We start from the raw sequence: 144,179 nt of genomic DNA on the forward strand, positions 1-144,179 counted from the left end.
GTCGAGAGGTGGAATAGTGGACATAAGGTGAGATATGTGGTCTTGAGATGTGATAGTGGACATAAGGTGAGATATATGGCTTTGAGGTGGGATAGTGGACATAAGGTGAGATATGTGACCAAGAGCTGTGATAGTGGACATAAGGTGAAATATGTGGCCGAGAGGTGGGATAGTGGATATAAGGTGAGATATGTGGCCAAGAGTAGGAATAGTGGACATAAGGTGAGATATGTTGTCGAGAGGTTGAAAAGTGGACATAAGGTGAGATATGTGGCCAAAAGGTGTGATACTGGACATGAGGTGAGATATGTGCCCAACAGGTGGGATAGTGGACATAAGGTGAAATATGTGGCCTTGAGGTGAGATAGTGGACATAAGGTGATATATGTGGCCTTGAGGTGGGATAGTGGACATAAGGTGAGGAATGTGGCCAAGAGGTGTGATATTGGACATAAGGGTAAATATGTGGCCCAGAGGTGTGATAATAGGTGCGATAGTGGACATAAACATAAGGTGAAATATATGTGGCCGAGAGGTGGGATAGTGGATATAAGGTGAGATATGTGGCCAAGAGGTGTGATATTGGACATAAGGGTAAATATGTGGCCAAGAGGTATGATGCTGGACATAAGGTGAAATATGTGGCCGAGAGGTGGGATAGTGGATATAAGGTGAGATATGTGGCCGAAGATGGGATGGGACATAGGTGAGGGCCGAGAGAGGTGGAATAGTGGACATAAGGTGAGATATGTGGCCAAGAGTAAGAATAGTTGACATAAGGTGAGATATGTGGCCTTGAGGTGGGATAGTGGACATAAGGTGAGTAATGTAAGGTGAAAGAGGTGTAATAGTGCGATATTGTCGAGAGGGTTGAAAAGTGGACATATGTGGCTGAGAGGTGGAATAGTGGACATAAGGTGAGAATATGTACATAAGTGGCCAAGAGGTAGAATGGACATAAGGTGAAATAGTCTTGGCCGAGTGGACATGGATATAAGGTGAGATATGTGGCCAAGAGTAAGAATAGGCCATAAGGTGCGATATGTGTGGTCGAGAGGTGGTAAGGTGAGATATGTGGCCCGATAGTGGACATAAAAGGTGAGATAATATGGCCTTGAATGCATAAGGTGAGTAATGTGGCCAAGAGGTGTAATAGTGGACATAAGGTGAAATATGTGGCCGAGAGATGGGATAGTGGATATAAGGTGAGATATGTGGCAAAGAGTAGGAATAGTGGACATAAGGTGCGATATGTGGTCGAGAGGTGGAATAGTGGCCAAGAGGTGTGATAGTGGACATAAGGTGAGATATGTGGCCAACAGGTGTGATAGTGGACATAAGGTGAGATATGTGGTCGAGAGGTGGGATAGTGGACATAAGGTGAGATATGTGGCCAAGAGTAGGAATAGTGGACATAAGGTGCGATATGTGGTCGAGAGATGGAATAGTGGACATAAGGTGAGATATGTGGGCAAGAGGTGTGATAGTCGACATCAGGTGAGACATGTGGCCAAGAGGTGTGATAGTAGACATAAGGTGATATATGTGGCCAACAGGTGAGATAGTGGACATAAGGTGAGACATGTGGCCAAGAGGTGTGATAGTAGACATAAGGTGATATATGTGGCCAACAGGTGAGATAGTGGACATAAGGTGAGATATGTGGCCTTGAGGTGGGATAGTGGACATAAGGTGAGATTTGTGACCAAGAGGTGTGATAGTGGACATAAGGTGAGAAATGTGACCAAGAGGTGTGATAGTGGACATAAGGTGAAATATGTGGCCAACAGGTGGGATAGTGGATATAAGGTGAGATATGTGACCAAGATGTGTGATACTGGACATAAGGTGAAATATGTGGCCGAGAGGTGGGATAGTGGATATAAGGTGAGATATGAGGGGCCTTGAGGTGAGATAGTGGACATAAGGTGAAATATGTGGCCTTGAGGACGGATAGTGGACATAGGGTGAGATATGTGACCAAGAGGTGTGATAGTGGACATAATGTGAAATATGTGGCCGAAAGGTGGGATAGTGGACATAAGGTGAGATATGTGGCCGAGAGGTAGAATAGTGGACATAAGGTGATATACATTGTCTAGAGGTGTGATAGTGGACATAAGGTGAGATATGTGGCCTTAACGAAGGATATGTGGACACAGTGAAAGGTGTGTAGCCATGAGTCTGGGTATGGCTACATAGTCATCATGCGGTTGTACAGTTACCATGAGGTGTGATCTCTTACCATGGTTTGTGAATATCGCCCTTGATGTGTGAACATGGGCCGTGAAATGTGAACACGGCCCGTAATGTGTGGCCATGACCACTGATATGTGAACATGGTCTGTGATATGTGAGCACGACCTGTGATGTGTGTACACTTGATTAGAACGGTTACCATGACATGAAATAATGGCCACCAGTTGAGACACTTGTCTTTAATGTAGGCGAGGTTTCCTGGAGTTGAACAGTAAGTAATCGGTTATCAATGTAACGAAAATCAGTAATCGTTCTACTGGCATAAAACACTATTATTGTAGTGGACAAACTGCATTCTTCATTAGAAAGGAAGCTGACGGATGGAATTCTGCCTCTCTATATTACATTACATAATAAATTGATGGATATAAACACATACAGTACAACCAGAAATTATTGAGAATTTAAAGACTGTAATTTTCTATTCTTTTTCACTCATTACTCACGTATTAAATGTAAATATTAGCAGAACATAACTCCAGATTCAAAGAACAGTTAGAAATTTCTCAAGTCACCATGGGCAGCAATGCAGGCTTCAATGCGGCGGGGCATACTACTGATCAAAAGAAGTTAGAAAGTCGTGGTCCATGCTGTCCCAATATCGGACCACCTCTTCTTTCATTTCAGCAATATTTGTCAGATTTTTCTTATTGACACTTTCCTTCATAAGTCCCCAAGCATTTTCTATTGGATTTAGGTCAGGGCTATAGCTTGGCCAATCTAATAATGTCATATTTTGGGTCCGAAACCAGACCTGTGAATGCTTTGAACGATGTTTTGGGTCGTTGTCCTGCTGGAAAATCCAAACATTTCCATAGAAGACGTGAGCAGATGAAAGTAAATGTCCCTCGAGAATATCTGTGTACCGCTCACTGTTCATATTCCCTTCAAATACACAGAGGGGCGTTGCCCCTAACACAGATATGCCACCCCACACGTTAAATTTCGGACTGTACTTTGGGCGCTGACACGAAGGTATTTCAGTTTGTTTGGTCCAGAATTTCAGTGTATTAGGAAACAGCCACACAGAACTTTCATCTGAGAAAATCACATTGTCCCAGTTAAAATGTCTATGCTGTAAGCACCAATTCAACCTTCGCACCTTTTGTTCGGGTTTCATGATCGGTGATGGAATTCCTCGACTTTTCTGCCAACCCATTGCATGCAGCTCAGTTCTAATTGTCTCCTTACATACAGCCACAGTTCCTCTATCAATCATATCCAGCCTTAAGTTTTCTAAACTCCTTCGTTTGTTTTAGAAACTAGAATACCAAGCCGCCTCCTGTCACCTCCTGTCACCAGTCAATTTTCTGGGCCTACCTGCGCCTCCCTGGTGCTCAATGCCATATCCATTTGCAATATTTTTCAAAATACGCTAAACAGTGGACAAAGGGATGCCTGTTCTACTTGAAATCACTTTAGCTGATCTGATGTCCTTGTTATAATACTCTAAATCAACTTCCTCTTCTCTAAATCATCCATACTGAGGATCACTGAAAATGTCGTCTGCTAGCAAGTAAACAAAGGGGGAGAACTCTTCACAAACTAATGAAAAAGGATTAACGGAGTTGTCTCTCATGAATGAAACCAAGCACTTGATAACCGTATATTCTAAAAGATTCACGAATGTGAACATATCGAATTGTGAGCAGTTAGCATTGCATGTGTGACAAGGTATTTTCTCGACGTTAAAAATATACATCGCTTTAATTACTCATTCTCCCCAGGTATCACCCACTGAAACATAACATATGGCAACTGTTCCGCCACATCAATAAATTATAAATTCACATTTACATCACGCGTTCGGTTTTAAATCAAATTCAGAGCTATCATAATTTATTATATACCTCTGATTTTCCATCACAGTATGTTTACCTTCTAATTATTCTAGAGAAAGCTGTTTTCTATATTCTCAAACTTTATAAGGAATAATTGTAAAAATATGTTACCAGTGACGCAAGAATTATGTTTCTTGATAGAGTTGCAGAAGGTAACGTATCTGTCAAATTTTCAAGCAATATAAACAGTCTGTATTTTGAAGAAAACACGCCTTTATTTTCTATGATGTGTCAAGAGATGTTCTCAGTTAACATGGCAGTCAGTGTTTCTTCACTTTACACAACAGTCAATGTTTTCAGACAAATATTCACTTGAGGATACTTTCGCTAAAAAGAAAATATGTTTCCATTATCTGTTACTAGTTTGACTCTTTGATAGCAAATCAACCATTGAAATACTAAATAGTGTTGTCAAATAACTGAACAAATAATATGTTCATTGTCATAAACAAATTTTTACATGTCTCATTTCGCTGAGGACAAGGTTTCAGTTCCCATATAGGTCAAATCATGCCAAATTAAAACACCTGCAAGGAGCAAGCATAACAATATTAGAATTAACAATGTAGCTTCAAATTTACCTCAAAACAACTGGGCAAGCTTCATGTTGTGACTTTGCACATGAAAGTGCTTGGCGAAGTTATCCTGAACTTTCAGGCCACACTCACTGGATAACCTGTAGGACGTCCTGGAGGAACCTACTGGGCAGGCTTCGTGTTTGTTACTTTGCACATGAAAAGTACTTGGCAAAGTTATCCTTAACAATCATGCCAACCTCACTGGATAACCTGTAGGACGTTCTGGAGGGACCTACTGGGCTGGGTTCCACTAAACAGAAACTGTTCTTAAATGGAACCAAAATCTCACCAGGTTCATCAGGCCACTGGAATTGGAAACACACGCTTCTAAATCCACTCCATCCACTTCATCCACTTCCAACGTACCACACTACGTACCGTCATCATACACTGCAGTAATGAATTACTCTACATCTGGTACCTGTCTTGGATTTAAATAACTGTGAGCATCCTGTGATGCCGGAAGATTGTCATTTACAGATCCTTTTCACCAAAGCTCCAGTCATGAGAACCTCATTTTAGTGTAGTGCGTTAGCAGATGACATGTTTTGTCTGACCATCACGAAGCTGAGCAAGGAATATATCCATAAACCATTTGTTGGATCTTGCTTTAGATTTGCTTGGATGTTAATTTCATCAAACAGTTTCCATTCTCTTTTTACACTCTTCACAAAAAGAAGGACACATGTCTTTTTGAGAATATTGGACTCATGTAGCTACGGCAAAAACCTTACAAATATGCTATTTCTTTCCAAAACGTCATCTTTGTGTGTTTGTGAAGAAGCTATTTCACCTCCAAAACGCGGCAATTTGAACTTTTCCCCTTGTTTTAGAAGTGTTTGAAGGAATATTAGTCGAATGTCACCAAGAAAACACTCAAAGCAATCTGCTCTTGCAAGTAAGCGGAAAAGCATGAGGTATCGATCACCATAAAAAGGCAATCGTTTCTGTTCAATTGTGTCATTCGTTTTTGCCTGGAAAACTTTCATCAGAGCACCATATTTCGCCCTGGGGATCGTTTACTGAAGACCAATTCCGCCCAAGATCGCCCGAGAAACGGCTGTCCAAGAGTTACCACCCAAGCCCTGGAGCACTACATCCGGGCTGCTCACTTGCGTCATCGTCTTGCAACAGCCATGGTGACAGCACAACGCATCCCTGGTTTGAGAAGAATTTCCGACCAAACTGTCAGGGACCGATTGCGTGAAGTGGGGATTCGACCAAGGAGGACAGTTACTGCCCCTGTTTTGGGAGACTTCAATCGGCTCAATCGCTTGCGGTGATTTCGTAGAGTCCGAAACTGGAACATTAGAAACTAGAGTCGAGTCTGGTTCAGTGATGAATCACGATTTCTTTTTAGTTGCCGAGATGGAAGACAACGTGTGTACCGTCGGACAAATGAACGTCGGGTCCATAACATGAGAAAGAGGTCATGGGGTAGAATGAGTTTTCAGTGCACTGGATAGTATCATTATTGGATAGTGGGATATTGGATATTGATGTTGGCCAATTTCTGTGAATGCATTGCACAATCGACATTTCCCGTAAATATCTTTTTTAAGAATGGGAAGTGACTGGTCCCGGACAGCAAAAGGAAGCCCCCTGTTTCATTTTTTAGGCCAACAAAAGCGTGGGTTGGATTGCTATTCTGAAAAGGAGATGGAGGCTGCTGAAATGAAATACAGGCCATGAGGTTGGATGAGTTATCATTAGACTGTATAGCAACGTCGAGGGTGGATCCGGGCCATGGAATGAAATACAAGCCATGAGGTTGGATGAGTTCTCATTAGACTGTATAGCAACGTCGAGGGTTGATACGGGCCATGGAATGAAATACGGGCCATGAGGTTGGATGAGTTCTCATTAGACTGTATAGCAACGTCGAGGGTGGATACGGGACATGGAATGAGATACGGGCCATGAGGTTGGATGTTGAGGATGGGGTTCGATAAAGAACAAATGATTGTAAGGAGCCTTGAAGGTCTCGGACAGGGGCAATCATGTTGTGATTGTGGGGATGAGATGAGATGAGTGGCTGTGTGATTGTGGTGATGAGATGAGTGACTGTGTGATTCTGGTGATGAGATGAGATGAGTGACTGTGTGATTGTGGTGATGATATGATATGCGATGAGTGGCTGTGTGATTGTGGCGATGACATGAGATGAATGGCTGTGTAGTTGTGGTGATGAGATGATATGCAATGAGTGGTTGTGTGATTGTGGCGATGAGATGAGATGAGCGGCTGTGTGCTTGTGGCGATGAGATGAGATGAGCGGCTGTGTTTTTGTGGCGATGAGATGAGATGAGTGGCTGCGTGATTGTGACGTTGAGATGAGATGAATGGCTGTGTAGTTGTGTAGTGGCGATGCGATGAGATGAGTGGCTGTGTGACTGTGGAAATGAGACGAGATGTATGGTTGTGTGATTGTGGCGATGACATGAGATGAATAGCTGTGTGATTGTGGCGATGAGATGCGATGAGTGGATGTGTGATTGTGCCGATGAGATAAGATGAGTGACTGTGTGATTGTGACGATGAGATGAGGTGAGTGGCTGTGTGATTGTGGCGATGATATACGATGAGTGGCTGTGTGATTGTGGCGATGAGATGAAATGAGTGACTGTGTAGTTGTGGCGATGAGATGAGATGAGTGGCTGTGTGATTGTGGTGATGAGATGAGTGACTGCGTGATCCTGGAGATGAGATGAGATGAGTGACTGTGTGATTGTGGTGATGATATGATATGCGATGAGTGGCTGTGTGATTGTGGCGATGACATGAGATGAATGACTGTGTAGTTGTGGTGATGAGATGATATGCAAAGAGTGGTTGTGTGATTGTGACGATGAGATGAGATGAGCGGCTGTGTGCTTGTGGCGATGAGATGAGATGAGTGGCTGCGTGATTGTGACGATGAGATGAATGGCTGTGTAGTTGTGTTGTGGCGATGCGATGAGATGAGTGGCTGTGTGACTGTGGAAATGAGATGAGATGTATGGCTGTGTGATTGTGGCGATGAGATGAGATGAGTGACTGTGTGATCGTGGCGATAACATCAGATGAATGGCTGTGTAGTTGTGGCGATGATATACGAAGAGTGGCTGTGTGATTGTGACTATGAGATGAAATGAGAGACTGTGTAGATGTGGCGATGAGATGAGATGAGTGGCTGTGTGATTGTGGTAATGAGATGAGTGACTACGTGATCCTGGAGATGAGATGAGATGAGTGACTGTGTGATTGTGGTGATGATATGATATGCGATGAGTGGCTGTGTGATTGTGGCGATGACATGAGATGAATGGCTGTGTAGTTGTGGTGATGAGATGATATGCAAGGAGTGGTTGTGTGATTGTGGCGATGAGATGAGATGAGCGGCTGTGTGCTTGTGACGATGAGATGAGATGAGCGGCTGTGTTTTTGTGGCGATGAGATGAGATGAGTGGCTGCGTGATTGTGACGTTGAGATGAGATGAATGGCTGTGTAGTTGTGTAGTGGCGATGCGATGAGATGAGTGGCTGTGTGACTGTGGAAATGAGATGAGATGTATGGCTGTGTGATTGTGGCGATGATATGCGATGAGTGGCTGTGTGATTGTGCCGATGAGATGAGATGAGTGACTGTGTGATTGTGGCGATGAGATGAGGTCAGTGGCTGTGTGATTGTGGCGATGAGATGAGATGAGCGGCTGTGTGATTGTGGCGAATAGATGAGATGAGTGGCTGTGTGATTGTGGCGATGAGATGAGATGAGCGGCTGTGTTTTTGTGGTGATAAGATGAGATGAGTGGCTGTGTGATTGTGACGATGAGGTGAGATGAGTGACTGTGTGTATATGGCGATGATATACAAAGAGTGGCTGTGTGATTGTGGCGATCAGATGAGGTGGGTGGTTGTGTGATTGTGGCAATGAGGTGAGATGAGTGGCTGTGTGATTGTGTGGCGATGAGATGAGACGAGCGGCTATGTTTTTGTGGCGATGAGATGAGATGAGTGGCTGTGTGATTGTGGAAATGAGATGAGATGAGTGGCTGTATGATTGTGGCGTTGAGATGAGATGAGTGAATGTGTGATTGTGGCGATGATATACGATGAGTGGCTGTGTGATTGTGGCGATGATATACGATGAGTGGTTGTGTGATTGTGGCGATGGGATGAGATGAGAGGCTGTGTTGTTGTGGCGATGAGCTGAGATGAGTGGCTGTGTTGTTGTGGCGATGAGATGAGATGAGTGGCTGTGTGATTGTGACGATGAGATGAGATGAGTGACTGTGTGATTGTGGCGATGATATGCTATGAGTGGCTGTGTGATTGTGGTGATGAGATGAGATGAGTCACTGTGTGATTGAGGCGATGAGATGAGATGCGTGGCTGTGTGATTGTGGCGATAACATGAGATGAATGGCTATGTAGTTGTGGCGATAATATACGGAGAGTGGCTGTGTGATTATGGCTATGAGATGAGATGAGATGAGCGGCTGTGTGCTTGTGACGATGAGATGAGATGAGCGGCTGTGTTTTTGTGGCGATGAGATGAGATGAGTGGCTGCGTGATTGTGACGTTGAGATGAGATGAATGGCTGTGTAGTTGTGTAGTGGCGATGCGATGAGATGAGTGGCTGTGTGACTGTGGAAATGAGACGAGATGTATGGTTGTGTGATTGTGGCGATGACATGAGATGAATAGCTGTGTGATTGTGGCGATGAGATGCGATGAGTGGATGTGTGATTGTGCCGATGAGATAAGATGAGTGACTGTGTGATTGTGACGATGAGATGAGGTGAGTGGCTGTGTGATTGTGGCGATGATATACGATGAGTGGCTGTGTGATTGTGGCGATGAGATGAAATGAGTGACTGTGTGAGTTGTAGCGATGAGATAGAGATGAGTGGCTGTGTGATTGTGGTGATGAGATGAATAGTGACTGCGTGATCCTGGAGATGAGATGAGATAAGTGACTGTGTGATTGTGGTGATGATATGATATACGATGAGTGGCTGTGTGATTGTGGCGATGACATGAGATGAATGACTATGTGAGTTGTGGTGATGAGATGATATACAAAGTGGTTGTGTGATTGTGACGATGAGATAGAGATGAACGGCTGTGTGCTTGTAGCGATGAGATGAGATAGTAGCTGCGTGATTGTGACGATAGAGATGAATGGCTGTATAGTTGTGTTGTAGCGATGCGATGAGATGAGTGGCTGTGTGACTGTGGAAATGAGATGAGATGTATGGCTGTGTGATTGTGGCGATGAGATGAGATGAGTGACTGTGTGATCGTATGGCGATAACATCAGATGAATGGCTGTGTAGTTGTAGCGATGATATACGAAGAGTGGCTGTGTGATTGTGACTATGAGATGAAATGAGAGACTGTGTAGATGTGGCGATGAGATGAGATGAGTGGCTGTGTGATTGTGGTAATGAGATGAGTGACTACGTGATCCTGGAGATGAGATGAGATGAGTGACTGTGTGATTGTGGTGATGATATGATATGCGATGAGTGGCTGTGTGATTGTGGCGATGACATGAGATGAATGGCTGTGTAGTTGTGGTGATGAGATGATATGCAAGGAGTGGTTGTGTGATTGTGGCGATGAGATGAGATGAGCGGCTGTGTGCTTGTGACGATGAGATGAGATGAGCAGCTGTGTTTTGTGGCGATGAGAGGATGAGATGAGTGGCTGCGTGATTGTGACGTTGAGATGAGATGAATGGCTGTATGGTTGTGTAGTGGCGATGCGATGAGATGAGTGGCTGTGTGACTGTGGAAATGAGATGAGATGTATGGCTGTGTGATTGTGGCGATGATATACGATGAGTGGCTGTGTGATTGTGCCGATGAGATAGAGATGAGTGACTGTGTGATTGTAGCGATGAGATGAGGTCAGTGGCTGTGTGATTGTGGCGATAGAGATGAGATGAGCAGGCTGTGTGATTGTGGCGAATAGATGAGATGAGTGGCACAATGTGATTGTGGCGATGAGATGAGATGAGCGGCTGTGTTTTTGTGGTGATAAGATGAGATGAGTGGCTGTGTGATTGTGACGATGAGGTGAGATGAGTGACTGTGTGTATATGGCGATGATATACAAAGAGTGGCTGTGTGATTGTGGCGATCAGATGAGGTGGGTGGTTGTGTGATTGTGGCAATGAGGTGAGATGAGTGGCTGTGTGATTGTGTGGCGATGAGATGAGACGAGCGGCTATGTTTTTGTGGCGATGAGATGAGATGAGTGGCTGTGTGATTGTGGAAATAGAGATGAGATAGTGGCTGTATGATTGTGGCGTTGAGATAGAGATGAGTGAATGTGTGATTGTGGCGATGATATACGATGAGTGGCTGTGTGATTGTGGCGATGATATACGATGAGTGGTTGTGTGATTGTGGCGATGGGATGAGATGAGAGGCTGTGTTGTTGTGGCGATGAGCTGAGATGAGTGGCTGTGTTGTTGTGGCGATGAGATGAGATGAGTGGCTGTGTGATTGTGACGATGAGATGAGATGAGTGACTGTGTGATTGTGGCGATGATATGCTATGAGTGGCTGTGTGATTGTGGTGATGAGATGAGATGAGTCACTGTGTGATTGAGGCGATGAGATGAGATGCGTGGCTGTGTGATTGTGGCGATAACATGAGATGAATGGCTATGTAGTTGTGGCGATAATATACGGAGAGTGGCTGTGTGATTATGGCTATGAGATGAGATGAGTGACTGCGTAGTTGTGGCGATGAGATGAGATGAGTGGCTGTGTGATTGTGGCGACGAGATGAGATGAGCGGCTGTGTAATTGTGGCGATCAGATGAGATGAGCGGCTGTGTGATTGTGGCGATGGAGATGAGATGAGCGGCTGTGTTTTTGTGGCGATGAGATGAGATGTGTGGCTGTGTGATTGTGACGATGAGGTGAGATGAGTGACTGTGTGTATGTGGCGATGATATACGAAGAGTGGCTGTGTGATTGTGGCGATCAGATGAGATGAGTGGTTGTGTGATTGTGGCAATGAGGTGAGATGAGTGGCTACGTGATTGTGTGGCGATGAGATGATATGAACGGCTGTGTTTTTGTGGCGATGAGATGAGATGAGTGGCTGTGTGATTGCAACGATGACATGAGATGAATTGCTGTGTAGTTGTGGCGATGCGATGAGATGAGTGGCTGTGTGATTGTGGAAATGAGATGAGATGTATGGCTGTGTGATTGTGGCGATGAGATGAGATGAGTGACTGTGTGATCGTGGCGATAACATGAGATGAATGGCTGTGTAGTTGTGGCGATGATATACGAAGAGCGGCTGTGTGATTGTGGCTATGAGATGAAATGAGTGACTGTGTAGTTGTGGCGATGAGATGAGATGAGTGGCTGTGTGATTGTGGTGATGAGATGAGTGACTGCGTGATCCTGGAGATGAGATGAGATGAGTGACTGTGTGATTGTGGTGATGATATGATATGCAATGAGTGGCTGTGTGATTGTGGCGATGACATGAGATGAATGGCTGTGTAGTTGTGGTAATGAGATGATATGCAAGGAGTGGTTGTGTGATTGTGACGATGAGATGAGATGAGTGGCTGCGTGATTGTGACGTTGAGATGAGATGAATGGCTGTGTAGTTGTGTTGTGGCGATGCGATGAGATGAGTGGCTGTGTGACTGTGGAAATGAGATGAGATGTATGGCTGTGTGATTGTGGCGATGATATGCGATGAGTGGCTGTGTGATTGTGGCGATGAGATGAGATGAGTGACTGTGTGATTGTGGCGATGAGATGAGGTCAGTGGCTGTGTGATTGTGGCGATGAGATGAGATGAGCGGCTGTGTGATTGTGGCGAATAGATGAGATGGATGGCTGTGTGATTGTGGCGATGAGATGAGATGAGCGGCTGTGTTTTTGTGGTGATAAGATGAGATGAGTGGCTGTGTGATTGTGACGATGAGGTGAGATGAGTGACTGTGTGTATATGGCGATGATATACGAAGAGTGGCTGTGTGATTGTGGCGATGAGATGAGATGAGTGACTGTGTGATCGTGGCGATAACATGAGATGAATGGCTGTGTAGTTGTGGCGATGATATACGAAGAGCGGCTGTGTGATTGTGGCTATGAGATGAAATGAGTGACTGTGTAGTTGTGGCGATGAGATGAGATGAGTGGCTGTGTGATTGTGGTGATGAGATGAGTGACTGCGTGATCCTGGAGATGAGATGAGATGAGTGACTGTGTGATTGTGGTGATGATATGATATGCAATGAGTGGCTGTGTGATTGTGGCGATGACATGAGATGAATGGCTGTGTAGTTGTGGTAATGAGATGATATGCAAGGAGTGGTTGTGTGATTGTGACGATGAGATGAGATGAGTGGCTGCGTGATTGTGACGTTGAGATGAGATGAATGGCTGTGTAGTTGTGTTGTGGCGATGCGATGAGATGAGTGGCTGTGTGACTTTGGAAATGAGATGAGATGTATGGCTGTGTGATTGTGGCGATGATATGCGATGAGTGGCTGTGTGATTGTGGCGATGAGATGAGATGAGTGGTTGTGTGATTGTGGCAATGAGGTGAGATAAGTGGCTGTATGGTGACGATGGTGGCCTTATGGTGACGTTGGTGGCTGTATGGTGACGATAGTGGCTGTATGGTGACGTCTGTGGCTGTATGGCCACGTTGGTAGTTGTATTGTCACGATGGTGGCTATATGGTGACGATGGTGGTTGTATGGTTACGATGGTGGCTATGTGGTGACGATGGTGGCTGTATGGTGACGATGGTGGCTATATGGCGACGTTGGTGGTTGTATAATGGTGACGATGGTGGCTATATGGTGACGTTGGTGGCTGTATGGTGACGATGGTGGCAGTATGGTGACGATGGTGGCTGTATGGCGACGTTGGTGGCCGTATGGTGACGATGAGTAGCTATATGGTGACGATGGTGGCTATATGGCGACGTTGGTGGTTGTATGGTTACGATGGTGGCTATATGGTGACGTTGGTGTCTGTATGATGACGATGGTGGCTGTATGGTGACGATTGTGGCTGTATGGCGACGTTGGTGGCTGTATATAGCGACGATGGTGGCTATATGGTGACGTTGGTGGCTATATAGCGACGATGGTGGCTGTATGGTGACGATGGTGGCTATATGGTGACGATGGTGGTTGTATGGTGACGATGGTGGCTATGTGGTGACGATGGTGACTGTATGGTGACGATGGTGGCTATATATAGCGACGTTGGTGGTTGTATGGTGACGATGGTGGCTGTATGGTGACGATGGTGGCTGTATGGTGACGATGGTGGCTGTATGGCGACGTTGGTGGCTGTATGGCGACGATGGTGGCTATATGGTGACGATGGTGGCTATATGGCGACGTTGGTGGCTGTATGGTGACGATGGTGGCTATATGGTGACGTTGGTGGCTATATGGTGACGATGGTGGCTATATGGCGAAGTTTGTGACTGTATGGTGACGATGGTGGCTATATGGTGACGTCGGTGGCTACAAGTTAGGATGGAAACATGGCGATCAAGTAGGAAAGGCACTATGAGGTCGGAAGAGGGGCACTGAGGTTGGAAAATAGACATAGTAATGGCTTTGTGGACATATATGGTCAAAAGGTGGGATAGTGGACATGAGGTGACATATGTGGTCAAGAGATGGGATAGTGGACCTAAGGTGACATATGTGGTCAAGAGATGGGATAGTGGACCTAAGGTGAGATATGTGGCCAAGAGATGGGATAGTGGATTTAAGGTGAGATATGTGGTCAACAGTTGAGATAGTGGACATAGTGATGCGGACATGAGCTGGGGCAGTGGACATGAAATAAGATATGTTGTTAAGAGATGGCATAGTGGACATAAGGAGAGATATGTGGTCGTTAGGTAGGGTTGTGAATTAAGGTGGTAAGGTTCACCATCATCTCGGGTATTCTTGATCGATTAACACGCAGCCTAGACTTCCCAGGAAGTGCTGCCTAGTTGAACCCACCAAGAACCGTCCGGATAATTTGAAGACTCCCCAACATTGCTGCCTTTTCCATTGCTCAGACTGTCAGAAGGGCTGTGCTTCCGATGAAGAACCCTGCACTCTCCTGATTTGCGCCAAGAGATCAGGAGATAGCAAACCAAAGGAACCGAGAACAGGCTGACGACGATCTGATCCGGCTGATAAACCTATGTACAACCCTATGTCAATTTATGTATCAGTCTCAAGTATCTATGGATTGAAACAAACCTATGCCGCGTGTAAATATTAACACATTAAAGTTATTATCAATCAGTATGCCCATGAAATGAAATGGCAAGACAAGTGACATTAACAACTAAATGTGATTTGCGTAGATCTTCCACCCACAATGAGCTGTACTCCGTGATATGTGTCCTCTCATTTAATTTGTAATAACGACTAATCTCGTGCAATTTCAGTCTTAAAGTTTAGTAGGTGCAAGAGTATGAGCCATTTATGAAAAATCTCTCAAGCTTTAAAATCAATATGAACATGTGATATTCACCATATGTTTTATTGTTTAAAAATATGCTGATGTTTCCAAATATGTTTACAGAAAGCAGCATGGCGAGTGGGTTATATTATTCGACACACGTCGGTATTTTCATTGGTCCACCTAAGTTTTCGCTGCCTATAATAACCCTTGACGATGATCTGATAAAGTCACTCCGGAATCAACATGACGATGTTCGACAGCAGACTCTTCTTGGTTCTCCTGGCTGTTCTTGTGCCATCCCTGGGATCTGTTCCTGGACCTGATGAGCTTCCCGACAAGCTTCAGGAGCTCCTGGACCTCCTGGTAGTCGCTAAGGCTGATTTCAGTGTGTCTTTGACATCATCGACAAGCAATGCCCATGTCTGAGTAAGTTAAAACACAAATAATGATGATCTTTCTCAATTCCATGTTCATACCGTTTCCGAATATGTGTGTAAACATTTTTGACGTTTCTGATCTGTTGGACGAAAGCTGTAACTTGAACATTGCTCTGCAGCAACTACATGTCAACATTCGTAGTAAAAGTAAACGCCATGGTTTGATGATAGCATATCTAACCTGTGTAAAATGCTGAAGCTATTAAATAGTAATACTAAAGCTGACAGTGGCGTGGTGAGTGGGTTTTAGTTTTACGCCGCACTCAGCAATATTCAAGCTATATGGCGGCGGTCGGTAATTAATCGAGTCTGGACCAGACAATCCAGTGACCAACAACATGAGCATCGATCGGTGCAATTGGGAACCGATGACATGTTGTCAACCAAGCCAGCGAGCCTGACCACCCGATCCCGTTAGTCGCCTCTTACGTCAAGCATGGATCTTCACGAGTGCAAATAGTGTACTAAGTGGACTCTCTCTCTCTCTCTGTGTGTGTGTGTGTGTGTGTGTGTGTGTGTGTGTTAGCTTCAGTAACCATAGACAAACATCATTAGAACTCATTAGACGTAAACCTCTCACCGCCAGGTGTCAAACGATTTAATATAACTTCTTTATTTAAGATTGCCATGTTGTTTGAGCAACCATACGCAGGTATTAGTGCTCATGAATAGTCTTGTTTAACACTTAATGGAGTCTGATTAATGGATGGTCATTTTTCACTGGAATAGTGAAGTGTGAAAAGTGAAGACTAATTGTAGGTACCTGTCGTGGACAAGTACGATGTGATCAGTCAGTTGCTCGATACAAGCGACATGCTTCATTTGTATGTGATTTGGTCAATCAAGCTAGGCGCCTTTGGTAGAGGAATAAGAATAGAAGGTTATTCAGTATAAAGGTCACATGCCACCATGTACATTACACAACAAACAATAAATACATACAGAGTGATGATGGTACAGATGAAGGGTATACTAACATAATAGTGAGTAACGTGTAGTTAAAGATTCTTTGGCATATTTTTGACTACTTGAGGTAAGGATCAAAGGAATCTTCAGACATGAGTTAGACATAAAGCGCGTCTATTGTTTTAAACTGTATTTAAAGAAAATATTCTTTCTTTCATAATAAGAAAGGTATTTAAACATTTTTCAATGCCAGTATGAGACAATGTACAAATTCTCAAATTTCTAACAATACCTCACTTCTATCAATGTGCCATTACTAAGGTCTCTTTGATCACCGTTCTTAAATCCTAAACGAGCCTTGCACCAATAGATATTCACATTTTCAATGATAGCGTTGCTTTATCAATAAGAACGTCGTAAACTTCAGCACTATTTTAATGTTACAAGAATATCACTTTGGCAGCCTGTCTTTAAATCTAAACTCATTTAAAAGGTTTATGGAAAATTAACTATATGTATGCTATGTGTTCTGATGTTATGCCAAATGTCCTCCGGTATGCTAAGCCATTACTGAGGCTTGTATTGGTCAAAGGTGTACTGAACAAAAACGCATTACCTAAGAAGCAGTATGTGGTTCTTGCATGGTAATTCCCAAGTTCAAATTAATCAGTTAACCAGGGAATCAGTCTGTAAAAGAACTAGGTGTGAAACCAACAAACAAAAGAAATGTGATGTAATCAACAGTTGTATTCTAAAACTGAGAAACTTCACAAGATCGAGTACAAAATCACAATGGCGGTACAAGACAACGGCAGTACGTGTGCAAAGTTAATAAATAACAAGAACAGCGATTGCAACTATGAACCTTGGTATGTAATAATATGATCATCACTCCAATGCTGGCCTTCTGGTAACTTGAGGTGCAATGTCAAATGAGAGCCTAAAGTTAACTACCCTAAAGAAACGATGCAAGAAGATGCTGTTGGTTCTCTAGCAGTTTACCATGTTGTAGTACCCTGTAGTAGCTTCCAGGAGACGTCTTCTGTAAATCTAGTATACATTGCCTATCCACATATACAATGGGACCAAATTTCCTTCTCGAGTCATCGTGTGTATTTATGACACGTATTCGTGTAACCGGTATTCAAATGATGACAACTATAACAGGGAATGGTCGTGACCGACAGAGTACTTCAAGTTATGCATAATATTCGAGACACCGGCATTCGACTCATCAGGATTTGACTGTATTACAATTGGAACATTGATACACAGTGAATAACACTGCCACACGACACAGTTTATACAGTACATACAGTTTATACAGTACATACAGTTTATACAGGACATGATTTATACAGTACGAATGACGCAGTATAAGTGTGAATGTGTTTAGGTTTTACGCCACACTTGCAATATCCCAGCAATCTCACAATTGGGACACCAGAAATGGGCTTCACACATTGTTCCGATGTTGGGAATCGAACCCGGGTCTTCGGCGTGAGGGCGAACGCTTTAACCACTAGGCTACCCAGAGTCCTAATGTTTAAATGTGCTGATATACTGTCATAGTGTTGTTTGTTTCACTTCTCACACCTGGACGAATTTGTTTCGTTTGGTTCGATTGTCTGTTTGTTTAACGCAGCACTTTAGCAATATTCCAGCTGTATGGCGGTGGTCTGTAAATAGTCTGGGTTAGACAATCCAGTGCTCCAACAGCATGAGCATCGATCGCTTGGGATACGATGACATGTGTCAACCAAGTCGGCAAGCCGACCACCCGATCCCTGTTAATTGCCTCTTATGACAAGCATTGGTCGCTGAAGACCAATTCTTACCTACACTTTTAAAGACAAGATGAAATGAAAGATACAAAATACGAATGTAAACACTGATCATATCTATGAGTTAATAAGGTGGTGCATGTAGGAGTTGTTTCCCTTTGTCACTTTTAGCCTCACGTTTTGAGCTTGGTTTTAACTATTCAAATAGCTGATCTGTTGTATGTAACAAACATGTACATGCAACTGCTATACCTATATTAACCTATACCTATAATGAATGCTTTACACCTAGAAACATTCTTTGATTGGTTTTACTTTAAATGCTGCTAACAATAGATGATATGCCTTCCTATCATGTTGAGGTACTGAGAATTACCCAAAGTATTCTCCTTTTGATAAATGGTTACGTGTTCATAAATCAATGGGTGTTTTATATAGACTTTAAATTGATGATTGTGAGGAAGATACCTGTTCACCAGACAGTTTACATGTACTGTACGTAGTATTATAGGCTAATATTCGTGTTAGGTAAATTACTTAACCCGGTACTTATATCCATCAATCTATCCATCCATACAGACAAACAAACAGACAAATATTACAAACGTTATTAAACTTGCATTAAGAGATTTACTCAGATTACATACCAGCACTGTTGTTATAGATTTGTTGGATTTACTAGAATATTTGTTTGAAAGTAATGTTTTTTCCGAAAAATATAAATGTAATGATGAGAGAATACAAAAGTCTTTAGAGTAACCTCTGCTTCATGTTAGAGATTTAAACCGTAATTATACTTTTCCATTTCTGAAACATGAAATACTCATTCAGTTAAAAGCAGCAGATCAACATGACAGAGCATTATAGTGATTTAGAATCATAGAAGCAAATCTGTCAAAGCCTTTTGAGAGCCTATCTAAATTACAACATATTTTCTAGATGACGAGACAAAATCTACATGTACCAGTTGCTTGGACCTGTACATGATACTGGGGCACAAAAACTGTCACTAAAGAAAATGTATCATCAACTACTATTACAGCACTTATGAGTTTGTCTGATGTTGTTATGTCCAGGGCATGTAATTTAAAGAGTGTTCAATATGTTTTGTATTCTTCAATTTTTAAGGTCATATTAAGACGATACCGTCTTATCAGTGACACTCCTGTAGGCATTTAGCTCTCAGTGTACGAAGTGGCGTCAACCTCATCATGACGATAGATTTTATGACCAGATTTTGAAGATGGTCTAAGTTTGTCTACATATGTCGGCCCGTAGTTACAACGCCCCACAACTGTTGCCATCTCTTTGAACGTGATTTCGAAATGACAGTTTAAAATTCTACATCAACTTCAGGATATTGTAATATCTTATAAACAATTCCATTTCTGGATCTATTTGCACCAGCTTCTACAACTTTAATTGTTGCCATGGCATCTGTAAAGATAACTGCTTCATAGCCATGTCCATCTACCATTGCAGGGCTCGCAAAATGGGCAAAAGTTTAACTGCAAAATAATCAGGATTCTGAACACTTTATCGATCGAGAAATCGGGTATCAAACAAGACCCAGCGGTACAATCGATCATTAGATGATTCTTTGATGCACCGGTGTATATGTGTGTGACGTTTGAATAACGTTAGGACAGAAAGTCATAATATTACCTTTGGTCCATTTTCGTATTCACAATTATGCTGATTCATTCCTTGCTCTAGCAAAAGCCACGTGTGTGTGAAAGGCGGAGCAGAAGGATAAACTATAAGACAAACGGAAGTTTGCCGTGAGACCAGTCACACATGAAATTGTCCACAAAGATATTAACAATCTCAGTGACTGCATGGTGTTTGCTCTTGATGTTCGTGTTTGAGAAGCATTTCACAAATACATGTTGTGTTCGAAGGTGAAGAGGCATTTGTGAGGTTGGAGTTGTTGCATAGGCTCCGGTGCATATTCTCAAAGGTTTAGACGCATACGTACATTTAGAAGCAGGCATAAAATAGTCAAGATAAGATCAGGGCCTTGTAAAGCAGTACCATAGTTTACTTATCAGCACATCACTTCATTTGTGAAATAGATTGGTGCTCTTGTTACACTTTGATTGATATCATAAGGGATTTTACGTCATCATCGCTACTAAGTTTAATTGGGATATCTGGAATCCCCCATCTGAACACAACATCCTCATTTTACTTTCGAATGGAGGTGAGGTGAGGTGAAATTGGGTTTTACGTCGTGCTTGAGAATATTTCGCTCATATGACGACGTGCATGCGTGTGTATGTGTATGTGCGGCTGTTTGTACTAGCCCAGACTTAAGCTGGTTTTATAGTGCTAGCCCACTGAGATACCATGCCGCAGTGAAGCATGAATACCCCACTCAGACACATTATACTGACTCCGAGCCGACAGAGTCCTTGTTGTACCCATTAATGCCGAGCGCCAGGCGGGGACCAACAAGTACCATATTTTAACGTCTTTTGGCATGACGCGGTCGGGGATCGAACCCACGACCTCCGGGCGGACGCTCTAACCACTACTACACCACGGAGGCGGTCGCTTTCGAATGGAAAAAAAATACCAAACCGTCTCAAATGCAGTACGTATTCTGCACATTCTTCAGCATTAATATTTAGAGGCGGGTCTTCGGAAATGTCATAGTTCATGATACTGAATAGGAACTGAGCTTATTACTTGCTTCCTTGTGGGTACCATTTTCAATCACGTTCACATCTAACAGTTTTGAAATACGCGAGCCTGAATGGTTCTTTCAGACAAAAATGACCATATCCACTTAAAGGACCAGATACTGGTCAATGATTTGAATCTACTGATATTTAGAAATGTATCAAATCCTGAACCCAACAAAGCCCCAATAGCTGAGTGGATGACACGCGTCCCACCCAGTAGACCTTGCTGTATCCTCTTTCAGCTGGAGTCTACATCTGGCAACAAACACAAGCCATTCAACGTCTGTTGGCATGACATGGCAAAGGCAACACTGTAACAACCGTCAAAGTTAAACTTGTTCTCGGTGTGAAATAGTCCACATTAAGATCTGTGTTTTAACTCTTCTTGTAAACGTAGGTTGTAGAAATGGATTTCAAAAAATATATATAGTGTTGGCTTTACAGATCAAATCAGCCAGTCTACTGACTTGCATGTGACAGAAGGTAGCACAAGAAACAAAATAACCTGAAACATGTCCTCATATAAAATGTAAATTGTCCTCCTAACTGAATGAGTCCTATAACAGAGTGTTCAATTGTGGTGTGATGAAAAAATCAAATTAACAAAGATATTGATATTTGTGAGATGTGTGAAAACCTTGAGCATGGATATTGGCGACCAAAGGTCATAAAAGGACAAATTGTGAATTTGTCATAGACACACATGGCGTCTAACTTACTTAATGTATTGGCGTTTTAGGACTATAAGGCCCTGCCTTCGCTATCATTACAACATCAGGATGGCAAAGGTAATTAAATTACATTAATAACCACATTTTCTACGTTTTAGCTCCTGGGGATCCAGATTGCTTTGAAACAAGTGTACTCGACATCAACAGCAGCTTATGTGACCTGATCAGCGACCTCACTGTTGTGATAGAAGACCAACCAGATGATTGTCCTCCACGTTAGTATAGTCCAGTAATATAAGAGACGGTTGGTCTCACTTGGCTGGCTGGAACCAAAACAGACTAAATCGGTACAGGAAATATATGATTTGATCTGTTAGTTTTTGGAATATTCGAGCACAGAAATATGAACCAAATACAAACAGTACTTATTTTGCAAATTCAGTCACAAATAGCTTTCATCAAACATTATGCTGATACACTTGAATGATCGTTCTTAGTGTCTGTATGTCTGACCCTGTTCACCTTCTATGCAACCGGTGTGACATGTCTTTAGATTATATTAATGTTGCCCATTATCGTGTAGAATGACACTGGGTAAAATATCTGAAGAACAAATTATCAATATATGCTTTCAAAATATCTGCCTTTTTATTTTAAAACAGTGGAGGGATGTGCTGTGTTGGTGGCTGGATGCAACTCCTCTGACATTGCTGTGGTTGACCCGGTTGGAACGATCCTGCCAAGTATAGTAACGAATGGCAGTGTCTGCGCTCTTACAGTTTCTGGAGCTGATACATCTATTTACTTTATCTTCTACCCGACTACCAATCCTTTCACCATGTTTTTCGCTGCAGTTACCGACGGGGATTCTACAACCTTTGTCAGTAAGTTATGACAGCCTTAACACCCGCTTCGTGTCAGTTCATACGTCAATATTTAAACGTATGACAGTTTAAGCTTTCTTTCAATACAAGCATCTATTAAGCTTCTAGTGGAAGTATACCATGAAAACGTCGGTCTCAATCTGCGAATAAAATTCGCACTAATATATTTTTCTGATCAAACCAAAACAGTTTCTTTATGATGAAATGATAATCGTCAGGCAATCTATTGATAGCCTTCTGACTTGAGATTTTCCAGATACCACTCTTAAATGTGTGTAATGCCCACATAATATATGGGTCTTGAAACCTTAATATTTAAGATGTGTATGTATACGTGCGTGCGTGCGTGCGTGCGTATGCGTGCGTGTGTGTAGCGTTGTACAGCTGTACATTTACATTGATATATACAAAGCACTGACAATATGTCCCTGATCTTGCCAACTGAAAATAAATATTGTACATTGTACATATGTCCTGTTTACATGAAGTCGTCATTCTTTATGTTTTGGTTCTCTATAGTCCCCCTGGATGGTGAAGGGACTGGCATCGCATATTGTAATGGTGTGTCTTACATCGCCCTGGAGGATTCTGACGGAAACAGTGTCATTTACCGCTTTGATGGCTCTGATGGAGAAATTCTTGTCAATATTTCATGTGCTGGGCAAGTCAGAGTTTATGATGGGTTAGTATCAAGAGTTTTGTCTAATATATTGTAATGCATATTTTTGTCCATAACGCACGTTGCATCACTTATTACTCACAATTAGGTTTCATGTAGTTGGGGACAAGTTCTGTTCTTTTGTCATAAGTCAGTTTCTACCAAACTCTGCTTACAAGTCAAATGGAGTTCTTTCCACTTGTCCAACTTGTATGACAGACTGCAGTGCTCATTGGTCTGTAAAAGCACCATGTCCTCTTTAATAAACAATAAACAGATGGTAGTGACGATGATTTAATCAATAATACCCATCTCTGCTTGTGAAGTTAGCTATCTTGATCTTTAAAGCGTCTGGAACCAAGTAATTAAGTGGTGCTGTAGCAAGCTAAGGTGTGTTACCGGCAACTGGTGTTACCGGCAGAAATACAGGACTCAGAAACACATTGCAGGTGGACATTATAAGCAATCCTCACTTAACATTCTGGCGGAAGATTGTCGAGCAAATAACAGTAATTAGTGTTCACTGTAATTAATTACCTTCTCTTCCTTTTAGGCGAGTGTATCGTTTCAGCAATTCCAACAAAATCCTGTGCGTCAACAAATCAGGTGGCGATCTGGAGACAAAAGTGAAGTTTCCGATGAAAATTAAGTCGTTTGATGTTATTGACAGGTGACAATGGTGTATAGCGAATTCATATTCCGAACCTTGTTTAACCTGACAATTCTGAAGATGTTTCAAACTATTTGTCATTTGTCGCGTTGATGGCTATAGGGGACAAAATATTACAGTATTATATAATGGGTAAATATCAGAGATTTGTTTATCCATTTCACACATATTTGAAGTCATTTACGAACATGTTGCATCATTTATTTACAAAGACGTTATATATAGTCCATTCTCTGAAATTCCATGATATTTTTGAGATTCGTATTCTTAAATCATATTTTGGGAACTTTTGAATAGTTGTACACAACAAGATAATACCTCGGTTACTAGTATCTTGCTCAGTTTCTGATAAACTCTTTAAAATATTTAACTATCGATACTAACGATTATGCTCTTATTATAATAAAGAAATTATTTTTCAAACGCCTTAATATAAAACAAGACGAAAAAGAAAACAAAGAAACAATAGACCATGTTTAGAAAACAAAAGCTGTCGTCATCGCAGATTTGTTGAGATAACGGATTCCCAAGATTTCACTGTTGTTGTCTGCTATATCAGTAGTTCTTCAGACAGCTCAAATCTTGATATCTTTTCTTTTAAAAAGATGCCATAGTGTTTTGTGATGTTGCTGGCGGTCTGTGGACATACAACCTCATTTGACACCAAATGTTTCAAACTGCTGGACTGTAATGTGGACGAACCGTGCTGTGACGTCAAGATCAACCGCACTGTACGTGGCTCATATACGTGGCCTACCCTGATGACCCGTAAGTTGAGAAGTCACATTTTACAGATGATTTTGTCGTAAAACATCAATGTAAACTTGCATGAGTTTAAAGAATACTCACCGCAAAACAATAACAATGGGGACCATCTAAACATGGATGTTAGACTGCAGAGCTAGACAAGCTGCGTATCTGCGTACATTACGCAAATATTTATGTCAAAACTCAATTCCTATTAAGTCTGTTGCGTACAAGTACGCTTGAATGTTTGCAAATACTCAATAAATTTGATTTGTCATGTACACAAAATGTCAAATCTTGGCTTGCGTACCGGTGGATAGATAAAATAACTGAGGTACTGAGAAGTTCTATTTCGAACACATGAACTTGCAGTCTATTTTAACACATGAACTTGCAGTCTGTATCTTTTCTCATATTACAGGTCAAATATAAATAACAAACCAACATTTATTCTTTATAATATCTTTTTTAATTAATAGAAAATGGCAAAATACCCACTTGAGTTTGAGTGAGGTAGGTACAATTAAGTTGGTTACTCAAAGGAAAACTAGGATACCCAATATTGAGATAAAAACAGGCGAGTACACAACTCAACTCAAGTTATGTGTAGCTCCAAACCGGAGCGAACGTTATAGCGAAACAGTTTCAAGCTAATGTGAAATCGCTTGCTGATTTTGATAGTATATATTTCCTCATAATCGGACTTTCACGCCGAAGAAGCGGGTTCGACTCCCTACATGGGTACAATGTGTGAAGCCCATTCCTGATGTCCTCCTACGTGATATTGCTAGAATATTGCTAAAAGCGACGTAACACACTTACTCACACACTCCAGGAAACACAATATACCATCGTACCATTTACAAAAACGACATAAAAATACGATTTGTAGTACTGTAGCGCTGGGTCTTAGGCAACATGGCCGACTTAAGTCACATATGACGTCACGAGCGAAAAGGTCACGTGAGTTCCAGCGGAATATGCATAATGACCGAAGCTCAGATAACGCGGTTTAAATATAAATATACATACTTTTTGCATTACACTATTGGGGTACATATTTCTGATGACTTAACGCAGACAGTTATTGCATTTTTCTAGTATTCTCCTTTAACAACTCGTACTCAAGTATTGTAGATTGTATGGCACTTAGATCAGGATCTTACATTTAAAAGACGAGAGCAAGAAAATATTCTCTCTACTTACTTCTTTGAGCACTTCATTATCGACTTACCTTTCCCTCACTTGACATTGTTAACTAGAGCTGCATCTACTGCCCTGAACCTTCCAGAGAGTCATCACCTCTGAAGTGATAACCATGACAACATCCCCCTTCTCTTCTTCAGGGTTCTTGACATTTTCAACCACACTACCTGTGAAGCGGAAGGAAACTTGACCTACACTAGCGTCCACCCCCCAAGGAATGTCGGAGGCTGGAGTTCTGCCACCCTGGTATGTGAAATGAACTTAAAAGGTGTTGTGCATCATCTACTGTACGCACATTACATTGAAGTATTCTTGTAAACATGCGCATTATGAAGAGCAATGGTATAGTCTAAGACAGCTCTGCTTTTCGAAAAGACGAGAAGGCATTTCGCTTGTTTGGTGATTATTGTTGCATCCATCAATATCGCAACTGACGGCGGAGTGTAAACAGACTCAATGATCAAAAATCGGATTTGAAGACAAGTATCCACCAAGTCAGTAAGCCCGACCACTCTTATTAGTTGCCTCTCACAAGCACTTACATCCGAGGTATTTAATCAGTTGCGTTTTTCCTTCACTACAGTGTCTCGACAGTACCAGGCCCAAACCCGGCACCATCTCCGCTACCAGGTGAGATCATAATAGTCGTTATGTCCGGGTAGCGTTAATATGACCGAGTGAGCTAGATAAAAAACTTATTGCAGTCGTAATCCAACTAATCCGTAATCCAAGACTGCTCTTGTAACTTCTGTTTTAACTGCTCTTTGATACTCTGGAGATAATAGTTCGGTCATATGTATGATTGTTTGTTGTTTAACTCCGCACTCAGCAATATTCCAGCGAGACGGCGACTGTGTGTAAATAATGGAGTCTGAACCAGACAATCCGGTGATCAACAGCACGAGCATTGATCTACGCAGTTGGGATGCGATTACATATGTCAACCAAGTCAGTGTGCCTGACCACCCGATCACGTCACGAACAGCATGGGTTGCTGACTGCCATTTCTAACCCGTATCTTTACGGGTTTCATATGTACGATGTTTATATGTTTATGGACCGTTCATAATTTATGGCTACGGGGAGTGGGGGTCACCCATTTGGTTCTGGGGAGGTCATCAATTTTGTACACATGTACTATAGTCTGTTTGCAGTGAAAACGTACCGATGAATTTAACTTTAAACAAAAACGTAAATCAAATAAAGTGATTTAAAATTGCCAATCCTCATAATTTTACCTTGCCAATTGAACATTTAAAGCTCCGAATTGTACTCATCTTTGGATAAAAGTTGTTTAACAAACGATCATATTTTCAAATCGCTATTATTGGTTTGTATTACAAGGGGGTATGCACATTAAATGAAACACCGAGAACATGTAGGGTTGGTCGAAGTCATCACGTACCACACGTGCATTTGTTTCACTGTTCCAACTACTGCGCTTACCCCCTTGTAATACAAACCTTTAATAGCGATTTGAATCTATGGTCGCTTGTTAAAACAACTTTCATCCTGAGATGAATAACATTCTGAGATTTAAATGTTCAATTTTGTATACATAATTAGCAGGGAGGTGGGTGACTTATGTAAACCTGGAAGGGGAAATTGTCATTCACATTGTACATGCTTTTTGCATAATAATCATCATCAACCCCTTTACTATAATTATGAACGGTCCCTTATGACTAAATCATATCCTTCTTTTATAGTAACAGGACCTGGACGTTAAATGAAGACAAGCAAGATTCGTAGAAGGCATTGTTCTGTAATCTGAAATCAATAAAATGTTCTGAACATGATTAATGTTTCGTATTTCATACCAGTGAATCATTGACACTGGAGGCCTTCACGGTCAATTAGCGAATTTCGAGTAAACAATATAATGATGTGAATGCATTTGTTACTGGATACTTGCCCAGATATCCAATCGTCTTAGAAATTGAGAAAGTAATTCTATCTTTCTAGCATCCGTTATAATAGATGGAATATTTCGTCGTCAACCAACAAACAATGTCAGTGTTCACAGAGCTGCGGTTGAGCTGTTGGCTTATTTCCATAATTATAATCTGAAAAAGTATCATTGTTTAGTAATAATATACTCATGCCAATAATGGTTGTCACCCCCCTCCCCACCCCAACCCCACACACACCTTACACCCTGCACCCCTCTCCAATTAAAAGAAATTTGAAGGGGTGACAACCAATATTGGCATGGTATATAAGACGGGTATAATACAGGTTTTAAAGGTCCAACTGTTTTGACAATAGCGGACTCTTTTGCAACATTTGGTGAAAAGTACATCTCGAGGGCAACAGTAAGCTTATTTGATCATCCAAAGTCGCGCAAGATGGATAAGCACCAAACGCAGAAGAAAAGTATAGTTTCTAATTTATATCGCAAAGACGGAAGGGGTAAATAAACGTAAATGTTTGATAGAAACTGTCCTAAAATAGCAGAAGGTGGATTGAAAATATTTGTACAGAATTTGTGTATTTGATATTATGCATTGGGAAAGTATTGGGAAACGAAAGTGAACTTAGGCCAGAAGAAAACGAAGGGAGCGAAACGAAATGTCGGAGCCGATGAAATCAAAAGGTGGGAGGTCGAGACTTGAACGGCGGGGGTCGTGTGTCTTGTAAGTGCATGAAGTTCCGATAAGAAAGTGTTCTTTTGAAAATGGGCTTTGTTCTTCTTCGGGGGAGGCCCTTGACTAACTGATTGTTGCCAAGCCATCACGGGTCGGAACCTGAACGCGGGCGTGTTTCCATGGGACCAAAAGGCCTCGAACAATGACTTTAGAGATTGATGAGTCTCTCGGAAACCACCCTTTCTATTAATAGACATTCGGTTATAACTTGTAAAAACAAAACAAAACAAACACTACTGTTGGCCACGAATATGACGGGAAGGTACGGCACTTCCCGAGACCCTGCGTTGTTTAGTACTTCCGGTTACAAACAACGTTTCATACCTTTTCGATTAGGATTATGGTTGTCAGTTGACAGTAAGGAACCGATAATCCTTGCAGGAATGACAAATTTCCGATCTAACCATCCCCAAATCACCCATCTATTACGACTGTAAACAGCTGTGACAGCCAAACATGGGGTTGTACACTTGGTTCGGTCTAGTAAAATCATATTTGGCGGTCGCGCAATATGGAACCAGAACTTGTTCTTGAAGATACGCTTGTCGCCGGAAATCTGCTACCGGGAGTAAGCTGGGCCCCGTCTCGCATATCGCAAGTTGGTGCGCACAAAGGGAGCCGGGATCCACCTTAATACCGGAAGAAGCGCCTCTCGAGACCTACATGCCCTATCGATTGTAAATACTCAAGACCCAAGACACAAGGCAACTGAGGTTGTACTGCAGTTTCCGGTCCGAGCAGTTTCCCTGCTACAAATATCTTGTAAAGTCCATCCACTCCGAGTTCAAGGCATCTTCCAAAGTATTCAGCAGGATTGACATTTTTATTGAAAGGTCTTCTACTTACTACAGATGGAGTTGAAATCAGAAACAACATTACTATTGACTGAATGTAAAAAATAAATTTTAATTTTGAAACATGGTATATTACATTTATATATGTTTACAATTTCTCAGCGCAGATGGGAATGAAAGGATAATTTTTAGACAATCATTTCGAAGCCTTCAACTACTTCCAGATTTAAATTAAAAAAAATATTAACATCGTAAAAGTGAAACCTTAATATTTGTGTATAGGAATTGTAAATAAGCAATTGCTTCTGGACTGACCTCGCCAGCAATAGGTATTGATACGTAAATCAGTATTAATTCCTTCATAATCGATAATGCATTTTGCGGCTTTGTATTATGTCCTATATGTCCTTCCACAATCATTTAAGAAAAGAACCTGCATAATTTGATAATATTCGCTTAGATGATTATCCAAGGTCTGATTCACCAAAGTATTGAAAAGGTCCTGATGACATGTGAATGCAAAAAATTTACTACCGGTTTAATATCCCATCCTGCCACTGTAAATTCGCCAAATTCCAGCTTCAAACAACTTCACCATCCAAATGAGATTTCATTTTGCGAAAATATCGTAAATTAACCTAAAAGGCAATTAACAAGTGATCTAAGTACTGTATTTCATACAGATCCGCTATACACGATGAGAAAATACGCTTAGTAATTCCTTTATCACTTTAAATGTGAAATACTGCCGTCTCTTTATGGATCTCTGCATCCAATTCCGTGAAAGACATGCATGAAAGTGTCTATTGTTGCTGGATTTCTCAAAATCCTATAAGAGATATAAACAGTCCTTCAGCTTGCACAAGAACAACCAAGTTAATGTTGACATTTGGGAAAGTTACCGTGGACTTTAAAACATAAGCTTAAACACTAACTAAAACCTGATTAACCAAGTACATTCTAAATGCCAAAATCTCTGTTAGTTATTGGCATTTCACCGCTGCTTCGAACAGCATTTAATATAGCGTCTTTGAGCTAATGAGTGAGTGAGTGGGTGAGTATGTATAGTTTTACGCCGTTCTCAGCAATATTCCAGATGTATGGTGGCGGTCTGTAAATAATCGAGTCTGGACCAGACAATCCAGTGATCAACAACATGAGCATCGATCTGCGCAAATGGGAACCAATGACATGTGTCAACCAAGTAGCGTCTTTGAAGACCATTTAGAAATGAAGAATTTATGGATGTCAACTTTCTTATAATCAGGTTGAATTTTCTCTCAGGTGAAATTCCTCTCTATATATACAATTGGATATTCAAAAAAGCTAATGATACTTAGCTTCTTTGGATTTTGGCAATTCAAATGACCAATGAACATAGCTGTAGACAAATAGAAGCCATGTGACCGTATGGGTAATCCATGTAATAATTGTTCCAGCTTTTAATGCGGAAATCGAGGTTTCAATAAAACTCTAATCTAAACACATTGTGCTTTACTGAAAATCGTTAATAAGCTGATACACTTTTAATTCAAAACAATTGTACACCTCTATAGAGTACACTTGTACTGGTTCAGTGCATAATGATAGAATCGGATAATCCATTCCATTTTAGTAGCACACATTAGAGTTTTCCTACACGCGTAAGTTACTATTTTAGGAGGAGAATCCCGATACGTCAAAGGTCATGTGATTAAAATAGACTCACAGACATGCGTGTGATTGACTGAGATGTTTGATGGCTTGCAAATATTAACCTCTGGATATTCTGAAAACGAAGATAGGGAGCACTTGTAGGTATAAGTACAAAGACGTCATTCATATAAGTTTTCGTGCACAATAATCGTAACGGGAGCGCGATCGTGCTGCAAAGTATTTCCTCCATTGCGTGCTATAGAGATGCTTCATAGCGTTCGTGTATGTGAGCGCTATGTATCTTAGCGCCTCAACGTTGCCTTTTATAAGGGCTTTTCTTGTTTCGAATGGCACAGCGTTTCGTAATATATATATAAGATCAGGAAACAAACAGCTATATATGAGAGGGGAGATGTGAGGTGAAATTGGGATTATCGTCGTGCTGGAGAATATTATCGCTCATATGACGACGTGCATGCGTGTGCATGTGTATGTGCGGCTGCTTGTACTAGCCCAGACTTAAGCTGGTTTTATAGTACTAACCCACTGAGATACCATGCCGCAGTGAAGCATGAATACCCCTACTCAGACACATTATATACTGACTCAGAGCCGACCAGTCCTTGTTGTACCCATTAATGCAGAGCGCCAGGCGGGGACCAACAAGTCCAATATTTTAACGTCTTTTGGTATGACACGGTCGAGGATCAGACCCGCGACCTCCCATATCCGGGCGGACGCTCTAACCACTACACCACGGAAAGCGGTTCACAGCTATATATGTTACATAATGAAACAACAAAAGCAGTGATCAGTTTTAATATATAGGTTTGTTGTTTGGTTTTATAGTTGAAGGGCGACGAGGCCAATAACATCGCATACTGTTGCGCCCAACACATTTGACTTGATTTATTTTGGAAATCACAGGTTATGTTGGTACATCGACAGAAAGCAATCGTTTAGATAATGCATGAAGGAGACGTCAGCACTGTCCGGATATTCATTTATGGATTACATGTGTGAGGCCCAATGGCGCCCAACATCATTGAAGCAGTTTATCATAAACCACAGGTTATTACATCGACAGCAAGCAATCGCATTTAGATAACATGAAGGAGACATCGGCACCTGTCAATATTCATTTGGGATATACATGTGTGAGGCATATTTGCGCCCAACACATTGAAAGCAATTTATCATAAACCACAGGTTATTACATCGACGAAAGCAATCGTTTAGATAACAGCCAAATGAGACATGAAAAACTATCAATATTCATTTGGAAACATGTGAGGCCTATTTGCGCCCAACACATTGGCTGATTTATCATAAACCACAGGTTATTATGATCGACGAAAGCAATCGTTTAGATAACGCGTATGAGACGTAAGCACCTATCAATATTCATTTAGAAACAATGTGCAGAGGCCTCCATTTGCGCCCAACACATTGACTTGATTTGATCATAAACCACAGGTTATTACATCGACGAAAGCAATCGTTTAGATAACATGAAGGAGACGTCAGCACTATATCAATATTCATTTGGATACGTATGTAGCTGTAGGAGCCCTATTTGCATTCAACACATTGGCTTGATTTATCATAAACCACAGGTTATTACATCGACGAAAGCAATCGTTTGAATAACATGAAGGAGACGTAAGCACTATCAATATTCATTTGGATACGTATTGTTGAGGCCTATTTGCGCCCAACACATTGAAGCTTGATTTATCATAAACCACAGGTTATTACATCGACGAAAGTAATCATTTTAGATAACATGAAGCTGAGACATAAGCACTATCAATATTCATTTGGAAACATGTGCCAAGGCCTATTTGCGCCCAACACATTGGTTTGATTATATCAAGGTAAACCACAGGTTATTACATCGACGAAAGCAATCGTTTAGATAACATGAAGGAGACGTCAGCACTGTCAATATTCATTTGGATACATGTGTGAGGCCTATTTGCGCCCAACACATTGGCTTCTGATTTCATCATAAACCACAGGTTATTACATCGACGAAAGCAATCGTTTAGATAACATGAAGGAGACGTAAGCACTATCAATATTCATTTGGATACATGTGTGAGGCCTATTTGCGCCCAACACATTGGCTTGATTTATCATAAACCACAGGTTATTACATCGACGAAAGCAATCGTTTAGATAACATGAAGGAGACGTAAGCACTATCAATATTCATTTGGAAACATGTGTGAGGCCTATTTGCGCCCAACACATTGGCTTGATTTATCATAAACCACAGGTTATTACATCGACGAAAGCAATCGTTTAGATAACATGAAGGAGACGTCAGCACTGTCAATATTCATTTGGATACATGTGTGAGGCCTATTTGCGCCCAACACATTGGCTTGATTTATCATAAACCACAGGTTATTACATCGACGAAAGCAATCGTTTAGATAACATGAAGGAGACGTAAGCACTATCAATATACATTTGGATACATGTGAGGCCTATTTGCGCCCAACATTGGCGATTTATCATAAAACTACCTGTTATTACATCGACGAAAGCAATCGTTTAGATAACATGAAGGAGACGTGGCACTATCAGTATTCATTTGAAACATGTAAGAGGCCTATTTGCGCCCAACACATTGGCTTGATTTATCATAAACCACAGGTTATTACATCGACGAAAGCAATCGTTTAGATAACATGAAGGAGACGTCAGCACTATCAATATTCATTTGGATACATGTGTGAGGCCTATTTGCGCCCAACACATTGGCTTGATTTATCATAAACCACAGGTTATTACATCGACGAAAGCAATCGTTTAGATAACATGAAGGAGACGTAAGCACTATCAATATTCATTTGGAAACATGTGTGAGGCTAACTAACTAACTGTTTAACATAGTCCTTTCCATTTGTCGTTTTCCTGTTCATGTGTTATCTCCCTTTATCAAGGTCAATTCCACTGATGTTTTCATTTTGGATAGCAGTGTTGTATGATCCCCAGGGAGTTGAGATTGATAATACGATGCGCTGTTGAGATTGACATCCAATGGTCGTGGGAAAAACAAACCGCCTGTGAGCAGCCTAGATGGAAATCGGCGCTATATAAATAGATTAAAAAGAATAAATAGAAATAGACCTTGTGCCATCATTTAGTTTCATTTCAAAATGGCGTCAATAGCAGATAATCAAGGCGGGAAAGCACATGACGTGGATCTGAATTTTTAGAAATTACATGTTCGTGAACTGAAGATTTCTAATCATACGTTTCAGGGAATAAGTCGGACTTAAGTTGGCGTGCCAAAGGTGTAAGCGATCTTGACGAACGGTCGATTGAAGATCGGAATACATCCGACGTGGTCAGTGTGAGTAGATCTAATAAAATAACAATAAACATGTTTACTAAAAGATTTAAAGTGTGATTTCCATTTACTGAAAACAAACTAAAATTATGTATACATGATCATGATGATTGTTCTGCACTTGATCGTAATTTGAAATGGATAACCAAATAAGGTTTTAAGTGGACGTTGTCTGCACGGGACACACAAATATGTACTCCAGACATGCTGCTGAAAAATGTAACATGTAACTGTCACTTTTATTTTCATCAATACATGAATTGCATTCATTGGCCCATAGAGTGCTTCAGTAGTTTGACCAGTAGACATTGGCAAGGATTACGTGAACTGGACTAGTTACATAATCATCAGTACAGATGCAAAGTAATAATCCCCTGTTTGGGACACATAGACTTCAAATATATTTTATGAATAACAAAGCAAACATATTGACACAAAGTTCAATAATATATATTCTGAACATCGATGTTATGTCCTAAATTAGACAGCTGATGGTTGAGTTTTGGGGAGAAACATTGCGTTTGGATTTGAAAATACAAAGTGAGTGAGTGAGTATAGTTTTACGCCGCTTTTAGAAATATTCCAGCAATATCACGGCGGTGGACACCAGAAATGAGCTTCACACTATTTACCCATGTGGGTTTTCGAACCTGGGTCTTCAAGTGACGAGCAAACGCTATAACTGCTAGGTACCCCACCGCCCCGGAAAATATTAAGTACATACCTCAGCATTGCAAGTGTAGCAATACTCTTGTCAGCAAGTGGAGGCTGAAGGTTTGTCCAGTGAACGCACACTTATTCAAATGTTTGGTGACATTCTAAAGTAAATAGAATGACCCTGTTGTACAATCTGGAAATTTCTTGACACGTTTAATTGCCATTTCAACATAGATTTGCAATGCTTCTTGTTTGTTCAACGTCTCTTCTTAAAAACATCACTGTGCAGAGTTGCGTCCCTTGGTAACACCAGGAACTCTGATCATATATTCGAATCCTTGTTCGTCACTAGTGTTGTTAGCACCAAGCCCTTGGTCTTGGGTTTCGATAAAATTGTGCATGATCTGTCATTCTATATTAATCGGACGCCATAATGTAATCATGTAATAATGTAAACCCAAACCTACTCATGTATGGAGTGCTGCACTAGTACTGTTAGTAGAAAACACTACCCATAACAACGCCAAATTAATTCACCGTTATACGAGGAGACATTACAGTACACCAGTCACATACAAAACACTCATGCTCCTACGTTTGTAGCATAAAGTATTAGAGATGTTTCTCAGTGCTTCGATTATTTTCTCGTTATTTTGAAGGCTTTAGCCACCGCTTTGCCCAAATACATGCAACTGACTCAATGTAACGTACACAAACAGCCTTCAGATGGTCTCAGCCACCTTGACCTGCTCAAGGTCGTGACAATGATATGTTTGTCATGATAAACTTCAGTGGCACATTGTATGATCCGCTGTGTCCCATGTTGTGTACAAAGGATCATATTTATAAGCACATACTTACACAACGTCCAGACTGACAGTCCTGGACGTCCTCGACTCCATTTTGTTCATTTAGGTAAGCTACTTTTCCGTTAATGTAACTGTATGACAATAACGGTAGATACATTGATGATTAAAATCAATGCAACAGCCATCAATCCGAGTATGGATCTGACTTAATAATTATGACATGCCGTTAACAAAATAGCTGCTAAAGCCTGCGTTATTAGTTGTTTCTGTCGAATCTGAGTTTCCAGGTTTGTCGGTATGTTTGTAAATATGCACGACCTTTCCTAACGTGGGCGGCGGGGTAGCCTAGTGGTTAAAGCTTCAGCTTGTCACTCTTAAGACCCGGGTTCGATTCCCTACATAGGTACAATGTGTGAAGCCCATTTCTGATCTCCCCGTCGTGATATTGCTGGAATTTTGCTAAAAGCGGCGTAAAACCCAACCCACTCACTCACTTACCTCACATTAGGTGAACACATAGTTAATGAGATACTGCTATTTTAAAAACCCACTCACCCACTAACGGGGAACTCAATGAGATTCTAATGGTCATTGTAAGGTTTTGTAAGAAATGAACGAGCTGTGAAGGAGAGAGTGAATTCGGCTGTCGGAATTAATAGTTTCAATGATTTCTGCGGCCCAGTCTGAGTAAAGTTATTCGTTACACTGCTATACTTAGTCTATCAAAACCTTGTGGATGGTCGCGTCAGGTAACCTTTTCAATTGACCAATCAGAAGACAGCTTACCAAATCACGAAAGTTGACATTCGCACATACCTTGTGAACTTTTACCTCGAAACAATTTTGTACCCGAACGATTCCGAATGCTATTTTCCGTAAGATCGCTTCCGAGTGATGCACATGGGGCACGTCACAACCGTGAGTAAACAGTCGCTGAAAATAGCGTTTTGTCAGTATTCAAGGATGTCGGCTTGCGGAAATATTAGCTAATGATAACCATGTCAACAGAAACCCAAAGTGTATATTCTGCAGGTCATATATCTGTGTTGTATGCAGGTTTTCATTTGTTGTGAGATCAGTGTTGGCGACAGGGCAAAAGTAAATCCATTTTCGTAAGTCCCGCCGAACCCCAAATAGTAGCCGTTGTCTGATTGGTTCAAATCCGTTCTGTCGTCTCGCGTTTGATTGGACGGTCATAGGTCGCTCAAAGGTTACCTGACGCGACCTTCCTCAAGTTTTGTTAGACTCAGTATGCAGTGTAACGAATAATACTTTCCTAAGCTTCATTAGAAAGTAAAAGCCAGAAATTCACTGACTCTTCTAAAAGTGCAATGTAACAAATAAAACTGACGAAACCATAGGTGATTATGCAAAATTATTATAAGGGGTAATATATAATATGCCATTTTGGAGGGCATTATCATTTTGCAGAAGCCCGATGTCTTCCATTAACTGCCCGACGAAGGAGACCAGTTGAAAAGACCGAGAGCTTCTGCAAATGATAATCCAAAAATATATTGACCGTTATTATGCTAAAATACATGGAATATGTGTTGAAAACAAAAGAAACAATGAAGGAATTTGACTGTAAGTTTACCCAAATCAACTTCTGACGGGGTTGACTGCCCGAGATGCAATTACCGTCATCGAACAATTCAAGGTGTCGTCAACAGAAAGTGACGATATTCGACCTTGGCCTTTGACAAGACCATAGCCTGCAATATGTCAAACTATGTCAATGTTCGGTTTTGGTCCATCAACAGCCTTAATAGTGCAATTGTTAAGGTTAGCACCAACAAGAAAGCCAATATTACCGCTATTTAAAGCGGGAATTCGGGTTGCTTTGACCTGTTTGACACAGAATATCTGCCAGTCGAAAACCAATTAATGTCGAATGAACCGTAAGCCCACGCACCCACTATGACGTCACTTGACAACAGAACTGATAGTGGCCCGTCGTTAAGGTTGAGCGGTCCAATATCATTTGCAGCGGCCCGCAAATTTCTGATAATGGGAGGGCCGTTTCATGATAATTCCATGTATTTTAGCTATAAAGAGACAATATATAACGACCATGACGTAGTTGAGGTCACAGAACAGTCTAGTAAACTTAGGCTCAGTATTATTCGTTACACTGCTATACTGAGTCTAACAAAACCTTGAGGAAGGTCGCGTCAGGTAACCTTTGAGCGACCTATGACCGTCCAATCAAACGCGAGACGACAGAACGGATTTAACCAATCAGACAACGGCTATTATTTAGGGTTCGGCGGGACTTACAAAATGGATTTACTCTTGCCCTGTCGCCAACACTGATCTCACAACAAATGAAAACCTGCATACAACACAGATATATGACCTGCAGAATATACACTTTTGGGTTTCTGTTGACATGGTTATCATTAGCTAATATTTTCCGCAAGCCGACATCCTTGAATACTGACAAAATGCTATTTTCAGCGACTGTTTACTCACGGTTGTGGCGTGCTCCATGTGCATCACTCGGAAGCGATCTTACGGAAAATAGCATTCGGAATCGTTCGGGTACAAAATTGTTTCGAGGTAAAAGTTCACAAGGTATGTGCGAATGTCAACTTTCGTGATTTGGTAAGCTGTGTTCTGATTGGTTAATTGAACAGGTTACCTGACGCAACCTTCTGCGGCCTCAACTACGTCATGGTCGTTATATATTGTCTCTATAATCTTGCATAATCACCTATAGTTTCGTCTGTTTTATTTGTTAAATTGCACTTTTAGAAGAGTCAATGAATTTCTGGCTTTATATGAACTGCAACAACACTGGTGTGGCGTCGTCATCGTTGTCTAAGTATGGCTTAAATATATAATTGTTGAGTAAGAGAAGTGAAGGCACACTCCAGTGTTAGAGATACAGCTTTGTTTGACGAATAGCAATCGTGAGAAGTGCAACAGAAGAATTTCAACCATACACAACATGGTATACGCTGTATATCCTGCATCACTTGTGATATAGTCAGATGGCCTAAACTGTTCGTGTACTGGGTGCGATCTCGATCAGCGTAAGGGCACTCGGGTACGCTTAATAAGTCAGCCATAAATCTCCAAAAAGACTTGAAGGGGGAACGAATAGAACTCATTTGGTTGACGATATGTGTTCAGACAAAAACTTTGTTCATTCGTTTGATCCGTATATGATACAAGTGCTGATAACAGAATACGAAGAGGTCATGGATAACAGGCCATGTAAGGCGCCGCAATTCGCTGTTCAGAGTTGCGTCCCTTGGGTTTGTTGTTTCACCAAAGTGGTAACCTCGTGAGATCTAAATCCGGCTCTCCCCGACATTAAACTGAAACGCTGTGATATAAATACAGTACTGCGGCGTTAAACAGTATTCAATCATTCACTCACTCGCACTCACTCACACTCGCACTCGCACTCGCACTCGCAGTCGCAGTCGCACTCGAACTCACACACGCACTCACACTCACACTCGCACTCACACAATCACCCAATCCAGTCTGGTGTCACTGTACATCCTTGTTTGTTTCAGCTTTATCACAGATACAGCATATAAATATTAGTTAAATGTCGAAAGTAACTAATCAACGATTTTAACTGTAAGTATTAGATATTCTTGACAGGAATACCGCAGGACACAGGGGCGGATCCCCCTTCTCCCCCGAAAACAATCCCTGAGGTGCATTTACCTCTAACCTTTGGACTTCATGATGTTTATGTATCCCCCACCCACCCTCCTCCCCAGCCCCATTCTCCTCCTCCTCTCCATAATCCTTGATGCGGACCTGGGACAACTACACCCACTGACAGGCCGTATGGATGACCCATATACATAAACAGGGAGATACCCAGCGGTGAGCTCTTGCAACTATCAAGTTTGTGGATGTGTTATCACATTTCTAACCATTGTCAAGTCCACCAGACTGCCGGCGATTGAGTAAGGGACTGAACTCTGCAGGTAGGCGATGGATGAGTGCATTTCTATAACTGTACGACGTTCTGTTACCAGGCACCAGGCATGACCATAGATCTGGGAAAATTGGTGAATTTGAAACTTTAATCGTTGGTGTCAGTTTAAGTCGGAGATGACAAGGTCAAACACATTATACCAGCTTCCAACATGTTCCTTACCCGTAGGTTACTTCATCGTAAGGTTCAACCCTACAGGGACTTTGTTAAGAAGGGAAAGATGAACAACAGATATTAGTTTCAAAGCTGTATATATTGTGAACGTTGACTGCTGTATCTTGCTTCTAGAGGCCATGACGAGGCAGTATTACATCGTTAGTGATGTAAGTAGTTCACTGTGGTGGTAATGTACATAGCTGGCGAGGGTAATTGTAACTGATTACATGCTAAAGTTTGGTTGTTTATATCTGTGCTGTTAACGCCGCACTCCATCAATGCTCCGGCTATGTGACGGCAGTTTAAATAATAGAGTAAGGACGAGAACATCTAGTGACTGACATCATGAGCATCGATCCATGAAATTGGGCAAGTCGGGCCACCCGATCCCGTTTTCCTTCCTGAGACAAGAATGGGTTTCTGAAGACCAATTCTAATTCAGGTCCTGACGGGTAATAGTCTGTGATGCCTTGGCTGGGATTATCAAACAGGCGTTCATTAGTGATTTAATATAGATTGTACTCACTGCATGCAAGGAGTCCAAGATTCAGTGACCTTGACCCTTATATACACACGTCTCCTTCATTTTTCTTTGTGTGTGTGATGTGTGTGTGTGTGTGATATATGTATGTGTGTGATGTGTGTGTGGTGTGATGTGTGTATGTGTGTGTGTGTGTGTGCGTGCGTGCGTGCGTGCGTGTGTGTGCCCCATCGGTTTCATCACTAGACTTTTCTGCCCTGACCACCACTACTCGTAATCAAAGCCTGGAAAAAACTAATTACCTTTTGAAACAATCTTCGACTTTATTTCAGCTCGGTTGTTTGTTAGCCATTATGTGCATTTTACTATAAATGTTACAGGACATAAAGCTCATTTGAATTCCACATCACACAGCATTTTTGTTCCAACTCGTAAATTCCTAAAATGAGGACTACTTATCAAGCATTACTCACTAAAACGATTACACATGCTTCCTTCGGTGAACATCTGCCATTTATAGATACACTGTCACCGTGTGTTATAAACCTTTGCTTATCTGAGATTTTGTTATTGTCTGCATACGTATGAACACTGCGACCGTTCGACATTTGCTGTCGTTGGGAGTAGCGCCATGGGCTGATCCTGAGTAAGCGTGTTGTTTCATCAATGTAATCCGAAATCTGTCATGGTTGTTATTGAAATGTTGTATCTATCAGCTACACTGAGAGAAACATCTACAAGTCATCTAAGGTCGAATACTTTTCAGTTAGGCAACATTCGTTTCGTTGCAGTGTGGTTGTTAACCGTTATTCTATCATCATGCCGATGTGTGTGTTGTACACCAATCTGAAGGATACTGACATCCCCCCACAACTGGAGACCAGACTCGCAGAGCTGATTGCTAAAGTCCTGGACAGACCCATGGAGGTAGGACACATGCTCACGCAACCAATATGTAAAATGAGTGATTTTAGATTTACGCTGCTTTAGGCAGTATTCCAGCAATATCACACCAGGGGACACCAGAAATGGGCTTCAAACCACGGTCTTAGGCGTGGCGAGCGAACGTTTTATACGCTAAGCTACCACGCCACCCCACAACCAATATGTTCAGTTAAGGAGTTAGATATAGAAGCCTTTCCTATTTGTAATTGATGGTTAACAGTCGAAAGAAGCAATAGAATCTATTTTGTGAGCAGTTTTGTATCTAGCATGAAGTGGTTCCCGTCTGAAGTTAGTTGGAAAACATAGATCTCATTACTGTTTCAAAAGCAAGTGAGTGAGTGAGTGAGTATGGTTTTACTCCGCCTTTAGCAATATTCCAGCAATATCGCGGCGAGGGACACCAGAAATGGGCTTCACACATTGTGCCCATGTGGGGATTTGAACCCGGGTCTTCGGCGTGACGAGCGAACGCCTTAACCACTAGGCTACCCTACCGCCCCCATCATAGCCAGACTGGTGTCAGCAGCACATACTTTCTCTCAACTACCGCGTAGTCAGGTAGCATTTGGTTAACACACTACCCATGCGAGGAATCGAACCCAATTTCTTCGGTGTGAAGAGACCCTTTAACCCCAAGGTCGTTGACTGGAAAGTACGGTTGCAAAATACTGTCAATACATCTTCATAACAATCACCTGAAGTCCAAAAACACATTATCTCCGAAAAATGAAAGCAAAAACACGAACGAGTTGAGTTCCACATCAACAGTATTCTCTATGTAGGAATATTCTATAGCCAAACACTGTTTGGTATCAGCGATAATCATTCTAAGCTCGCAAACCATTATTGTGAACAGCAGTGCTAATTCAGCACATCGCTTTTAAGAGCATTATTGAGCGAGTCATTGGACACTGTGCATTAGCGATCCTTACATGTTGCGGGGTAATGGCAAGGTCAACAGCAACGCCGCTAGGTGTAGGACCCAAGCAGCACTCTGATAGAGATGCAAAACAACGACCACACCCGTCCTTATTAGTGATAATTTTCACAAGCCATTGCCATCAAGGTTCAACATCCTACTACAGGAAAAAGGATCATTGTATGGCAAATATTTTGATGTCATTCAAGAAGGAAAGGCAACCATTAACCGTTAACGTATTAACTCAAAGTCAGACGTATCCGTCATTCAAGACTAGCATGTTGATTTAGTAATCAAAGCTTAAGTACCTGTAGTTTCACGTACGTAAGCCATATGTTAAGAAAACTGTGTTAAAGCTATGTATGGGACGGTGGGGTAGCATAGTGGTATCCCCATGGGTACAATTAGGACGTCTCTGAAATGAACATATTTTTACTGAAAAAAGTTCATAGTAAAAAAATATATAAATGAAAAGGGGCCCTGAGACTTTCTTCATTTTCAGAAGCTGAGGAAATCTAGACTTGCCACATTTCTAGTTGTGTGGGCTTTCTTGGATATATTTGCTCTCTGTACGAGAGACTAGGGGTCAATGTGTTAAGCTCTTTCTGGTGACCCCGCCGTGATATTGCTTGAATATTGATAATAAACTAAACAAACGAACTAATAAAGATGCTTTAAAGATAAAGGAACTCTATCTGAATATCCAGTTAATGTTAGCGGGGTTATCACAAGTGCTGATTGAACTTGATCCAATATTCCGTACCACTGGCCATAAACCACACTGTTGATAACAGTCTGAAGGTTATGTGTTATAAATAAACTCAAAACGTCAACAAACACTTTCATTTGATTCATCATTTGTGTTTGTTAAAAACTAAACCCGTGAAATTCCAGTTTAGAATTGTTTTTCAGTAACCCATGCTTGTCGTAAGAGGCGATCATGATCGGCTGGTCAGGCTCGCTGACTTGGTTGACACGTGTCATCGGTTCCCAGTTGCGTAGATCGATGCTCGTGGTGTCAATCGCCGGATCGGCTGGTCAGGCTCGCTAACTTGGTTGACATGTGTCACCGGCTCCCATTTGCGTAGATCGATGCTCGTTGTGTCAATCGTCGGATTGGCTGGTCAGGCTCGCTGACTTGGTTGACACGTGTCATCGGTTCCCATTTGCGTAGATCGATGCTCGTGGTGTCATTCGCCGGATTGGCTGGTCAGGCTCGCTGATTTGGTTGACACGTGTCATCGGTTCCCATTTGCGTAGATCGATGCTCGTGGTGTCAATCACCGGATCGGCTGGTCCTAGTATTTACAGTCCACCGTCATGTACCTGGAATGCTGCCGAGAGCAGTGTTCAACAGCAAACACATGTTATGGACTACTACGAACACGGGTCTTCAACTATCAATAATCCTATCGTTGTTAACCTTCAACTTAATCAGGAAGATCTGAAGGTTCATTTTGTAAGAATGAATCGTTCATATATCTAAATACACAGTTTGCTTTGGTGATAAGGATGAATTAGTTTCACCGCAAATAGAACACATTAATAGGCCTGTCAACTATTCACCTGAAACAATCACAGTACTCACTGTATCCGCAGATCAGGAGTTTGAATTGCCCTTGTTTCACAGCATCCTATACATGGATTCGTTGTGTCACCCTGTTGCAGTGGCTCAACGTGGTGATCCTGCCTGGACTGCGTCAGTTCCGCCTGCACAACACCGACCCTGCCTGCTTCCTCCAGATCACCTGCATCGACGCTTTCGACAAGGACAGTAACCCGACCTACACACCACCCATACTGGACTTCCTGAAGACCAACCTCAAGCTTCAAGCTGAAAGGTCAGGGGTCCCTTATGACATTCTTTGATCGTATCTGATCTTTTTAACACTTTGTTAAAGGCGGACTCGCTGTCTCATTCATAGGTCTTTGCATTGCATGGGGACAAACTTACTTCAGGTTTTGTTTATTTCGGGAAGCAACACCAGATTCAGCATCAAAACTTTAGTAAAGCCTTTATCCGAGAGACGGAAATATGGACCTTTGAGATCGTATTCTCAAATGTAACGGTTTGGGATTCGACAAAAAAACCCCATAAAAACATGATGTGTTCAGTGATTCATAAATTAGTTTTTAAAGGAAATTCATACAGTGTCTCTGTGTAACTGAAGGGTAAAAAAGTAACTGCTACATTCTACTTGTTGTAGAAGCACGTTCACAGACAAAGCTATTGATTCATTAATCTGTGCTGTGCCGTCTCCACCCGTTCTCGAACACCTGGCTGTCCCTTTCTCTGCACTCCTCCCTCGTAACAAATAGTGAACGGTGTCAATATTTAAATGATAGATTGTTAAACAACTTTTTTATTTTTAGGACAAAAAGTCTGCAAAAAACTCACAGAGTTGGTCTGATGTTTTGATTATGATCAGCGTTTCATTGAGTATTTTATGTTTATTAGTTTTCGAGTTAGATTGCATTTCATCGGTCCGCTTTTGAGCCAAACGGACTATAACCGAGCTGCTTTTAGTGGTATTCCTAAACTACCAGGGCAGGGGATAGCTTCACACACTAACCCCAGGTGGGGAATCGAACCTGGATCTCCGGTATGAGACAAGCAACACTTTATAAACAATCCATAACAAACATCCCAAATATCAACTAAGTCTAAATACACAGTTTAAGACCTGTCTTGTTTCTCAGTAGAGTCAAGACTGTTTTATCTTATCATTTGCGTTTTATGTATTAAAATATGTGCAATATGAGCCATAACAAGACCACACGTGTTTGTTTCAGAATACTCATCCAGTATCTACGGGCAGAAAAACACCAGTTTAATGTATAGTCCAGGATGACAACGTTGCTTAGGGCGTTACATTCTGGACTAGGCTCTGCCAACAGCAATACTCGGATACCATTGTTTCATCGATGGCCTATCAATCAGACATATCAACTGGTATAGCACCAGTGACATTTACTACTCCTACTACTACTATTTACAACAAACTACTACGTATTTAAGCAGTCTTTCTTTCGTACTTTCCTTGGACACTAACTGGTGTTTATATTTCCTAGACGAATTTGTCTGGTTTTCTGTGTCGTTTGCTTTGCGCTCTGTAATAGACTTACGTAGGAATTGTACAAAACCTGTGTACTTGTTACATAGCAATTTGTTTAACAGAGTCGTATGTTCTTCGTTGGCGTAGTGCAAACAAAACTAGTGAAACTCATATAATCCTGCCCCTGAAGCGAGCAAAAACAGAAGACAAGAACATGAATGCTCAACTCTTGGAAACAAACTTATATTACAGGGGTGTTATTGCTAGGCTCGTGCAAGTGTAAATTTAAAAGTAACTGAAATTACTTGTCACAATAATAGCTAGGAATGGTATTTTTCCGGCCTGCTACATCATTGAATCAATTACGTTATCAAAACGTGCTTGGGGGTTTGTTATTCTAAAACAAATTATGAGATCATCTCGCTCGATGGTCACGAGGTACAAATGATATTACACATATGATAATCCTTAACAACATAAATATTTGTTTGGCAATGTCATTCAGTAGCGTTTGTTACAAAACTTAAAATACTCCAACATTCATTTTATCTTGATGCCTGTCGAGTCTTTTACGACGTACTGGACCAGGACAACTGTTATGTTAGTGCGGCGTAAAATAACATTCGTTCACTTGAGTGTTGTGTTGTAGGACTGTAACGATGCTTCGAACTATGGATTACAATTGTTGAGTCTCAGATAGCAATTAATCGATGGTAGAAACGAAAACTATCGATAGTATGAGTGACTATCGACAGTTTAGTAATTTGCACAGTGCAAAATACAGGAAGTACTAGATTCGTTCACTTTGAATTAGAGTTATCCGCCCCTGTTACATCTTAAACACACTTGATCTGCGTTTCAGGTTTCATGTGAGTTATTAAAAGAGACTGAAACTACTGCAGCTTGTTTGTATTCCATATAAACTATACATTCATTAGGGAAATGACTTCAGATGAGACAATTCAAGGCGAGAGAAAACACTATTGCAATAGTTTGTCGCAATAGACTATCGCTATCACAATAGTTTGTTTCCGCAATACTGACTGATGACTATTGCAATTAGTTTTACCCGCTTTTAGCAATATTCCAGCAATATCGCTATAGTTGTTTCCCCTCAACAGCCACCCCTAATTGATAGTGTTTTAAATGGTTTGTTGGTCAGGAGAAGCAAGACATGTTTCAACATGCCACATGGAAAGACTTGAGGATGCCTAAACCTTACAGCTTTCGCCCAGCAGAGGGAAGATAACAGTTCCACGTGGAATTCACCAAAATGTTCTCCCTCAAAAGTCAGGCAATATGCACCATTAAAGTCGTGAGGCTCATTTGGTAATAAAGACGTGTTTGTTTCAGAATCGTCATCCAGTACTTACCTGGGGAACCGCATATGTTCGGCCTAGCGTCCTAGTACAGCGCCACAGTTACTAGTTGCTATGACAACACTATTTAAGATAGCATTATCGAAAGTATGAATCGTTAAAGTAGTACATGTGTCCTTGCAGGTCGGATCAAGTTACTAGTTTCAGACAACGCTGTTATAGGTATGATTCTTAGCCATTGTCCAACCATTTTTTCTGAGTAAACTTATTGACTTATAACCAAACTGTGCAATAAAAATTAATACACTAATGATTCTGTGAATTATTGCGATATTCGACCAGCAGACGTGAAAGAAGAAATGGAGATGAGGTGAAATGGTGAGTGAGTGAGTTTAGTATTACCCCGCACTCAGCAATATTCCAGCTATACAGCGGCCGTCTGTAAATAATCGAGTCTGGACCAGACAATCCAGTGATCAACAGCATGAGCATCGACCTGCGCAAATAGGATACGATGACATGTCAACAGTCAGCGAGCCTGACCACCCGATCCTGTTGGTCGCCTCTTACGACAAGCACGAGTTACTGAAGGCACAGGGGCGTGTCACGCTTAGAAACAGCGTTAGAAAGACACATAGGTATATAGACCCTACCCTAGTACTACATAAAAGGAAAGGGATGTAACGACGGAACCACCCCCTCCTCAATCTAAGTTAGATTTCACCACGTAAACTATTTTAAGACCCCGCCGAGGCCTACGGATCGAAAGCGAGATAATTTCCCTACAAAATGAGCTATGAATGGTCACAATCGGATCATTATTTCAAAAGTTATACGCCACGACTCGCCGAAAACAGCTACCTCCGCAATTCCAAGTCAAAATCATTACATGGATCACCCAAGACAGCGAAAACTCACCTTTCAAATTCGTTTATTAATTCCAGCCACGTTGACAGCACCTATGTAGGGCTAGATTCGATCGGCAGCGGCATTCCACGGGTCTAAAAACTTATTGCAACATCTACCAATCATTTCAGGGGCCTTAAAAATAGTTTACATGGTGAAATCTAACTTTGATGAGGAAGGGGTGGTTCCGTCGTTACATCCCTTTCCTTTTATATAGTACTAGAGTAGAGTCTATCTTAAAACAAGCATAGGTTACTGAAGATCAATTCTAACCCGGATCTTCACGGGTTGGCATTAAGTGCTGCCAGAGCTTTGTGAAAGGGGCGCAGGTCGAATAATTTGTACGTATTGTTTCTCCCTGTGGGCCCGTGAAGATCCCGGTTAGAATTGGTCTTCATTAACATCATTGTCGTGGGAGAAGACTAACAGGATCTACCATTGCTGAGAAGACTAACAGGATCTACCATTGCTGAGTGTGGTGTTAAACAAAACCAATTCTCCTTGTGTTACTGCTGTTTATAGGTTATCTGTATGTACATACAAAATTCGGATTTGGATACTTTTTAAGTGTTTTCACATTCCATTGCATTAGTGAGTGAGTTTAATTTTACGCCCCACTCAGCAATATTCCAGCTACAGTCGAGCACCGTTGTGTCGAACTCTGATATCTCGGTTGTCTCGATATAACATCTCGGTCCCGGCAAAATCCTTCATAATTTATCATTATTCAAGCTCTTTTAACTCGATACGTATGTCTCGATATTTCGGATATCTCGATATAATTTCATGGTCCCAACAAGCAAAATTACCCTTTTAACTAGATATTTGCAAAGAAACTCGATATTTACCTACCTTTCATTGGCAAGTATCCGTCTGAACGGAGGTTGTTTCCACACGGTGCGGCATGAATCAAAGGGATGCGGTAGTGTAAACTAATTAGGGCTAATTGAGTTGAAGGTGTCGCTTGTTTGTTATGTAAGTAGGATTAATTAAGAAGGAAATAATTAGGAAGTATTCACTGTTACGACTAAACACGACTGAGAAGCGAATCAAAACATACTGAGAAGCGTTTTGTTTTCTTTCATAGTGATATGTGACAATATGCCCTGGTCAGATGTCTCGAAGTTCGAATAACTCGATATTTTTTCTTAGTCCCATGAATATCGAGACAACAGTGGTGCTCGACTGTATATACAGCGGTTTGAAAAAAATCAAGTCTGGTTCAATGCATTAAACGGAATGACCAGGATGCATGTGCAGTTTCAGGGTTATTGTGATTGCTAATCATGATTGAAAGTTTGTCCTGTGATTATCATTCATAATTCTGAAAAACCAAAGCAATGGTGCACAAGATTTATGTCTGTGTGCTGTGTGCATGCATTTAATTTTGTGCCAAGACACTGCATATTTCGGTTTATATGAGGGCGGCATGTGGAGGGTTGAATCTGAACCGGACAAACCAGTGATCAAAATTGTGAGCACAAGATCCACAGCCTGTTTTTCCAGATGAAAGTAAGATTTACACCAAATGACCCCAAGTAGAGGATAAAATGGAAGAATAGCCAAGCAACTATATCCATTACACATGCATTAGATCATTAGACATACTGCAAATTAAGTTAAACCTTAAGGAACAAGTTTTTATGGATAACAACTTCTTTATTTCATGAGAGCGACGTTTCGATACAGATTCTTGTACTGTTGTCACTCTTGCTTGACAACGGTACAAGAATCTGTATCGAAACATTGCACTCACGAAATAAAGAAGTTGTTATCCATAAAAACTTGTTCCATATTGTACATCTCAACTTCTAAAAATGCCACTCAAACAACTTAAACCTTCTTGGACATTTTGCCAATATATATCCTTTGAACAGTTGTGAATCAAGTCGGATAACTGATTATAGATTATATAAGATTAGTATCACATTGCTTACAAATATATATGTTTCATCTAAACAACAGTACAGGAGAGGCTTTTATAAATGGCTGGACTATATGGAAAAATACAGTGCCTATTCTTTCGGTCAGGTAAATATACCCCATTCAGAACACAAATAGAAACCTAAATAATATCTGTACAGTTTTATTATGTCACATATACACTTCATTCAATTATTGACACACAATGGAAAAATATTTAAATAGCATCGTTCATCATTTCATTATTCCTTTTTACAGTAATTCCATGTTTCTATTGAATATGCAAAGTACTTCATTCAAATCTTGATAATTCACATCAATGGGTTCTAATATATTACTAAAATGTTAAGGACAACCCAGTTCTTTCATACCATAGTAATATGAGAGACTCGAGTCATCCCAGTTATTTATGCACTATGAATGGAAACCTGCATATAAACACATACATGAACAATTTCAGCCTCCATACAAACATCAAGATGACCACAGCTGTTTGTCTCAAATACCAAGGATAAACCATTGAGACATCATTTCTACATAGCTATTTTGGAAACACTTTGAACCTGCTATCCAAGAAAATAAAAGAATACATAAATGTGATATGAAAAGTAATATTTCTTTTAGGATGAGTGTGATGAAACGTTTAGTGATTCAGAAAACGTAACAGTCTTTTTCATTTTTTCTGTGTTTCATTCAGCCTACAAATCTTTACAGAATCATCTTAAAAACATAGAAAAACCCACCATTACATTTTGGTGCAAAACATTTCACCGCAATAAATAAGAAATAGAGGGTTTTCTTCAAATAAACATTCTTGGCCACCTCACACTGGAGATATGTGAGGGAATATATTATCTACAATTTACTTATGTGCAAGAATAGGATGTTTTAATTTACATCTATTTTATGTACAGATAGATACAACACAGAGCATAGCACTTGAAAGGGGGACAAAATACAGACATATTTACATAGTCATTACATAAGCACTTTTTAATTTTAGCATTATTCCAGCAATATCTCAGTGAGGGGACGGCACAAATGGGCGTCACACATTGTACCAAAGAGGGGAATCAAACACGAGTCTTTGGCATGGTGAGCAAATACTTGAACCACGAGACTAACTCGCCGCCCATCAGCGATGTGAAACACCTAATTCTAACATATCTTGTTAAAAAATGATGTGCTTTCAAACCATTGTGACATCTTTTTTAAGAAATAACTGTGGAGCTTTGAAAATTATTTCCATTACACCAGTGTTGTAGCTTTGGAGGACAGCTAGAGTGATCTACATTCAATGCACCCAGCCGGACTACTTGATCCTGTTGGTCAGCTATGAAAACCAGCACAGCTCAGCAATATTCCAGCTATATGGCTGCGGTCTGTAAATAATCGAGTCTGGACCAGACAATCCAGTGATCAACAGCATGAGCATTGATCTACGCATTGCGATAGGATGATATGTGTCAACCAATTTAGCGAACCTGACCACCCGATCCCATTCGTTGCCTCTTACAACAAGCATGGGTTGCTGAAGACCAATTCTAACCCGGATCGCCACAGGTCTGTTTGGTTGGGACCCGTTTCAACAACCTCCAGTAAAGGGTCATGTGAATAATGCTATGGCAACAACAAAGACAGGAATTACATAACTTTGTAGTAGTTGCAGAAATTAACAGAAGTTGTTTTATTGGACTGGACGACCTGACTGACTGACACTGGCATCTGCGCTCACTTGCACAAAGCGTCCTTAGCGCTACAATGACCCTAACTTCCATTCTCCAACATAGGCCTAAGACAGTCGTAGCACTAAGGTCACTTTGTGCAAGTGGGCCCTGGTGACGTTGGGTAGTTGTAGAAATAAATAGAAGCAGTGCGACCACAGGACTCATGTCTGTAGCAAGTTGAGGAGGGCATCAAAGAACTTGCTCCTGTCGTCTGTCTTCATCTCCATCACTGAAACACGAACAGGAAATCTCGTCAGCAGATCACAGGCCTTTATTATCAATTCATTAATACAGTCCACAATACAGAGTCTTTGATATGGCCGGACCAATCAGGGCCTCAGATCTTCAATCAGCCAAATCCTGGCACAACTAAGGGACACAACTCCACACCGATTTGTAAGTATTTGTCCACACGACCATCCATTCTCATTCAAGTATCATTATAGCATTGTATCACAACACTGCTGATAGAGATGTCAACCCAAAATGAAGCTCTGGAGCATTCAGTAGGGTACGAAGTATATTCATGTGAAAAGGAGTTAACAGAACCATTAGTGTTCCAGCACACCAAAGATTGATCAATAAAAAAGACAAGGCTGTGTATACACAACAACTACTAAGAGACCTCATATGATGAGTAACGGATATCTTAACAATATTTGAAATGAAAGTTTGACAGCATAGTATTTCGGTAAAATTTCATGTAAATAATTTCATGACAAATAAGACAAAAACTACATTTTAAAGTGCAAGTTTAGGCTAATTTAGGCACATTTATAACTGTTGTCCATTCTGTATTGTGATTATAAATCTTTAAGATTGATACAAGAAGCTGAACATGATTCCACTAACACCAAGATACTAATATGACCTTCCTACCATGTGAGTCAAAATAGTCGTGGTGAGTCCGGGAGTTGGTGCTGCTTGCCGCTTGTTCAAAGGCCTTTCCAAAGAAGCTGGAATAAATATGCATTAAACCATTATACACTACAAATAAATCAGTTAGAAAGCCTTAACTGAAAGTAAGCTGCTTTAGTTTAAAGTAATACTGAAGAGTTGACACATGCACATATCATTTGTAGACCCAGACAATTTCCATATCAACTTTTTCCTTATAAAGTTAAAATAATAACCCCAAATTGGTAGATGAAGTGGTTCAAATGGCCACCTCGCACTAATTTTGAGCATCATTGTTGAATAATTTCGTGCTTTGAAGTTTACACATATTCCCGAATGTTGGTTGGTTCAGAGAGCTGTCATGTGATCTAAATTTCAAGGTTCATTTCCCTTGAACCCTTCCAATCGTTCAAAAACAAAATAAATCATTTGCATTCACACTCCTTTTAATTTATACATATCACTTACTTGTTTTTGAACGTAACAAAAAGCTCAAACTGAGCACAGTTTTGCAAAAATCTGACCGACAACGCGTCCGACAACAAGTCAGGATTGGTAAACTCGCTCGTTCACACGAGTTTGAACAACACTTTGATATCGTTCATTTTTCACTGCAAACACACAAAGTAACATTCAATTCTTAACTCCTGTCTCAGCAATCACTGACAATGTGACACAGACTCACTTTTTCCTCTCGTCGTCCAGCTCCAGCGGAGGGATGCCGATCACCAGTGTCGTCCCCTGCTCTGTGTTGAGGGGGGCACCCAGCACTAGAGGCAGCGTCCTCGCCTTCTTACTGCGACTCTGCCAACAGCAACATCACTGGTGACTTAAGATAAATACCAGGGATTTTGAACAAATCAACAGAGGAAGGCAAATTTGTAAAAACAGGAATCCATGTAAAAATAAGAACTTCAAAAGTCTTATATTTTTCTAATTTCTCTGATACTTATATGCTAAAATGTAAAGCTGAGGTTCTGAAACATTTAATTTTATAAGAGGTCATGTTGTCAGTAAAACACAAGTCACCTTTGCAAGTATTGGTCATCATAGTAGTATGATTACACAATGCCATTTAGAAAGTGGTAAATGTTACATGTGTTACATTTGGGATTACACTTTCTTAGTAAAGTACAAATTCCAGTCCTTGTTTTTTTGGGTTTTTTTAGGCGGCTGACTTTGTGTGCTGGCAATTGGGTGCCTGACTCTGAGGGTGTGAGTTCGAATCCCGGATGGGGCTCAACTCAAAAAAAAAAAAGAAAAAAAAAAAAAAAAAAAAAAAGGACTAGAATTTGTACTTTACTAAGAAAGTGTAATCCCAAATATAACACATGTAACATGATAGTAGTAACCTGTGTTGGGTAATTATCAGTTAAAATTTCTGATTTTTGTTGGGCTGTCAGAATGCCTTGTACTTTTGCTCACTTACTCACTTCCACGCCATTCGAGCACCTGCTTGCTCTAAGGTGGCACTAAGAACCCACACATAGTGGAAGTTAATTCTAAAACACAAAAGTTTTTACACAATTATTATATGTCTTTATGAAAACATTATTCTCACCACTGAGCAGTGTGCTTCAAGTGTGAACCGAGCCAGCCGAATCAGGCAGTTGACTTTGGAGAAAAACTTCACATCTGCCGTTCCCTGAAATACGATAAAACAGATGAATGTAAGCTACTAGTATGTATCATGTGTAATGAAGTACTCGAATATAAGCCTCATCTGCAGTTCCCTGAAATACGATAAAACAGATGAATGTTAGCTATGTATGTTGTAATACATGTTACTAAGAGCCTAAATATCAGTATCATCAGCACTAAAACTGTTTTGAGCAAATAAAACAGTATTACATTATTATTTATTATTAGGGCCAGACCAATTTCATTTCTTGTTTTACAGATTTTTTGTCCTCAGAAAACCTAAAGGCAGGAGGGAAAACTAATAAAAATAAATTCACCAGTTAAAGTGACATTCCTTCTAAATATTAAAAGTATTTTGCTTCTGGCAATGTATGAAGTGTATATGGGAAAAAAAACCCAATCCCCATATATTTTCTTGTAAGTTTACATTTTAGGCCAATAAAAACATAAGGAACATATTTTTTGAGCGGGGAAAATGTATTTTTTCTCTCTTATTCTTGAAAAAATATGGCTCTTATTCTTGAAAAAATCCTCGGATCCAGTAAAACAAGAAATAAAATTGGTTTGGTCTTATTATATGATATTTGTATAGTGTCAATATCCAGCTCAGCACAGCTGCTCAAAGGCACTTCATTTTTTCCCTCAATTATTGGCTGTCCATCTCAACTCCCTGGGGATCATACAACTCTTGCAGCCATTTAGGCGCACCAAGTTAATGTGTCTTTCCCATCCCATGAGGTACCCATTCACAGCTGGGTGCACTGGGACACATAGTCACAGTATTTTGTCCATGTTTACTGCATGTTGCTGTACCCTCAACTAGGTGTTTGCACATATTCATGTGGCCACTATCTGGTCATTTACTAACGGATTTGTAGGTTCTGTTAAGTGCACAGCGTTGTGTACTCTACACTAGGGGTTGTGACAACACTGAAAGCGTCTGCACACAAAGTTGTCTCCAAGGTTTTTACATCTGGTCACAGGTGGGCTCGATCCCGGCACCTCAAGCTCGCTGGATCACTAGCCTGGCACCTTAGATCGCTCACCTACCGTACCCCATGATTACAGATGTATTAAGTGTAGGGGAGCATATCAGTTATGTAACTGCTACCGATGACTCACCTCCTGTATAAGGGCGTAGAGGAAGGGTCCAGCAGAGATGACCTGATGCATGTCCAGGAATGTCTGGACCTGAGTGACCACAGCCTTCAGCTGACGTTTAGCCAATTCAAGTCCCTTCTCTAAAGCGGCCACATTTGACCTGAAACAAATGACTGACTGACTGAGTTTAGTTTTACGCTGCTTTTAGCAATATTCCAGCAATATCACGGCGGGGGACACCAGAAATGGGCTTAACACATTGTGCCCATGTGGGGAATCGAACCCGGGTCTTCGGCGTGACGAGCCAACGCTTTAACCACTAGGCTACCCCACTGCCCCCTGAAACAAATGAAACCAAGATCAGATGCAGGAGGACTGCAGTGTTAACAGCGGTCAGCTTGTGAAAGGAAAATAGTACATTTAAATAAGCCTGTAAATAAACCTACGGATCAGACAAACAAGAGGCTGATGTTATGAACAACAATCAACACTTGGGGGTTCAACAACAAGCAGTCACATAAGTCACCAAGCCTGACCACCTGGTTCACTATGTTGACTTGTACAATGAGATGACAGTGGACAAATGTCATCCCATAGCGATCATCACCTCCAGTGAATGGGGTTGGTAACATAAGTCTACAACATGGGGTGTAAGATGAGGCTGTAGCGTAACATAGGGTGTAACATGAGGCTGTAACTTGACATGGGTGTAACACGAGGCTGTACCATTACATAGGGTGTAACACGAGGCTGTAGTATAAGATGGGGTGTAACACGAAGCTGTAGCATAACATGGGGCTGTAACATAACATGGGGTGTAACATGAGGCTGTAACATAACATGGGGTGTAACACGAGGCTGTAACATAACATGGGTTGTAACATGAGGCTGTAGCAGAACATGGGGTGTAACACGAGGCTGTAGTATAAGATGGGGTGTAACATGAGGCTGTAGCATAACATGGGGCTGTAACATAACATGGGGTGTAACATGAGGCTGTAGCATAACATGGGTTGTAACATGAGGCTGTAGCAGAACATGGGTTGTAACATGAGGCTGTAGCAGAACATGGGTTGTAACATGAGGCTGTAGCATAACACGGGGTGTAACATGAGGCTGTAGCATAACATGGGTTGTAACATGAGGCTGTAGCAGAACATGGGTTGTAACATGAGGCTGTAGCATAACATGGGTTGTAACATGAGGCTGTAGCATAACATGGGTTGTAACATGAGGCTGTAGCATAACACGGGGTGTAACATGAGGCTGTAGCATAACATGGGGTGTAACATGAGGCTGTAACATAACATGGGGTGTAACACCCTCCCCAACACGAGGCTGTAACATAAAATTGGTTGGAACACGAGGCTGTAACATAAAATGGGTTGGAACACAAGGCTGTAACATAACATGGGTTGTAACATGAGGCTGTAGCAGAACATGGGGTGTAACATGAGGCTGTAGCATAACACGGGGTGTAACATGAGGCTGTAACATAACATGGGGTGTAACATAACATGGGGTGTAACATGAGGCTGTAGCATAACATGGGGTGTAACACGAGGCTGTAGCATAACATGGGGTGTAACACGAGGCTGTAACATAACATGGGGTGTAACACGAGGCTGTAACATAACATGGGGTGTAACATGATGCTGTAGCATAACATGGGTTGTAACATGAGGCTGTAGCATAACACGGGGTGTAACATGAGGCTGTAGCATAACATGGAGTGTAACATGAGGCTGTAGCATAACATGGGGTGTAACACGAGGCTGTAACAAAACATGGGTTGTAACATGAGGATGTAACATAACATGGGGTGTAACATAAGTCTACAACATGGGTTGTAACATGAGGCTGTAACATAACATGGGGTGTAACATGATGCTGTAGCATAACATAGGTTGTAACATGAGGCTGTAACATAACATGGGTTGTAACATGAGGTTGTAACATAACATGGGATGTAACACGAGGCTGTCAAATAACATGGGTTGTAACACGAGGCTGTAAAATAAAATGGGTTGTAACACGAGGCTGTAAAATATCATGGGATGTAACACGAGGCTGTAAAATAACATGGGTTGTAACACGAGGCTGTAAAATATCATGGGTTGTAACAAGAGGCTGTAAAATATCATGGGTTGTAACACGAGGCTGTAAAATAATATGGAGTGTATCATGAGGCTGTAACATAATATGGAGTGTATCATGAGGCTGTAACATTACCTTCAAAACATCCTAATGCAATCAAATACCTGATGAGACCCTCTTTCCTGTAACTGGCAGGGCGAAATGTTTGTGCATGCACATAAATCATCAGGTCATTCTCACTAGCTGCATGAAAATATCTACAGACACCTACCTTGTTAGAATATCAACTGCATCAAGGAAACAATCATTGGGAGTCTTGCCTTTCTCCTACAACAGAACGACAGGTTCTGTAACAGTTTTTATCAGCCATGGATATAATTGATTAATTAATAGTTGACTACACTGGTATGAGAAATATAGTAACAGTAGGAAGGGAATAGCTGTACTTACAGTTCCTTCCAATACTGCACAGCATGCGTACACAGCGTCCGTGGCACACAGCTTGTTTCGGTAGCCATATTGGGCTGAGAATGATGGGATCACTATGTCCTGCATCACCAGCCTGGATGAAGCAATGTAAGAGTTATGCAGAAAACAATAATTATGTTAAACTCAGCATACGAGCTGGATAAGGGAGGAACGTCCAAAGTGAGGAAAGTACGAAACATTTAAATATTGGAGAAATAGAAAAGTGTGGATAAGGTATACAAATATATAGCGCCATGAGCATGCTTACGAGCATGGATTTGTGCGTACTATAAATAGGCACTATTATTATTATTATATTACACATGTCAAAGGGATACCAGGCTATGTGACATAACTTGAGAACAGCTTCTGGTGTACCTGAATTTTGAAATTTATTAACCTCAAGTAGAGATGAAAAACATGAGCCTTACTATATGGGATACTATTTTCATGACACCATCTCCAAGCAACCTTATTCCATTCTGAATATTCCTATCAAATGTTGTCTTGCATATTAACCTGAGTCAATACCCTTGACGTCCTGGTTCTCACCTTGGTGATGGGATAGCTCAGGGGTTAAAGCTTCGCTTGTCACGTCGAAGACTCTGGTTCGATTCCCCACATGGGTACAATGTGTGAAGCCCATTTATGGTGTCCCCCACCATGATATTGCTGGAATACTGCTAAAAGCGGCGTAAAACCAAACTCATCCACTCACTCACTGAATGCTTCAGTACAAATTTCGGCAGTTAGTTCCTCATGCCAGTCTCCACCAAAGAATAGCGGAATTAGTGAGTGAATGGTCTTAAGATACAGTTGTGCAGATTATGGTCTTGTCACCATATGGCCAAAACATAGCTGATGCTAACTGTTATGGCTACATTGTTACCATTACTAGTTATAAGCCTAGAGACCGCCTCCGTGGTGTAGTGGTTAGAGCGTCCGCCCGGAGAGCGGAAGGTCGCGGGTTTGATCCCCGACCGCGTCATACCAAAAGACGTTAAAATATGGTACTTGTTGGTCCCTGCCTGGCACTCGGCATTAATGGGTACAACAAGGACTGGTCAGCTCGGAGTCAGTATAATGTGTCTGAGTGGGGTATTCATGCTTCACTGCGGCATGGTATCTCAGTGGGCTAGCACTTTAAAACCAGCTTAAGTCTGGGCTACACACACATGCACGTCATCATATGAGCGAAATATTCTCAAGCATGACGTTAAACTCAATTTCACCTCACCTCACCTATAAGCCTAGACGCCACAAACTGCTTGAAACCGTGATTCGTGTATCAGCTTGCAGACAGGAGGCCTATGTACATTGGGGGACCCTAATTATACAGGGGGCCTTTCTAGACAAGCGGACACCATGCAAATGGGAAATCCTTTACAGACATTGGAACAGTATATGACACCTTTTGTAGATGGGACTTCATCAGACAGGAGACCTATGTAGACTAGGGACCCTAATTAGACATGGAGGCCTTTCTAGACAAGCGGACACCATGTAGATGGGAAATCCTTTACAGACATTGGAACAGTATATGACACCTTTTGTAGATGGGACTTTATCAGACAGGAGACCTATGTAGACTAGGGACCCTAATTAGACATGGGGACCTTTCTAGACAAGCAGACACCATGTAGATGGGAAATCCTTTACAGACATTGGAACAGTACATGAGACGTTTTGTAGATGGGACTTCATCAGAACAGTCAACCAGCAACTCCCACATTGATCCCCCTAGGTGAAAGAGATCGGTGATGGAACTTACCCATATTTGTTCATCTGGTCCTGTATCATGCCCTTGATGTTGCCCTTCAGCTCCGTGTCCATGGCTGAGAACTTCTGCTTGCACTGGTTCAGTGGCATCCTGAAGGAAGGAAGTGGATGAGTGAGGGAGGGCATAATGATTGAGTGACGCTTAATGCTGCTATGAACATTACATCATCAGGGATGGCAACAGCAAAATCTGTTTTAAATCTGAACTAATATTGTGTCATGGGATGGGGGGGTTCAATGACACAATTTATAACCAATTTACCTAGATAGCATACAGACGTTGGCCCAACGTTGGCAATGGTTTTGACAACATTGCCAACGTTGAATGCCAATCCTGTATGCTATCTAGGTAAATTGGTTATAAACTGACCAAATGGCACATCTAGGGATCATGCTAGAGATATGTACCAAGTTTGATGAAACTAGCATGTATAGTTTGGAAGATCTGCTACAGACAAGATGACATCCTCATAGTCACAGCTTAAATCACGTTTCCATGGAGCAGGGATGGCAACAAGAATATCTATTTTTAGTGGAAAACTTAATATTGTGTCATCAAATGGGGTTTTCTCAATGGATTTAGACGATTCACAATTGAACAATTTGACATAAAATCCGAGGAAATCAGCGGAAAACTGCCATCCCTGATGGAGACAGCAAAAACTAAAATTCATATCTGGGTCTAACCCCCAAAAGGCATCTAGGCATCATGGTTGACATGTGTACCAAGTTTGGTTAAGCTATCATCAATAGTTTAGGAGATATGCTTCGGACAAAAGTGTGACGGACACACGGACGGACCTTCGTTGTTGCGGGGGATAACAAAGACCACATGAATGGATGGACATGCTGATCGCAATAACCCAGGCAAATTTTAAAAACTGGGCAATTAAAGTGGAAACAAGTTTTAAGAATGCAGTTATCTGATTAAAGTCATGGTTTTATTCATCATTTTATCTGTTATTTTCTCACAGAACATCTGACATTACCCCATCTCTGCTAAGAACTCATTGAGTTTCTTCTGTCCCTTGAGCGTCCACACCTTGAACTTGCACGCCATCCCGACCGAGTGACAGATGGACTCAAACAAGGACCAGTGGCGGTACATCGTCAGCGTCAGCTCCTCATCAAACACAATTTTCAAACAGTTGATGGAGATGAGGTTCTCCTCGTCGTCTCCTCTGGAACCATAGTAACGCAGCAACAGCTATGACACAGTTGGGAATCTGAATGCAGTATTTTCCATTATGTCCAAACCATTTTTTGAATGCAGTTTTTTTTCTCACCAAACTAAATCAAGTTTACTCTTAAGTCCGGGTAGATTGCAGGATCGATACTCTGAACTGACTCATCCAAGGTTAACATTTTGTAAAGTCTTGTTGAAATATGGATAGTTTAATGTACAGTGTGTCAGTCAGATATAACAAGAACCGGTTCCACAGAGCAATGTCAGCTGAAATCTAAAAGACGTGTATAAAAGACAAGATGTAATGACTGTCTAATCACTAACATCAGTATGTGAAACAGGGCATCGCATACAGCAATCTAAGGCCTGGTGATCTCTACTCCCACACCTAACACACTTATGAAGATCATAACACTAAGGTTGTAACAACTCACTGATGGTTGTGCCGACGTACGTGAGACTGTAGATGATCGTACTGCTAAGGTTGTAACAACTCACCGATGGTTGTGCCGGGCTACGTGAGACTGTAGATGATTTTAGCACTAAGGTTGTAACAACTCACCGATGGTTGTGACGAGCTACGTGAGACTGTAGATGATTGTAACACTAAGGTTGTAACAACTCACTGATGGTTGTGCCAAGCTATGTGAGACTGTTGATGATTGTAACACTAAGGTTGTAACAACTCACTGATGGTTGTGCGAAGCTACGTGAGACTGTATATGATCGTAGCACTAAGGTAGTAACAAGTCACCGATGGTTGTGCCAAGCTACGTGAGACTGTAGATGATTGTAGCACTAAGGTTGTAACAACTCACCGATGGTTGTGCTGAGCTACGTGACACTGTAGATGATTGTAGCACTAAGGTTGTAACAACTAACTGATGGTTGTGACGAGCTACGTGAGACTGTAGATGATTGTAACACTAAGGTTGTAACAACTCACTGATGGTTGTGCCAAGCTATGTGAGACTGTTGATGATTGTAACACTAAGGTTGTAACAACTCACTGATGGTTGTGCGAAGCTACGTGAGACTGTATATGATCGTAGCACTAAGGTAGTAACAAGTCACCGATGGTTGTGCCAAGCTACGTGAGACTGTAGATGATTGTAGCACTAAGGTTGTAACAACTCACCGATGGTTGTGCTGAGCTACGTGACACTGTAGGTGATTGTAGCACTAAGGTTGTAACAACTAACTGATGGTTGTGACGAGCTACGTGAGACTGTAGATGATTGTAACACTAAGGTTGTAACAACTCACTGATGGTTGTGCCGAGCTACGTGAGACTGTATATGATCGTAGCACTAAGGTTGTAACAACTCATCGATGGTTGTGCCGAACTACATGAGACTGTATATGATCGTAGCACTAAGGTTGTAACAACTCATCGATGGTTGTGCCGAACTACATGAGACTGTAGATGATCGTAGCGCTAAGGTTGTAACAACTCACCGATGGTTGTGCCGAGCTACATGAGACTGTAGATGATCGTAGCGCTAAGGTTGTAACAACTCACCGATGGTTGTGCCGAACTACGTGAGACTAGATGATCGTAGCACTAAGGTTGTAACAACTCACCGATGGTTGTGCTGAGCTACGTGAGACTAGATGATCGTACCGCTAAGGTTGTAACAACTCACCGATGGTTGTGCCGAGCTACGTGAGACTGTAGCGCCATAACATCATCCATGTACTTGTCTCTTGGGGTCTTGAAATGAACATACTGGTCTGACACACCGATAATAGCCAGCCTAGAGAACAAGAAGGAAGCAGGTGGTGTTACTGAACAAAACTGAAATATAGTCCTTAAATACTTCTTGTCAACGAGGAATACAATTATTCTAATCTGTCCATATTTAGTGGTCTTGGGCTACCAGACATGCATACATTTCTAATGATTTTATAAACTTTTGTTGGGTTATTCCTCGTTACCTAAAGTTTGAACAAACTCTGCAGGACAAATTGAAAAGACACGGTCAATGTCAACTGAGTTGACATCTCGATAACTCACCACAATAAATCATTGGTGTCTTTAGACATCTTCCACGCCATTTCAAACATTAATAAGGAGGACTGAAAACAAATCATTACAGATACATATTAATTTGGCATGTTTCATTACAGAAGTTATTAAATTATGTAGTTCAGTCTCATTCTATGGTTAACTTATGATGGAACATGTAATTTTTGGAGTAAAATTGATATTTTATACTTATCCTGACTCATGCTCTTTTTGCTTGTCTTCTTCTTCTTGCGAACATAGTGGAACACTTGTATCTCCCTAATTGAAGCTCCCTTCAATTTAAAATCACTAATTAGTATTCACCACGAGTTACCTCCTTTCCACAAGCGCGGGAACGCGAGCGCCACCTCTACCCATGTGCCTCACTCTCTCCTCATATACTGAGCCCAACATTTGAATTTACAGGAAATCCAAAGTGTTATTTGGGGAGGATGGGAGGGCTGACCTCATGAGTCAGGATAAGTATAAAATATCAATTTTACTCCAAAATTACATATTTTTCCTTATCCTGACTCATCTCTTTAACTTGTAGCATCCTACAGACGGAGGTGGGAATATCTAATACTTTGGATTTTTAATAATTAGTGATTTGAACTGTGATGATTGTAATAACCCTATGGGAACTTCATAAAGGCACTGAACTGATGAATTCCTGCTGCTAACTTATCAGCTGCCATATAAAGGTTATTACCATGTACTTATTATGATAAAGTATATATAACATTAATACAATGCTTAAGACTAATAGACTTAAGCTTGTTAATATCTTAGTATAAACTCCTTGAGTTTGTTAGCTAAAATACTTTTAAGATATAACATAGTACTAAGCTTAGATATGATTAAACTTAAGCTAATTATATAATAGCAAACTCTTTAGAGTTTGTTAGTTAATATACTCTTATATGATATAGATATAATGCTGAGCTTAAGATATGAATAAGCTTTAGCTACATATATAATAGCAAAAACTCTGTAGAGTTTGTTAGCTAATATATTTTTATAATATGAGTATAGTACTGTGCTTAAGCTATAATTAACTTAAGCTACATATATAATAGCCAAACTCTGTAGAGTTTGTTATATAATATATTTTTATAATATGAGTATAGTACTGTGCTTAAGCTATAATTACCTTAAGCTACATATATAATAGCCAAACTCTGTAGAGTTTGTTAGCTATATATATATTTTATAATATTAGTATAGTACTGAGCTTAAGATATAATTAACTTAAGCTACATATATATAGCAAAACTCCGTGAGGGTTTTGTTAGCTAATATATTTTTACAATATGAGTATAGTAGTGTGCTTAAGATATAATTAACTTAAGCTACATATATAATAGCAAAACTCCGTGAGAGTTTGTTAGCTAATATATTTTACAATATGAGTATAGTAGTGTGCTTAAGATATAATGAACTTAAGCTACATATATAATAGCAAAACTCCGTAGAGTTTGTTAGCTAATATATTTTACAATATGAGTATAGTATTGTGCTTAAGATATTATTAACTTAAGCTACATATATAATAGCCAAAAAACTCTGTAGAGTTTATTAGCTAATATGTTTAAAGTGTAACCATAGTACTAAGCTTAAGATAAGATTAGACTTAAGCTAAATGTATATAGCAAAATAAACTCCTTAGAGTTTATTAACTAATATACTTTTTATGTTAAAAACATAGTACTGAGCTTAAGTTATGATGAAACTTAAGCTATATATATATAATAACCAAACTCCGTCGAGTTTTGTTTGATGAAACTTAAGCTAATTGTATAATAGCGAAAACAACCCTTTAGAGTTTGTTAGCTATGATATAAACCTAGTATTGAGCTTATGAAGGAAAACTTAAGCTACATATATAATAGCAAGAACTCCGTAGAGTTTGTTAGCTAATACATGTTATAATGTAACCATAAAGCTTAAAATATGATGAAACTTAAGCGAAATATATAATAGCAAAACCCTCTTTTAGAGTTTTGATAGCTAATATACCTATATGATATAAACATAGTACTTTCTTAAGATATGAATAAGCTTAAGTTACATATATAATAGCTAAAACTCTGTAGAGTTTGTTAGCTAATACATGTTATAATATAACCATATTGCTTAGAAATATGATGATACTTAAGCCAAATAGCAAAAAACTCTTTAGAGTTTGTTAGCTAATCTACTTATATGATATAAACATAGTACTAAGCTTAAGATATGAATAAGCAAGCTACCTATATAATAGCAAAACTCCTTAGAGTTTGTTAGCCAATATATTTTAATAATATGAGTATAGTACTATGCTTAAGGTATAATTAGCTTAAGTTACCTATATAATAGTAAAACTCCGTAGAGTTTGTTAGCTTAATTAACTTAAGCTATGTATAAAATAGCCAAAAACTCTGTAGAGTTTGTTAGCTAATGCATTTATCATGTAACCATAGTATTACTCTTAAGATATGAATAACTTAAGGTAAATATATATAATAACAAACTCTGTAGAGTTGTTAACTTATATATTGTATGATGTAATAATCATAGTACTGTGATGATAAAAAGGAACTTAAGTAAATTATATATAGCATGAAGCTATTTAGTATTGTTATAAGATAAGTAAAAATCTGTTAGATTGACTTATCTTCTCCAAAGAACTGTCAGCTGTTGTCGCGAGGACCATGGGATCGAATTGGTGTATACCTGAGGCGTCCTCGGTGGTGATATCTCTCAGATAAAGGTTTGCAACCACCATGTCGGTTCCAGAAATTAACCCTCCATTATTTCAATCACATTTGTGTAGAACAATTGTAGAAGTTAAGCTATAATATCATGAGTATTAAGCTCATGGAGGGTGGAATAGGTCCATCCATATGCACGTAGTATGACAGTTCTGATCCAAATGGAGATATAGTACATGGGACTTCACTCTCATGTAAGTTGATGATAGAGAGGAAATAATCTGTTGCATTTTTTCCTCCTGTTTGGTTTGGTGGAGATAAATTTACAGTGCTCTTGCTGGCCATCTTGATAGAATCATGCGTTATCATGGGGTCCAAGTATGTCATCCAGCGTGTTCATAAACCTCACTTGTGAGGTGTTGGATACACTATATTCATATCCCAGGTTGGAGTGAAATTTCCGTTTTATTCTCCAAACAGAAGTTTAGTAGGTTTACTAACCATCTAGTTGTGTTAGTCGCTTGATGAAATTCAGCTGTAGTCTGAAACGCTGTGGATTTAGATCCACTTGTATCTTCGTCTAGGTAATTAAATGCGAAGTCCTTGGCGATGTAGGTGCACAACCAGGTGTGTCTGTCCTCGTTGAACTTTATGTAAAATCGCCTGACTGCCGATCCCTCGTCTTAACTTGACAGGGGAGGTCTCTAACTGAAGAAAGGCAGTCTAATCATGAATGTTCAGGTTAACTGGACTGTAATGAGGCTTGCTTTCGTTCACTGATATATAGTTGTCACTTGTGGCGTAAGTCTTGAACTGTGAATTGAGATCGACCTCTGTGTAGGTCGTTGTCCCTCAGCGATCCAATCAGAACAAGGCATTTTGATTCTGTATAATACCCGGCTGTGATGTCACGGTGTAAGCGGGAAAAAAACCTACCTTGAATAAATTCTTGTCGTCGTTGATATTAGCATAAGCGTCGGTCTTCACCGTAGCTTCCCGAAGTTATCCGGTGACCACGTGTTTTGAGGGTTAATGGTATCATGTGAAACCTCCGGTATGAAATATCTAAGCTCTGTAATTTAATGCTGGGTAGGTTATTTTCCTGGTTGTCGGAAAGTAATTTCAGTTTTGAATATAATTCCGACTTCCTTATATATAAAGGGTATAAACAACTTGCAAGTTGTGAGCTTGTAGACTGTATACATGAATGTATGCGTCATAATTGTAGAATTAACGCGTTGAACTTGTTGTACATATTTCTTCTCCAGAAACTTTGGCGATTAAGAGTTATACTTTCGCTGTAACAAGGCTGCTGTTCAATTTCGATATTGAATTGTCTGCAGATATCGTAATAGTCGCATGTAGATAATCGTATATGGAATAGTCGGGATTGTATATTAGCAATTTATACTGAATAGTTGATTTCTGTGAAGATCTATGAAATGTGGTTGACTAATAATACAGCGGCGTTCTGTGTTGTAAATAGCCTGAGCAATTATCTTAGTAGAAACTTATAGCGGCATCTGGCATACAGTTGATAATCAACTTATCGCGGCGTCTTGAACGGACTGACAGTAGCTATATATGCCGAGTGGCTAGTATATAGAAACCTTGGAGGAGACTTCCTCGGTGACGCCGGAGACTTGAAGTTCTCGAAGTATCCCTTCTAGATCTTCTGGGTGAAGTAGACTTGGAGCCACTTAGCCTTAGCGACCATCACGAAGGTGTAGAGTCAAAGCCGATTAGTATATATATATATATATAAATATATATATGGCTTGCCGTGAACAGCCTCTGTGTTTAACAGGATGTGGGATCGTGGCAGCTTGCCTAAATAGGGCGCATGGATCATCTTATCATATTCAGAAGTGGGTGTTCACGAAGTCTGGTGATAAGTGTCTAATTGATCGTTCTAGATCTATTTAGGCCAGCGAACATCGATCTCGTCATGGATTCAACAGAACCAATATCACGATTGTAGTTCTTATACTTGATATCGATGATCAACTTGTCTATGGGTTGATCTTCACCGGAGACTTGTGAGGGAGGCGTTGATAGTTTGTGAAGCTCTTGTATAGTCCCTCGATGTCCTTCTAGATGATGATGATCTGGATTCCAGGTGTCCTTGCCGCATGCCTTAGCGAAGCTTCCTCTGCGTCGGTCAGGGAACGGCGATATGACCTTGAAGGCTTCCGTGATGTCTGATGGTCGAGTCCACATCTAGGGATGAAACGCATAAGGTGATGATCTATCCTGCCTTCGCGAATTCGCCGAAGGCTGTATCTAGGTTCCTTTCGCCGCGAAGGCCTTCGCGAAGGCTGTTCATCTAGGTCCTTCGTCAAGGTGGTCCGTGACTTCCTTCAGCGAAGGTGACATCGTCCTGGCTGCTCGTTGGCGGGGGTGCCTCTGGGGTGCTGTCTCACGTTGGAGCCTTCGCCGAAACTTTCGGACCCTGCTACCGCGGATTATAGTGGTCCTCCATGATGTTCATAATTAGTGGCATCATGTCTTCTGGGATGGTCTGCGGCAGAGGTCGTCGGTGCTTTATCTCGCGGTGTTAATGGAGGGTCCACGGAAAATCGTCCGACATCAGTGTAGAGGCATCAGGCTGCATGGTGATCTCTGCTGATGTCGTTGTAGCTAATCACCGGTCGTTTCTTGTGGCGTCGATGCGTGGGGATGATGATCAGCTGATCATCGTGAGAGTCCAGGTCATCGGCTGGAACAATCTCGGTTGAAAGTCCTAGTAGACTTCGTTGATTTTCCCTCAGAGGTCGGCGCTGCCCTGGGTGTCGCGGCGTCTGCGTTGAGTGTTAGTAATGATGGGACCCTCAGGGCGATCATCCATATCTCGCGTTGGTACATCAGGCTGCATGCTGATCTGTGCGACATCGGTCAATCTTTGATGTACATCGGTATGATGACCGGCTGATCATCATACAGGCCCAAAACTGCGATGGGAGCGATCTCGGCTGTTGAGATGTAGTAGAAAAGCCCTCTAGTCTTCTGCTGCGGCGATGGGATGTCTGGGGAAGCAGGATGCTTCTTGGAGATGGCGGACTACGTCCACACCTCTCCACCACTCTAGCGGAACACCACCGCGGGAGAGTCGACCAACAGCAGTAGACTGGCGAGGGTTCGGTGTATCAGTCATACTAGACTCTGCATCACAGCGACCTATCTGCTGTGCGTTCCAAAGCATAAAGTAAATATTAATAAAAGGTAGAATTGGATAAATTAGTACCGCAACTGCAATGTGAATATAATAAACATGGCGCCGTACATCATATTAAAGGCGGATCAGCAGCAGCATAAAAAGCGTAATCTGCAATGGTACAGAATTTTCATCAGCGTAATCCACTGAAACAAACCGGCGTCCGTGAATAAACTGTAGAAAAGCGACTAAATATCAATATATAATGGTTGAAGGATACTAGCTAAACCTCTATAGATGTCTATCGAGGGTAACTAACTAAATACAAAACAAAGGATATAGTGTGTCGGGAGACTGGCTCTCACGTCCAGCTCACTGGGCGAAGAAGGAGAGAGTGAGGCACATGGGTAGAGGTGGCGCCCTCGTTCACGCGCTTGTGGAAAGGAGGTAACTCGTGGTGAATACTAATTAGTGATTTTAAATTGAAGGGAGCTTCAATTAGGGAGATACAAGTGTTCCACTATGTTCGCAAGAAGAAGAAGACAAGCAAAAAGAGCATGAGTCAGGATAAGGAAAAATAATTAACCTCCACATGATAAATATATTGGCAATAATCTGTATAGGGGATCAACATTCTAGATGGTAATGGAATCAATGAGCGAGTGAGTTTAGTTTTACGCCGCACTCAGCAATAGTCCAGCTATATGGCATCAATCTGTAAATAATCGAGTCTGGACCAGACAATCCAGTGATCAACAGCATAAGCATCGATCTACTCATTTGGGATACAATGACATGTGTCAATCAAATCAGTGAGTCTGACCACCCGATACCATTAGTCACCTCTTATGACAAGCATGGCTTACTGAAGACCAATTCTAACCCGGCTCTTCATGGGTCTCAAATATATCAAAAGCGTGCACATGGTGAAAAGCAACTTATGCCCATCAGCTAAATAAACCTTCTTTGATTTGTTGCTTTAAAACTATGCTGCATAATGTTCTGCTTTGTTCCAACCAGTGAGGTGAGGCGAGCAATGGAACACTAAAAGCAACACAATACATATACCATCCTCCTTTCAGCAATGTTCCAGCTTTACACAGTGTACCTATGTGGGGATTTGAACCTGGGCTTTAGGTGATGAGAGACCGTCTTAACTACTCAGCTATCCACTAAACTTTGGCCCAAAGATGATGGAGTTCTATACTTACTGAAGTTCCATATGATGTGAACTTTGTGTAGTCAAATATGACCTTGTTCCTGCAAGAGAAACACAAGACACTGATTATCAAGACTGCTTCTAGGGTCTGACTTGTATCCATCACATCAAGTAATGGCTGTTTCCAAGGTAATCTAGTAAACCAGTGGTTGATAGTATGAGAACCAACGAGGGTATTTCATCTCTGTTCTGCTGTGATAGAACTAATGGTGGTCCGATTAATTGAAATAATCGAAGATTGGTCGCAGTCACTAAACGTCCAAGCAATCGATCATGTTTTCTCATAATCGAACACAAACAATTCTAGAACACTTGTTTTCATTAACAGTATTTTTCACTAGGTTGGTTTTGTCTGTTACATTTCATAAGCACTACAAGCTCGTTCCAAGTCATGATTGAATTTATCTTAAAGACTCTAAGAAATTTATGTTCCTGCATACTAGTCATCCTTTAAAGATGTGAAATTTTGCCAAAAAACCCCCCAAAGAACTACATGGTTTTTTCCTTAATGTTTTGTGCATTAACACATTTCATAAATGACGCTAACCAATTATTTTCGATGATTGATTGGTTGTAATGAACCAATCATCAATTATGAGATTTTAACCAATTCCCAACACTAGATAGAACACACACATTTCTGAAAGAATTCCCGACCTCCAAGTTTTACGGCAAAATTGTGTACAATTTCTCTTGGTGACTTTGAAATGGACCTCCAGTTAGACAGTTGTCAGATCAAGCATTTAATACACTAAGAGGAAACAGAAGACTGCTTTGAATTCCTTTAGTATGAAACATTTCGCTGTGTGTAGAGTGATGAGGGTAAATATGGGGTTTAACATCACATTCAAAATGACTTCACTGAATTCTTCACTGAAAGTACCAAATGCTTCACGGATCATAAAACAATAATGTTTATTCATTTTTGTTTACAAATGAAACCAAACAAATTTCATTGTGTAACAGTAAGTGAGTGAGTGAGGTTAGTTTTACGCCGCACTCAGCAATATTCCAGCGATAGGGCAGCTGTCTGTAAATAATCGAGTCTAGACCAGACAATCCAGTGATCAGCAGTATGAGCATCGATCCGCGCAATTGGGATAGATGACATGTGTCAACCAAGTCAGCGAGCCTGACCACCCGATCCCGCCTCTTACAACAAGAATAGTCGCCTTTTGTGGCAAGCATGGGTTGCTGAAGACATATTCTACCCTGGATCTTCACGGGTCTCATTGTGTAACAGACAAGTTATGCAAACTGGTATGGTGTTTCCAGATCAGAGTTTCTGACACTCAAGAGGACATGAGGTCACTTCTGCCCCAGAAACCCCAGCAGTTGTTTCATTATGCATTCACCACTATTCCAGCTGAACGTGTTTTGTTTTTGATTTTTTTTGTTTAATGACACACTCAGCAATATTCCAGCCGTATGGCAGCGGTCTGAAAATAACTCAACCTGGACCAGACTATCCAGTGATCAAAAGCATGAGCATTGATCTATGTGATTGGGATACGTTGACTTCTGTCAACCAAGTCAGAGAGCCTGACCACACGATCCCACTGGTCACCTGATATGACAAAGCATGGGTTGCTGAAGACCAGTTCTAACCCGGATCTTCACGGGTCACCAGCTTTACAATGGCAGCTTGGAAGTTATTAATAGTCACATCACAAACAGAAATTCCTGGGCCACTGATAATACAGATTCCTTGGAAGGTTGAAACATGGAATTGAGGGTTGAAATATCAGATATGATTGAAGATACAACCTTATTGACCTTCACCTCACCTATTTTCGTTCCACAATCTCTTTTCTCTCCGTCTGTCTATGGCTGCCTCGTCAAACCTCCGTTTTTTCCCCGATCTGTCAGAACTGTCACTCTCATTACCAGAGTCCTCGTCTGACTGAAACAACACCAGTCATCTGTTATATTAAAGTCTACAACTTGCTTTTACTTACCTCTGTATCCAAAAATTTAATTTTCTGACTAAAATTGATATTTTATACTTATATTTACTCATGCTAAATGCTTGTCTCCTTCTTCTTACGAATGATAGTGGAACACTTGTAGTCTCCCTTGCCTCCTTTGGCGCCCTTTTTGGTCACATGACCAGCTATGTTTGTCCCTCTCTCCGTTTGTACGCCCGACACCCGGATTTACAGGGAAATCCAGAGTGCCCTGAGGGGGGAGGTTGGGAGGGCTGACCTCATGAGTCAGGATAAGTATAAAATATCAATTTTAGTCAGAAAATAACCTTTGTTTCCTTATCCTGACTCATGCTAAATGCTTGCAGAATCCGTTGGAATCGGTGGTGGGTCAGGCCACTTCTGGATTCACTGGCTGTTGATTTACGTCCTGTATTACCCCCCATAGGAACTTATGACGGCACTGTTGATGATTCTGTTCTTCCAACTTCCATCTGATGAGTCGGAGTCCATTAGTTATCTATTGCAACTCCATCTCTTGATGCATGCATCAAGTGGAGATGCGACCCTTCTTCATGTACGAGTATGTCCTATACAAGTACAGGGTCTATCACTCATGCTAGTCTGTCCTTGACGTGTGCATGGACTTTAACCATTTGCTCTCCAGAGCGTTGGTTTTCACAAGTCACGTGATAAAAGCGTGAGATTTTTCTCAGCGCCTTTGTAGAACCATTAGTTGTTGTGCTACAACAAGTGGCCCAAACTGGTGAATGCCTGAGACGTCTTCGGTGGCAATGTCTCTGAGGTAGTGGTTGGCAAACACAGTGTCCGATTTCCAAAAGCAGCCCTCCATTATTGTTGTGATCGAGCAGTTTCCATGCAGAGCAAGTGTAGACGGCAGGGCTCTGACTTCGTGGGGATTGGAGGCACGAGGAAGCTCAAGTCCTGCTGCTTTGTAGGCCCTTAGTATGACAGCTCTCACCCAAACTGATATAGTTGTCCATGAGACTTTTGTGGACGTCTCAGTGGATAAGGGGATGAATAGGCGCTTGAATTTTTGTCTCCTTATTTTTGTCCTTTGTAGGTAGACTTTCAATGCTCTGACAGGGCATAAGGATAAATCCTGTGTATCCTGTGGCCCAAGGACTGTAGAAAGTGCTGGGATGTGGAACTGTCTGTCAGGCTGGCCGGGCAGTTGGTTCTTGGCAATAAAGTCCCATCTCAGTCCAAGATGTATGATATCACGATGTCTTGCTTCAAATCGTGTTCGTTCAAAGTCCAGAGCATGTACTTCTGATGTACTTCTGGATAAATTCTCTGCCATTGTCCACCACCGCAAATGAGGAATCAGCCGCCCCGTAGTGTGGAGAAACAACTCTTAACCCCGGGAATGAAGTCACATTCGAGCCAAAGCTGGCTGAATGGGTCACATCCTCAACCGCGCTCGCCAAACAAAGTCTACCATTGCCGCCTTGTTGCCTAGCAACTGGAGCCAAGGCTGAGCTGAGGCCCTGGGGGACTCGAGAAATTGTAACACAACTCTCTGGACTTTGGTGACGCGGAGACTTCACCTCACGCTGTCTCGAATCTCGATCCTGGGTGGGGACCAGTTCTGACTTCTTGAGATTGATAATCCAGCCCAACTTGGTGAGTATATCTCCCTTTTCCACAGATGAGATCAATGAACGCAGTGTCTCCATTCAGACGGTACCTCTATCATGTCGTTCAGACCTTTGAGATGTAAAATAGGTCTCTCCGTCCTTTTTGGTGACAAGGAAATAGATCGAGTAATAACCTGCCTCTTCCTGTCCCACTGGCACCACCTCGATGGCTGCCTTGTCTAGTAATGACTGGACCTCGCCACGGAGCGCCTCTGCCTTCTCCGGGGTGGCCGGCACTGGAGAAGGGAGGTTGGTCTCGCTTCCACTGTGGCATGTGGCCTACCCTGGACAGGACCCAGGGATTGGAGGTGACCTTTCCCCATTCCGACAGGAATAGGGTAAGTCGACCACCCACAGGGATATTTGGCATGAGGCCAGTACTCCGACTGCTAAATCTGGTACCGACAAGAGCTCCGGAGGAATTATTGCTGGGAAGCCGGGGCTGACGTCCCCTTGCTCTGAAAAGGCTGGTGGGGCGCCACAGCCTTGCCCTTGCCTCTGCCCTTCCGCGACTGTAATGGCTGAGCCCATTTAAAAGGTTCCTTAAATCTGCTTCTGTGTGGAGAATCTTAGAGGCTCCTTCGGGGACGTCTAAGGCTGAGCTGACGTTGGTAGCGTTGTCCAGACTTCTAGCTTCAGACGTTGAAGATCGTCAGGTGCGTGGGCCTTCGTGCAGGCTTTCCTCTTCATTCAGGTGCGTTGGAGAGGCTGCTGAACCTTCGCGCAGGCTTGTATTCGTTGTAGTGGTCTTCGTAGCAGCTTCCTCCTGCGCGAAGCGACGTTCCATCATCGATATCATCTGATCTGTAAACTGTTGCATAAACAGCCCCGGATTGAAGTTCTGCGACGTATGTTGACACTGCTGCAGGGTTGATGATGCTTCTGAGAACACTGAGGCCTCTTCTAAGGTACGCTGCACTTGTGAAGAGTTAATGTTGCTGCTATCTCTGGTACCCAATGTCTGCGTTGATAGAAGGTCTTCTGTCAATGTCTGCACTGATACAGTTGCCGGTGTAGCTGTTGAAGCAGGCTTCGTCTTCTTGCTGATGACTGTGACTTCAGGTATGATGATGGGGGGGATCATCATCCACGTCTGCTTCTTCCAAGGTACAATATCGGCAATGAAGGATCTCGTCTTCTGCGTAGAGCTGTGAAAGAGACTTCTGGCTGAAGCCTTAGGAGCTGTAGACTTCTGCTGAAAAAGATCTGCCCTCGAGTCTTCTTCGAGGAATTATGAATACAGTAGTTAACACAAGGTACCCAGTCCTTTGCGACATGACTTGCGTCCTATGAAGAGAGAAAAAACATAGTTATTAAATTCAAAAGTAGTTAGTTTCTGACAATGTTTACAGTGAAAGATGGAAGAACATGTAGTAGTGCAATCAGGACATAATATATGCAGGTTAGCCAGACAGCCGGTACCTACAAACGAATACAAGTTTTCATCAATTGTAAACCAGATGAAAAACATGGCAAACAACGTATAATTTTGACATAATATAAAAACATTTGATAATATACAATCCAAAAACCGTATACAGCTGCACTTTAGATGTAAAAGGTCCAAAATAGAAAAGGATGTGTGCCGTATAGGGACCCAGGTGCTCTCACAACAGTCCTCGAGTGCGAAGAAGGAGAGAGTGACTAACATAGCTGGTCATGTGACCAAAAAGGGTGCCAAAGGAGGCAAGGGAGACTACTCGTGGGTGAGTGATGATTTTACGCCCGCTTTTTAGAAGGGAACTTCAAGGGATTCCAAAGAAGCTCTTGAGGTGTCTCAACTGCTGCAAAGCTACCCCCAGGGATAGCTTTGGACTGGATCAATCTCAGGAGGTGGACCAGATGAAGAGCCAGGAGCTACCGAAGCCGGATGGGCTGGAGTAGAAGGCTGTATTTGGTTCCAGGCTGAGGTTATGGCCCTGATCATCATATTTAGATCCGGAGTCGCTGTAGGAGTGGGATTGTTATCAGATTCCCATGACTCAGCGATGATCCTAGTGTGAGTCGAAGGATTCTCAGAGCGTGTAGACGGAACAGGTGGATCTAGATCGTATAGGTGACCTGGGTTGGTAAGATGATCTGGACTTGTAAAGTGATCTGGATTGATTCGATGCACTATCGTGATCTGGATCGAACAGGTGATCTGGTTTGCAGTTGGGATCTGGCTCAATTTGATGATCTGGATCGGTTAGTTGATCTAATTTGATGTTGTGATCTGGATCAGTTCGGGTGATCTGGATCAGTCTGGCGATCTTATTTGATGTTGTGATCTGGATCGGTTCGGTGACCTGATTCTGGTTGTGATCTGGATCCAATCGGTGATCTGGATCGGCCCGATGATCTACTTTGATGTTGTGATCCTGATCTGTTCCGCTCTGGATCTGTCCGGTGATCTGATTCGAAGTTGTGGTCTGGACCCGTTTGGTGATCTGGATCGGTTAGGTGATCTGGATTGATCAGGTGATGTGGATCGAAGTTGTGCTCGGATCATGACTGTGATTTGGATCGAACCGGTGATCTTGATCGCACGTTGATCTAGATTGGGCTTGTGATGGTGATTGGGATCTTCACGTGAAGGTGATCTAGATCGTTGTGGTGATCTAGAATGATGTGGCGATCTGGATCGGCGACAAAACCTGAAGTGTTGATTCATGATGAACATCCCCTGGGGACGCTGTGGTAGCCAGCTCCGTCCGGTTCAATGAACTGTGGGGAGACAGTTGGCTGGTTGAACGCGGTAGGCCAGGCTCCACACAAACTGAGACAGTCGAGGGGATATGTACTGATGATCTGGGTGATGGTAGTGTCGATCTAAGGTCCCCTGGTAGTGTAGATGGGACAGGCAACGAAGAATTATCAATCACAACCACCCGCGAGTGATCTGACGCTATGGAAGAAGGTGATTGATGCATACATAATAGGTGCCGAACATCCTCAGATAAGTACGAATCTGATGAAGCGTCCATAAAATGCTCTTGAACCACAGACGTCGCTCTCTTGCGTGAAGGTACGATTTTCTGTCACTGTAACTTGATACACTTGGCGGGAGTGGGATCAGATTCTGTTGATTTCCTTTCCCTATCGGCGATTCTCCGTGAGCAAACACAAAGGAAGGCCTTAAAATCCTCATCTTTTAGTAAATTACACTTGCCACATCGTTTGTTCCAGTTACATTGTCCAATAGAGTCACTGCAAGACGAGTGAGGGTCGAGGGACGAATAATTCGCCTTGCATTGAGCCCAACTTTCCTTTTCCTTGACTGATTATCAGTTTTCCCCATGATGTTAGGGTGAAATAATGTCCCTAATATACAGCACGTCCACACAGTCGTGCGACAAGAAAGAGAATGATCATTCAAGGTAGTCACGAGGGCAAATAGTGGAGCATGCTGAAAGCTTTATTAGGAACTAGGAAGCTAATTAAGGAGAGCAGCATGGAGTGCACGGGCAAATGGACAAGAAGGCCTATGAGATAAAAGTTTACAGTCGTTCCACTAAAAGTCGAAGCAAGAGAGAGAGGAACAAGTCGTGAGATAGGATAAGTTTAAAAATTCATCATATTGGCAAAGTTGACCTATGTGACTAGTCAAAATGAAGTCATAAATGCGAAAATTAGCAATTGAAACCTTTGATAAAATATACAAACTTTTCATGACATTGTTTCTCTAGATGTGTTTATCATGTATGTAATGAAACCATAGCAACAAAAAATTACCCCGCCATATGCTTTTCTGACTTACAACTTGACTCAAACCAAAGGGATGTGCGACAAGACGTGTTTCTGACTTACACTGTCGTCCCTGAAGACTTCATCGTACTCTGGCAGCTCCGTCAACTCCTCCTCCTTCATCAACAACTTGACCTGCACAGCGTTAAACACATTGTGGATGTCTACCGGACGGTGACTGCAAGCAAAAGAACATATCACATTCAGGTCATGAATCATACTACTCAACTAAAGTTAAGGTCCACATGATTCCTTCATATTACTGTGTCATCGCAAATTCTTTCCTATCACTAAAGTTAATCTGTTACTGCATGATAGATTAGTATTAAATATGAAAGAATTAGTGGTCTTTTGAGGTATATTTCAATTTCTGCACCATGGCAGATTATATTATATGAAAGAACTAGGTGGTCCTTAACTAATTCTGAGCAGCATATTTCAGTCATGTCAAAGCATGGGATATTAAAACAGGGTTGAATCACTGTTTGGACAATAATTTTTGAAATCAAAATCTAGACTTTTGCAATGATATATTGTTTTTATATGTTATGATTAACATATCTTTCAAATTTGAACGAAATTGGTGAAGAAATAAAGATTTTACAAAATTCTACCGCTACACTATTATATTTAAAAAATGTGCATTCTATATAATAGCTGAGCCATTGTTTGAGTTTTAGTGTGGCTTGATTATTTATAGACTGCTGGAATATCACTGAGTCGCGTACACCAACAAACAAAGTTACAAACATTTTCCTACAGGAAAATGCTGGAAGGAAGTGTACCTGTCACTGATGTAGAAGCCGGGCGTGCTCGGTGGCTGCAACATCTCAACAACATCCACAGTGGCACATGAGTTGATCATCACAACATGCTTGATCTGGAAACACAGACAGTAAGCGTGAGAAATATTATCATGTCTTATTAAAGATGCCATTTTGTTTCCTGGTGCACATTGTTGCAGAGCATCATGAATGCTAGTATATCGTTTCAACACAGGCAATAATTTGTGTACCCCTCTGATAAGCTATGTTTGCAGAGCATCATGAATGCTGGTATATCGCTTCAACACAGGCAATAATTTGTGTAATAATTTGTGTACTGCTCTCTGATAAGCTGATAGCTATGTTTACAGAGCGTCATGAATGCTGATATATCGTTTCAACACAGGCAATAATTTGTGTACCCCTCTGATAAACTATGTTTACAGAGCGTCATGAATGCTGATATATCGTTTCAACACAGGCAATAATTTGTGTACCCCTCTGATAAGCTAGTTTCAACACAGGCAATAATTTGTGTACCCCTCTGATAAGCTATGTTTACAGAGCATCATGAATGCTGGTATATCGTTTCAACACAGGCAATAATTTGTGTACCCCTCTGATAAGCTATGATTACACAATGCCATTTAGAAATGAAATACACAATGCCATTTAGAAAGTGGTCAAATGTAACATATGTTATATTTTGGATTACACTTTCTTAGTAAAGTGCAGATTCTTGTACTATTGTTGGGTTGAGCCCTTTGCGGGTTTCGCAGTGTTCACGAATGGTGTTTCAAAGTAACAGGACATTGGGTCCTGTAAGTTTCAGATGTCTGTCTGACCCACTGAAAATTCACAGGACCCATGGAATAAATTTAAACACACATTTCAGATCAAACATTTCTTATAATATTAAGTGAACACTGGATTCAAACCCACACTCTCTGAGTCAGGCACCAAATCACCAGAACACAAAGTCAGACACCTAGCCGTGGGAGCCGTGTCAATTTACACTTATCAGTGGAGTACACAAAGTCCACAGTCTAGACTACCAGTTGTCCGACTTCCATTTTGCAGAATGTTACATTTGACCATATTCTAAATGGCATTGTGTAATCATAGGCCAAATACTGACCAAATTTCACCTACAGTTTTTACCATTTGTCATTTAGTTGAAAATGTAATATCAGTGGGTGGGCAGTGAGAATACGGGAAGAAAGACTGGAAGAAAAATCTAAAGCAATCTTTACAGGTGAGATGCTGACCCACTACCTGAGGCTTAAAGGCCGGGGTTCAAACCTATACACATATGGGGTGTGGCCTCCTTGCCTTGTTAAAGCTGTCTTTTGATGCAAATCCATGCACTATTCTAGTACAATCCATGAAATATCACAAAATTGACTAACTGGTTCATGATCAAATTAAGCCACAGTGTAAAGAAGTATCTTATGAAGGCTCACTATAAAATGCATGTATGCAGACAGCCTACAAAACATACACTCTGAAAATATATTTCTCTTACTCAAACACAGATTTGAATTTCCCATTCAGACAGGTGACCAGAGGAGGTGCGTTTCCATAGAAACAAGCCTATGAGTTGGCTAAAAGTTTCATTCAGGGTTTCATGTTTCAGACAGGCTGTGAAAATGACTCCCTCCCCACTCCCCTGACCCTATGCTGTGCAGGGTTAGGGATGTACACTTATTTGATCCTGACACCACCATGTTGAAGATTTTATTTTCAGAACATAAGTAAAATTTGGAATTTCATATATGTTAATCAAATTAATCTCTTTAGTCATCAAAACATGTAGTGAAAGAGTTGTTGGGACATTTACTATAAGGCACATGTTTATTCTCGTAGTAAATTCCAAGGTTAACTTTTGACATCGCCAGGCTCTGGTCAGGCACCCATAGCTGTTAGAATCCTGTCAGATAACATCTACACTGCTGAAGAGTTGCCAACAGGAGACTAACTGGAAACCCACAGGTTTTTTGGAGGTTTGCACCCCGGCCTTAAAACTCATGATCAGCATACGCTCACATGAAGAAGGGAGACAACTCTGCACAGAAAGATCCTTCCCGACTGGGTCACCTTCTCATCCACATGTGTGTAGGCTTGTTGAATCATAATTGTGGCGTCTACCCTCCAATTTGTCTACACATCCATTTAACATATATCAGAACTCACGCCTTCTGAATTCTCTACGAAGGCCTGCTCCAGGTCTGAATCATAATTGTGGCGTCTACCCTCCAATTTGTCTATACATCCATTTAACATATATGAGAACTCACGCCTTCTGAATTCTCTACGAAGGCCCGCTCCAGGTCTTCCAGGCCACTGACCCACGCCTTCTGACAATGGTGTATGGGACTACCGCACAATGGTGTAGCATCTGGAACAGATACTGAAACAACACATGTAACCATAGCAACAAGCATCCGCTGACTATAATTCTCTGATGGTGTATAGTGATACTGAAACACAACATATACGTAACCATTGACTGGGATAACAGTGTACTCTCAAACCATTTAACATATATGAGACCCAAACTGAAGGCCAGAAGATCTGAATCATATGTGTAGACTATGTGATCTATTTCACTTTGATCATACATAAAAAAAGTGGAATCAGAACTGAAACTTTTCCCATCTTGAGGGCATTATATTGCTATGTCAGTTTGTTGCTGACATTTCTCTTTGATCAGACATGATCAGGGGCAAATTATATTTACAATGTCTCCTAACCCATGTCAGAAGAAAATGTGAAGAGAATTCAAATACTGACTGACTGACTGACTGAGTTTGGTTTTACGCTGCTTTTAGCAATATTCCAGCAACATCATGGCGGGGGACACCAGAAATGGGCTTCACACAATGTACCCATGTGGGGATTCGAACCCAGGTCTTCGGCATGACGAGCCAACACTTTAACCACTAGGCTACCCAACCGCCCCAGAATTCAAAGAAAGAAGAAAGAAAAGAAACAAAATTACAGAATAAGACATATCTGCCAAACCTGCAAAATCTTGCATGCACATAATGCATCCACATCGAAAGACACCAGTACCAGAACTCGCTGAAACAGAAGAAAGAATTTTACAGTTTTTATCATTACCATATACAATGACTGGTGTCAGCCCATATGGCCTAAAATTATTCAACTAGGTAGGAAAAGTTCATTAGGCTATGTGGGCATTCATGCCTTATGGACTTGAAAATGATTATGCTATAATACGTGTTACTTTCAATGTCATTAGAATAATGATTGTAAACAGAATGTTTATATTTTAATATGGGATATCATTACAAACTCAGAAAGTTCTTTCCCAGAAAACAATTATATCCGTCCACAAGGACGCACAGGATTTTAGTTAGGATTTTAGAGGTACTTCATCAAATTTCTGTGTCCCACATGTCCCCAAAAACGCTGTTTTAGTGACTCACAAATTTAGAAAATGACTCCCATTTTGTCACCATGACCATTTCTAAAAGTATGTGTACTATTAACTGGATCCTGCTCTTGACCATCATCATCTGAGTACCCACGTTACCTTGTCTCAGCCGTGACACAATTATTGTTTCATGTGGGTTTTTTTAACAGCTGCTTACCGCTAATGAAAACAATGACCACTCTAAGAATCATTGCAAACATCCAAAACTAAATGGTTCTCTACAGTGGTGTTCCGATTAATTGAAATAATGGATGATTGGTATCAGTCACCAAACAACCAAGCAATTGATCACATTTTCTCATAATCAAACACAACGATTTTGTCACTTCTGTTTTAGTGTTTGAACCACTTGACGATGGAACATATCTTAGAAGTCGTCAGGGCCTGAAAACGTGTTTAATTCTTAGAAAACTTACTACACTTACTGAGAAGTCATGACTGCATATTTCTTGAAGACTCTAGGAAGTTTATGTTCATGATATAATTAGGCCATGAGGCAAGAGCTGAAAATTGACATATTGGTACCACTCAGAGGGACCAAAAGTTTTAGTTTTTTTTATATTCCTTTATGTCTCTACATATAAAAAATGTGATAGCCATGTCAGTTTGGTAGCTCAAACGATGCTAAATCCAAGATGGCCGCCCAAAAGCTCCAAAACAATAAATAAATGTCAATTCCAAGCTCTAATCGTGAGTAAAGTTCGTCAAATAGGCTTGAAATGAAAAAAGGGAGGTAAAATAGTGCTAACATGATGAAAAAGATTGAATTAATATCAAGTTGTGTTATTTGATACCTTTAAATCATATCGTTTCCGGATTTTGTAAGAGTCAAAATTGTAAGTTCAAAGAGCTTTTTGGAAAACTCATCATTTTATTTATTCTGAAGACAGCTCTTTAATTTCAAAGAGTGAGAGCACCTTCAAGTTCCTTAAAGTGATAGTCACTTTTCCGCATCATAAACATCAGCTGCATCATCAATGTCACTCTTCGGCATGTCATGGTCCTCGCATACCATGTTATTTTTTTAAAATGTTTATTCATTTCAGTGAAGCATACAAGATGGCATATGAATATAATTTGATGAAACAGTAGACAAGCGTGACATATGCATCGAATACTTAGGTGTAATCCATAAAGGGTTGTTTGATTGGTTGATGGTGTCCAGGCCAGAGTGTCATGAAGAGGTGCTTAATTAGAATGAGTGAGCGAGTGATTTAGTTTTTACGCCGCTTTTAGCAATATTCCAGAAATATCACGACGGGTGACACCAGAAATGGGCTTCACACATTGTGCCCATGTGGGGAATCGAACCAGGGTCTTCAGCATGACGGGCGAAAGCCTTAACCACTAGGCTACCCCTCCACCCCGTTGAACCAGAAAGTAGGAGAAAGTTGTACCTAGGCATAATGATTGATTGATAGGAAAGTGATAAAGATAGACATATCCTAAATCCAAGCAAGACTAAGCCTGAGGATTTTACAAGTTTGTAACAGCATGCCTCATTGGGCAATTGGACTATAGTTTATGAAATATCACTTTGGGTAAGAGTTCCTTACGTACCCCTACCTAATTTTTTCAACCAATACAAAGATATACAAGTAATTAAAAGTACCTTATAAAATAAGCGGGGGTACGTAGTAACCCTTTCCTCACCATCGCCTGTTAATCTGCATTATTCCATACAAAGACTGTCTCACAACATTAGCAAATGCTCAAATGTTTGCTAGTTACCTCTCATTCTAATCAAACCCTGGGTATGTAAGTAGACGCAGGTCAAGATGTGTTTACAATTAATTAAGTTTACTCTCAAATTTATATGCGACATGTGCTCCTGTTTTAAGATCACATTGAGGTAGCTGCTTATAAAAGCATAACTTTATCTTCATGAAATTGTAAACATGTTCGCCCTTCTTTACATTTGTTTATGTTTTCGTATGAATTTGATACAATTCTGTTTTCGTATTTCATTAGTGTAGTGTACCTGATTTTGTATAGCGTCATAGAAATTCTTCTTAAAATCCTTGACAAACATTATGATCAGAACAAAATCTTCGCAATGTTTTCGTCCGTGTTATTCGATTTTGGCGCGGTTCCCTGGGCTGACACGACCAATGCATATATGACACAAAGCTAACGATTGGTTGAAGATTAGCAGTACTAAAACAGAATACTTTATATTCCACAGATTATATACCATTGTGGGCCTTTTCTCGTGCAACATTATGTAAGAAAAATGTAAACATCACTGATATGAGTTACATTTGACAGATGTGAAAGTGGATAATTGTAATTTGAAGCAAAACATATAAAAAGTTAACAGAGAATCTGCCCAATCAGGGGCTCGCTTCCATATGTGAGTGTTGAACCGGAAGTAAACAAACATATCGCCGGGATTGTACGTGCGTACTGTTTACTTCCTGTTCAGCTGTTAAGCAGTGTCATTGCATATGTGATTCACGTCTTAATATAACGAGTAATAGTTCTATCACGGATTGGAAAATGGTACGTGTCACTAACTGGTCGTCATTCGCTAAAGTGTATACACACAGATGTTTAAAGACGGGTTTCTAGCTTATGTGATAGATCTAGGAAAATAACTAACTGACTTTCTTGAGAAATGATTTCAGACGTTGCACAGTAGGTTAAACATCTTGTGAAATGTGCTGCCACCAGTTTTGTTCATGTCACAAACATAGAACAAGTAAAAGTTTCTAATGTCCTTTATGTCTTCTTTCTATTTATGACACCTATGTCACTTTGTAACTGTAAACACACTCTAAGCATGATGATTTTAGATTTCAGTGTTTACACAAGATCTTTATGATATTTACTGTTTTTTTGTTACTGCAAGAAGATATCATAGTCCTGAACCTTGTTACACAATTATTTCATAACCTATCTTGGAACTATACATGGACAAAGTTGGGTGTCAATATCTTTGGGCCACCAATCAAAGGAAGACTGGACATGACAGACGAATGTATACATTGGACTTGACAAAGGTTGCGTATGGACTAACAAAGCAGACTATGGACATAGCACATACATTTTGACTGTGGACCTTACAGGCAGAGGTAGACTATGTACATGACAGACACGTGTATACTATGTAACTGACACAGGTAAGTAAGACTGTGGAGTTAACAGGTGTAGATTGTGGATTTGATAAAGGTAGTGTGTGGACATGGTAGACAAATTTAGACTGTGGACATGAAAGGCAAAGGTAGATTGTGATCATGACAGACAAAGACAGACATGACAAAGGTTTTCTAGCATCATGCTATTGAATACTGTGCTTCACTTTCACTGTTTCAGAGGTGTTTTCTTCTAAATCACCTCTAAGCAGACCTTCATGGCCTGGCAACCTGGCGCAATATAAATAACTAACTGTATAATAATATATAACATGTACAGTTTACCAATATACTGAGCATCACTTTTAGTTATTCAATATTCATTTCATCATCAGTTTGGTTTTGGACATATGTTTCCGGAGGTGGGTCGTCCATTCCAGACCACCTACCGATGCTACTCCGTCACGATGCTGGGAGACAGAGAGGATGTGGAAAGGGGAGGCAAAAGTGAGTTTGTGACATTTACAAACAGTTCAGTTTATTAAGAGAAGAAACAAACAAAATATATTATTATCATTTATCACAACTGGATTTTTATTCTAACACTTTTTTAATTCAAAATACAAATTTATCACTTTCAACACTAATGTCTCTGCAACTGCGTTACAATATGCATCAGCTGTACTCATGAATACCATAGAGGTTTTATATAGGTAAGATTGTCTTGATTCATATGACATGGATTTAATCGTGTCTGTTGTGTTTTCAGTTATAATGCCACCTTCAGCTCTCGATCAGCTCAGTGAGTATATTCAACTGCTTTGTGCTTTGTGAGTTTGTTCTGTAGTGATGTCCAGACTGTCCACTGAATTGGTCAGACAAAAAACCCATTCTTTTCTAATGGTGTCAATATCTACAAATTATCAGGGGAAGAAGTATCAGAAAAAGGTCAGGTGAACGATTGTCAAGTGATACTTCACAAATAGATTACTGGAATATTATTAACTGTAAAACTAACTTTCCTAGCAGTAAAAAAATAATGAATTGACAATTTGAATGTTATATGTTAATACAAACTTCTTGATCATGAATGATGCCCTAAACATGGTGAGACTACAAAAACAAACAAGCAGTTTTCTCCCTTTATTCTGGTCATTTTCCATTACTATAGCCATAACCTACAGCCACTGATAACCAAGGGATGGCGTAAATCCTGCTGGGGAAATCATGTAGGAAGCAAAAAGCACTATAAGTCCCCTTGATTCCCAGTAAGGTGGTAGAACTGTGGTTGTTAGTGGTTTATAGCCTGCTTTTAATTGGTAACAATGAATCTATTGAATCTACTGTCTTCTTATTTTAATTATGGCCAGGTTGGTTTTATGTTACAATTGTGATATACCCATCTATTTTACTGTCCTTTGTTGACAGATATTTTTAAATGATTGCCTTGTTTTCATAGCTATATGGCTGTAAAATTGCCAATGCGATGTAAAATTTTAACACACTCACTCACCCATAACCATAACTGTCATATTGCTGGAATATTGCTGAATAGGCCATAAACAACAAAAAAACAAACAAAATAATTTTGAGTCTGAAATGAGCTGCAGAATGTTTGGTTATGAGCAATAATGTCTACACATTCCTGTGGCAGTGAATTGTTAATTTAGCATTGATATTACAACTTCATTGAATTTGATTTATAAAGACTTGCTCACAGATCATGTTTGGAAGTCAGATGTGTGACGACAATCAATGCCATTTTCCAGCTGCCTGTACAGGTGGTTGTATCAGGTGGTCAGACTCTGTGACTTGGTTGATGCATGTCATAGTATTCCAAATGCATGAATCAGTGCTCATGATGTCAATCACTTGCCTGCCTTTATAAACAGCCATCATCATGATCATATAGCTAGAATAGCTGTCTGTAGCATCAAACAACATTTAAGACAATTCAAACAGATATTGTCATTTACTAAAACGCAGAGAGGAATAGCATTTGAAAAATTGTTTCTTGAACCTTGGATGCCAGCCAGCAAGAATACATGTACACTTAGATTTTGTGACAATGTCTGTTGTTATGCATGATCATGTACATGCAGTGTATGGACATGTATGGTAGATACATATATGGGAGAAAACTCCTGGAGCCTTGTGTGACGGTGGCGTCAAGCTGATTATATTTGCGTCCCTTGGGGACCCCTGCTTGTAAACCCCACTTCCTGAGTAAACGCTCAACATGGTTTATTGTGTTCTGTTTGGCCACGGCCTTAGAAGTGTATAGGATTCAAATACACAACAGTACACAATTAGAATGTTTTGTCAGTGAACATGATAGACAATAGACTTACTTTGACTTCGATGAAAATAAAATAGTAAAACAATGAAACATCCGACATCCATATCAGATGGATGATCACGGAAAATATGCAAAATGTTACCTAAGGGACCATTCCTAATTTACGGCATTGGGGTGATGATGATTTTTATGCAGAAGCATGTACAATGTGAATGACCCCCCTAAAATTTACGTACGAAGTATGTGACACACACACACACACACACACACACGTGCATATCATAACATGTTCAAAATCAATGCCACCCACCCCACCCCACCCCCTTCCAATAATTTTTAAGGATAATTTCTTAAATATCTTTATGTACAAAATTGCTGACCACCCCCACCCCAAATATATATGTGTGCAAAATTGATGCCCCCCTACCTCCCCAGAACATAATTGCTGAACCCCTTCCCCCTTAAAATCATCATCACTCCCTATCCGGCCCCCACCCTCGTAACCATAATTTATGAACGGCCCCTAAGGTTGCATCAGGTGCAAATAGGTTTCATTTTGTGAAATTGAGACCTGGATTCACACTTTTAGGCAACAAGTCAAGTAAAACTAATTTAATATTTTCCCAAAAGTATTTTGAGTAGACCTCATTGGACTACAAAACTCAATAGACAGTACAAAGGGGAGAAACAATGTATTGACAGACGAAGGACAACCATCATGTACCCCGTATGAATGCTAACCATGATCTTATGTGAATGAATACTCAATGGCTTCAAGATTATCTGCAATCCTGAATCATCTTGTGCTGCAGTGTCAGTGTGTGTGTTTGTTTGCAGCTCGTCTCAACATTCAGTACCCGATGTTGTTCAAACTGACCAACAAGAAGCATGGTCGAGAGGCGCACTGTGGCGTGCTGGAATTTGTGGCAGACGAGGGCCGGATATACATCCCATACTGGGTGAGTGACGCTCAAAGATGCAGTGATTTGTCAGCTTATATAACAGCCTTGAGTAACCTTGAATTCATTTCAGGTCAAACGTTTGACAGAATGGATAGACAATTAAATTTCAAGAGTGTAGGAAACACTGATTCTTTAAATGTTGAGCTCAAACCTCAAATAAACTCTGAGTTGACGACCTTCCTAAACACCAGGGTACCGTTGTACAAGGCAGTCTAGTGCTCGTAACTCCTTTAACTTAACATAGACTTACGACTGTTGCAGCACAAAGGTTGTTTTGTACAACGGCAGCCAAGTGTATTCACAGACTTTCAGAATATGTCAGGCCTTTAACAAGCTGAGGGTGAAAATATACAGTCATGTTGTCAGTAATGATTCTTTTCTCAAATATCTTCTGCTTTGTTGTTCAAAATTTGTGTCTTGGATGCAGAGTTGTCACTGAACAGAGTTATGCCCCTTTAGCTATGCCTGGATTTGCTTTATTCCAGATGACTACAGACATATTTCCATTTCCTGCAGAGGACAGATGTTATTGATATCAGAACCAAGGTCTTTGTGTTTTTAGTAATTCACTGTCTATTTCTGAATTAATTTAGCAGCATTATCAGAATCCTATTTGCATATTTCAGATAATTAGAAACTTGTTAACCTTTTTCAGATGATGAGAAACCTTCTGTTAGATGAGGGTGGGCTGATACAGATAGAGAATGTTTCTCTCTCAGTTGCCACCTTTGCCAAATTCCAGCCTCAGTCCGTCGACTTCCCTCGACATCACCAATCCAAAAGCTGTGTATCCTTCCAACCAGATACATGTAATACTTCTATACTCTTATAAAGTTGTGAAGCGTGCACATTGATGTGAAATTCTGGTATTGTGAAGATCGAGGACACAAGTGGGGAGAATTTAGCCTGTATACACATATTAGCAATATTCCAGCAATAGTGGTGGTAGCTGCGGGTCCTGTGCTCAAAGCTCAGGTCACAAATCGGTGAAGTTAAGCAGCCGTCAAGCTCGGAGAGTCCTTGGATGGGTGACCGTGTTTGGCAGCTTGACTGAGAGTTTCTAGGACTTGAGTCCTGCCCCCACAACGAAGCACATGTGACACATATGGTCTCACCTTAGGCAAGTGAGTTCGTTCAAAATTGTCTCTGTTCACCCAGCAGGAAAATGGGTACCGGTGGAAAAAGTCATATGACTATAACCTTCTAGCGCCCTAACAGGCAGCTTGGGTTATCGGGGTAAAATGTGCTGTGCCTTTGATTGTTAGCGCTATGAGCATACCTAGTGTGGAGTTTGGCTTATATAAATGGACACATTATTATTATTATTATTAATATCCACGGTTGGGTCACTCAGAAATGGGCTTCACACATTGTACCCATGTGGTGATGTGACGCAGTGGATGCTTTAACTACTAGGCTACTCCACCTTCCAGCGTAAGTGGAAAATATTCGAAATGGCTTGTATTTTTCTTTTTATCGTTCATAGCCCACTGTTGTCAATATTCTTTCAGTCTCTTTGAGATCTGAACATTTGTATTGTTGATATGTTATTTGTCATACCGGTGAAGATTAACATGAAACTATGGTACTTTAAAGCTTGTGTTCCTGTTATGTTTTACAGCAGCATTTCAGTAATTGATATGACAAAGGCAAAGACCTAATTCGTGTTTCAGCTAGTGGTGGTCCCATTAATTGAAATAATCGAAGATTGGTTCGCAATGACAAAGCACCAAACAATCGATCCGCGTTTTCTCATAATGAAACACAAACAATTTTGGGACACTTGTTGGCAATAACAATATTTTTTCAAAAGTTGATTTTGTCTCGACATGGCATAAGCACTATAAGCTGCGTTCCGAAGTCCTGATTAAATTTATCTTAACAACTCCAGGAAATGTATGTTCCTAACACACTAGTCATCCTTTAAAGATGTGAAAAATTTGCAAATGCATTTTGTGCAATTTCTTGAAAAAAACCGAGAGAACTACATGTTTTTCTTTATTTTTTGTGCATTAACAAACATAACCAGGAAAATTTGATAAATGACACCCTAACCAATTATTTTTCGATGATTGATCGGGTTGTGATGAACCAATCATCAATTATGAGATTTACATCAATTCCCAACACTAGTTTCGACTGTGAGAAAATATATGGAGACACCGGATACAATTGGTTTAGTATCTGGCAACTGTATGTTCATGCAACAGCTACATGTCACATTAAGTTCCTTGAGTTGAGTCCTGTAGGATGTTAATTTATACACCACAGCGGTTTATTACTCTAGGTAATTGTTAATGAGTTAGAATCGGTTATCACCATCAAAATTTACTAATTTTACCAATTCCACAGACTTATGGTGATTGTGAATGTCAATCATGTGATAAACAGATGCCAGCTTTGTCTCCTTAACTGTTATGTACAGACTTGAAAATGCTCCTGAGGAACTTTTGCGTGTTTAACTGAAAGGAGATGTGGTATGCCATCAAATACAACGACAAGAATTGGTGACAAGTGTCCTTCATATTCTGGCCATTAGGGCTGTATAGTGAATGATATGTGGTGTGGTGTCTTTCCTTCTATCACTCTAGATTCACAGCAAAAAAGCAAAATATTCTCATCAGAACAATATCAGAAGATCTGTTATTAGCTCTGTTACAAAAATCCTTTCAGTAAAAAAAAACTATGGTTGTGTGGGTATCATTGATTACATGCATGGTGGTCATTCACATTGTACATGGTTCTCCGTAGAAATCATCATCACACACACCCCCAAACTACCTGCACCCCTACCCCACCCGCACTCCCAAGCCATAAATTATGAATGGTCCTATATGACTGTTAGGGCTGCAACAATTCGGTTCGATTCATTGAATCTGACACCTTAGTTTCGAGTTTCGATTCGATTTTTGAATACCCTACGTTAAACAATTTTACACAGCCAGAAGTCCAACTCAAGCAGTTTCGAGCTCTGAAATAAGGCTTAAACGTGATTGGTTGACATTATAACGGACGATGGATTTCCCCTAAAAGACGACTCTGTTAAATGAAATATGATATTTTTACTTGTATGAAGAATCGAATAAAAATGATCGAATCGAGGGTCAGTATCGAAAATCAATTCAAATCGAGGTCTGAGTGAATCGTTGCAGCCCTAATGATAACAAACACACCTGCTATTGTAATAGTGCCAACTGTGTCTGTACAATTCCTTGATGTCTGTATTTCAGATCTATGAGTTGTGTGTCCTGGAAACCAAGCCCGGTACTGCAGTGTCCATCATTGAATGTGACATGAATGTAAGTACACGCTTCTGGTAGTCCAGGGCCTAGAATTTTGAAGCTCTCTTAAGCTAAGATAGTCAGTAAGTTAATGTTGGGGTATGGCACTTATGACTGTCTTAAGTAGACTCAGATAGAAGTCAATGTTAGGGTATGGCACTTATGACTGTCTTAAGCTAAGATAGTAAATAAGTTAATGTTAGGGTATGGCACTTATGACTGTCTTAAGCGCTAAGATAGTCGTAGTAGTCAATGTTAGGGTATGGCACTTATGACCATCTTAACGCTAAGAGAGCTAAAAAAAGTGGTTTGAATATTGACTAAAGGGTGGTTATTAACACCATCCACAGCTTATATCCAATTCCACAGATTGACCTGTTGACCAAGTTGAAGTGAATGAACTTTGACCAAACATCAATCATCTGAACTGTTTTAAGATAATGCTTTCAGATTGGGCAATAAGTGGATGATGATTTGGAGATTTTATGTCGCATCGACATAATGCATATTTCACATGGTTTAAAATTAAGTTAACATGATGTTTTTCCTGTCATGGAGTCTTCTTATTCTTTCTGTGAAGAGGATCTGTGTGTCCCTTAATGGTCATATTCCCTGTAGTTTCAGGATAAGCGTGAGCGTTGAGTCAGACAGGTGTGCAGAGAGTCCAGAGATGCCAACCCATATACCATTTTATCATATTTATTCTACGAAAAAAACAACACAAAATATGCGACCACGATATAGCAGTAACAATTTATGAATTGTTTTAAAAATACATTAAATTAAATTATGAAATAGCATACACAATAAATTTCATCCACATTTTATTCAGTACAAGCTATTTGTGGATACTTACTATGGATTTAGTGGAGTACAATGTTAATAAAAGTTCTTAGAATATGTATACATATTTTATTAAATATGAACATTCTTTGGAAAAGTTCATACAAATTTTTGGCCCTCAAAACTAACTGTTGCATCAGTTTTGGCCAAAATACTAATTAAGCTAAATTAGGGTTGGCATCTCTGGTAGTCCGACACCAACATGTTTCATACCTTAAGAATAAGAATAATAATAATAATAATAATAATAATGGTAATAAATGATTGTCCGGATGCTTGTATGTGTTAGTAGTCTGAAGACATTAAAGGACATATTGTCATGATAGGGTGTAGAATAGAACTTCATTTTGGTAGCTCATTCAGGTGGGGCATATAGATAGTACTACAGTTGTTAGCATTAGAATGCAACAACAAAAGCCATATTGAAGCTGGGCTGTTAGGTTAGATTTTTTACTTTGATATGTCATATTAAGTTTCATGTCACATGAACATTTGCTTAAAGAGATTTACGTTTAGTTCTCTATCAGTTTACTAAGAGATACATGTTAAGTTTCCCCCAAAGTATGTTAAGGAAATTCACATTCAGTTAATTTAGTTATGTTCCAGTGTTCAGCATGCCAATAATTGTATTACCACACATGGTCCTGTTGATGATTTCAATAAAATGTCAGCACCATTAACATATCTGTCTGCTGATGGGTTTGAATTAAATATAAAAATGTCATGAAATTCAGGAACACTACAAAAAAAGGAAAATAGTCTTTAAAACATATTGTGGTTATTGTAGCCTAGTTCTGCTTGTGTGTTGTGTACAGGTAGACTTTGCCCCGCCCGTTGGTTACCAGGAACCACGCTCCCAGAAGCAGGAGGAATCTCTAGCCACAGATGGAGAGGTGAGTTTCGTATCCATGGTTACAGGGGTAGACACGTTCATCGGATGCATTGTCACTATTGTAGTCAGGTGGAGTATGTTTTTTGTGTGAAAGTGTGCAGTGTGTTGAAGTGTGAAACTCCAGTGCCTCGTGAAACTTGTGGAGCTCTGCATGACACACCTGAAACAAATTACTGACAGCACAAACCGTATATATATAAAGTGTTACTGTGCAGAGTTAAGGCCCTTATGCAAAAATTGACTTTTGGCCATTTTGTTTGTCAAATTCCAATTTGATGTCATTGTGCCTTTTCCCCCAAAGGCAAGCTGATGTGAAACAGAAATCCTGTAGAAGAGAGTGAGTGAATGAGTTTGGTTTTATGCGTTTTTTTAGCAATGTTCCAGCAAAATCACAGCAGGGAACACCGGAAACTGGCTTTACCATTGTACACATGTTGGAAATCAACCCAGGTCTACGGCATGACGAGGGAACACCTAACAATCACCCTGAAATCCTGTAGCACATGTCCAAAGCAGGATTAAACATTCAACTCACTCACTCACTCACACACTCACTCACTCACTCACTCACTCACTCACTCACTCACTCACTCACTCACTCACTCACTCCTCACTCACTCACTCACTCACATCCACAAAATGTTCATTGTTCTACGGCATTGGTAAGCCTTTGATAAACAATAGACCAGTTGTAACATTACGAACGCTTTGTGCATCAAGGCCCTGGACTCTTAAGGATAATAGTGTTTGAATGTTTGACTTTGTTTTTCAGGAAATGGACACTGGTGCAGATGCTGTAGACAGTGCCTTCAGAGTAAGTAGATTTGCATGATAAAGTTGCAATGATTGATTGTTATATGAAAGAGGAAAAACACATTATTTAGGGATTGGTCAATTTATTTAATAGAAATGTGCTGGGGGGAGATCTTGTTTATCCTTACCAATCTGATGATTTGCTTATGTTTGGTTCTATCAATGCAGGCTTTCAGTGGCCAAGGTAACCGTCTTGATGGAAAGAAGAAAGGAACAGACAGTTCAGCTGTAGCATCAAACAGTGCCCCAACCAGGTCAGGAGTTAGCTCCCTTAGTTTGAATCAGTTTCTTATGAACTTTCAGCTCTGACAATTGAACCAAGGATCTGTTTAAATCAAGCAATTCGGAAAGGGTAAGAGTGTAAGCTTTTCATGCTAGAAACACAGGTTTCACTCTGCACATATTCGATGTCCCAAGACCCCAAATAAACCTAGAATATGGGTGAATACTCTACTCAAAATGAATTAGAGGTATTCAGATTAAATAGTAAATTTCCATGGACGACAATGAATATTTCGTGTTCCTTTAATCTGTGGTATATTTCAGAGGTATTCCAAACTACAGCTACAAGCGAGGGACCTTGACATTCATCAGAACCTCCAGGCCAGTAGCCAATGGGAGCCGCCAGGCGTAAGTCCATCCTCTGTGTGGCAGGGAAATCTATTCCTGCAGTTATAAGTAACATTTAAGTTATATATTTGTCAGGTTGATTGATTAATTTTGTAACTCACATGGAAAGACTTGACCTGAAGACATTGACACATGCAAAGCAGTTTTGGTGTACCACTAAACACAGGACCCTTGAAGATCCAGGTTAGAATTGATCTTCAGCAACCCATGCTTTGATCTTCAGCAACCTATGCTTGTTATGCGAGGTAACTAACAGGATCGGTGGTCAGGCTCGCTGACTTAGTTGACACAATCATCCATTATCCCAGTTGTATAGATAGATGCTCATGCTGTTGATCACTGGATTGTCTGGTCCAGACTTTATTTACAGACTGCCGTCATAGCTGGAATATTGCTGTGTGTGGCATAAAACTAAACTCACTCACTCACTAAACACAGCTAGACCTGTACCTGTCAGTAAAAGTATCTCCAGTATATAGTAGGTACTGGCTTTTGATTTTAAATATTATTTCAACTAATCTACCAATCTCTTCATTCTTCACAAGTTTTGTCATTGAATTGAACTTTTTATTGACTTATTAAAATAATAATATTAAAATAAAGACAAGGATGGCTGTGTCATACAGGTAGCCACCTTGTTATCAAACCCAGTATAAGGTTTTAGACCTTGAATAATGACATGATTAATCCCACAGTGATGATCTTGTATACATTTCTTAACATTTTTGACCGCCTCAGTGGTGTAGTGGTGAGAGCGTCCGCCCGGAGAGCGGAAGGTCGCAGGTTCGATCCCGACCGCGTCATACCAAAAGATGTTAAAATATGGTACTTGTTGGTCCCTGCCTGGCTCTCGGCATTAATGGGTACAACAAGGACTGGTCTGCTCGGAGTCAGTATAATGTGTCTGAGTGGGATATTCATGCTTCACTGCGGCATGGTATCTCAGTGGGCTAGCACTATAAAACCAGCTTCAGTCTGGGCTAGTACAAGCAGCCGTACATCCACATACACCAGCATGCACGGCGTCATATGAGCGAAATATTCTCAAGCACGACGTTAAAGCCAATTTCACCTCACCTCAACATTTGTACAAACACCTGGTGTCATCATTGGTCATCAGTGAACCATTCACTGCTGTTTTGCCTTCATATATCTGTTTTAGATTTGTTTAACCAGATATGGTTATGCTCTGGCATTGATGTGTTTGAACTCCCAAATTCTCAATTCTTTCTTTGCCAGGACAAGGATGACAAGAACTTCGAAGCCTTCTCAGGAGAGGGTCAGTCGTTACGAAGGAAAGGCAGGAAATAATGGCAGTGCATGCTGGACAATTGTTGATATTTATTTCATTGTACAGATCATCCACACAATACTTCATACTACAACAGACAGTAGCATTGGGTCATTAAATGGTGATCTAATCAATGCTTCTGTTGGGATTTAGGTAAATCACAGTGATTGGAAGAGATAAACGGTCTTGGGATATTTTCATGATTTGATTATGTTTGACATACATCAGTTTTCATTTTTGCTAGAAGTTCAAAAACTTTAGGACATTAAGGGGTTTTGAGGTATCATGCTTCTCATACCATACCTAAGTTTGAGCCTAGCATTTGTGAATGGTCGAGTCCAAGTCTGGGTGTCTGTGAGTAGAATATGGACTATAATTAAGTAATGTCATACTCACCATATTTTGTAAATCTGATCTGACAATGTTCTGGAAAAATACAACCTACTTCTGGGAAATAGAGCAACAATAGGCTGCTTTTACAAGCTTCTCAAAAGCTTGAATGACCTGGACATTTATGGCCTAGCTTTAAAGGACTTGACTTTTGAGGCCAGCCTACAAAATTCATTATACTTCTTGCTTTAAAAAAGCCTTGATGTTTGTGGTCTGCCTTCAAAAGACTTTGACCTTTAAGGCATGTCAGGAAGCGGAATCTTGAGGTCAGCCTACAAAAGTCCTTTTTCTTTGAGGTCAGGCCTCAAAAGGCCTTAACGTGTCAGGTCATGCTTCAAAAGGACTTGACGTTTGAAATTTGTCCTCAAAAGACCTTAAATCTTGAGGCCAGGTGTGGATGGTGCTTGCTTGGTCAAATGCAGAAGACTTAGGTTTCGTTTGAGGATTTGGACTGTTGTCTCTATCCAACAAAATCTGCCTGTTTAGAAGTATTGAGAATTAATAAAAATGTGCCAGAATGAGGAGAAAAGTCACAAGAATTGGAGATGTTCCATCTGTTCATCTTGTTTCAGAATTTACATTTAAATTCTGTGACAACTGAAGCGCCGGAAATGATCTGTGTTGGTGAGGCTAGTACATGACAAGGCAATGCTATTGTTGGGTGTCTGTAACATGTACAATGTCCTTCAGTCAAAGGAAGATGATCATTTTGTAAATAAACATCTTTTGACCTCACCCCTATTATTGTTGAGTCAGTTAACTGTGTTTGGGTTCAGGAAAATATAGTATTCACAATTTGCTAAGAATCAAATCATGGATTCAACAGAAAACCATGATGTGGGATCAAATTTGGTTTAAATATCTAAGCTTATTATTGTAAGCATGGATCCTTGCTTTCAGTATGTCATTTCATCTTGTGGAACCCATACCTGCTATCGACAGGTGTTGTGTACTTGTCAATGACTCATTCCATGATTTGCAAAATGGTTGATTGGTGCCATGAAAACCATTTTCATGGTTACTCATGTATCAAGTGCATTAGGTAAGATTAAAGCGGCTGTTTGCCTAAAGAGGGGTTACCATATTATAATTTATCCAGTTTTAAATGGATACAGTTTCAAATTATGAATCTACGTTTAAGTAAAGTTGTGAATTGTTGTGATCCTTAACAAAGTGTGAATAGTATATGTGTCAATTCCTAACATGTTGGTTGCCTGTATTAAGCTTTTTTTTGTTGTTCAAGACTGCACTCAGCATTATTCCAGCTATATGACAGCAATCTGTAAATATTCAAGTCTGGACCAGACAGTTCAGTGACTGATGGATCGAAGCATCGATCTATGCAATTTTGATTTGATGACTTCCATCAGTTTGATCGTCACGGTATAGCTGCAATATTGCCGATGTGACGTTAAACAATAACTCACTCACTCACTCCATCAGTTTGAATCCATAAATGAGTCGTTTTGACGAGGTAGTGGAATAGCCTATTGGTTAAAGTGTTGGCTCGTCACAGTAAGACCCAGGTTTGATTTCCTACATGAGTACAGTGGGTGAAGCCCATTTCTGGTGCCCCCAGCTTCATACGTTGCTTCAATATTACTAAAACTCACTCACTTCCTCACTCACTCACGGTCGCACTCACGCACTAACCGACTGACTCATTCATAGTGGTCCGGACGACCTGGAGAACAAAGGACATAAAACCAGGGCACTGCTTCCACTTGGTGTGGTATTGTCCTCTTTCATTACATTCCAATACATCTGTTCCGTCTTCTGATACGCTTACGTTTCGTACATATGTTTCTGCCGTTCGCAGCTTCGAAAGCTTTCGAACCCATGCATGCCACAAAAGGCAACTATGCTTGTCGTAAGAGGCGACTAACGGGATCGGGTGGTCAGGCTCGCTGACTTGGTTGACACATGTCATCGGTTCCCAATTGCGCAGATCGATGTTTATGCTGTTGATCACTGGATTGTCTGGTCTAGACTCGATTATTCACCGACCGCCGCCATATAGCTGGAATATTGCTGAGTGCTGCGTAAAACTAAACAAACAACATCCCAACTTAACCAAAACATTGAAACAAACTTTCATTGATAATATTTGCTTTGGCTAAACACATGTGTCACGTTAACAATAAACCCATAAATGTATAAGAGCAAAGACACAGACTGAATACTAACCCACATATGCATACTCCCCAGCTTGGTTTGGTGAACTGTGTTAATGTACACGAGGGATGGTACTGACTCTGAAAGGGTGACACTTTCTTGGAATGTTTAACAGTACCAAAACTGCTTGAGAATTTATCATTCGGAAAACTCATCATATACCTATAACATACGCAGAATATGCTCAACGATAAACCTGTTCAATTATTGAAATATTTTCCAACAGACAGAAACGTCATAAAAATGGATATGTAAAACATTTTTGGTCGATGGGTACAGATAATATCATGTTTTTTGTATGCTGTTATCTAAAACAAGGAAATTTATTAAATTTACGATTGAAATAATCAAAAGGATAAAAAGCTTACATTCTGCTTCGTGAGATGGCATAATGGTTAAAGCGTCAGCTCGTCACGCTGAAGACCTATGTTCGATTCCCCAAATGCTAACAATTATTGCTCAAATGTTGCTACAAGCGACGTAAAACCATACTCAAACACTCGTTCATTCACTCGTGAGAGAAAGTCCTTTATTTGTCAATTATAGCTCTTGGCTATGGTTTTCCTGGAACAGTCATAGGCCCCCGTGATACACATCTGGATGGTTGCTGGGTGCGTCTAAAATAGCATTCACTCTCTTCTGTTGATTCATTGACTGAAACAACCATGTCCGTCTTCCGACATAAAAGCTACAACAGTTAACGACGGTTATAACAAACAAATAGACCACAAATATTAGTCCGTTTGTTATAAGGATTTCGACTGAAGAATACTGTCAGTGTTAGCACATAGATGCAGTTCGTTATATCCGTCAGTTCGTTATAACGTAGTTTGGTGTACCTGATCCATTGATTAATGACACTGTTCCTACAGGCTCCTCTTAATAATAGGAGGGGCGGTGGGGTAGCCTAGTGGTTAAAGCGTTGGCTCGTCACGCCTAAGACCCGGGTTCGATTCCCCACATGGGCACAATGTGTTAAGCCCATTTCTGGTGTCCCCCGCCGTGATATTCCTGGAATATTGCTAGAAAGCATCAGAAAACCATATTCACTCCCTCACTCAATCAATCCTGGTTTGCCTAGCAGCCCCACTTAGCAGCTTTTAATTCTTTGCATCCGTTAAATTTTGTGGGTATCATTTGTTTCATTATCATTTGTACACGGCATTGGAACATTCAGCAGTGGAACATACATATACCCAGAGGAACGTACCAAAACGTGTAGGGCACCCAAACGTCCACCACGATAATTCCAATTCAACACATCCACCGATGGGGACAGTTTCACTTACAACGTGCATTGTTGATGTTGCACTGTCGACACCGTGTGTGGAGACAACGTCACCGTGCAGCCGAATGAAGCCAACCTGCAAGTTTATCTTTGCGCCTTGGGTGACAATAGATACTCCCCCAGTCAATCAATAGGTCGGAAATGTAGTTTGGTGTCGAAACAAATGTCCTCATCGATCATATATAAGTTAGTGCTGTCGTGTACATCTACATACGTCGTGTAATGGATTATTATGAACTGGAAATGACTATGTCAGTGTGTTGTTTCTAGGTTGTTTTGACGCTCACGTGTCACCTGTAACAGCAATGACAGTAAATGTTTTTATTAATCCTCGCACGATTTGGCGCGATTCAATCTGAACTCTTGTTCCGAAACTTTCGTGACCAGGTCATGTCATTCCGGGACACGTTGAATGTCCTCATGCACTTACGGAAAAAGCCGATTTGTAACGAATGACAACTCCCATGTACCCTGCAAACAAAGGACATTCGTTGGAGACATGCGTAATAATAAGGTTATTTGCATATTTCTATAGGCACGAGGTACTCGATAGGAAGTGATGACACAGACTCAATGGTGTATGACAGGTTTGCTATACACAAGTAGACAGCACAATAAGGTCATCCCACGGAATAAAGGGTTCATGTGAGTGCCCTGAGCACCTAGATTAATGAGTGAAAACGGCTGGCTTGTTGGCAGTTTTAATAAATAGAGGTTATAACACGAATTAGTGTGTCATAAGACTTATTTATACCCTGTTCGCATGCACATGATTTACATATGTGAGTATATTTACATATATGCAAATATACACACATGTGTAGATGTAAATTTACGATGCGTTCGCATGATAGATAAGCAAGGTACGTAAATGTTGTATGTAAATATCCTTAGTCAAAAGCTTGCCGTTGTAGTGGACATACTGCGGAGCTATCGGAGAGAAAATTTCCCTTCCAAGACAGGCAATCACCATGGTGGGACGATATGATTAGATCAGACGACGACAAAAATTGGTATGACAATATTAGAACTCCTAAAGATGGATTTGAGTTGGTTCATACCAAAAGTGGAAGAGTGTCCCAAAAGAAATCTATGTAGGTCTTCCTTTAGATACAAGAAAAAGGTTGCTATTGATTTGTACTGGCTTGCCTCAACCGCAGAGTACAGAACAGTTGTAAATCTATTTGGAGTTGGTTAAACAACGGTCTTTGATTGTATTAATGTTTGTTCAGTTCTTGATGACTGACTGACTGAGTTTAGTTTTACACCGCTTTCCAGCAACATCACGGCGGGGGACACCAGAAATGGGCTTCACATATTGTGGCCATGTGGGGAATCGAACCCGGGTCATCGGCATGACGAGCTCACGCTTTAACCACTAGGCTACCCCAACGCCCCAGTTCTTGATGATGTTCTACTAGACGAGTCCGTGGTTTTCCGTAAACATGAAGATATCCGAGACGTCATTCAAGGTTTCGAGAAAATAGTGGAATTTCCCAAACTATACGGGGGCAAAAGACGGCTGCCACATAGTCATAATTGGTCCACAAGAATCCCACGGGGACTAACTAAATAGGAAAGGGTGGCACTCACTGATATTTCAAGGAATATGTGATCACAAAAATGTGTTCATATACATAACATTGGGTGAACTATTCGTGTCCTCGAAAGCAAGATTGTTTGCAAAGTTTAAGATCTTTTGTCGTGGTGAAGAATCTTCTCAATTTCCACAGTGGCCAAGGAAACTTATGCTCACCGACAAGGAGATGTCCCTTCTAGTAGTTAACCTCGGAGATCTTTCATCCTAAGATCATGGCTTCTCAAACCTTATTCTCACAGAGATATGCTCTTTTTCAAGGTTTTCAATCACAGACTTATAAGTCGTGCAAGAATGCAGTTTCCCTGCAGTTTCATTGCCGCCTCTGCCTTTTTGCATAATGTTTGTGGAATGCATAACCAGATCTATGGTGAGTGGGATGGGTACCAGGATGAGGAGAAACCTAGGGATCATGACGACGCTAGATCCTGTCGATCAGGTCACCAGGTCCATCGGGGTGTCATGCAGGCCTTTGCCGCGAACATGATATAGTTTCATCTGTGAAAGAACCTTAGAATTATCTTCCAGTAGAAATATACTATAAAAATAATGTGAAGAGACTCTTGTTCATAAACATAATGTTTGTACAGAAAGTGTGTTGCAAGTTGTTTCTGACAAATAAAAGTTAAAACAAATATCAGCTACACACGAGCGATAATCAAGCACACCCACCTTTTTGGCGAACACGTGATCCATTGTTTTTGAGATATTGTGTGAGGCACATGCTTTTCCATTCCAGTGATAGAATATGATGGTCTGTTTGGACCAAAATTTTATTAAACTTGCTCTTGGACTAATGTGGTGCTAAACCAATGGTCACGCGTGTATGTAGGTTAAGTAAATTACTCATTGTTATATAGCCATATCGTATGTCAGTCTCAAATAAATCTCTTCTTTCATTTCTTATATTCAACTAAAGTCATCTCTGTAAGTTAGTAACTTGTCTGCTGACTTTTTATCTAATGGACCATAACCTATAAAGTTGTAATCACTGAATTGACGTTACAAGGTTAACAAACACATACCAGTTACTGTGAAACAGAATATATTTCTGTTTCTGTCCTGAGTTAAATAACACCTTAGAGTCATATCATGACAATGTCGTCATGATAACAGCGTTGACAAAATTACAGCATGTTAACAATTTATTTTACAAAATGGGGTACATAAAAAAATCCTCTTCTTTCAGGTTAGAATTATACCTTGTGAGTCTGACTTGTGATTTTTAAACAGCAAAATATAACTTGTATTGTTAGTGAAATAACTTGAAATACACACCCGTGTGTGTGTAAATATACATTTACATGACCTCATAACACTGACATCTTGTACTAATTAACATCTTCCCCAATCATAACACTGACATCTTGTACTAATTAACACCTACCCCCAATCATAACACAGGCATCTTGTACTATTTAACATCTGCCCCTCAGCCAAATGTTGACCCCCTTTGTAAACATGTGGGGCTTTTATCATAAAACACTTATAGTTAACAAAGTACATGTTCTTTGACTGCAGAACAGTGATGTAAACTAATATAATGACCTAAAGCTATGTGATAAAACTAATGCGTAATTAATGGTAGGAATTGACATCATATCACTTCCCTCAAGGTCCTTTCTGGGGAGCATCTCAAAGTATTGTCACTATATTTCATAAAACATTTTAATAAATCATGTATTTCTAATAAATAGATTTAAATATCGTTGTAAGCAACAATAATTGCATATGTATCATAATGATATGTAAACTGGGCAAAGGTAAGTATTCACTTTAAACCTGGATTTGACCAAAACATCACAAGCTTTAGCAAATCGTTGAGCGACTGAAAACAGTCACCGAAATACATCAGACCTAAGTGAGTGAGCGAGTGAGTTTAGTTTGACGTCGCGCTCAGCAATATTCCAGCAATATGTCGGCGGTCTGTAAATAATCGTGTCTAGACCAGACAATCCAGTGATAAACAGCATGAGCATCGATCTACGCAACTGGGATACGATGACATGTTTCAACCAAGTCAGCAAGCCTGACCACCCGATCCCGTTAGTCGCCTATTTACGGAAAGCATGGGTTACTGAAGATCAATTCTAACCCGGATCTTCACGGATGCAGACCTGACCCCAAGAACACGACTCGGTATCAAATACATCAACATCGAAAAAGCCGTTTTGGATTCAGTTTTAACCATCATCAAACATGGATGTAGATTATTTTTGCTCAGTAGTGTATGTACATCACACCGAATAATTGAGAATGATGTTTATCGTATATCTTGTATATTTTGCCAACTTGTTTTATATTGGACTTTACAAACACTCATGAGTTCGCGCGTCTATAAATATATTGTAACAGGAGGATGCTGTTTCCGGTCCGCAGGATTCAGGGGTTTAAAGTCATAATGACAACCCAACACAAGATTTTGCAAATCAAATAAATTTATTTTATACTCAACTAATATATATCATGAAATCAACAATAAACCAAGTTAATTAAACAACAAAGATAATAATGCCTACAAGGATCCTGTGAAAAAATGAAAACCCTATAAAATATACCTATACTATTGCCCCTCATCCAAACTTAATTCCCCTAAATAATGTTCCCTGTAAAAATACAACAAAAATTATCTACCTAACATTATCTAACCAAAACTTAAGAAACTTAAAACTCTGTTTGCCCAGTCTACAGAAACAATAGTGAATTCCTCACCTTTCTTGTCTCTGTAAGACCCCAGAGTCCAGAGGAAAAAAATAATCTGCCCTTTTATACCCCTAACCTATAATTCTTACCCAATAAAAACCATGCTCTGAAAATTACCCAATAAATGCCCACAAAGGAAAAATTCAGTGGACTGATCCCTATGCTCTTGAGATGCTCATGCACTGGCCCATCCCATTGCATAACAATGGGGAAGAAGCATACTAGGTAGGCACTTGCCTAGCGGGTCCTTACATCTCAAGAGCTAAATGGACCAGCCCACTGAAGGCTAAGCCTAGTGTGTTATTTTTAGCCCAGCCTATGCCTAACCTGTCCCCTCCCTAAAACAAGCCTGATTTCTACTAAAAAATAACCCTACCATTACAATATGTTTTTAAATCAGGACGGTGATGAAACACCCCCCTCAGGAGTCTAATGGTCTGAGGAAGAGACTTTTATGAGACATCCCGCAATTTGTCTTTTCTTATCACAAATAATACTTCCATAAAAAAATATGATCAATCAAACACACCTGCGACCCAGGTTTTCATTGGTCTGAGATATATCATCAACTTTCACCCTGATTTCCGCGTCTTTGTTCTCGCTCGACATATACAAGGTACAGCACGAGCGGTAGTCACGTGACTAGTATAGGTGTGACGTAACGAAACAGTGACGTTGTTGGCTGACAGGTGTACATGAAGAGGGATCTCAGGCTCCCCTGTTTACGTCGGTGACTTGTGGAATGCGACAGTGAAGATTTACCTGACCAGTAATTGAACTGTGATGAAGTACAGACTGTTCTTTATTCGCTCGACAACACCTCCCAGCTTATAGCAGCAGGAATGTTGATACGGCGTTTAATATTAATCACTCATTCATAGCACTTGTAGCGGCGTAAACATAACCCATTCACTAATTGGTGATAAACCTTTAAACGTCTATCGATACACACATTTCTATTGTGAAAAATATTCATGAGGAAGTGCACATTTTGATGACTTAGGTTAAGTTAAGGTCATGTCGAGTTTTCAAGCGTTTACTTCTTTGCTTTTTGGTTTAACATGATTGTTTTGTTTTGTATTTAGTTTAGTTTTGTTTTGTTTTATTTGCTGTAGTTGTTTTTCGGGGTGGGTGTTGGGGTGGGTGGGTGTTGCATTGTTTTGTTTTTGTTTGTTTGTTTTATTTTTTTATTTTATTTATTTAATATTTATTGTTTTGTTAGGTTAATTGTTTGTTTTGGGTGTTGTTGTTTTTTGTTTGGGTATTTTTTGTTTTTTTTGTTTTGTTTTTGTTTTGTTTTGTTTTTTTGGGGGGGTTGTCTTTCTGTACGATCGACCATTGTCGGTCTTTTTGTTGTTAGACGTGGTATTTCATAATATTCCAGTTGTAGGACGGCTGTCTGTAAATATACATAGTCTGGATAATGAGAAATAGTGGTTGACATTATGAGCGAAGATCCACGCCGTCGGGGTCCGGGGAGACGTCATCATCACTGACTGCACTGCACTGCACTGCACTACAAACCGCATGTACAACCAGCCGCAGTATTTAGGCTCTGTGACGGCGGTCTGTACACAATCGAAACTGGACCAGACAATCCAGTGATTGATAACATCCCTTTGGTCGCCTCTTACGACAAGCATGGGTTGTTGAGGATCAATTTACGGGTATAATACCAGCATAGATTACTTAGAACACATTCTTACCCGAAATTCCCCTGGACTAAGACATAGCCTACAATGTTTGACCTACTGATTCCAAGTTCCCATTGTCCAATATATGCTTTCTAGAATCTGTGTCCATTATGTAACGTTGTAGCTGACAAAACATGGACAAGGTTGGAAAATGGCTTTAGCTTCACCAAGTGTGCCAAGTAACCAAATATCCGTCATTTTCATCTTTGCTTACTTTGTCTATAAAAGTGCAAAAAAATAAGAACATATGTTCAGCTTTCAGTTTTGACGTAAACCCGAACAAAATGTTTGACACAAACCATAGAATGTTTCAATCAACTACTCAAAATATCTATGTCATGAAGATGGACCCTGAAATTCCCTGGAGCACAAGTCACGACGAGACGAGGCTCCAGCCAGTTGCCTAGATTTCTCATTCCTGTAGCATGTTGTGCAATAAATCTGAACCGATCACATCGGCAATAACCTCCAAGTACCATTGATCTTATTTAATGCCAAAGAACTACAACGGTTAACGGTTTAAGGCAAGCTAAGGTAATTGTGGCCATCTTCAAACTGTTACAATCATGACGAATCATCACCCAACTGAAGCACTTCCCCCTCATCTTCTCATTCGAGTGACAACCCTCATAAAGTCTCCATGAATGACATCCATCATTTGTCATGGATCACACGAACCTTCCACGGCATTTGCGCATGCGTGACGTCACTGAATAGACAATAGACGAATCAGCCAATCAATCTTCAGAGTCCATACGTCAACTTTATGTATCCGAGACTATATATCTGTTGTGGTGTGTTCTGAAGCATTGACAACTCGGACTGGTCTCCTTGGGGTGGTATCAGACAGACTATTCAAGGTGAGAACAGACATTCAGATTCCAGCGTTAAGAAACCCTATTTATCTATTATTTACATGTTATACAATATAATTTTGTAAGAATTTATCATATATCTTACTTTACAGTGAACGATTATCTGTTTTGTCATTATGGAAGATAAATGTGTAACAAATTTACAGTAGACACTTCCTGTATTTGTTTTCAGTGTTTGGGGTTCTGTTCTGCCCTTGAATATATTGTTGACTCTCCCTATGTTAGAATAGATCTCTAGCAACTAATGCTGGTTATTAGAGCGATATGGACAGGATGGTCAAGCTCGGTGACATGATGTGTGTCCTCATGCGCCTACAGCGTGGATCGCTGTTCACAATAGCAATCACTGGATTGCCTGGTCCACATTTGACTATTTACAGGTATATATCTGGAGTCAAGCGTTAACTAGCGATAAACAAAACAAACACACCACATTGTAAACTACGTGAGTGAGTTGGGTTTTACGCCGCTTTTAGCAATATTCCAGCAATATCACGGCGGGGGACACCAGAAACGGACTTCACCCATTGTGTCCATATGGGGAATCGAACTCTGGTCTTTGGCGTTACGGGCAAACGCTTTAACCACTTGACTACCCCACTGCCCCTCTAAACAACGTGAGGATTCAGCTCGATATATACATTGTTAAGTATAAATATATCTGTCGCTTTCTCAGAACTATATCCTCACTGGTAGTAAACGTTTGCATTACTTCGGAATACCCTCCCAAATCAAGCTTACGTGTGGTGAGTTAACTGGAATGCTGTTAAATGTGGAGTTGAACCCAACTGACTCACTTACTTACTATTATATGTTTGTCGATCTTTTTTTCAGAGAGTTGTGGAGAATATGAAAACCATTTCATTTTGCCTGGTGTTTGGCGCATTTCTGGACATCTCGTCGGCGAGATATATTGCAGTTTCTTTGAACAGTGAGTTCTTTCGTTCTATTTTTCTCAAACGAAACCGTTCAAGGACCTGGTTCGAATGGTCATTCTTAAAGTCACTAATTTGTCTGGTCCAGTTATTTTGAATGCACTGTAATGTAGCTGTAATCACTGCGGCGTAAAACAACAATCACAATAATTTAAAAAAAATTAAAAATCATATATTATTTCATCTGCAAATACAATATGTTTAAAATAATCATTGCATTGCCACGTTATTTTAAATATATATTAACGCGCCCGACTTAAAATGTAAGTGCTTTGTCTTAACTAATATTATTCAATTCAATTCTATAGGAAACAGACGGGCTGCATCTGGTTATCCATGGCAACGTGGAGCCCCCGTCTCAGGGCACGCTAATGGTGACCATGGACACAGCCATGGGCAGAGATCACATGTCATACACACGTCAGAGCCACTCCATACTGGTGGAATGACGTCATCCGGTAGCGGATACAACCAGCCAATAACAATGACACATGGCCAACCTTCCTCAGGAACATATCAAAGCGGTGTACGGTCTGGTCAACAGTTGGCCTCGTCTCACCTATCGGGCCAAGCCCGGGCAACCCACGTGATCCACACTTCAGAGCCACTGCATAGTGGTGGAATGACGTCAACCCGTAGTGGTTATAACCAGCCAATGACAGGAACATATCAAGGCGGTATACGGTCTGGTCAACACTTGCCCTCGTCTCACCTATCGGGCCAACCCCGGCCAACCCACGCCATCCACACTTCAGAGCCACTGCATAGTGGTGGAATGACGTCATCCCGTAGCGGTTACAACCAGCCAATGACAGGAACATATCAAGGCGGTATACGGTCTGGTCAACACTTGGCCTCGTCACACCTATTGGGACCACCTCAGACAACCCACGTCATCCACACGTCAGAGCCTCTGCATACTGGCGGAATGACGTCATCTGGAGCGCTTGGTCAACCAATCCACTCACCCAATCTGCCAAGCCGACCATCTGATCCTGCTTTCCCTTCACAACCTGTTGGAACCCGTGCTCCGTCTGCGGGACAGCTGTCGTCATTTTCTTCAATTCAAAACCTCTACCGAACCAGTTTGTCTGCAGGTCAGGACAAACCCCTTAACAGCCCTGTTCAGATGTCGTCTGCAAAAGCCAAGACATTTGATGGAGGTATTGCAGTGCCACCTACCGGCGACTTGGCATCCTTTTCCTCGTTACAGAAGCTTTACCGGTCCTCTACAGGCGGAGATGCTGGTGCCTCAGTAATCCCCAAAAAGACATCTGGCCTCTTCAAGGCCAAGGACATCTACCAACAAGGCCTGGCAGCAGGCCAGGAACTATACAGGAACAGGAACAGGAACACAGGGTCCTCCGGTCAGGCAGGATACCCAGGACAAACTTCAGCTGTTCCACAAGAAACACAGGTAAACTATTTAAACTACCTCTCCATGTATAATGCAACGTTTATGTCACAGAGTATTCTAATGTAGAATAAGTGACCAAACCTCAACACTTTTTTTCTGTTCTTTTATATCTATAAAGCAAAATACAGATCGGCTGACTGCAATGTCATATTAATTGGTTACCTTCATGGAAGCATTTAAGTATCGAAGTTTAGGAATAATTATGGAAATTTAATATCCATTGTGTAAATTAAAAGGCATCCTAAAGTTTGATTGTGCTAATAACGTTCTCTTGATACGTCTTAAAAATATGATCATTACGAAGCAATCGTGTGTTGTTGTTCCAGATTATCGCAGACTCTGTCTATCCACACGGAAAGCCCCCTGGTGATCCTGTGCTCCCTACTGGAGGGACTGGACCAGATCCTTCCTACCTTGGTGGAAAACCGATGGCTGTCCCCACTAGTCATCACGGAACGCCCTTGGTGGATCCCAAACATTCTCATGGAGCTCCCTTCCCTGATCCAGCTCATACACACGGGGCGCCCGTAGTTGATACAAGCATATCTCACGGGACGCCTTTCGTTGATCCAACCTTATCTCACGGGACACACCTAATTGACACAACCATATCTCATGGATCTCCTTTCCCTGACCCATCTCATACACACGGGTCGCCCGTAGTTGACACAACCATATCTCATAGGACGCCATTCGTTGATCCAGCCCTAACTCACGGGACGCCCATCGTGGATCTAACCATATCTCATGGATCTCCTTTCCCTGACCCATCTCATACACACGGGTCACCCGTAGTTGACACAACCATATCTCATGGGACGCCATTCGTTGATCCAGCCCTAACTCACGGGACGCCCATCGTGGATCTAACCCTATCTCATGGATCTCCATTCCCTGACCCATCTCGTACACACGGGTCACCCGTAGTTGACACAACCATATCTCATGGGACGCCATTCGTTGATCCAGCCCTAACTCACGGGACGCCCATCGTGGATCCAACCCTATCTCATGGATCTCCTTTCCCTGATCCATCCATATCTCACGGGACGCCTTTCGTTGACCCAACCATTACTCATGGGACGCCCGTAGTTGACACAACCATATCTCACGGGACGCCAATTGTTGATCCAGCCATCATTCAAAGGACGCCCATAGTGGATCCAACCATATCTAACGGGAATCCTTTCGTTGATCCAACCATATCTCACGGATCTCCGTTCCCTGATCCATCCATATCTCACGGGACGCCTTTCGTCGATCCAACCATATCTCACGAGACTCCGTTCGTTGACCCATCCAACGGACTCGGAGAACCTAACATAAATCTTGCGAATGGTCCCGGCTTTTCTGATCCTTTGGGCGATCCCCGTCTCGACCTAATCGGTCCTAGCCAGCCTGGACCAGTTTTCGAACGACCCGGACCCATTTTCAGCCGGTCTGGACCAAATCCAGGCGAACCTCCATCCAGCCAGGGCCAGCCTTGGCCTAACCGTGCACCTACACGACGCAACCTCCCCAGACCAAGCCCGCAAGCATTCGTTGAAACAGGAGGACCTACTATAGAAAATTCAGTAGGGAGAGATCAACTCGCTAGTAATCCTTTAGATCCAGTAGCTGGTGGTCCTGGTGGTTCACAGTTGCCAGGAGGACCTGGAGGTCCAAACTCCGGAACGGCTCCACTAATCAACCCGGTGATGCCAAGCACATCGAAAGACCTTCTTGTGTTCACAAACCAGCCAGACAGTTGGGTGTGGTCTGGGGGTGATGTCACCGGGCAGCTCCGGAACTTCAGACCCCACAGGGCCCCGCAGTAAGCCATAAGGACACTGCGAAAGTCAGCAAAGATGACTGGTGGCGTAGGATGCTCGCTAGATACTCGCAAGATGCTCAGGGTTTCTGGAACTGTTTCCAAGCGACGTTAAATATCATGAAATTGTTTAGGTTTAGGTTAGGACAAGGCTCTCTGTGAGAGCTAACGTCCTTTGTGTGATAATGCAGGAAAAGTGCTTTCATTCGAGAACTCAGTGTGTACCTTTTTATAAGATTACACTTACCTTAGAGCGTACATCATAGAACCCTCCTGTCGTTGAACATAACATCGAAATCCATTGATTCTGGTTTATAACTGTATATATGCCTTCATAAACATCACCTTCATTTGTTTTTATTTTGATTATTATGATTTGATATTGTAATAAACATATGCAACACTATTGATTTAATTGGGATTTTGTACAGAATTTTGACACTTTCAATACAATGAAATGAAATAATGTCACATATTTAACAACATTCACGTATGTGAGTGCGTGTGTGTGCGTGTGTGTGCGTGTGGTCCAGGGACACGGTTTTGACACTACAGAGAGACACACATGCACGTTATTGCACGCACTAATACACACGCGTGCTCACACCGTAAAAATTGCTTGCCAAGGAATTCTTTCAAAATATATGTTGAAATCGATTATGTAACTACATACATTGTGTGATTCTGTTGAACCAAGAATTATAAAACAAGAGAGAAATGGACGTGAAAACATGACTGATAAAGCTGACACTCATTGTCATATTAAAGGCAAAACACATCGATAATACACGTTTTGAATCAGCAACGACTTGAAATGATTAATCACGAAAAGAAGACGGGTCACGTGTGATGATTGATCAGCACTTATCGTGAAACCGTCGTCACATGTCTTTGTTCCACCCTTATCACTGTCATTAGGTTTATGTTTATATGTAACACACAGGTGTAAACCCACACTATCTGTTTGTGCAGCATTTCATGGAAAGCGCTAGATATCGAGCCCCGACCATGTGGACACCTTCTTGGCCATGTGGACACCTCCTTGAAGTCCACCTTCGCCATGTGGAAATCTCCTTGAGCATTTGGACACCTCCTTTAAGTCCACCTTCGCCATGTGGAAACCTCCTTGAGCATTTGGACACCTCCTTGAAGTCCACCTTCGCAATGTGGAAATCTCCTTGAGCATGTGGACACCTCCTTAAAGTCCACCTTCGCCATGTGGAAATCTCCTTGAGCATGTGGACACCTCCTTGAAGTCCACCTTCGCCATGTGGAAACCTCCTTGAGCATGTGGACACCTCCTTGAGCATGTGGACACCTCCTTGAAGTCCACCTTCGCCATGTGGAGACCTCCTTGAGCATGTGGACACCTCCTTGAAGTCCACCTTCGCCATGTGGAAACCTCCTTGAGTATGTGGACACCTCCTTGAAGTCCACCTTCGCCATGTGGAAACCTCCTTGAACATGTGGACACCTCCTTGAAGTCCACCTTCGCCATGTGGAAATCTCCTTAAGCATGTGGACACCTCCTTGAAGTCCACCTTCGCCATGTGGAAACCTCCTTGAGCATGTTGACACCTCCTTGAAGTCCACCTTCGCCATGTGGAAACCTCCTTGAGCATGTGGACACCTCCTTGAGCATGTGGAAACCTCCTTGAAGTCCACCTTCGCCATGTGGAAACCTCCTTGAGCATGTGGACACCTCCTTGAAGTCCACCTTCGCCATGTGGAAACCTCCTTGAGTATGTGGACACCTCCTTGAAGTCCACCTTCGCCATGTGGAAACCTCCTTGAACATGTGGACACCTCCTTGAAGTCCACCTACGCCATGTGGAAATCTCCTTGAGCATGTGGACACCTCCTTGAAGTCCACCTTGGCCATGTGGAAACCTCCTTGAGCATGTGGACACCTCCTTAAAGTCCACCTTCGCCATGTGGAAACCTCCTTGAACATGTGGACACCTCCTTGAGCATGTGGACACCTCCTTGAAGTCCACCTACGCCATGTGGAAATCTCCTTGAGCATGTGGACACCTCCTTGAAGTCCACCTTCGCCATGTGGAAACCTCCTTGAGCATGTGGACACCTCCTTGAAGTCCACCTTCGCCATGTGGAAACCTCCTTGAGCATGTGGGCACCTCCTTGAGCATGTGGACACCTCCTTGAAGTCCACCTTCGCCATGTGGAAACCTCCTTGAGCATGTGGACACCTCCTTGAAGTCCACCTTCGCCATGTGGAAACCTCCTTGAGTATGTGGACACCTCCTTGAAGTCCACCTTCGCCATGTGGAAACCTCCTTGAACATGTGGACACCTCCTTGAAGTCCACCTACGCCATGTGGAAATCTCCTTGAGCATGTGGACACCTCCTTGAAGTCCACCTTGGCCATGTGGAAACCTCCTTGAGCATGTGGACACCTCCTTAAAGTCCACCTTCGCCATGTGGAAACCTCCTTGAACATGTGGACACCTCCTTGAGCATGTGGACACCTCCTTGAAGTCCACCTACGCCATGTGGAAATCTCCTTGAGCATGTGGACACCTCCTTGAAGTCCACCTTCGCCATGTGGAAACCTCCTTGAGCATGTGGACACCTCCTTGAAGTCCACCTTCGCCATGTGGAAACCTCCTTGAGCATGTGGGCACCTCCTTGAGCATGTGGAAACCTCCTTGAAGTCCACCTTCGCCATGTGGAAACCTCCTTGAGCATGTGGACACCTCCTTGAAGTCCACCTTCGCCATGTGGAAATCTCCTTGAGCATTTGGACACCTCCTTTTAGTCCACCTTCGCCATGTGGAAACCTCCTTGAGCATTTGGACACCTCCTTGAAGTCCACCTTCGCCATGTGGAAATCTCCTTGAGCATGTGGACACCTCCTTAAAGTCCACCTTCGCCATGTGGAAACCTCCTTGAGCATGTGGACACCTCCTTGAAGTCCACCTTCGCCATGTGGAAACCTCCTTGAACATGTGGACACCTCCTTGAGCATGTGGACACCTCCTTGAAGTCCACCTTCGCCATGTGGAAACCTCCTTGAGCATGTGGACACCTCCTTGAAGTCCACCTTCGCCATGCGGAAACCTCCTTGAGCATGTGGACACCTCCTTGAAGTCCACCTTCGCCATGTGGAAACCTCCTTGAGCATGTGGACACCTCCTTGAGCATGTGGAAACCTCCTTGAAGTCCACCTTCGCAATGTGGAAACCTCCTTGAGCATGTGGACACCTCCTTGAAGTCCACCTTCGCCATGTGGAAACCTCCTTGAGTATGTGGACACCTCCTTGAAGTCCAACTTCGCCATGTGGAAACCTCCTTGAACATGTGGACACCTCCTTGAAGTCCACCTTCGCCATGTGGAAACCTCCTCGAGCATTTGGACACCTCCTTGAAGTCCACCTTGGCCATGTGGAAACCTCCTTGAGCATGTGAACACCTCCTTAAAGTCCACCTTGGTCATTTGGACACCTCCTTGAAGTCCACCTTCGCCATGTGGAAACCTCCTTGAACAGAAAATCATATATGGAAAGGAAACTTCAAACTCAGATCATCCACACACGTCCAAATAATTTCAAAGTGTAGCGCAGCGCATACAACACTCGGCAGCAGTCACGTGATCTAGGACTTGCTCGGATGCTCTTCCCCAACGTATCCCTCAGACATAATTTCCGACAAAGGTCTTCAAGATGTCCGGTTGAGAAGTGCAAGGCAGCGATGTGAATCACTGGATTGTCTGGTCCACTGTTTGAGGTTGTGTTGTTTCCTCACCTCGTGCAGGCTCATGGTGACAGTGAGTAGATGTAGAACGGTTCCTGAAGGATGCATCATTGCTCATGGGAAGAAAACTTAATTTATAATTTTGTTGTCAACGCGAGTTTCTCCATTTCACTAATCATACCTCTTAGTGCTGACAATGACGAAAACAGTATACACGGAAATTAAGGGAGTCTCACTTGTGCAGATGTGGAAACACATCTAGATACTCAGATTCTCACAATGTTGTCAAGCAAGATATCATATCATGATGCGACGTATGATGCTTGACAACCGTATACGAATCTATACCAAAACTTCACATCATAATATAATAAAGAAGTTGTTAATTTATAAAAGTATCATACCTTTCTTATTGGTAAATCTCTGGCAAACACTCCTCCCAGTCCACATGTTTTCGTCTACTAGCTCATGGATAAATGGGCAGGTGGCCTAATAACAGAAAGATACTGAACTAAGCTAAACTAGCTCATTTATGAAAAACATGAATAACACAGGGCTTAACATGCGTCATTGGGGTACTCCACATGATATCTTGAATATATAGTTTCAAACTACCTACACTACCTACCGTTTCGTAAAAATATATATCAACAAAGGCAAATGCCTTATAAAAAAATGATGAAAGTTGCATAAAATCTTGGGGCCATGTTTTGGGGCGTTTTTTTGTGTGTGTGTTGTAGCTGTTGTTGCTTTTGTTTGTTTGTTTTCTTAACTTTTTTGTCTTTTTTTGTGGGGTTATTTTTTGCTTTTGTTGTTATTTTTTGTTGTTGTCATTGTTTTTGTTTTTTTTGGAGTTTTTTGTGTGTTTTGATTGCTTGTTTTTTTGGATGTGTGGTTTTTTTTGTTTGTTTGTACTTTTGTTTGGTTGGGGATTTCTTTGGGGGGAGGGGGGGTCTCAAATACCTTTGACATAACGATTGGGTGTGATGAACTGAACAAGTATGTACTTGTGTCTTCTTTGACGATGAGCTGGCACGATGTTGGTAGTATCAGCATTGTCCATACCGAGGTTATGCTGGTCTAGAAACACCCTCACAAGCTTCTCATACTCCGCCCACATTTCTCCAATCACAACCTCTACGCCGTGAATGATGTGGGTGTTCTTCCTTTTCTGAAGCTCTTCTTTATCAACCAAACTTTCAAGCGTAAACAATCTTTCTTTACTTCGATCTTAACTTCAAAAATTCGTCTTTAATTTCATTTGGGACTGTATCAAACTTTTCAGCTTAAAAAGTCTGATTTGATGAGTATCAAGACACCGCTGATTTCTTCCTCATAGTGGTCAGAATCACTGTTCGAGCTGTGAATGCTCACTTCGAGCACCCCTGACTGCAGTGCCCCGACCGCAGGGGCCTTGGTTCATTTCCACGTCAAAGCATAGTTGTAGGAGTCGTGGTTTGTATGGGATGTAGATACAGGAATACACTTGTCAATTTTACGTACAACATGTGACTCTTGAACTTAGTTTTGTCAAATTGGCTAGTGTTCATAAAAGGTTGTGTCATTGGTGAAAATGAAGAGATTATGATGGTGCTCAGTATCAAATAGTCTGTTTGATACCATTGGGAAAAGCTGGGGTTGTCTGCTGGGTGAACAGAGGCAATTTTGAACAAATTCACTTGCCTAAAGTGAGACAACATGTATCACATGCGCTTCGTTGTGGGGCAGGACTGAAGTCCTAGAAACTCTCAGGAGTCAAGCTGTCACACACGTTCACCAATCCAAGGCCTCTCCGCGCTCAACGTTGCTTAACTTCAACTGATTTGTGACCTCAGCTCTATGCACAGGACCACACACCACAATTCTTTCAATAATCGACGTGGATTGCGTCTACATGGTATAAAACATCTGATACGACCTCGTCAACATCCAAGTGCGTCTTCCAGGTTGCACGTGAAATCAATGATTGTCAAGGGTGACTGGTGCGTGACGGCAAGACAACCGATTGCCTTCTTCTCAAACTGGGGTTGATGTCAGCAGTTTCGTTCTCACATATGTCTTGTGTATCTCACACATCGACATCGTTCTGATTGTCGACGTATAATATATATGCTTGTACTCTTTTCCACAGGGTCGTTTCACGCTTAGAAACAGCGTTAGAAAGACATATAGGTATATAGAGTGAGTGAGTGAGTTTGGTTTTACGTCGCTTTTAGCAATATTCCAGCAATATCACGGCGGGGGACACCAGAAATTGGCTTCACACAATGTACCCATGTGGGGATTCGAACCCGGGTCTTCGGCGTGACGAGCGAACGCTTTAACCACTGGGCTACCCCACCGCCCCAGGTATATAGACCCTACCCTAGTACTATATATCTTTTTATATAGTACTAGGGTAGGGTCTATATATCTAGATGTCTTTCTAACGCTGTTTCTAAGCGTTGCACGCCCCTGTACTCTTTTCATCAACTCGACATGGACACGTCTGATCACACCTGACAAACATATCATACAATAAAATAGGACAATTCAAAGCGAAACTAGATACTGCGCATACCCCTCTTAACCTGTGCATGCGTCAGCAACATTCTTCGTACCGCCAAAATTGAGGATTGAACTGGCAATCTGTAAAAGTGTGAAATCTACATTAGGTTTTCATATCTTCGACATGTAAGTACTTAGAACATGCAGTGGCGAGTACGCTGACATGTGTAACACTATGTAGGTTCATTACAGATAGAGGATATATGGTTGACCTACCAACTGTACGCAACTGTTGGACAAGTAGCTACCCGACAATACTTGTGATCCACCCAAGGACGTTTCACCAGCGACCGACACTGTTGCGTGGAGGTATTGGAGGTGATTATATGGAAATGTCAGCATGATAATATCATATAAAGGTCTTACTGAATTATCGAACATACGAAAGAAGGCCCAAGTGTGAAGACTGGCGACAATCATTTGTTTTTATTTAATGCACAACTTGTTCGTAGTTCATATGGGTTAGTCACGATGATAGTATTTGGGTCATGCCTAACGATCATACATTAACTGAAAGAGTTTATGCGCAGTTGGCTTTGTGGGACTGTTTGTGTGATCTCATAAATGCTTTTCATAACCTCTCTCGTCCCCATCGTTTACAATCAACTTACTGCCAGTCCGCGGTACTTACACCACCATGTTTTGTTCCCTTTATGAGCTGCATAGTGAGCTAGGCGTTCGGTTTTAAATGAAATTTAGAGCTATTATAATTTTGTTATATACCTCTGATTTTCCAACACAGTATATTTATTTCCTAATTGTCTGTTGAGGAACAAAATATCTATAATGAACAAAAACAAAACAACAGTCACATTCATGGCTTTATAATATCCTATCATTATGGGTTTTCTGAGGCTTACGAGTGTATATGGAACATGCTTTCTCGCTAATCTCCCCACCTTGTAATAGACAACGTTAACTTAGCTATCGTCATAATTAGAGTATTTACCATGTCTGCTTGACACAACACACCGTACAATACTGAAGCATACACAGACGCTGCTACCCGGAACTGTTATACAAGGTCACTCGCTTGATCGCGCTTGTCACATACCCCGTTCTAAAGTGCACTGCTGTTTTCAGTTTGACATGCGATCGTTGTGTTTTCGGACACTCATTTGAGTCAAAGAATTACGAACACAGACGACTACTAAATATGCGGGACCTGATTGGCTGAAACAAACCTGTTGAATATACCGAACATTAACATACATCTGGAGTGAATGGGTGAGTGAGTATGTTTAATGCCGCTTTAAGCAATATTCCAGCAATATCATGGTGGGGGACACCAGAAATGGGCTTCACACACTGTAACCACGAGCGGAGCCTACGTGGTGTAGATGGAGGTAAATAGGATATTTTTGACAGGAGACCTACTTTATTTGATGAATGTGATTAATGAGTTTTTAATCCCTCTCACGGGACTGCATAAGTGGGTTGTTAGGTGACCTAATGGAAAATCCCATCCTTCTCAGTTCATGACACTCATAAGGACATGGCATGACATGACAAATAAAATCGTATCACCCAATCAATAAACAGTATCAATCAATGAATAGTTGGAATCACTCGTACATAGTTTGATTTTTACACACAATACATGAATTGGGTATGGATTTTCGGCTGTATATGGCTTTGTTAACGGATTTGAGTTGGTAGATATCAACAACTGACCAAATACCGTTAGAGTGGGACACAAAGCAAGTTGGACAGCATGATATAACACTCACAAGGTATAAAATGCCATTTGTAAGTCCATTTGCAAGGTTATGCGACAGCATCACAAAGAAAATATTATTTATGCGGTTGGCTATAACAGCACTTTCTGCAATCTTCCATGGTGCCTTTTAATCATAATGGATCTCTTTTCCGCATATTCGAGTCAACCATTCTCTGTCCTCGTTTGGTAATAAAAACCGATAGCATTAGTGAATAACCTATTATCTTGTACAGTGTATAAGGCGACTATCGTGTTAATATGAAATACCGCCAAGTTTATGTCATTATAACAGAGAGAGGGTAATCTGATCTTTTTGAAAATGCTACAATTGTCACATATTCATCTGCAGATAACCATGTCTTACTACGTATCAACGTCCACCATCAAGGATCTCCTCACCGAGTGCCCAATATGTACAGAACACTTTGATGAGGCCACACGTACACCTCGCCGTATGCCATGTTGTGTGCAATCAATATGTGAGGTATGTCTGGAGACCCACGGCAGAGGGCGCATAGTCATATCATGCCCAATGTGCCGACACCTACACTACCTGCCGGGCGGTGTGGAGTCTCTGCCCAAGGAGCCTGTCATCCTAAGAATCTTGGATCACCTGAAGATTGTGAAGGGTCTGAATCTGCCGTGTACAGATTGTCCTGATAGTAACCCTGCCATGTCCAAATGTGATGACTGTGTCGCCTTTCTCTGTCAAGAATGTCTGAATGCCCACAAAAGAGTTAAGACTCTGCACGATCACCATACTGTCAGTTTTCAGGAAATGAAAGAAGGACCAAGTAAAACCTTCCACCGTGTTCATAAGTGTCCACAACATCACCAACCTCTACAGTTCTATTGCAACACCTGTGACAAGATCGTCTGCGTGTCCTGCACTGTAGTAGAACACAAGGAAGGGAAGGGGCACAACGTTGTTCCCGTTGATGACGCACACCAAGAGAGGGCAAAGTCTATTGAAGACACCTTAACCAAGCTGGATCAGAAGGCAGAGAAACTTCTGGAAGCAGAAAAAGATCTCCAGAAAAGATACTCAGGCATAGAGGAGTCAACAAAGGCTGCTGTGGTTGACATCAACACAGCAATTGACAAACTGATGGATGAAATACAGCAGAGGAGGGCCATCCTGTTGTCCAAAGTTGAAGAGAAGTCCAGCAACCTTCTGAAGCTGACACAGGAGGAACTGGATTCCACCAGAACCATTCTGACTAAGGTGACATCATCTACTGAGTACACAAGACAGATGCGGGGTAAAGCTGACAAGATAGAGGATATACAAGTGATGGAGTCTTCAGCTGCCACCTTGAGCGCCCTGTTGGAGTTGTCGCCAAAGGCATCACCGGGAAGAGCTGGAGTCAGCTTTTCTTCAACTTGCTTCAGCAAAATTAGCACCTTCGTGAAGATGGCTGGTCTTGTCAAATCAGTTGTATTTACACCGATTGAGAATTCAAATCCAGATGGATCCCCATACAATGCAATCACCTTTGAACACGAGCAAGTCCCAGAAGGTAAGCATGCAGCTATTGCTTACCTGTAAACCAAAGATTTTACAAAGTGTAATCCATTTTAAGACTTTTCTGTGTCTTGGTTTGTAACTGTGCAAAGGTCTTGCAGGTACTAACCGTCCCAAATATGTTGTGAAAACACCAACATGGCCATGCTGCCCATTGTTGATCTTGATGTCATGTGCTTCGATCCTAAAGTCATGTTAACGTTCTTTTCCATAGCTGCATATATGACTGGGCTGCCTTTGGATGCAAAAGGATCCATCTCATGTAAGTTAGCCCTTAAGCTGCTAAATCAATGTAATGAGCATTATAAAGTGAATTACAGATATTCACAAAAAAATTCATCCTCTCTCTTTGTCTCATCAGTTATCATTTTTGTCGTAATTTGGCAAGTTTGAATAATGGCTACAAATCTCATAGGACAATATATGTGATGAAACCACGATTATGAAAATGAGAAACACCTGTCTTGTATCACAAGCATGTGGTCATGAATCACTATCTGTTAGTGATAAGTCAGTTTATCCCCACTATGGGTGTTGCTTTTTATCAGAAGCCTTTTATATTTCCAAAATTATACACTCCGGAAAAAGAAAAGTTATGTTACACACATAATGATTTACGGAATACGCCTCCAGCTGCACTAAAACAGAACAACAAAATGTGTGTCTGATATGAGGGGACAAGTAAAAAAAGTGAAAACACGAAAAAGCGCCAGAACGTAGTTGCCAGACTGAAATTTGGAAAGGGAAAACAGTTAAAAAAAAAGTAATTCCCTCTTTTGTACTGGATTCCAAAGCTACATAAAAAACCAGTACAAAGAGAGATATATTGCTGGGTATTGCCTTTCACTGATTTACCTATATGAACTTGAAATTAAGGAGACAAGTGAGACCGCCTCTACTGTTTCATATTTAGATTTATGTATAAAGATTCAGATTGACAAAAAACACTCTCCACAAGGCTGTGTGACGAAAGGGATGATTCCCTTTCCAATTGTCAATTTCCCTTTCATGTCGAGCAACATTCCAACAGCTCCAGCCTTTGGTGGTTACATTTCATAACTTTTGAGATACAATCGAGAGTGCTCTTTTTATCAGGATTTCAAAGAGCGTCATACCACTCTTGCTCAGCTCAAGGTTACAACGTTCAAGGCCTCAGTCAAACTTTCAACAGGTTTTATGAAAGACGTGTAGGAAATTTCAAATTTGATGCAAAAATGATGTGAGATGCAATTCCCTGTTTTGACATTACTATACCTTCCCGAATTATTTCAGGTGGACAATTGACTAGACGTAGCATATAGTTATGACGGGTGCCACCAGTGGGGCAGGATACGCTCACCTTTTCTTTCTATTTCAAAGTGATTCATAAACACATGCTCTGTCATGTATCGCAGGGTGACAATCGCTGGATTGTTGGATTGTCCGGTTCTCGTTTTGTTTACAAACACTAGCATACATGTGTGATAATGCTGAAACAAATATATGCTCATGATATAGTCACAATTGTACAATCGACACTGCCTTTAGCAGAGATTTCTCATGAATGTGGAAAAGGTTTTGTCGCTTCTATTTACATCCTACAAAAAGTGAGCGACTCATGGGGTACCAGTTTTCTTCATATTCTGTAAACGTCTTTAGAATATTACGTGACAGCACCGCCTCTATGGGATAACATGAGCTGTTAAAACAATTATGCAGAGATAGTTTCGTTGCAAGTATTATTTTTTGTTACCAGTAGGACAATTTTTTAAATGTTATTTTTCTGTTGGCATGAAGTACTCTCCTAATCCAGGTTTTGGCTCAATCATGCGTTTTTATCAGTCGGAATACGTTGTACTTCAAATGGACTTCAAATCCAAGGGTAATAGACCCACCACACCTAAAGCCGAAGGGCTAACATGGGCAACTTACCCCAAATACTGCCCTTCTCTTGTTTGAGCATTGTACATACATGACCATTTTTTCTGATTCACCACCCTGTTGTATTTTATCTCTCCTAAAATTCACGGAACCATAGTAACAATATGACATTAGACCTGCATCACTTCGGGATTTCCTCCCACATTAAGCAGACACGTGGTACACTCTTAAAAGGGCTTGCAACCCAACTCTGTAATTACATGATGATAGTGTATTGATATAGATATATATAGGTGAGGTGTTTGTACTAACCCAGACTGAAGCTGGTTTTATAGTGCAAGCCCACTGAGATACCGTGCCACAGTGAAGCATGAATACCCCACTCAGACACATTATACTGACTCCGAGCCGACCAGTCCTTGTAGTACCCATTAATGCAGGGACCAACAAGTACCATATTTTATGGTATGACGCGGTGGGGGAGCGAACCCGCGACCTTCGCTCTCCGGGCGGACGCTCTAACCACAACAACACGGAGGCGGTTTAGATACATAGAAATGTATACCTATATGTGTGTATCAAATTACCCCTAAAGAGACTGTATGTCTTCTCTCCAGGTGTGGAGCTGGAATGGGACTCCAGTACTGCAAGTGACGAGTTGACAGTTTCTGGTCCAGTTGTCTCTAATGACAAACAGAAACAGCCTCCACCAAACACTGGATGCCGAATAGTTTCATCTCTAAGCCTCCTGACATCAACACCTCTCGTCATCAGGACAGGCCAGACCATCATGTATGGAATGGAGGTTACCTACTGTGTCAAAACACCAAAGATTTGGAAGAGAGTTCTTTTCGAAACAGTTTTGAATGACAGCCCTGTTGAAACGAGCAAGCAGCAGACACGTGGATTGAATGTCTGTCTTGTTACATGCGCAGATCATAATGGAATATGTCTGAAGGTGTACTACAATGGACAACGTCTGACGGACGACCACCTAACAGTCTACGAGCAAGACACAGTTTACAGCCTGGATTTGGGGTTCGTTCTTGAACAGGAAACAGCTAAAGTCCATGTCCTGGACCTCAGTCACCAGAAACGTATAACATCTGTATCTCGGTTCCCGTGTGTTAAACCACTCTGGGTGATGGCGAATTGTGGAGTTTATTATAAAGCTCACGTAACCTGTGATTTATCGCAGAATAGAAGAAATATGATTAGCAAAATCCAGCGCTTGATCCACGAGTAACTGAATGATGCGCATATGACGAGTGAGAGAGTTTAGCTTTACGCAGCTTTTAGCAGGATTCCATAAGTATCACGACGGGGAACACCAGAAATGGGGAAATAACATTGTTCTCATGGGGGGAATTGAACCCGGGTTTTCGGCATTATGAGCGATCGCTTTAACCACTGGGCTACCCAAACCGCGTCATCCCCACAGATGACGACGTCAACAAGAGATGCACCCGGAAATCAAGGCCTCAGTTGTCAGTAAATAACGGAACATTATTGTATTCTATTTTTCATATATGTATCCCCACTGGTTGTTGTACTGAGTTCCAGAGCAAAACACCAGCAGTTTGGAAAAACATTCTTTTCGAAACTGTTTTGAATGACAAATATGTTGAAACTAACAAGCAGCATAAACGTGGACTGAATGCATGTCTTATAACATGCAAAGATGGAATATGCTTGATGGTGTACAGCAATGCACAACCTCTGACAGACGACTACCTTACAGTGTACGAGCAAGGTGCAGCTTACATCCTGGATTTGGGGTTCGTTCTTGAAGAGGAAACAGCTACAGTCCATGTCCTGGACCTCAGTCACCAGAAACTTGTAACATCTGTATCTCCGTTCCCGTATGATAAACCACTCTGGTGAAGTGTGGACCATATCCCAAAACCCTCTTAACCTGTGACTTATCATCACAGACAGGAAGAAATAAACCTGACGAAATCCAGCGTTTGATCCACGAGTAACTGGAAGATGCACACATGACGAGTGAGTGAGTTTAGTTTTACGTCGCTTTTAGCAATCTTCCAGCAATATCATGGCGGATGACACCAGCAATGGGCTTTAAACATGGTACCCATGTTGGGAATCGAACCCGAGTGTTCGGCGTGACTACCGAAAGCTTTAACCACCCCACCGCCCCACAGATAATGACGTCAACAAGATGTGCACACAGTTTTAGTACTCAGTGGATAACAGAACATTACTGCATGTAATATCTACACACTGGTTGTTGTATTGACTGCCGGGGCTGAATGTACTCAAGAGAACCTATGGCGGAAAGTAGATGCGACTGAATGCATTCCTGGGACGTATGCCGGCGTCGTGGATTGTTGTTCATCAACCACTAAAGCGTCTGGTCCACACGCAATCACTACAGACCACCACCATATGCCAGAATTTTATGGAGTACAACAAACACACATGGATGTCCGGATAATTTAAAGTTCACAGATGTAGTCCCAATTGTGTGATTTTTGTCTAGTTTTTGTCGGGTAAAACTACCGTAACCATTTTGCAACATGTGATCGGCAATTCACTTTAATCGTTTATGATTCTGTATGATTATGTCTATCTGAGTGGACAGTATGCATTGTGTAGTGTTATATAATTACTATAAATTGTTTGGTAACGTCGTTTAAAATAGCTACACACTGTGTATAAGTGTTAATAATGAATTGTATCTGACATAGCGACAATCACACGCGCTGCTAATGACTTCTTAGAGTGTTTGAATCATTTGATTTAAGTAAATTTCTAAAAATCGTTTCACTACAATAATGATAAAGGTATTACTTTAAAAAATATTCAAGAAGATATTGTACGTACGCTTAAATCACTTTTGAAGACTAATAGCCTCATCTGAAATGAACATTTTTGTGAATTTCAATACGTAAAGTAGTATAATCGTCAGTAATCTTTGTCACTTTTAATATTGTATTGTAACTATCTAATGTTTCTACTGTAGAATTATAGACAGGACATGACGTTTACAATGGTGATCATTTAATGTATCGTTAGCTATGTTCACGTCATGGTGTTGGGACGCTTCCTGTATACACCAGCAAATGTTGAAATTGCCTTTTTTCCATTCAATGCTTTTAGAGTTCATTATTTAGCTTTTCCATGGCAGCAAGTCGAAGGTTTGAAGGCTGGAATCATTCTAGTTGTATATCATCAGCTACAGAATATTTATTGTGCCATTGTGTATCCACATCAAGCAGTTGATCAACTTGTTCTTACAACTCTCGTTTATTGGGGTTTGTTTACAAAGATGACATTATGGAGTAGTAGCGTAGTAAAATGTGGAGATTTTGAGTTTGGAAACACACAGCTAGCTTACATTGGTTATTCAAAGATTTGGGCAAATGGAAACGATTGCTTTAAATATTGTAAGACAGTACTTTCCTTTGGATAATAATATATGATACAAAATATATAAAATATAAAGTAAATGAAATAAACTGCCGGTATATACCCATATTGTGATATTGTATATAACCAAGATTTCTATGCTTTCCATTAGTGTGAAATAAAACATAGAAAATGTTGGTTTTCTGTTTTTCGTTATTTTGACCAGTTTCAAATTGTAGGACGCCAATGATTACCGTAAACGTACAATTACATACTGTCTTCGAGTGAGTGAGTTGTATTATATGATTTTTACAAATACAGTTAATGGATGCAGTTAAATACACTTAGAAACAATTCACTCACTCACTCACTCTCAGATTTCAACACACCCAACATGAGCAACCAAACTATGGAGTATGTACAAACGTTAATTAAACATACAACAAAAATCACAACCAAAAACACAATCCCCATGAAGTGTAAGGTAAACCGGGTATACTGTCAGTGGAACCAAACCAATACATCACCCGGTAACCAAACAAGTACATCATATCAGAACCAAACAAGTAGATCATCCAGAAACCAAACGAATACATCATCCCATAACCAAACAAGTACATCATCCTGAAACCAAACAAGTACATCAACCCATAACCAAACAACTACGTCATCCCGTAACCAAAACAAGTACATCAACCCAGAACCAAACAAGTACATCACCCCGTAACCAAACAAGTACATCATCCCGTAACCAAACAAGTACATCATCCCAAAACCAAACAAGTACATCAACCCAGAACCAAACAAGTACATCATCCCGTAACCCAACAAGTACATCATCCCGTAACCAAACAAGTACATCAACCCATAACCAAACAAGTACATCATCCCGGAACCAAAACAAGTACATCAACCCAGAACCAAACAAATACATCATCCCGTAACCAAACAAGTACATCATCCCGTAACCAAACAAGTACACCATCCCGGAACCAAACAAATACATCATCCCATAACCAAACAAGTACATCATATCAGAACCAAACAAGTAGATCATCCAGAAACCAAACCAATACATCATCCCAGAACCAAATAAATACATCATCCCGGAACCAAACAAGTACATCATCCAAAAACCAAACAAGTACATCATCCCGATTAACACATTATACTGATGATCGTGTCTTGTTTGTAATTTGTAAAGCTGTCTCTTATTTAAGTGTGTACATATTCCACAGTTTGCTTGCTCTCTGTTGGTTTTCCTTGGTAGACCTGAGACTCAATTTCCTTCTTCATAGCATTACCCGTGAAGATCCGGGTTAGAACTGGTCTTTAGTAACCCATGCTTGTCGTAAGAGGCGACTAACGGGATCAGGTGGTCAGGATCGCTCACATGGTTGACACATGTCATCGTATCCCAGTTGTGTAGTACGATGCTAATGCTTTTGATCACTGGGTTGTCTGGTCTAGACTCGATTATTTACAGACCAACCGCCATATAGCTGGAATATGAGTGAGGCGTTAAACAACAATCAATCAATCGTCATAGCATCATGTGTTCACGTCACAAACAACAGACATATACCTATCTAGTTTATACTCTCACTGTTCATGAAGGCAGGCTAGAGCTCAAGAAGTGTCCATTACAAAAAATGAAAAATATATTCACCTATGACACATTGTAACACAGAAACAAACAGACATTACGGAGTAGTAGGACGGGAGGTTGAGCTTGTTGATAAGTTGTCATGTTGTCATGGAAATGAAAAGTTGTGAAATTACAAACCCATCTTGGGGCAAAGTGTTTCTTGCTTTACATTTCTTTGAATAGAGTATGTTACGTTATATCACAGCACTGAATGTACTATATCATGTTATACAAGACAAGGCAAGACAAGACAATACTTTATTACCTTAAAAATAATTCGTTTTGGATCACAGAGTTTGAGAAAAATACAAATGAATAACAACATAAAATATGAAATTACTAAAAACATGAAAAAAGAGATAAGTATGTGCTTAAAAAATAATTAAATGTTTAAGATGATAACTGGACAATCAACATTTGTTTAAAATTGCAATACTTTGAGGTACAAAAGACGTTCGAGCTCGTTTAGTCTTGGTGACTGGTACTGTGTAGCGGCGGCCAGATGGTAAAAGCTTATACTCTTGATTTAAAAAATGTGTTGGGTCATTAATGATTTTTTCAGACGTTGAAAATACTTGCCGCTCATAGAGAGGTGAAAGGTTATCGAAAGTGACCCCGGCTATTTTACTAGCTGAATTTACAATTTTGTTAAGGTTTGATTTGTTTTTGACTGAAAGAGATTCGAACCAGCACTGAGAAGAAAAAGCGAGTATACTCTGAATAAAATTGGTATAAAAAACATCATAACAGATCGGGAAATGTTAAAAGGTCGCAGTTTGCGCATTAGATGGAGACGTTGTTGACATTTACTATACAGGGTATCTGTGTTGGTGTTCCACGTTAACCTGCTATCAATACAAGTTCCAAGGTACTTGTATTCAGTTACTGTATCAATTGGTTCATCATTAATGAACAAAGGTGGTACTGTTAGGGAGTTAGTTCTGTAATCAATACACAGTTCTTTTGTTTTTTTCACATTTAAAATCAAATGATTCTCTGTACACCATGATGTGAAATTCTGTACATTATCTCTGTATCGTCGTTCTGATTCGTAATCATACATCTGACCAACAATGGATGCATCATCAGCAAACTTCACGTTTATACAGTTATTTTCTACGCTAGTGCAGTCATTGGTGTATAGAGTGAACAGGACTCTATATGACCAGATGGTGGCCACACGAATACGTGCAAACACCTAGTTGTGGGTACAGCAACGTGCAGTAAACTTGGACAAAGTACTGTGACTATGTGTCTGAGTCCACTCAGCTGTAAATGGGAATGCCACAATAACTCGGTACGCCTAGTGGCTGCAAGAGTTGTATGATCCCCAGGGAGTTTAGATTGACAATATGATGTGCCATTGAGATTGACATCCAGTGAACGAGGGAAAAACGAAGCGCCTTCGAGCAGCTAAGCTGAGCTGGATATCGGCGCTATACAAATGTTAGTATGCAATGCTATGCTATGCTATATACCACACGAATGAATGTAATCTATCATGTCATAGGTTAAACTATTGAATGTAATATATCATGTTATGTCACACGACTGAATGTAATATGTCATGTTATATCACACTAATGAGTATAATATGTCATGTTATACCACACGACTGAATGTAATATATCGCGTTACACTACAGGACTGAATGCAATATATCATGTTATACCACACTATTGAATGAAATATATCATGTTATACCACACTATTGAATGTAATATATTATGTTATATCACACGACTGAATGTAATATATCGTGTTATACCACGCGGTAGATTGTAATATATCATGTTATACCACACTACTGAATGTAATATATTATGTTATACCACACTATTGAATGTAATATATTATGTTATACCACAGGGTAGATTGTAATATATTATGTTATACCACACTATTGAATGTAATATATCATGTTATACCGCATGGTAAATTGTAATATATCATGTTTTACCACACAACTGAAAGTTATAAATCATGTTATACCACACTATTGAATGTAATATATTATGTTATACCACACTACTGAATGTAATATATTATGTTATACCACACTATTGAATGTAATATATTATGTTATACCACAGGGTAGATTGTAATATATTATGTTATACCACACTATTGAATGTAATATATCATGTTATACCGCATGGTAAATTGTAATATATCATGTTTTACCACACAACTGAAAGTTATAAATCATGTTATACCACACTATTGAATGTAATATATTATGTTACATCACACGACGTATACCATAACACACGGGTGATACATAACGTATGCCATACCACACGGGTGATACATAACGTATGCCATACCACACGGGTGAGACATAACGTATGCCATACCACACGGGTGATACATAGCGTATGCCATACCGCACGGGTCATACATTGCGTATGCCATACCACACGGGAGAGACATAACGTATACCATACCACACGGGTGATACATAACGTATACCATACCACGCGGGTGATACATCACGTATGCAATACAACACACATGTGAGACATAACGTAAACCATACCACATTGGTGAGACATAACGTATGCCATACCACACGGATGATCCATAACGTATACCATACCACGCAGGTGATACACAACGTATGCCATACAACACACTGGTAAGATATAACGTATACCATAACCATGGGTGAGACATCACATATCCCATACCACACGGGTGAGATATAACGTATGCCATACCGAACGAGTGAGACATAACGTATGCCATACCGCACGGGTGAGATATAGCGCATGCCATACCACACGGGTGAGACATAACGTATGCCATACCACACGGGTGATACATAACGTATGCCATACCATACGGGTGATACATAGCGTATGCCATACCACACGTTTGATACATAGCGTATGCCATACGACACGAGTGAGACATAACATATCCCATACCACACGGTGAGACATAACGTAAACCATACCACACGGGTGAGACATATAGTGTGCGATACGACACGGTGAGTTATATAGTGTGCCATACCACACATGGGTGAAACATAACGTTTGCCATACCACACACTGGTAAGATATAACGTATACCATAACCATGGGTGAGACATAACATATACCATACCACACGGGTGATACATAACGTATGCCATACCACACGTTTGATACATAGCGTATGCTATACCACACGAGTGAGACATAACGTATACCATACCATATGGATGCCATACCACACGGGTGAGACATATAGTGTGCGATACGACACGGTGAGTTATATAGTGTGACATACCACACATGGGTGAAACATAACGTTTGCCATACCACACACTGGTAAGATATAACGTATATCATAACCATGGGTGAGACATAACATATCCCATACCACACGGGTGAGATATAGCGTATGCCATACCACACGGGTGAGACTTAACGTATGCCATACCACACGGGTGAGATATAGCGTATGCCATACCACACGGGTGAGACATAACGTATGCCATACCACACGGGTGATACATAGCGTATGCCATACCACACGTTTGATACATAGCGTATGCTATACCACACGAGTGAGACATAACGTATACCATGCCATATGTATGCCATACCATTATGCAGTTATGTCTTCACAAACAAATAAGGTCTCAAGAGGACGGATTTAACGAAACAGTCTAAAACTGTCAAAACTGATTCACTGAATTAAATAGAATCATTCTATTAAACTTTTCAACTAATTCGAAGAGATTCTGCAATTTTGTGGTGGCTAAAATTGCTGCACACGGTGAACACTGTCGGCCCACGTTGTCCTGCATAGGCGGATTCAGAGGTGGGGTGCCCCCCTTTTTGTCCTGAAAGTTTATTAAATGACCATTGACACTGTCGTGAAGATGTAGTGTTGGAGCCAGGATATAAAGCAAACCTACAAGATTGGCTTCACGAAGTTATATAACATGATATCAAGGGTTATTGATATCATGATTCAACAGAACTTCTGGTTTGTATTAAACAGTATGGAACAGACTAAACATACCCAATAATACTTGGTCCCCATTTCTATATTCAGATTTATAGTATATACAAACACAAACAAAAAAGCTTTTGAAGCTAAAGTATTTGTTCTTGATCGAACAGTGGTCAACGAAGTTGCATGCTGATACAATATAAAGTTTTTCACCTTTGAAACACAAACATTTGTCTAGTTTCCTCCCGTTTTCATCCTAGAAAACTGTTAAATACACAATTTGTTCAACAATCTGACAACAGTGTCATTCGCAATGTCTCCGGAAAAAAATTACACAGAAATGTAGAATATGAAATTGTCTATCCCATAGTGTAAACTCAAGTGCAAATACTTAGGCTGTTAGAAAAATAGACACTGCTATAGGTTTTGTTATGTGTTAAAAACAGTACATTTTATATCGTGCACTGATGAAAGTACTGTGCTGCTATATTTTTAATTTGTCATCTTTACAGAAAGTGTACACGAACAAAATACTGTCTCATATCTGAACGACAAAACTATACATGAAATTAGCTTGTGTGCTTATGTATAACGTTATACACTCAATCTTCAAAATGACTTGCTATTGTGTTGAAAATGGATTTTCCTCTATGACGTCAAATGACTACAAAAATGTCATACGCCTATAAAGGTAAGGGGGCATCACTCCGCTATGCTTAACACTGAGTAATTGTATACAGCTTATATCACTTGGGGAGAATTTGTTGTGGATAAAGACATTATATTTTCGTGATGTTTTGTTCATGGAATTATAGAAAACAATGATAGTAAAAACATTTGTGACAAATTTAACGTGCACCTGGCCAATGATTAAATACGCCATCGTTTTGTCTGTAAAACAACATAAACAAATTAATATTGACATTAGTTAATGAGGCAATGATACAACCAGATCCAGTACATTAACATCTGCTCCAGCCTTCAGTAACACATCAACACACTCTGTAGATCGCCATATTGCTGCTGTATGAAGTGGTGTGTCACCTGTATTATTCTGTACATTAACATCAGCTCCAGCCTTCACTAACACATCAACACACTCTGTAGATCCCCATATTGCTGCTATATGAAGTGGTGTGTCACCTGTATTATTTTGTATATTAACATCAGCTCCAGCCTGCAGTAACACATCAACACACTCTGTAGATCCCCGTCCTGCTGCTGTATGAAGAGGTGTGTCATCTGTATTATTCTATACATTAACATCAGCTCCGGCCTTCAGTAATACATGAACACACTGTGTAGATCCCAGTCCTGCTGCTATATGAAATGGTGTGTTACCTGTGTTATTCTGTACATTAACATCAGCTCCAGCCTTCAGTAACACAGCAACGAACTTTGTAGATCCACGTCTTGCTGCTGTATGAAGTGGTGTGTTACCTGTATTATTCTCTACATTAACATCAGCTCCAGCCTTCAGTAACACAGCAACGAACTTTATGGTTCCCCGTCTTGCTGCTGTATGAAGTGGTGTGTCACCTGTATTATTCTGTACATTAACATCAGCTCCAGGCTTCACTAACACATCAACACGCTCTGTAGATCCCCATATTGCTGCTGCTGTATGAAGTGGTGTGTCACCTGTATTATTCTGTACATTAACATCAGCTCCAGCCTTTACTAACACATCAACACGCTCTGTAGATCCCCATATTGCTGCTGCTATATGAAGTGGTGTGTCACCTGTGTTATTCTGTACATTAACATCAGCTCCAGCCTTCACTAACACATCAACACGCTTTGTAGATCCCCATATTGCTGCTGCTGTATGAAGTGGTGTGTCACCTGTATTATTCAGTACATTAACATCAGCTCCAGCCTTCACTAATACATCAACACAGTCTGTAGATTCCCATATTGCTGCTGCTGTATGAAGTGGTGTGTCACCTGTATTATTCTGTACATTAACATCAGCTCCAGCCTTCACTAACACATCAACACACTCTGTAGATTCAAACTCTGTTGCTGCTCTATGAAGTGGCGTGTCACCTGTATTATTCTGTACATTAACATCAGCTCCAGCCTTTACTAACACATCAACACACTCTGTAGATCCCCATATTGCTGCTGTTATATGAAGTGGTGTGTCATCTGTATTATTCTGTACATTAACATCAGCTCCAGCCTTCACTAACACATCAACACGCTCTGTAGATCCCCGTCCTGCTGCTGTATGAAGTGGTGTGTCACCTGTATTATTCTGTACATTAACATCGGCTCCAGCCTTCAGTAACACATCAACACACTCTGTAGATCCCCGTCCTGCTGCTATATGAAGTGGTGTGATACCTGTATTATTCTGTACATTAACATCAGCTCCAGCCTTCACTAATACATCAACACACTCTGTAGATTCCCATATTGCTGCTGCTGTATGAAGTGGTGTGTCACCTGCATTATTCTGTACATTAACATCAGCTCCAGCCTTCACTAACACATCAACACACTCTGTAGATTCAAACTCTGTTGCTGCATGAAGTGGCGTGTCATCTGTATTATTCTGTACATTAACATCAGCTCCAGCCTTCACTAACACATCAACACACTCTGTAGATCCCCGTCTTGCTGCTCTATGAAGCGCCGTGTCATCTGTATTTTTCTGTACATTAACATCAGCTCCAGCCTTCAGTAACAAATCAACACACTCTGTAGATCCCCGTTCTGCTGCTGCATGAAGTGGCGTTTCATCTGTATTATTCTGTACATTAACATCAGCTCCAGCCTTCAGTAACAAATCAACACACTCTGTAGATCCCCGTTCTGCTGCTGTATGAAGTGGCGTGTCATCTGTATTATTCTGTACATGAACATCAGCTCCAGCCTTCAGTAACATATGAACACAGTCTGCAGATCCCCGTACTGTTGCTATATGAAGTGGCGTGTTGCCTGTAACATTTGAAGCTTGGTTGACACTTGCTCCTTTCTTCAGCAAATAAGAGACAACTGCTGGGTTTCCTTCACATGCACTGATAAGAGGAGTTCTTCCATCAGGTGACATCATATCAACAGTAGCACCCTTCTCAAACAGCAGCTCAACTATATGTCTGTTCCCGACCTCACAAGTTCTGCAAACAGCACTGCCGTCAACCACTGCTCCTCTGTCTAATAAATAACGTACCATGTTCGCGTTCAGGCTACATACAGCATATGTAAGACCGTGCTGGTTAGCTATATAACATCCTCTGTTAACCAACAGTTCTACAACCTCTACGTGACCATTCTGTATGACAGTGTACACACTGGGGAGAGATCCATGATACTGATTAACTTCCACTCCCTTGTTAATCGCATGCTTCACAGCTGATGTAAGGCCATATTCACAAAGATAACTAAAAACAGTTTGGCCTTGAATGTCTCTTGCATTTAGGTCGGGGTCTAGAGACAAGATCTGATTGACAAACTCACTGTCCCTGGTTTCTGCTGCCAACATAAGCGGCGTGTTTTTCAACCAACCGTATGTAGCATTTACCTCAAGTTTCATACGTCCACTGATGTATTTCAGTATACCGCATGCAGCATTCGTGCACACACCCAGTAAAATGTCCCTTCCTTCACTCTGGGTGAATGAGATATTTTCTGTCTCCATCATATATTTGATGAGATGATGTGACTTGTTGCTGGAAAGTAATTCACAAAATGACTTGTTTGATGAGTTATCAGTTAGTTTCACAATATCAGATGCACGCATGTGAAACTGGGTCTTCAGGCAGTCCATTAGCAAGTCGACAAAGTCCGAATAACAAAGTGACTGGTGTGATAAAACATGCAACAAATTGCTCTGTTGCATTTCACTTGCAAATCTTCTGGCCAAAAGTTTAGCATAAGTCCATGAGACGTTTGCAACAAGATCTGTCTCACCAGCAACGTTTTTCTCTTTTTTCTCTTTACTGGAGGGCGTAAGACGAAGTCGCTGACTTATAAAGGACAAACTACAATTTTCAATGACAAACTTTGGTTGTTTTGTACTGAGAATAAAGGAAACACTGTCATATATAGACGGATGATCAAACAAGTAGGTGTCATCTTCCTTCTTGAGGTAAGATCCAACCATATTATCAGCAGCTGCTATGTATTCATAACCGAAGTTATCATCCTCCTCCATTTCTTGTCCACTAATCTTTCCATCTCTTTTAATCATAGCCATGAACAGTGAACGCTTTATCTTATCTGTCAAATGTTTATTCAAAGTTTTGCTGAGGAAATGCAGTGGCGCTTCAAAAAACATTTGCATTTGAAAGTGAGTCCAATCCTTTTCATATGCTGCGACAAACATTTTACAGACATGGGGGAAGCCGTGTGGACAGTCTGCCTCACATATCCGAGACACAGTTGACTCTTCGATGTCTATGTTTTTTGCTTCAGCATGAACACGCCATATCTTCCTTCGCTCATAAGAGGCTCTCTGTGAGGAAACTTCCACCACATATTGGGGACTGGAAATGTAATCTGCCATCCTTCCGAAAGTCTGCCAATGAGGATTTCAGCACATAGTCACGACCTACGAGGATAATGATAGTTTCTCGTTTAACCACTGTTTGATCAACTTTTTTCATCTCTGAAACCTTCTCACTTTTGGTAGAAATGCCCAAAACATCTTTTTCTGCATATGTGTCAGGATGTTTAACATCCACCATAGGTCGTAAACGTGGTCTCCACTTTGCCCACTCAGCTGCATCGAATTCCAGATCACCGAATATGTCATCTAACATAATTACAGGGTTCTTGCAGGCCATTATGACCTCGCTGTATTCGTCTGGCGACTCCACTTGGTATACTTGTCTCCCCTGACTATCTAGGTTTTTGAGAGCCATGTAGGCTGTTGTGGACTTCCCCTCTCCTGGTCTTCCTTTAATTGTCACCCATGTCGCTCCTCTGTCCAGCTTCTCTTTCACTTTCTTGAGGGCGTCTGTCTCCACTGTGTCTTTTGTCCATGACTGTATTCTGGATGCCGTCCTCTCTGTGGACACAAGGCAGATTTAAAACAATTCTGAATGAAATATTTGCAACAGTTAACAAACTTAAGATTTAAACATCTTACTCCAGAAAAGGGAATCGAACCCGTGTCTTCGGCAGGACAAGCATATGTTTTAATCACTAGGCTACCCCACTGCCCTATACAAAAGTTACTGAAATTGTGTTAAGGCTCTTAAAAAGACATTACCCAAATTTCGGGCATCTGTTGAAATAGCAGAAGATGTAAAGATTGCATAAAGAATAAACACAAATCCGATGTTGTGCTAGGCAATGCCAGTAACAAGACGTGTCCAATAATCACTCAGATCACCCATCAAATTAAGAATATCAACAAAGTCACGCCTCGGGGACAGTGACAGATGGAGAGTAATAGATAGAGCAGCGTGACGTTGCTCGTCTATTCAACGAAATACCATTTGCTATATTATGGCGATATTTTCAGCAAAACAATCAAGCTGTAGACTGCCCCCGTAAAAGCCGCCCCCATGTCAAGACTGATGACGTTGAACCGTGCACGTCCGACACGGGACCCAGCCAGCAACCATTTTAGTTTGTACCGATACCCAGCAATAGAAGAGCATCTGTGATAACAGTTTAGTGAGAATAACGTGCCTATGGCCTCCGTGCAAGGTGAACAGACTGATGACCAGTTAAACATGCTGCTTGAGTTGTCTAGCAGTGTCCTAATCAGAGCAGTGTTAAAATGTTGTCCAGCAAGATCCACTAATTTGTTCCCCACTGAACACGCCTGGGATGAAATGGAGCGACGTTCACAGCGCCATACGAATCGTCCAGGCAACACCTTCTCGGAATGACTCTCATGGACGTTGAGTGATCTCCAGTGAGGCAATAGTACAAGGCCTGCATCAATGCACAAGGTGGACACACTCGCTACAGACATTGTAAACATGCTGCTTCTGTACCCCTCTTGTGCTGTGACAAATTTGCATATGCCAGGTGCGCTGTTCTTATTGACTTTGATCATTACCAACTTTGGACATTTGTCTTACTCAGAACTGTTGACCTTTGAATCTATTCATCTTGTCACTAAGATGTGAAACGATGAGGATGAACTGAACCAGATACTGTTTCCTACACACTTCCACACAGACAGGCTATTGTTTGATCAGGTTGATGTTTTCTGAATAATGTTGAGGAGTAAAACCTTTTCTGCCCGTTTTAGTAACTGAATATATTTTAAACATCATACCTCTTTTTACACTGGCAAGTGTTAATCCAGTTTGCACACTTTAATTCTAAAGGGCTCACTGAAATAACTCTTTTACTGTTAAGTTTGATGTGAAACTGTTCAGGTGAATATATGAGATGCATTTAAGATAAGAAAGTATACTTAGGAGTAACGCAATTATATACTATATAAGTGAGTGAGTGAGTGCGTGCGTGCGTGACTTAGCAGAACAACGCTATGAGTGATATCAGAAGTATTCATCTAAAATAGTGGGAGGCCATGACATTCATCAACCATGTTGGCGAGCCTGACCATCTCATCAGTCGCCATTTAAGACAAGCGCGGGTTGCTGAAGACCAGTTCTAACTCAGATCTTCACGGGGAGACAAGCATGGGTTGTTGAAGACCAGTTCTAACCCGGATGTTCACGGGGAGACAAGCATGGGTTGCTGAAGACCAGTTCTAACCAAGATCTTCACAGGTGAGACAAGCATGGGTTGCTGAAGACCAGTTCTAACACGGATCTTCATGGGTGAGACAAGCATGGGTTGCTGAAGACCAGTTCTAACCCAGATCTTCACGGGGGAAACAAGCACGGGTTACTGAAGACCAGTTCTAACCCGGATCTTCATGGGTGAGACAAGCATGGGTTGCTGAAGACCAGTTCTAACACGGATCTTCATGGGTGAGACAAGCATGGGTTACTGAAGACCAGTTCTAACCCAGATCTTCACGGGTGAGACAGGCATGGGTTGCTGAAGACCAGTTCAAACCCACATCTTCATGGGTGAGACAGGCATGGGTTGCTGAAGACCAGTTCTAACCCGGATCTTCACGGGGGAGACAAGCATGGGTTGCTGAAGACCAGTTCTAACCCAGATTTTCATGGGTGAGACAAGCATGGGTTGCTGAAGAACAGGTCTAACACGGATCTTCACGGGGGAGACAAGCATGGGTTACTGAAGAACAGGTCTAACACGGATCTTCACGGGGGAGACAAGCATGGGTTACTGAAGACCAGTTCTAACCCAGATCTTCACGGGTGAGACAAGCATGGGTTTGCTGAAGACCCGGATCTTCCGAGTTAAATCTTTTGAATGGACTTTAGCATATCTAATATTGTACTTCCTTTACAGGTGTGTACTCAGATTATATCAGTCCGGTTTGTACATTGCCACCATATGGACAATTATTGTGAAAACAAGTTTGTCAAATAACTCACTCCTGATCTTCTGTGCTGCAGTCAGTGGTTTCTCTTCTTCTTCTTTGTTGGTCGGAGTTGTACCGACATTCTGAGTTCCGCCAATGTTCAGATTCTTGCCCCCCTTCACTGTCACATCACCAAAGTCCTGCCGTACTTGTATAAGGTTGTACTGCGTGACTGTAACAGAAACCACATGACTGAATCTTACATAGATATGTTCCATATTTGAACTTAGTTTCTACTAGTGATTCTGAAAACAGGTTATAACATCTGCAAGACAAAAACACTAGTTTGAAAAGTTGCACTGTTTGACTGCAACAGAAGTCACATAAGTGAAGGTTCAATATACCAACCGAAACTTTAACTGCAGTAAAAAATTGCATTAGATAAAAAATTATTTGAAAAGTTAAATTATTTAAGAATAACCCTAAGTAAAAGCACTTTGCATGAAATTTGACATTCACATATTTACCGTCACGTCTCGAAAACTGCTGTAGTGAGTGAGTGAGTTTAGTTTTACGCCGCACTCAGCAATATTCAAGCTATATGGCGGCGGTCTGTTAATAATCGAGTCTGGACTAGACAATCCAGTGATCAACAGCATGAGCAATGATCTGCACAATTGGGAACCGATTACAGGTGTCAACCAAGTCAGTGAGCCTGACCACCCGATCCCGTTGGTCGCCTCTTACGACAAGCATGGGTTACTGAAGGCCAATATTCTAACCCGGACATTCACGGGTACAAAACTGCTGTAACAGAAGCCATATGACTGAAGGTTTTACAGATTTGTTCCATATTTGAACTCCAATAACACTAGTGATTCTGAAAACAGAGATAACTTCAACATATATTTTTGAAAGGCGACTGCCAAGTTACGTTTGTTCATAAATTGCTTCGATATCACTGAACACAGCTTGACAAAGACTTGTGCTGAGGTCAAACAAGCTTCCATGGAGGCTGTGTATGTTTATTGACACTCTGCCAAACACTGGCGACATTGATACCACAGCTTCAAAGCTAGACATATGCTATACCTAAAAGTAGGAGATACTGGGAATAGACAAAAACGTGAGGTATTGGTAAATGTTAGTGATATGGGATCTTATCTGCTGAGAAGTAGGATTCTAATGGTTGGTGAGATAAGATGATAGTTTATCTTAAAGAGGTCAACAATATCAGGTAAACCCACCCACCTCCAGTAGAGTCCCCAGTCATTGGTACTTCAGGCAGCCCCGAGGACTGTTTCTGTGATACAAGTGATCCTGGTATTTGGGGCAGAAGAGACGATGTTGACGGTGGTGTCAGGGCTGATGTTCCCAGGACCTGTGGACTTGTTTTCGGAACTACACAAGTTGTACTTGTGGACAGGTGTGCCTGATCTGTTCTTCCATCATCATCACCATCACCATCACCATCACCATCACCATCACCATCACCACCTGACCCTGGTTGGAGTTGCTGTTGTTGCTGGTGGTGCTGATGTTATATCTCCCTGTGCTGGCTGACAACATCCCAACATGTGTTGTACTAGTGACTTGGTATCTACGAAACAGACAGTCCAATAACATAACACGAACAATGACATATGAATACTGACATTGTTAAAATGGCATAATGCACACACTATATAGTTTTAAGTTTGTCTTAATCATGATTGTAACGTTCAGTCAGGCAATCTGGTTTTCACCACCACCCACCACCACTCAGCACCTCACCACAGTAGAGCAACAGGTAACCAATTTTGTGTATAATTTCATCAAATATTCCTTGTTTCGTTTTGCTTGGCTAAACCTAGTGGCGTGTTTATAAACTTGTTCCTCATATGGGTATTCATATTCATGGCTGTTCATATTTCTGACTGTATTTCCTGTTACCACAGGGCTTTCAAAACCTAAGTGGCCAACTAAATAGAGCCACGGATGTCTATAACTCACCTGAATTGTACGTAAATAACATAACGGCTTACAGCGGGTAAAATAACAATGGTTCGACAGGACACAGCGGTAGTTTACGTTTGACACAATTCCTACCGCCGACAGTACACCGATGATCTTTATCAAAATGCGCATTCACGATTGCTATACAACTCCTTGCCAACATCGGCAGAACCCGGCTTACAATTCAAACCTAGCACGTCTAACCTCTTCTCAGCAAGCAAATGTCAGTTGTAAATAGATATTCTCAGAATGTTGCTGCAATGTTATGGTACAACATAGCAGGGATAACTGTCAGTAGGTTTATAGTGTAACGTGTGTAAAATGTGTACAGCAACATTGGAAGCGACACTCAGCCTTCAGGTTCAACGGGATCCATGCCAGCATAATACACAGGATTATAATGGAAAGAAGTCCTATCATACCATCACTAGTAACGTTCATTTAGGCGTGACTGGTGTTGCATCAAGAAAGTGTCAGATTGCCGCCAATGCCTTCCTTAAGACACACATACCCCTACCTACTAGCTGATATGACTGCTGACGAACCAGTCTGAATTTGACCGCTGCCAGCGCCCTCCGCCCCAAGTTGTGACATGTCTTGTATCCCATCCCCTTCTTCCCTGTCTGTGTCATCACCAGATCCGCCACTCTCTTCATCAACATCCCTGTTTCTCGCACCTCCATGCCGGCCTCTTCACCGAGCTCTGTAATGCCCCCGGCAATACCTACAGGTTCCATGTTCAACGTCTGATGACGTGTCTCCATCACTGTCTGTTCTTGGCGGTCTACTGGGTGTTACATCCCCACTGTTCTGTGTCCCTGTTCATCCGTCGGTCTTTGACCGTCTTTCCATTCTACTGTTCAGCTCCCAGTTATTGTTGAAAATTAAAAAATCTTTAAACATCCTCCCTTTTCCACTTCTAATCAGTGTCTTAACTGTGAACTCTCCCACCATCATCATCTACAAGCAGAAACGCCTCCATGTGTACAAGGTCCTACATTTTATCCGTGTGTAGGAAGTAGGCATCTCCCTACCTGACAATAATCTGCCCTCTCCCCCATGTTCTCAGAACCCGATTCTCCACCATTCCCCCATATTACTCTCTCACACACACGCACCAAGACATAAAGAAGAAATGCGTTCTGTGGTTGTTATGATCAGCTGGGACTTAGAGATGGTATAGGTTCTACCGAAACGTCGCCACTGTTGAAATAAAGAAGTTGATCATCCATGTTGTGTCATCACTCTCTATGTATTCATAATGTATTTCATAAAGGATATAATATAGGCCAACTACTAAGAAAGTGAGTAGTCGTTATATTATAGATAGACAGACAGACAGACAGACAGATAGATAGATAGACAAACAAATTTTGCTTATGATGCCGCTTTGTTGGGTTTGAGGATTCAATAATCGGAGTAAGAGTATAGGGAAAAATATTGATGCGTTTACTTCCATGATGCAAAGACAATTTCTCTCCTGAACATAAACAAAATAAAAAGGAAATGATAATTGACTTCCGAAGCTAAAAACAAAGCACATTGGAACCTGTTTGTATGGATGGACAGGAAGTAGAAACAGTAGAAGAGTATAAATATCTCTGTATCTATCATTGATAGTAAACCTTTCATGGAAATCAAATTCACATCGTGTACATAGGAAAGCACAACAGAGGCTTTCTTTTCAAGCGAAAATTTCGCCATCATTTAAAGAGGCACTTATATCTTAAAATTACTATACCAAACATCCATTAATAGTATTTTAACTTTCTGCTTTCATGCCCGGCGGCAATCTCAATGCTTACCAGAAAACAAACTTGACAAAGAGCTAAACATATCTGCATAGTTGTGGCTTCAATTTCGAACTCTAAACCCCTTTCAAAGTATGAGTCAAAAGTCAAGAAGAAACATCCTGGCCATTCAGTCGGATCCATCACACTTTGTTAAAATGAATGTTATGAATTTCTGCCTTCTACCGCCGTTGCAAAAAATCATGTATTACAAAACTAATAGAACTTCAAAATCATTTTGTCCCATACAGTATGAAACTTCGAAATCTTCCCTCAAAATTGTAATAGTGAAATCCATGATGATGAGGCACGAGTGATTATTACATCATGTACTTTGATTATGTTATGATTCATCATTATAGTCTGATAAGCTTGACACATCATATATATAGGGTAATACACACTTTAAATTATTTGTTCTTATAAGCTTGTATTGGCTCTTTTGAATGCAAGACAAATCTCCTTGTGGGACAATACAGTTTTATCTTCATCTCTGCCATCCAACTCCCTATTTTTTCTGGTACTTTGGTGCTGCCTTAATCAAATCAAACTCCCTCCACATACAATCAAATATTACATGACAAAAATATCACCTGTTGATTAAAACAGAATTTACATCCTGTGTATTTTCGGGAATATTTGTTGATTGATTGATCAATTTCCTGCATGGCAATTCTCTGTATGCTGACGTCAGTAATATAAACAATGGGGTACGGGACCAGCCTATATAAGGCAAGGAATCAATAAGGATCTCTTCCTTTAACTCATATTAATTTAGTAAATCCATAACACAACTATATTTTTCATCTCCCTGTAAAGTAAAACCATAGTCTTACTCGAAAGACTATGTGGTACGGACCATAAACCCATAACACAAATACTTTTATCTCCCTGTAGTATCCATAGTCTTACTCGAAAGAGTAAGACTATGGTGTATGGGGTCATCCTATATAAGGCAAGTAATCAATAAGTATCTATTCCATAACATAACCATTTTTCACCCTCACCTGTAAAGTAGCTATAGTCTTACTTCAAAGAGGAAGACTATGGGGTACGGGTACGGAATCAATAAGTGTCCCATTAATTTGTAAACCTATAACCCTTTTATCTACCTTGTAAAATAGTTTTCCAGAGGAAGACTGTATTTATGTCTTTTCTTAACCATGAGAGTGTCACATTTCATGAAGCAAAATGGTATCAAGTCCCTCGATGTATGAAAGGGGTGTATGTTACGGGTTAGATTAATAATCCCATATCTATTACATCATCTGATGTTTAACATGAAGGATGTTTGTCTATTTAGGAGAATTGTTTTCACATATAATATCAACACTGTGTTTGTAACTTAAATGGATATGTTTACAGTACATGAATTGAAAAGCAAGCACGAGACCGGTGGGACTTCGAGGTTATTCCTCGTGTAAGGAGAAACATGAATTAGTAGATTTATTAGGTTTTAAGCATCAAAACACTTACTGCAAGAAATCCAACGAAGCAAGCTCCATGAACGTGGAAATTTATGTTATTCACTTGTATCAGGAAATCTAAGTTAAATTGAATTTACCGAAAGAACAAAACCGAAGTAGAATCGCAATTCCACTACAACCGAGGGCTGTTGTAGGTACATCCATAGAGGTTGGAAGATGGAAGTTCAAAAGAAATAAAGACGTTGAAGACATAAAACCATTGGTACTTGACAAAGTAAACGAAGATCTGAAAGATTTAAGAGGTAATACTAAATTTCAAACTCACGCTAAACATGACACTAGAGAAACAATAGTCGAATAAAAACAACTGAATACATCAACCCAATGTTTACTTCAGACGTAATTAAGAAGTTACAACCCAACCAGACATTATCAACTCCCTTTCTATAGACACATCATTAGAAAAAAATGCGAGACAAACTAGGAACGTTAAGCACCAATATGGGTTCTTGCTCAGGTTGTTGGACAAGATTAACATGGTCTACCTGATATAGCGTAAACTATATACCGTTGAAAGGTGGATCGTAATTCTACTTCACTGTCTGAGCATATTTTCAAGAAAACAAGCTTATGGTTACCGTTAGAAACCTGAGGCAAACAATTTGTATGGAGGGATAGCTATAAGATCTAAGCTAAATTTCCAGTTGAAAACATTCCTCATAGGACTCTCCAGTTACCCAGGAAGATGACGTGGGCCTAATTGGGAAGGTATAGATGAACCCACCCTGATCTCTCTCAGGTCCAAAAAAATAGGAAATAAATAGAATCAAGATTCTTAGCCACACAATCGTTTTCGGACACGTAAGGTAAAAACGTAATAGTACAATACAAGGATAAGTCCCTCTATTGTATAAGGATTGTCGTAAAATGATCAGTACACTTATGATCCAAACAAGGTGAAAAATATCACTACACATGGATAAAGAATTTCAAAGCATGACTGTTGTACAATCAATCGAAACACAGGGAGAAGAAACACTTTGTGAAAGGTGCCTTCACGGGTTTTCTAGGGCTGATCTGCCAGATTCGCACAGGGTTGATTGCCTAGGTGTAGGGGAGACAGCCGCAATGAAGAGACATGCCAAGAGAAAACAACATCTTGAAATGTATCAACCACAAAAAATCAAAATGCCAGTACCATATATTATCTGCGACTTTCTAGTTTATCATTAAACCAATCGATACAGTAGCTCAATCCACTAACTTCAAAGTTTCACACAAAAGTACAAGAGCAACGGTTGCAATTCGTATGTATCGTTCGTTGTGATGGTTAAACTAACCCTCCCGTTATTTATATAGAGACCAGACGCGGCTGAAGAATTTCTAAAGTGTTTACAACATGAAGAGAAAAATGATTATT

At 40.9% G+C, this 144,179-nt stretch overlaps 7 protein-coding genes, 1 long non-coding RNA gene and 1 pseudogene across 15 annotated transcripts in view; 5 read left to right on the plus strand and 4 right to left on the minus strand.

Moving 5' to 3' along the window:
* Positions 1–35,723: 35,723 nt before the first annotated feature.
* Positions 35,724–46,849, plus strand: LOC124259651. 3 transcript variants are annotated; one of them, XM_046693829.1, is made up of 4 exons: positions 35,724–35,802; positions 41,092–41,227; positions 43,833–44,005; positions 46,574–46,849. In XM_046693829.1, the coding sequence occupies exons 2-4, from the start codon at positions 41,120–41,122 to the stop codon at positions 46,626–46,628; spliced, it is 336 nt and encodes a 111-aa protein (XP_046549785.1). In that variant the 5' UTR covers positions 35,724–35,802; positions 41,092–41,119; the 3' UTR covers positions 46,629–46,849. The 3 variants fall into 3 exon arrangements, with proteins under 3 accessions (XP_046549785.1, XP_046549784.1, XP_046549786.1); XM_046693828.1 differs by lacking the exon at positions 35,724–35,802 and adding an exon at positions 39,542–39,652; XM_046693830.1 differs by lacking the exons at positions 35,724–35,802; positions 46,574–46,849 and adding exons at positions 39,542–39,652; positions 44,958–46,117.
* Positions 46,850–50,823: 3,974 nt separating this feature from the next.
* On the minus strand, positions 50,824–82,906 carry LOC124259660 (cell division control protein 45 homolog). Its single transcript, XM_046693838.1, has 18 exons — positions 82,856–82,906; positions 80,439–80,498; positions 79,712–79,894; positions 77,436–77,530; positions 76,714–76,828; positions 71,126–71,241; positions 69,331–69,379; positions 62,282–62,343; positions 61,911–62,021; positions 60,068–60,259; positions 59,071–59,169; positions 57,282–57,393; positions 57,103–57,158; positions 54,756–54,894; positions 53,554–53,637; positions 52,678–52,796; positions 51,975–52,051; positions 50,824–51,324 (listed from the first exon to the last, which is right to left on the minus strand). The coding sequence occupies exons 1-18, from the start codon at positions 82,904–82,906 to the stop codon at positions 51,257–51,259; spliced, it is 1,788 nt and encodes a 595-aa protein (XP_046549794.1). The 3' UTR covers positions 50,824–51,256.
* A 363-nt stretch (positions 82,907–83,269) lies between these two features.
* Positions 83,270–107,065, plus strand: LOC124259661 (annotated as a pseudogene).
* Positions 107,066–107,544: 479 nt separating this feature from the next.
* LOC124259662 (soluble scavenger receptor cysteine-rich domain-containing protein SSC5D-like) lies at positions 107,545–109,850 on the plus strand. The gene is made up of 2 exons (XM_046693839.1): positions 107,545–108,033; positions 108,360–109,850. Exons 1-2 carry the CDS (start codon positions 107,545–107,547, stop codon positions 109,848–109,850), a joined length of 1,980 nt encoding a protein of 659 aa, XP_046549795.1.
* Positions 109,851–118,328: 8,478 nt separating this feature from the next.
* LOC124259664 (E3 ubiquitin-protein ligase TRIM71-like) lies at positions 118,329–123,094 on the plus strand. The gene is made up of 4 exons (XM_046693840.1): positions 118,329–119,345; positions 119,565–119,612; positions 121,828–122,307; positions 122,937–123,094. The coding sequence occupies exons 1-4, from the start codon at positions 118,358–118,360 to the stop codon at positions 123,092–123,094; spliced, it is 1,674 nt and encodes a 557-aa protein (XP_046549796.1). The 5' UTR covers positions 118,329–118,357.
* Positions 123,095–127,536: 4,442 nt separating this feature from the next.
* On the plus strand, positions 127,537–129,805 carry LOC124259654. 6 transcript variants are annotated; one of them, XR_006893885.1, is made up of 4 exons: positions 127,537–128,833; positions 128,956–129,074; positions 129,136–129,193; positions 129,407–129,805. It is a non-coding gene; the product is annotated as an uncharacterized LOC124259654 (long non-coding RNA). The 6 variants fall into 6 exon arrangements; XR_006893883.1 differs by lacking the exon at positions 129,407–129,805 and having other exon boundaries at positions 129,136–129,397; XR_006893886.1 differs by lacking the exon at positions 129,407–129,805 and having other exon boundaries at positions 128,956–129,044; positions 129,136–129,397.
* A 1,485-nt stretch (positions 129,806–131,290) lies between these two features.
* LOC124259665 (serine/threonine-protein phosphatase 6 regulatory ankyrin repeat subunit A-like) lies at positions 131,291–134,337 on the minus strand. The gene is made up of 3 exons (XM_046693841.1): positions 134,094–134,337; positions 131,715–132,200; positions 131,291–131,615 (listed from the first exon to the last, which is right to left on the minus strand). The coding sequence occupies exons 1-3, from the start codon at positions 134,335–134,337 to the stop codon at positions 131,428–131,430; spliced, it is 918 nt and encodes a 305-aa protein (XP_046549797.1). The 3' UTR covers positions 131,291–131,427.
* A 286-nt stretch (positions 134,338–134,623) lies between these two features.
* On the minus strand, positions 134,624–139,083 carry LOC124259666. Its single transcript, XM_046693842.1, has 3 exons — positions 138,799–139,083; positions 137,621–137,779; positions 134,624–135,192 (listed from the first exon to the last, which is right to left on the minus strand). Exons 1-3 carry the CDS (start codon positions 138,818–138,820, stop codon positions 134,624–134,626), a joined length of 750 nt encoding a protein of 249 aa, XP_046549798.1. The 5' UTR covers positions 138,821–139,083.
* Positions 139,084–140,364: 1,281 nt separating this feature from the next.
* LOC124259667 (cell division control protein 45 homolog) overlaps positions 140,365–144,179 on the minus strand; it is a 34,662-nt gene continuing 30,847 nt past the window's right edge. Inside the window, exon 15 of the mRNA XM_046693844.1 lies at positions 140,365–140,502. Within this exon, the coding sequence (XP_046549800.1) occupies positions 140,365–140,502 (138 nt within the window). The remainder of the gene's footprint in view (positions 140,503–144,179) is intronic.

The sequence above is a fragment of the Haliotis rubra genome, unplaced genomic scaffold (genome assembly GCF_003918875.1).
Source record: "Haliotis rubra isolate DU_JTF1 unplaced genomic scaffold, ASM391887v1 Scf731, whole genome shotgun sequence".
Taxonomy (NCBI): Eukaryota; Metazoa; Mollusca; class Gastropoda; order Lepetellida; family Haliotidae; genus Haliotis; species Haliotis rubra.

Bases quoted from the DNA above. Each gene is read 5' to 3' on its own strand.
- LOC124259651 (XM_046693829.1), top strand. From the start codon at position 41,120: ATGCCGATGTGTGTGTTGTACACCAATCTGAAGGATACTGACATCCCC. The intron at 41,228-43,832 runs GTAGGACACATG...ACCCTGTTGCAG, and splicing joins TCCTGGACAGACCCATGGAG to TGGCTCAACGTGGTGATCCT. The intron at 44,006-46,573 runs GTCAGGGGTCCC...TGTTTGTTTCAG, and splicing joins CTCAAGCTTCAAGCTGAAAG to AATCGTCATCCAGTACTTAC.
- LOC124259660 (XM_046693838.1), bottom strand. From the start codon at position 82,906: ATGTTTGTCAAGGATTTTAAGAAGAATTTCTATGACGCTATACAAAAT. The intron at 69,380-71,125 runs GTGAGGTGAAGG...TTTCTCTTGCAG, and splicing joins AGATTGTGGAACGAAAATAG to GAACAAGGTCATATTTGACT. The intron at 57,394-59,070 runs GTAAGTTCCATC...TGCTTCATCCAG, and splicing joins GACCAGATGAACAAATATGG to GCTGGTGATGCAGGACATAG.
- LOC124259662 (XM_046693839.1), top strand. From the start codon at position 107,545: ATGACGTCATCTGGAGCGCTTGGTCAACCAATCCACTCACCCAATCTG. The intron at 108,034-108,359 runs GTAAACTATTTA...TTGTTGTTCCAG, and splicing joins CTGTTCCACAAGAAACACAG to ATTATCGCAGACTCTGTCTA.
- LOC124259664 (XM_046693840.1), top strand. From the start codon at position 118,358: ATGTGCCGACACCTACACTACCTGCCGGGCGGTGTGGAGTCTCTGCCC. The intron at 119,346-119,564 runs GTAAGCATGCAG...TCTTTTCCATAG, and splicing joins ACACGAGCAAGTCCCAGAAG to CTGCATATATGACTGGGCTG. The intron at 119,613-121,827 runs GTAAGTTAGCCC...TCTTCTCTCCAG, and splicing joins TGCAAAAGGATCCATCTCAT to GTGTGGAGCTGGAATGGGAC.
- LOC124259665 (XM_046693841.1), bottom strand. From the start codon at position 134,337: ATGGAGGAGGATGATAACTTCGGTTATGAATACATAGCAGCTGCTGAT. The intron at 132,201-134,093 runs GTGAGACAGATC...TTCATAGAGCAG, and splicing joins AAAAGAGAAAAACGTTGCTG to CAACAGAGTTTGAATCTACA. The intron at 131,616-131,714 runs GTGACACACCAC...AGAATAATACAG, and splicing joins TAATGTACAGAATAATACAG to GTAACACACCACTTCATACA.
- LOC124259666 (XM_046693842.1), bottom strand. From the start codon at position 138,820: ATGACTGGGGACTCTACTGGAG. The intron at 137,780-138,798 runs GTGGGTGGGTTT...TTTCTGTTACAG, and splicing joins GACTGGGGACTCTACTGGAG to TCACGCAGTACAACCTTATA. The intron at 135,193-137,620 runs GTGAGTTATTTG...TTGTGTCCACAG, and splicing joins TGCAGCACAGAAGATCAGGA to AGAGGACGGCATCCAGAATA.